Here is a 140965-nt window from a genome sequence, read left to right as displayed (position 1 = left end):
TGAGTCGAGAACAGCTGGAAATGTAGCCGGTGTCCAAGAACACGGCTGCCCGAGACCAAACCCAGAAACCAAGTCATTAAAACCCGATCAAATTCAAAAAATAATTGCACAGGCTTGTTGGCATAACGAGGAGATGAGATTTCATACCATAGGTAGCCAAAATGGTAGTCGGAATCGCCGGGAATTGTAGAGCTCGCCGGAGAAGTCTCGGAGCTTCCAGTTGTCGTTGCTCCTTCTCCGTTCAATGCATGAGTGATCCAAAGGCATATGGACGTAGGTGACGCAGAGACGAAGGGAATGGTGGTTGTGCGCCATCGTGGGGTGGCCGGACATCATCCCTCCAGTCGGATTTCTTTCTCGGGTCGCAGCTGGTGTCCGGGTCAGAGAGCAACTAGCTCTCTCTCTCTCTCTCTGTTTTTGGTCTCCCGATCTCCTTGTTGGAGAGGCCTTGGAGTTCGGCTATAATGGCTTCTTCACTCTTGGTCATCTTGGCCAGAGCTCGCGTAGGGACAAGTATTATTAGTGAGACCAAAAAATTGGTCTCAATTTTTTATAATTAAAAAGAAAAAAGAAAAAAAAAAAAGTTGGACCAAATTACCCCTCAAAATATGCCACGTGGTTAGCTAGTTAACGCCGTCATGGACGGCGTGTACCATTGTTGGGTCAGGCTTCAAACTTGGGGTATCAAAGTGATAGTTTTGCATAGTCGAGTACTGAAGTTAGGAGTCGGCCTAAGTTTGGGTATTGTTTGAAATATTTTCTCTAATCATAATATGCTGCAAATTATTTAATTGAAGGTGATGACTGGATATATGCCACGTAGGATGCCACATCCTTTGGTATTAGTTTTTTGTATAATTTTTTGGTGTATTTAGCACTACTCAATTAGATTTATTTCTTTTTCTATCTTGCTCACTGAACAACTAAATTTTGCATTCATAATATACCCTTATTTAATATTTTTTGCACAAAAAATAGTTTAAGTCAATATATTAACTATAATCCTAAATTATTGCAATCTTCTTTAATGTAAAATTAGCAAATTTAATATGTTGACTTTAATTTATATTTTTAGTTTGGTTCTTCTTTTTTTTTGAAGGAAAAGAGGTCAGAAATTTATTGCACCAATAAGAAGAATTACATAGAGGTAGCTTCAGCTGCTAAGGCAGCAAGCAGAAATGAGGGAGAAGAAAAATAAAAGCATTCCTGGATTTCAATACAAGCATGTGCATCCATGAGGTGAGCCACCCTATTTGCACTTCTATGAACATGCACAATCTTTAAATTTGGATGAGACTCAAGTATCAAACTTAGATCATCATATATTCGACCCAAAGCAGAAGTATTAGGGTCATCACGCTGCATCAATTGTCTTTGAACTACTTGTGCATCAGTTTCTAATATAGCAGGAACAAGCCCCTGCTCCACAGCAAAATTCAAGGCCAATTTGCATCCTAACAACTCCACATGTTCTGGGCCAAGTAGACCTTGAAAAGGTCTACCTCCACCAGCAAGAAAACTGTCCAAATTGTCCCTTACTATGAAACAAATACCTCCACATTTGGTAGCAGGATTATATGAACCATCTACGTACATTGATCTTACACCATCCCATAGGAGGAGAAGACCAGCGTGCTGTCCTCATAGTACTACCAACCAATGGTTTCAAATTATGAAATCTAAAAGCATGCAGCCTAGACATTGCCATAATAAGTACCTCAAGAGCTATGACACTTATGTTGTCCCAAATCCTACAATTTCGTTCCTTCTAAATGCCCCAAAGGAGATAGATCAAATCACCCAGGTCTTTAACCGAAAGCTCATGAGCACAAAAACTAATCCACTCAAGAAGATCAAGATGAGAAGAGTGAGGGTTATAACAAACCTATGATAGCACACCATTGGTTTGAAGCACCTGTTTGGTAAATGGACCATCCCGGGATAAATGAATTGTAGTCTCCAAGTCAGTAGAGCATAGAACACAAACATTTGAGTCCAAGACCACCCTTTTCAAAGTAAGCCTCTCTAGGGAAGGTAAAATATTGTGACAAACTCTCCAAATGTGAATTTTAGCAGAATTCGGAATGACAACTTTCCAAAACTTCTTCCAAAAACTCACATCCACTGATATCTGGAAAGGACTTCTAGAATGTGATACGGAAAACTCAAGACGGTACGTCGACTTAACTGTAAATTTATGTCTCTTCTCCTCCCTCCACACTACTCTATCTTCAACTGCTCTTGTACTAAGAGGAATACTCATAATAGCTTCTGCCTCTTCCCTTGTAAACACCCTTCTAATTAAACCAGCATTCCACTACCCTGTATGATCAAGCAAATCGCTAACCTACCTAACTTCTAACGAAGCAGTATCATTAGCAGCCAGTTTGTAGTCTGGAACTCCAGGCACCCAACAATCCGACCATATGTTTATAGACAAGCCATTACCAATATGGCAATAGTCGTAGAATCTCCCTAGTAGAAAACAAACTTGTCCATAAGTAAGAAGGAGAATTAAAAGGTTCAGCCAACCATAAATTAGAATCTGGAAAGTATTTTGCTTTGTAGATCCGAGCTACCAATGAATCCGGATTGTTTACCACACGCCAAGCTTGTTTGGCTAACAATGCAGAGTTGAAATTAGATAAACTTCGAAACCCTAGACCCCCTTCCTCCTTAGGGTTGCATAAAGCTATCCAAGACTTTCAATGAATTTTTTTTCTTATCCAAAGTACTACCCCACCAAAATCGAGCACATATTTGCTCAAGATCATTACAAAAATTCTTTGTGAGTTGGAACACACTCATAGCGTAAGTAGGTAAAGCTTGAGCAACCACCCGAATAAGAATGTCCTTCCCAGCTCCACTCAACAACTTTCCTTGCCAATTCGCTAGCTTCTTTGACAAATTATCTTTGATGTAATGAAAGGTAGAAGTTTTCTTCCTTCCCACATAGGTTGGCAGACCCAAATATTTCTCATGAGAATCCACTTCCGCAACCCCCAAAAGGCTAGCAATATCATCTCTCATGAACTCCGAAACATTTTTGCTAAAAACAACAGAACTCTTATGAAAATTAACCAATTGACTAGAGGCTCTACCATACGTCTCAAGCACTTCTTGAGTCTGATAACAATCCTCTAAAGATGTGTGGGCATAAAGCATGTTGTCATCAACAAACAATAAATGATTAATTGCTGGGGCTTCATGGCAAATCTCAATGTCAGATAGAACCCCTACCTCCTGTTTTTGTTGAAGCAAAGCTGAAAAACCCTCTGCTCCAATGAGAAATAAATAAGGTGATAAAGGGTCACCTTGCCTCAGTCCTCTGCTAGGTATAACAAGGCCCTGAGGTTTGCCACGGATCAAGAAAGAATACCTTACAGGGCTAACAAACTGCATTACCATTTCAATCCAGCTAGAAGCAAAACCAAATCTCTCCATCACCCTTCGAAGGAAAGTCCACTCCATCCTGTCATAGGCCTTACTAAAATCGAGTTTCAGAGCCATAAAACCCTCACTGCCATCCCTTTTATTATGCACAAAATGAGCTACTTCATTAGCGACAAGTATATTGTTTGTAATCAGCCTTCCCGGTACAAAAGCACTTTGAAATGGAGATATCAAAGTTGGGAGAATAAGCTTCAATATGTTGGCAATAACCTTCGATCATATCTTGTAAATTACATTACATAATGCAATTGGCCTCAAATCATCCATATGTTCCGGATTAGGCACTTTTGGAATAAGGCATATGTGTGTAAAATTAATCTGCTTCAAAAACTGACTTGTTTGTAAACAATTTTGTACTGCCTCAGTAATGTCGCTCCTAATAGTGTTGGAAAAATAGGGGAGGCATGCCATCCGGCCCAGGGGACTTGGTTGGATACATATGAAATAAAGCATACCTCACCTCTTCCTGAGAATATTGTGCACATAACTGAACATTCATCTCTTGAGAAACGCAAACTTGAATTGCTTCCAAGGTTGTGTTCATAGCTTCCATATCAATCTCGGAGGCAGTAAACATTGTTGAGAAATAAGAGGTTATCACCTTCTCCACTTCCTCATCATCCTCACACCATTCGCCATCTTCATTGTACAACCCACAAAGAGTATTTTTTTTCTCCTCGTATTAGCAGTCTTCCTATGAAAATAACTCGTATTTTGGTCTCCCTCTTTCAACCAATGCACTTTGGAATGTTGCTTCCAAAAGCTTTCTTCCTGTGAAAGAAGACACTGTAGATTTTCCATCAGTTGTTCTTCTCCCTCATCACAGCTTTAGACAAATGAACATCAAGCAGTTCCTCCAATCTTGCTCGAATACCAAGCATCTGCATTTGTCTACTCCGAAACGCCCTTTTCTGCCATTTATCTAACTCTAACCTTGTAGGTAATTTTCTTCGTCACACGAAACATGGGTGAGCCAGAAACATTAGTAGCCCAAGCTGTCTTCACAACATCATCATACTCACTATTCTGCAACCAGTAAGATTCAAACTTGAATCTATAATGGATCCTTCTCTTAGGCAATGGTGTCGTGCTGGCATGAAGCAGGATAGGGACATGATCTGAGTCACTAGGCGGTAGATGTTGTAGTCTAGCATAGCCATAGATATCAAACCAGGAAGATGTGCAAACTGCTCTGTCCAGACGGAGCTGGGTTTTTGAGTTCCACCATGTAGATTGAGGGCCATGAAACTCTATGTCTAATAAATCACCATAACCTAGAGCATCAAGAAACCCTCGTCTTTGTCTCTCTGCCCTAATCGAACCTTCTTTCTTCTCATCATTATTGAGGATGTCCTTGAAATCCCCAATAACAATCCATGGCAGTGCATCTAAATCTCTCAAATCACGTAACAACTGCCAGGAAAGATAACGTTTGGACGTTCGTGCATAACCGTAAAAGCCAGTCAATCTCCAGTGAGGATTTCCAGCACCGCAGTCAATGAACAGATCCATATGATGTTGTGAAACTATTCCAATTTTCGCCTGCACTTCGTCACTCCAAAACATACCCAAGCCACCAGCTTGCCTATCGCTCAAGACTTCCGGTGAATTGGGAAACCCTAAGGCAGTGGACAAAGTGTTAAAATCAGAGAGATGATTGATTTTTGTTTCACAGATGAAAACAATTTGAGGACGATTATGAGCAATCAAATCTTTCAATGCTCTCGTTGTTGTGTTATTGCAGATCCCTCTACAATTCCAACTAAGAATTTCCAAATCCATGGTAGTAGAATTCTTGCTTTCTAGATCTCTAGAACGCCGCGCTAGGTCAGATGCTCTCAGTTTGGTTCTTGATTGAATTCAAAATATATATATATATATATATATATATATTAACCTATTATTCTTTCTTGATCTTGCCTGTTACGTATAGCCTGATTCTCCTTTCTTCTTCTTCTTCTTCTTCTTTCTCTCATCTCCTATCAATCTTGTCTCGTCTTTCTTATCACTACCATTGAAGTAAATATTATTATTTCATATTTGGAATGATAGAGGTAAATGCTACATTGACGTTTTCATTTTATATTCTATAATATAGGTACATATATGTTCTGAAATTCTTGACTTAAATTTTCCTCATTCATATTTACTCTCTTAGATGAATCATTTCTATCTTATTAATGGATTGATGATTTGTTGTCGTGTAAATATAATTTTTGTTTATGTATCTGCTCTGATTCATCTCTTGCTTCTATAACTCAAGAAAAACTTTTATGTTTATTTGTCAAATGGTTTTAGGGTGGTTCTAGTTGAACCTCCAAATTTGATATTTGGACCTCCATCTTTTTTCAATTATTAATAGACTTTGTCAACTCATATGAAAAGACAAATAAGGACAAAGAGAGGAAAAAAATAAATAAATACTCTTCTACCTCCCTTATTAATATAACATTCAATTTTCTTTTGGACAATCACATTAATATAACATTCAAACTTTTTTTGGAATTTCCTTATATAACTTTATAATTTACCTAAAATAATTAAATAAAAATAATTAATTTCTATATATGGCCTTATCTTTTAATACAAAAGTAAATCAAAACAATTTGATTTGGATTTTCCTTTAACAAATATTTTGGTGTAGCTATTACAAAATTATTTGAGAACCAAAAGTTTTTTTTTTTTAAAGGACCAAAAGTCTTTTTGACATGGGTGGCTCTATTCATACCTCCAAATTTAATATTTAGACCTTCTCTAATTTTTTAACTATTTTATTTCCATTTTCACCCTTTTGCAAAAAAAAAAAAAAACCATATGCTATAATTCTATCCCTTTCTCTGTTCTTCACCACGTCAATCCCTCTCTCCCTCCCTCCATCACCATTTGATCGGATCTAAAGAAAAAAAAAAAAAAAAGGAAGAAACAAACTTTGATATAGGGCTGGGCATTTAAGCCCGAAAACCCGTAAACCCGGACCGAACAGTCAAAGCCCGACTCGAACGGGCCGGGCCTAATTTTTTTTTTAACCAAACGGTTCGGGCCCGGGCCTTGATCTTCAGACAAACGGTTCGGGCCGGGCCTTGTATTTCAAAGCTGTCAAAGCCCGTCAGGCCCGTCATATATTAAAGAGGACAGATGTTCATGTAGTATTGGTCCTCATATAAGCCTCAAAATTTTTATAATAGGATCATACACACAGGATTGCATTCTCACTCAAATACCTAATAACCTAAACCTAATCCTCATTCCTCACTCCTCAGCCTTCATTTCCTTCGTGTAGCCCGATCTGAACCAAATAGCAATAAGAGGCGGCCGCCTCCTTCTCCTCCGCTGAGACACTCAGACCCCCGCCGCTGAGACGCCCGCTGCTGCTGCTGCTCTCTCTCTCTCTCTCTCTCTCTCTCTCTCTCTCTCTCTCTCTCTCTCTCTTCCTACTTCACCTGCGGAGCTGTAGGCCAGAGAGCCGGCCGCCTCCTTCACCGGATAGATCACATCGCACCAGAGGCCGCCTCCGTCTCTCTCTCTCTCTCTCTTCCTACTTCACCTGCGGAGCTGTAGGCCTGAGAGCCGGCCGCCTCCTTCACCGGATAGATCACATCGCACCAGAGGCCGCCTCCGTCTCTCTCTCTCTCTCTCTTCCTACTTCACCTGCGGAGCTGTAGGCCGGAGAGCTGGCCGCCTCCTTCACCGGATAGATCACATCGCACCAGAGGCCGCCTCCGTCTCTCATTTTCTCCCTCTCCTCCGCCATAGCTGTGAGGCCGAGACACCAAAATAGGAGCTCGTTGTTCTTCAGGTCTGCCATCTCGTTTTAGCTTCATGGGTTCCTCAGTTTATTGATAAATTTAATCTCTTTATGTGCTTATATGCTTGTGAGTTGTGGTTCCTGAAAATGGGTTTTAATGTAGCTTGTACTATGTGATTGCAGGCTTGTACCACTGCTGAACACAACGATCTGTGAGTTTCTTTTTCTGGGTTTTTGCAACTATTTGTTCAGTTGTTGTGATATTCTGATAGAGTGATTGTTTTTGCGTCTGATTGAGTTATTATGTTTGTGTTTGTCAGTTTATGTTTGCTGATAAAATGAGGCTGAAATGTGATGGAATTGTTGCATCCTAAATTTAAATTTTTGATTTTTAGTGACTGCAAATATGCTTGTGAGTTGTGGTTCCTGGTATTTGATTTATTGCCTACTGCATTAATTTTTACTTGCTTGCTGCATATTGCTATTTTATTTGCTACCTGCAGTTTCTGAAATGAATGAGTAAAGTTGATTATGTTGAGTTGCAGTTTTGGGTATTTGTTTATATATTAAGAGATTTGCAGTTTCTGGTATTTTTGTATATGGACTTGTTGATAATCTTGAATATTGGTATTGAAGTAGCTTCTGTGTGTACTCCTAGTTGAGTAAAGTTTTGGGCCTTTTGGCTCTTAATGGTTCTTTGTTATTGAAGTAGGTTCTCTGTGTAGTGCTATTAATGGTAAAGTTGCAGCTTGAATGGTTCTTTGTTATCTAAATCTATTTATGATGGCTATTGTAGGGAAAACTATGGAAGCCAATTGATGGATGGCCGCATTGCTGCTGGATAGGAGGCTGGAAAAATGACTTGCTAAATTGCTGCATCTGAATTAGGACTTTATATTTCATTGGATATTTGTATTTGAATCTGGACACTTTGAATTTGAATTGTACCTTCAATTGTCTTGATGAGTATTTGAATTTGGACACTTTGAATTCGAATTTGCAGCTTGAACTTTGTATCTTGATATTGTGTTTTGATTCAAATCTTCAACAGCTTGAAATTTGCAGCTATATATGAATGAAATCTGGATATATATATATATATATATATATATATATATAAATGCATAAGCAAATGGTCAAATACAGGTTTTTGGGCCCGAAAGCCCGCAAGCCCGGCCCGAAATGAAAAGGGCCGGTTCCGGGCCGGTCCCTGTTTTTGTCAACACGGGCCGGGTTCGGGCCTAATGAAAAACGGGCCGGGTCCGGGCCCAGTGAAATTATAGTTGAGCCCGGCCCGTGCCCAGCCCTACTTTGATATGAAATTGAAAAGAAGAACAAACCATCATGTGCTCTAAGATTCACAAGTCCAGTTGGGCAATAATCAGAAATGCTGATATTCTCAAGACATCTTTATTAACTAGTTTGCTGTAGAAAAAAGTTCAAAATTCAACTTCAATTGTGCCAAGTAATTTCAAAATTCTTGAGGAAGAACACAACATCAGTTTTGAAACTGAGAGTTTAAAATCTCATCCGATCGTGAAATTGTTTGTGAGTAGTATTTCTTTTTAGGACAAAATACTGTTTACTCCCTATACTTATAGGGTCTCGACATTTCAATCCCTGACGTTTCAATTTCACCTAAAAAGTCCCTGAACTTTCTAATTTCATCTAAAAAGTCCCTGCCGTCAATTTTCCGTTAAAAAATCTGTTATCTTGCTGACGTGGCACTATTTCAACAGTAAAAATGACTATTTTACCCTTATTGACCCAAAAAAAAAAATTTACTTTCTTTTTTTCTTTTTTTAACTCTTTTTTCTCTATTTTTTTAATTTGTTCTTTTTTACTCCAACTCTTTTTTTTTAACTCTCTTTTCTCTAACCACTGCAAGTGGCCTAGTGGTTCTTGCCTAGTTGGGTGTGCTCCCCAATCTAAGTTCGAATCCCGAAGCTGTCAAAGTGGCCAGGCACTGTGCTGCAATGCACAGTTGGAGCATTTCACATGCGCCGAAGGGGTTTATCTTGGGCCTAGGAAGCCTTTGGGTTCCCCTTGACAAAGTCAAAAAAAAAAAACTCTCTTTTCTCTTTTATTTATTTATTTGTTCTCTCTGTTTTTTTTTTTTAACCCTCTTTTCTTTTTCTTTTTTACTACTATTTTTTCTTTAACTCTTTTTTCTCTTTTTAAAAAAAAAAAAAACTTTTTTCCTCTTTTTTTTATTTGTTCTCTCTCTTTTGTTTTTTATTTATTTTTTATTTCTTTCTCTTTTCTGTTTACCTCTTCTTCCTCTTCCTCCTCTCTGCTCTTCAGCGAGCATCACCACCTCTCCTAATCACCGTTGGCGTGCCCGCCGCTCCAAGCAAGTGCTGACCATTCCACCATCCATCCATCATCCCGGTCATGCCAGCAAGCATCACCACCTCTCCTAATCACCCCTCTCCATACAACGGTTCCAAACCAAATCGGAGCACACCCAAATCAAATCAATTCATGTTCCACCTCCCTTTCTTCGGTGCCAAAACTGTTCAAACATTTCTCTCTAAAGTTACGATCAGAAACAGCTAAATAGACCAAAACATGGAAACTCGCAGGAAACTCAAATATCTTATCCTCTTCGAATCTCTATTGGCTCATCATCTCAGCAAACCAACACCAAAGAAACGTTATTGACGTCGAGAGAAAGCTTCTGACATAGCTCCGAGACCACGAAGGGGCCGGAATCTGAAGGGAAGAGAACCCGACCATTCCGGCTTCCAGGCGTGGCCAAAAACTGGAGCTGCGATCAGGGAGGAGGAAAATAAGGCGTCGAAGAGCAGAGAGGTGGAAGAGGAAGAAGAGGTAAACAGAAAAGAGAAAGAAATATATTAAAAAAAAAACAGAGAGAACAAATAAAAAAAAAAAAAAGAGAAAAGAGTGTTAAAAAAAAAGAGAGAAAAAATTTAAAAAAAAAGAGAAAAGAGAAAGAAATATATAAAAAAAAAACAGATAGAACAAATAAATAAATAAAAGAGAATAGAGTGTTAAAAAAAAAAAGAGAACAAATTAAAAAAAAAAAGAGAAAAGAGAGTCTTTTTTTTTTTTTTTTTTTTTTAAAAAAAAGAAAGAAAAGAGAGTTAAAAAAAAGAGAGAAAAAAGAGTAGGAAAAAAAAAGAAAACAAATTAAAAAAATAGAGAAAAAATAGTTCAAAAAGAAAAAAGAGAAAAGAGAGTAAATTTTTTTTTTTTGGGGGTCAGTAAGGGTAAAATAGTCATTTTACTGTTGAAATAGTGCCACGTCAGCAAGATAACAGACTTTTTAATGGAAAATTGACGGCAGTGACTTTTTAGGTGAAATTGAAAAGTTCAGGGATTTTTTAGGTGAAATTGAAACGTTAAGGACTGAAACGTCGAGACCCTCTAAGTATAGGGAGTAAACAGTATTTTGTCCTTCTTTTTAAGTTCATTTTTGTTGTTGTTTTTTATTGTAGAGATTTAATTTTTTTTCTTTGAACAATCATTGTAAAGATTGATATATAGAAGAAAGAGGTTTAGAGGTATAAACATATAAAAATAGGTCCAAATATTAAATTGGGAGGTATGAATAGAACCACCCTTTTTACAACCATCCATATTGCAAAAAAAAAAAAAAAAAAAAAATTTCTATTGGGACCTCCAAATCTACTCACTTAACCTCACTCTATTATGAATTATTAAATGATATATATAACCTACTATAAAATGATTATTAAGGACAATAATTATACAAAAAAAAAATGGTTATATTTATTTTCTCTAGACTTTCCAATTCAAAAATATTAGATTGCATTCTTTATTATTTTCCCTATTTATTTTCATTTTCCAATTTCACTACATACTCATTAAAGCATTCATATATATATATATATATATTAAGAAATAAAACTATGATTAAGATAAAAATGTATGATATGTATATTGAACGCATATTGGTTAGGGATATATTGTATTATGCCCTAAATCTAAATCTATCCGTTATATTTGTTAAAAGAAGAAGAAAAAAAAAAGAGCTAGCAAATAAAAATAAATAAAAAATATTTAAATAATTAATCACGAGGTACAGAAAATAGAGAAACATTAAGAAAAAATGATTAATCTTTATTTTTTTTTTTGAATAGCCAAAAAAGAAAAAGTAAATAAAAAAAAATCACATAATAGTTCATGTTATTTTATTTTTATTAATTTTTCAAACTCAATTCCTTGTGTTTGATTTTTTTTTATTGGATAAGAGATTTATGTTGTCTGATTAAGAAATGGAAATGTAATTAAGATTTATAGAGTAATTAAATCATTGAAATGACTAAGTTTTTATTATAAAGATCTTATTTTGTTTGTAAATTAATTATATGAGTGAGGTTATTTGAGGAACTTTAGTGAGGTTTAATGAGTAAATTTAGTATTTGAAAATTTGATAGGAGGTGTAAAAAGCATAGAGGTCAAGTGAGCAAATTTGGAGGTTCCAATAGAAAAACTCAAAAAAAAAAAAACCTATGATATGATTTAAAAGAAAAATATTTATAATTGTCTAGTTGTTCGGCCTCTCCAAGAATCACTTTCTGATTCTGTCACTAAAAGTACACAAAAAATGTAAGCACCTCCCCTCACAAAATTTTTCTTGGTTGAATTGATAAGAGATTAAAAAAAAACAACAACAAATTATTGAAAATATAGATTTAATTGTTCAAGTGTGTTTTGGTAAAACTAAGGAGGTGTACTTAGCTTTTGAAGTATTCAAAAAAGTGAGTTAGAGGTTTAATAAGTATAAGAGGTCCAAATATCAAATTTGGAGGTCCAACTAGAACCAACCTTTAACTCAAAAGCACTTTATAAATAGTTGAAAGCACTTTTGAAAAGCACGTACATGTTAAATGCTAGCTTCTTAAAAAACATCAAAAAAGTGTTTCTATAACTCAATAAACATTAAAGACTTCTGTGTTTTGTTGTGAAATTTAAATTAAAACTCGCAAGCGCACGAATCGTCGTTAGTATAGTGTGCCAATACGAGGTCGTTCCAACTGAGGATTGATAATTAATTTAAACCCTAACTCAATTAATCCAAACACAAAATCACAAAAACACAATGAACAATTAAGATAAAAAAAGTATTGTTTTTAGATTTTCGAATAAAGAAATAATGTGAAACAAACAAACAAACAAATTAAAGTTTATAAGTTGAAAAGCAAAGATGATAAAACCTAGGGTTTCGGAATCAACCACTAACAATCCTATTTATGTTTCGATGCAATTAACAGATTCTTTTGTTTCTTTTGATGACAATTCTCGTATCTAAGTCCAGGTACGACACTTAGACCATAGTTTTCCTTAAGTGTATGATTCTCTCCAGGTACGACAGAGGTCGTATATCCTAACATGCAGTTTATCCAGGTACGACATAAATTTAACACATATATAGGACTCATTACGTTCTAGAAAAAACAAGAGAATCATGCAAACCATTACTTCAGGTACGACAATAATGTAATTCACAACTCTTAATCACAAGAAGCTAATTTGAATTATATTGCAGGTACGCCTCAAATTCATCTTCTAATTACTAGATGCAAAGCCCTAAGGTGATTCATCAAAGAACTTAAACATAAAGCATCAATTCAAATAGTGACTAAGAATTCATCATAAAGAAACTATAAATCCATCAACAAATCATCAAAGTACATAAACAATCATGATAGGGCATAGAAAAAGGTTTAGCAAAAAATAACTAAGTAAAACATAGGAAAAACATAAAAAGAATGGAAGGAGAAAAGAAGAGGAAGATGGATGAGTCATCTCCGCTCCTTAGGCATCTACATTGTGCTCCCGAGACTTATTCTCATGTAAAATTCGTGCTCCCTTATATAGGGAAGATTTCTGCTCATCTTTGGTTTCAAGTTTCCTTGTAAAGCTTGGGTTTAGATTCCTTTCTTCATTTGGAATGGGAAAAGCTTGAAATATCTCTCGTAGAAGTAGGAATAAGTTCATCATTGAATCCTCATCTGAATTAACTTCCTTAAAACATTAGGATTGATAATCTTGTGCAGCGAAACTTGAGTTCTCTACGAATGGTTGTAAATTCCCGAGCAGATTTCCTGTCCGACCTATCTTCACTCAAATAATCATAACTTTCTCTAGAAGTATCGAAATTGAGATCCGTAAAATTTTACAAAAAGTAGATATCCGTAGCTTTCCAATTATATAAAGCTTATTGTCTGATTCGATCTGAGTAACTCCCAGTAATTAGGCGAAGTTGGGTGTTCTGCACAGGCAGATTACGGGACTCAGGATTGCAAAGCATGTTTCAATCGTTTTCGCTCATATTGGCTTCTTTTCTTCTCTTTATAAGACAAACCTACAAAAACAATATAATCAACATAAGTGACTTTAAATAAGGAGAACTAAGCATAAATACTAAGATTACAAGGCATAGAAATATAGGATAATATGAGCACATCATGTTTATTTGTCAAATGGTTTTATAACTCAAAAGCACTTTTCAGATAGTTTTTTTTTTTTGAGAGAAATTGTCAACCATTTTATTAATAATAAAGATAATAATAAGAATAGATGTAGAGACTACATCAAAATCAAACATAACAGAAACAATACTAGATGCAATAAGGCATCAGAAGTAAAACCTAGCGAGGATAGGAAGGGATGCTAAAAAGCATTTGATGAGGCACCGGGCATACCCCGGGCTATGTAAAACGGTACCAATAGTATGGTCAACCATGCTTCCACACAAAAAAATGAGTTGAATAGAGGGTAACCTTCTATCAAGGTAACCGGCGGTAGTATGACAGATCTTGCCCACTCCACGGAAATTAATACATCGAGTAGAGAGCAATCTTCTACCTAAGTAGCCGAAGTTCCAATTCCAGAGTGTAGCAGAAAAAGAAATCCACAAAAAGTCTCTTGGATCCCAAATGCGAATCCAACCAGAAAACAAGGCCCATATTGAGTAGCCCAAACAGAGAGGAGCCCAGGCCCACAGGTGGGCACCCAAAATTTCTCTGGACACCCAGACCTGTTCTGCCTTCATCCCTAGGGGCTGCGCCGCCATTCCTCGCTGGAGACCGCCCTTCCCCGGCCTGTGCTCTCGAATCAAATCACCGCTGCTAGCCCCAGTGGTACTCGGATCCACCGACTGGAACCAAAGCCTGCCTGCCTCGTTCGCCTTGCAAGGATGGGAACTCCTCTGAGACGTGGTTGAGGGCTTCATATCAGATGGAGCAGATGGTGTTGGCGAAGTCGGTGTTGGAATCCCAGCACCTATAATCATGGGCGAGCAGCGACCCATCGTTCCGAGCTTCACTGCCCCCAGACCAGATCTAGCCAACAAACCTAGCTTCAGATGTGCCAGGCACGGTCGGAGTCGATTCACAGTCGGTGCCATGCCAACCCAGCAAGGCGGCACAACCCCATCTTCTCTCCACCAACCACGATCAGATAGAGGCTGGGAGAAAAAAGTATTTGCCGGGAAGCATGCTTGCTGCAGTACCGGTTGATAAGTAGGCACGATAGAAGTCGTGCACAAAGGTACCGACGCCGAAGGCGGTGCCAGACAGGTGCTCCATCGATGATGGAGAAAGGTACAGAGAGGCCAAAAGCGGCGCTCTCCCAACCCTAACATAGCACTAGGTCTGAATTTTTTCAGCTATATTCACTTTTCAGATAGTTGAAAGCACTTGTATTAACTTTTGAAGCAATCTTAAATCAAAATTATGTTGTTGCTCCAAAACTTGAGATATTTTGATAAATGACCAATTTTAGCCTTTCAAATTGACTTCTAACCTTGTTTTATCAAATAGTTGATACTAGGTACTGCAACCTGCGCGATGGTATGGGTATATTATCAATATGGTTCAACTTAATAGTACCACATTTACAAACATTAGATACTTTATATATCTACAAACAGTATTGTTTTTCAAAATCTAGGATCTCAACAATTGGTCATAGTACTGAACTGAGTTAAGTACTATGGCAAATAAGTGAGCGCTTAGGTTGGTGGTTAAAACATTATGGGGAGGTTAAGACATTGTGGGGAACAATTCAAGAAAGAAAATCCTTGCAAAAGTACTAAATATCACTGTCAGCTGGGACTCCTGGAGTGTAAGTCTGCAAAAGTGAAATCAGGTGACTTATGAGATGATTTTCATATCCAATCATAACACAGTACATTAATTATGGTTTATCTAGAACCAATAAAGAGGTCAGAGACTTGGTAAAAGTTGTGTAGCTAGTGGATACTTGATCAATTTTAGAGGTTGAAAGAAGCTTAATTAGTTCTTTTCTTTTATACATACCAAATACTAATAACATCATATCATATAGATAGGCATTAGAAGCAAAACAGCTGTTGTGAAGTTATTACTTATGTGAATTAAGAATACCTTAGAGTGATCACAGAACATTGTCTTTCACATATTGTACAGTTGAAATTAGTTCTTTTGCTTTGCTACTTTGCTTATTATGCAAACACAAATTCTCTCTATCTAGAAAAGGAGACACTCAAACTAACTGTATATAATGCTGTGAACGCAGTTAAGGCAATAAATTAAAAAACAGTAATAATGCAAATTGACTATAGTGCAGCAATAGGCAAACCAATGTGGTAAAATTTAAGTAGGAAACCAAATGATATGTAAATGTGAGTTTACTAGAGCATAATTTCCTATGACATTAACACTTCCAGCCCCACCACAAACTGCATGATGGATTTCATTTTCAACCACTAAATTGATTGGTTCTAGTCCCCCATATTGCCATCAGAGAGAGAAAAAAAAAATGTTTTAGTGAATTAAGTACCTTCCAATAAAGTCCTTTTCAAGAACGGAAAAGTAGTTGAAATTCAAAAAGAGGATGTACAAAGAAGCCAATAATAAGAAAACAATAGGTTGATATTGAACTAACCATTATGTTTTAATTAGCAAAAACTATGAAGAAGTATTGAAATTAAAGCAAACAACTTTCATTGTATACAATTCTAGAATAGGGTAAAGTGATTGCTTACCCTCAAGACCCAAATTAATCAATTTCATATAGACCCCAGACTGCAACAGCTTCCTGACAATTCTGTCTGGCTCACCCAAGTCTCCTTTGATGACATGCACACGGCATCCTTCCTGTAACAAAAGGCAAATTCATGAATAGCTCAGAGGCTCAAATGAGAGCCATTCCAGCAATGATCTAAAACCTAAATGTAATGTACTTTAGGTTATTAATGCGTATGCAATTCACAACTCTCCTCCTTAAGTTTTCTCAAATGTAATTTACATTGGTTCTGCCTTGCTGCTGATTGTAAAGAATTGAACCTTAGGACAATTTGGACTACAAAAATTAAATTTTTAGCCACTAGAGACCAATAAGGAAAAAAAAAAACAATCAACTTACATCTATTGAAAGAAGCATGATCATTTTGTACTACCCAAAATGTTACAGACCCATCTCTAGATCATTCAATTTGATAATATCATGAAGCAGCTAATCCATCACTAACTTACGAAATATATAAACCCTCTAAACATGTATGAAAGGAAATAGAGAGCCGATCATATTTCCTCTGAAATGATAAGGAGAAAGGTTTGAAATTAAATGGTTCGAAACTAAAAACAATAAAGCCCAAAACTTTCTTTCAAGATCACTCACACATTTCACTCATTTCCCACTTCACTTTTAAACAATTTGACAGACTAATTAAATCATTTCTAATCTTCTCTCCCAACTCCCAAAATTCCGGTGGTTCCAACTCCTAAACCACAAAATACCACGTTTTGGTCTGCTCATCCACTTTGATTTGCTTTCCCACTCTCAAAATAATATTGGGTCTTTGGCATCTGGGTATTTGAATCATTATCCAAAATCTCTAAATTTGCTAAAAATCTTTTACCATATTTCCTGCGGTTGAAGCTGAGGCAAAAATATTACACACTAAGGAACATGAACGAAAGAAAGAATCAAAGCAACATTACTTTGATCATCAGTTGATGGTACAAACAAAGAGAAAGCTCTTGTAAATTTAGCAGCTAATAAATTGATAAATAACACAAAAATTGATAAAAGTTTCTAAGTTACCAAACAACACAACCATACTTTGAAACCATTACAATCAACCACTCAGATCTCAAACTCCAACACAAAAAAAACTAAGAGAAAAAAAAAAAACAACAGCAAAAATAGATTTCGATACCTCCAATCTTTACTCTCCAAATCAAACTCAGATCAATTACTCCTCTTCTTTTTCTATTCCAACACTGCAATAATATACCAAACCGTTGACCCTGTATACAGACACAACTGAAGCAATCAACCACAGTGATTCAAGTACCCAGCAAAGTTCTCACAAAAAAAAAATTAAAACTTAAACAGAAGAACAAAACCCAAATAACAAAAAATCTCAAATCTTGGGATTCAACAGTGAACGAATCAATCACAAACTACCCAACAAATCTTCGTCTCCTCTTGTCCTTTCTTTTCTAGAACCGCAATCTGTTCTATTCCTTTAGCAATCAAATGCGAAGATCGTATAGCTTTGTTCTATTCCAGAAACCAAATCTAGTCCCTTCTATGGCGTAAAAAAAAAAGGATTTCTTTCTATTCGAGTACCACAGTATTCTCCAAACCAAACCTAGTCTCTTCTAGAGCGTCAAAATACAAACAGGAAAACGACGATCACTCTTAACCCAGACTCACTGTGGCACCCAGTAATGGCAGGGGAAAAAGGGCAAAACTGTAACTTCACACCCTTATGAACAATTATGAACAGTGCTAGGAGCTTTAGTATATTGAGAATATGACCATATTTAGAGATCAAAAGTCTTAACTGTCTCTATTAAAACGGCCAAAACTCTATATCTATCTCAATTCTCACAACTACACATGCAGCTCCTCTTTTCCATTCTCATACTCATCATCCAAGGTATTGTTTGACTCTCAGACGTTCAAACTCCCATGGAAACGACTTTGTTAGCGGACCACCCCAAACTCTTGTTATGGAGTTTGGTGTTGTAATCAAATTAGGTCAGCTTTGTTTAGATGATAATTGTTGAACTAATAGTTTGGTTCGTTATTGCAAACAAGAGTCTAGATATATGACTCCCCATAAATACATTAAACTCGACTATATATAAGTTCTCAACACAATTAGCATAACATACTTCTGCTAAACACCAAAGCTTTTAGTTAAACCCTCTCCAGTACTAACTAATTCTTTATTTAACTATAGAATAGAGAAGGATTAGGCCAGCAAAAAAATGAAGAGGAAATAGAATTCGGGTTGGGATGAAATAGGGGATTATTACTGATGTCTGTTCCTTTGGGAGTTTCTCTCCTTCAAATTGGTCAATGGAACTTATTTGAAGCCTTAGGCTCGATCTATTACCTTTCACTAGGATCTCTCCAGCAATTGTAGGATTGAGAGCACTATGTTGGATGCTAAGGAGAAAAGAGGAGGTGCATAGTCATGACTCATGAGGATCAAAATAGATATATAAGAACATGATTTTAGCATATGGGTTACACAGAATTTCAATAGGGGTAGTTAAGACTTTTGATCCCTTCTTATGGTCATTTTTTTAACTATATAATAAAATAAGGTCAAAAATCAATTTAAAGGTCTAAAATAGGTTATTTATCAAGATTTCTCCCAAAACTTGTGTACTTACATAAGCATTTGCAAGTATAATTAGTTATAATGAACCACACTCATGATACAGCCAGCGATACCAGCTACCGCCATCTGTGTGACCTACGGAAACACAGCTAAATAGGCTATCGACTGAGCCCCGGCTCACCCCCAGATCATCGTTGACGCGCCGCGTCAAGTTACCATCAGAAGCTCCAGAAGCTGAGAACTGAAGCATAGCAGCCCCACATCAAAAACAAGGAAGAGGTCAGCCTTTTCCCCACCTATAAAAGGTTATCTCCTCTCTCCTCATTAATTACGCATTTACTACTTACCTACTGTTATTCTGTCAACATAAATACATTGACTAACTTAGACATCGGAGAAGAGAAGATCGCCCAGCGCGGTCTCCCTCTGACACAGCTTTGTATTTTACTTGACAGGAAGCGGAAGCTCTGAGAATGTTACAAGTAGCGGTCCGCCCATTGGATCAGCGTTAACCAAAGACTTGGGCTACCGCCCAAATCTAAAGCATTAACATTGGCGCCGTCTGTGGGAACCCTTGAACAAAAGGCCATCCCACCACAACAATCACCATGACTAACGGTAGCGGGGGAAACGCTGAGGAGCAAGCAGATAAATCTGCCAACCCCCATCCCACCAACCCAGTGGCTAACGATAACCCAGCGGTTAACGTTAACCGAGCACTATTCAGCACTTCGGTCAACCCTAGCATGGAACCCCAAGGCTCATCCTGGGTCCCACTGACCCAGACTGCAGTGGAGGCACGACCAAGCAGCAGTCGCCCACCAGGCTGGGATCTCGCAGCTATGTATGAGCTGGCAGTGGCAGACCTCTATAAGGCGAATAGAGAGCTCAAAAAAGAGCGCAAAGAGAAGGCCGAGGCCCAAAAGCAGGTGGCCACACTGATGTCAAAATTAGACGAGCTGAAAGGGCGCTGGAGGCAAACGCTAACCCAACACAGAGCGAGTAATTGCGGAGCACCAGACGTAGTCTACCCATTACAGGAGGAATGTTACCCGTACCAATCATACAAATGCAAGTACTGTCGAACCCACCGGAACTATTGGGAATGGGCCCACCTCCCCTGCCCCGCCTAATGATGAAACAGGAAGCGGAGTCACAGCCGCACACCAACAGCTAGACGGTTTGGACCAGGACTGAGGGCAATCCACCTGTCCCTAAGCGGGAGTTGGTTCAACGGAATCTCTAGGCAGGGCCCGCTGGTGACCCAACTGCCTTAATCCTAGAGAGAATGCAATAATTAGAGCAGAGGCTAATCTAGGCAGAGACAGGCCCCCCAGCGCCAATCCCAAATTCGCTCTTTGTGTCCAGACTAGGGCCATTCACCGCCAGGATCTTGCAAGCAGTCAGACCAGTATACGCAAAGATGCCAAAGATGTCACACTACAACGGTATGACTGACCCCTTCGTCCACATGGACACCTTCAAGAAGGTCACTAACAACAAGGGATTTGACGACGCCACCCTCTGCCACTTGTTCAGCGAAACATTGGATATTGAGGCGATGAGTTGGTTCTTTGAGTGCCCACCGGGATCCATCGACTCATTCCAGGCATTATCAAATGCTTTCCTCTCTCGGTTCATCCTCCTAGCCGCCGGACATCACAACACAAGTTAGTTATTCAATGTCAAACAGGGTGCCGAGGAGGCGTTGAAGGCATTTGTCACCAGATGGCGAGCGGCAGCATCTCAGTGCCTCGATCTTGATAAAACAATGGAGTTAGCGGCCTTCAAGCAGGGACTCCTCAAGGGTCCATTTCTCTACCACCTCAATTACAATCACCCAAATGTCACTTATGACCACATCATGGGCGAGGCAGTCATCCATGCACAGGCAGAATTCATGACATATGGAGAAACCCCACCATGGCAGCCAACACCGACAAAGTCCGCTCAGCCCTTCTAGAGCCAGCAGGAAACCGCTAACAAAATCTCTGTCACGCGGCCAACTGATAAGAAGAGAGAGTGACAACAGGGCAACTACTAGAGCAGGCGGCATAAGGACCAACATTACAACAAGGGCAACAGCTCGTCCCATGGGGATAACCGCAATAAACAGATGGAGTCCTCTTAGCGGTACGTAGTGTTTACAGTCCTCACAGCCTCATTTGAGGAGATATACGACCAATGTAAGGACCAGATTCCGCCACCACCCCCAAGAAAGTACCCAAGAGTGGGAAAACTAAGGAACACCGGCAAGTGGTGAAAATACCACGAGGATAGTGGTCACAACACCAACAGTTGCAATGCTCTCAAAACAGCTATTGAGACTTTGTACCGTGATGGCAAGATGGAGCAATTCAAGGTACGCCAATCACCACTAGTGGTCGCCAACATTGAGCCCATGGGCAGCATCAACACTATCGACGGCAGTGCTCCGATCACCAACATGTCCTATAGGGCAAGAAAGCACTATGCACGCGCTAGCCATCCCAAAGAAGTTTGCAACATCCGCTATGAGAGATCCGCTAAACTCCCAAGGTCTGGTTGGGAGCCCATCACCTTCTCAGAGGAGGAAGAGTGCGGAGTGCATCTCCCCCACGAAGATCCATTCTTGATCGACGCCATACTCGGTAAATGGTCAGTGGGAAGGGTCCTTGTTGACAGCGGATCAGCTATCAATGTCATATTTAATGGTTGCTATAACCAACTCCAGCGGAATAAAAAATTGCTTCAGGATCACGAACCCTTGCTCAGCTTCTCTGGCTATGTCACACAGCCGCTAGGTTCTGATTACATGCGCTTGGTAATCGGCACCAGCCCATGTACAGCGGAAGTTCACACGGAGTTCATCGTTGTCGACTGCTTTAGTTCGTGCAATGCCATCATTGGGCGACCGAAACTCAACAAACTTAAGTGCATCATCGCCGGCTACATGCTCCTCATGAAGTTCCCCACACCCAACGGTACAAGCTGTGTGAGAGGAAGCCAACAGCTGGCATGCGAGTGCTATTAAACGATTGTGGCACGGTCGACGCGCCGCCTTGAAATCCTAACAGTAGGAAACCATGCACCTGCACCAAACATTTTTTAGGACCCTTGGGATGACGAGAAGAAATATGTCCAAAAGGAGCCTGTCAACCCAGAAACATGTTTGAGGGTTATCAGCATCTCCGACGAGCACCCTGAGCGGAAGGCCCGCGTCGGCGCTCAGCTGGCCCCGGAAGTAGCGGCGGAACTCACACAATTCCTAAGTGACAACGCCGCCGTCTTTGCATGGTCCTCAGCTGATATGCCTGGCATCTCCCCTGAGAGCATCACACACAAGTTGAGCATTAATCCATCCTTCTACCCTGTGAAGCAGCGGCGGAGGGCCTTCGATGAGGAAAGATACCCCGCTATTGGGGAAGAGGTCGCCAAGCTCTAGAACATTGGGTTCATCCACCAGGTCAATTATCCTCGATGGATTTCCAACCTGGTCATGGTCAAGAAACCTAGTGAAAAATGGCGGATGTGCATCGACTACAAGGCCCTTAACAAGGCATGCCCAAAGAATAGCTTCCCGCTACCCTGGATTGATCAATTGGTCGATGCAACCGCTGGCCATGAACTGCTCAACATGATGGACGCCTTCTCCGGGTATAATCAGATCAAGATGCACCCCGGCGACCAAGAGTGTACCGCCTTCACCACCGACAAGGGCTTATACTGTTACAATGTCATGCCCTTCGGGTTGAAGAACGCCGGTGCAACCTATCAGCGACTAATGAACGCCATGTTAGCCGAGCATCTCGGCAAAATCATTGAGGTCTACGTGGACGACATGTTGGTCAAAAGAATCAAGGCAAGCGGACATGTGGAAAACCTCAGAATCATATTCGCCATTCTCTTGGCCTATGACATGTGCCTCAACCCAGAAAAATGTTTCTTTAGAGTCACTGCCAGCAAGTTCCTAGGCTACATTGTCAGTGAACGGGGCATTGAACCCAACCCTGACAAGGTGCAGGCCATCCTCAACATGAAGGCTCCTGAATGGAAGGTGCACGTTCAGAGCCTACAGGGAAAGCTGACTGCCTTTTCTCGGTTTATATCCAAACTCACCGACAAATGCCTCCCATTTTTCAAGCTGTTGAAAAGAACCCATAAGAAGGTAATCGACTGGACCCCCGATTGTGAGGCTGCATTCCAGGGCCTGAAAGAATACCTGGCTGCAGTTCCACTTCTTTCCATTCCTATTCATGGTGAAGTACTATACATATACTTGGCGGTGTCACCAACAGCGGTAAGCTGCGCCATTGTAAGACTAGAGAACCACGCGGAGCTCCCAGTCTTCTACGCCGGCAGAGGCATGAACGGGGCGGAAACAATGTATCCCCCACTAGAGCAACTCGTTCTCGCACTCATCGTCTCTGCTAATACTTCCAAGCCCACACAATTCATGTCCTAACAAATCAACCGCTAAAGCAGGTAATGCAAAATCCTGAACATTATGGCTACCTCAGCAAGTAGGCCATCGAGCTCAGCGAGTTCGACATTGACTACAAGCCAAGGACTGCCATGAAAGGCCAGGCAGTAGCAGATTTCATCGCTGAGATCACCGAGTGGCAGGATAAACCTAACTCAAGGCCAGAGGCCAACATATAAATGATAACCGCTGAGGAACCAGCCCCCCAGCAGCAATCAGATTGGAACCTCCAAGTAGACAGCTCCGCTTGCGCCAAGGCTTGCGACGCCGGAGTCATCTTGACAGGACCAGGAGGGTTAAACATGGAATATTCGCTAAAGTTTAATTTCAAAGCCTCAAACAACATGGTGGAGTATGAAGCGCTCATTGCTGGCTTACTCCTCGCCATTGATTCAGGGGCCGACAATGTCAACATATTCAGCGACTCCCAGCTAGTCGTCAACCAAGTCAACGATTGCTTTCAGGCCAAAGACCAAAAACTGGCTGCATACCTTGGGTATGTCAAGACACTCAAAAAATTCAAATTTCACACCATCACACAGATCCCTAAGGAAAAGAACGCTAAGGCTGACTCACTGGCAAGATTGGCAACCGCCCAACCACACCAAAGTCCCGCGGACACAAGGGTGGAGTGTCTTGACAGGCCAAGCATCACCAAAACCCTAGCGGAGATTTTCAACATTGAAGTCAATCCCAGCTGGATGGATGAAATAATTGAGAACAAGCGCAATGGCACATTGCCAGCGGATAAGGTCGAAGCGCGGCAACTCAAGCGGAGGGCAGTCCGCTACAACATCTAGAATGGCAAGCTTTATCGCCAAGGATTCATCCATCCCAACCTTCAGTGTCTGACCCTAGAAAAGGGGAAGGTTGTCCTTGCCATGATACACGCTGCGGAATGCGGAAACCACTCCGGCGCCAGATCTCTGGCCAATCGCACAATGCGACAAGGCTACTTCTGGCCCACACTTGGAGACGACGCCCGGAAGGTTTCCAGGTCTTGCCACAAGTGTCAACAATATGCTGATCTTCCCCACGCTCCGGCGGAACCCCTCTCCATCATCACTGGTCCATGGATTCACTCCACGTGGGACCCGGACCTACTTGGTAAATTCCCAACCGCCAAGGGCTAGTTCAAATATATCATTGTCACCATCGACTACAACAGTAAATGGATAGAGGCAGAACCGCTGACAGCAATAACTACCGCCAAGGTAGCTCGCTTCCTCTGGAAGAACATCTACTGCCGCCATGGCGTCCCTCACACAATCATCACAGATAACGGCACATAGTTCAACAACAAGGAACTCATATCTTTCACCGCCAACCTGGGCACCAAGATGAACTTTGCATCTGTCGCCCACCCCCAAACTAATGGCCAGGTCGAAGCAGCAAACAAGATAATCAAGAAGCTGCTAAAAAAGAAACTCGACGACACCAAGGGTTTATGGGCGGAAAAACTCCCGGAAGTTCTGTGGGCCATTCAGACTACCCTAACTTCCGCCACTGGTGAAACACCATTCTGTATGATGTTCGGAACTGAGGCAGTCCTACCAATTGAGGTCACCCAACCAATCGCCAGGGTCGAGGGCTACTGCTCCGAGACCAACGACGAAGGCATCAACCTCGACAAGGACCTTCTCGAGGAAAAACGCCATAAGGCCCATCTGCACAACTTGCAAAACAAACAACGGACATCACGTTTTTACTACTCCAAGGTCAAAGCCCGGAACCTCCAACTGGGGGACTGGGTAATGAAGGAAGTCATTCCGCCACCAACGACACGCCACCCAACTTGGGAAGGACCATACAAAATTGTGGAAGTCGTTATCCCCGACACCTTCTACTAAATGGACAAGGATGGCGCCACAACGACCCACCCTTGGAATACCGAACACCTTCGGTACTATTACAAAAAGTCATGCCGCTACCCAAAAACATCTTGACTTAGCTAAATTTTTGTTCAATATTTAGCTAAGGGAAGCTACGCAACGGGTACAACCTCGCTTTTGTAAACGCTGATCTATCAGATATCAATGAAATGAGGAATTATTCAAACTATTGTCACCAAGTCCATGCACAAGAATTAACTGGCAACGCCAACAACATTCGACAGCCCACGTCCGCTACATCGTGCACTTGGAACAATTTTAATTCCTTTAATGTTTCATTCATCAACAAAAGCTCAAGTCAAAATTCTATCGAAACAAACGCATTCATAACAATAGTAATTCCACCAGCAATCACATTTGCAAAAGGTTCAAACAGAAATACTTCATATTAAGGGTCGGGACTCCTCGTCCAAAGATATTGTCAAGTACATATAGAAAAGGCCTCAGCGGCAAAAAAAAAAAAAACCACAGGCCTCAGCGACATTACAAAGGTGCAGCAGCCTTCACTGGTTCTCTGGAGTAGTAGCGACATTCTCACCCTCCAGCGGCGACTGTTGCTCTGCTAGGCGGTGTTTGGAGTCACCATTGTACCATCCGCTCTGGTGTGGGTGGCCATGAAGTCAGCACGAGAGATCTCGGACAGAGTAGGAGGTGGAGTCCGCTGAGAATCATCCGCCGGGCGCGCGCCACTCTCACTGCTACCCGAGCGGGCACCCTGAGGTTGAGCGGGAACCACACTACTCCCAGGATCCCGCTGGACTGACGACTCGGAGGATTGGGACGCTTTCACCCAGTCAATGGCGCCCCGCTGGTTCAGCATGTCCAGATTGGCGGCGGAACCAGCCTTCGCCGTCTCTATCAGTGCTAGCTTGTACTCCACAGACTGCTTAAATGCACCCACGGCGGCGGCCTCAGCACGGCTCTTCTCAGCTCCCAGCCGATTAAGTTCGCCCTCCAACCTCGTCACCTCCGAGCCCCTGACGGTGGACTCCCGCTGCAGGATCTCAACTTTCTTCTCCTTGGCCACTAGTTGATCCTTCAGCAGGGCTACATCCTGTTCCAGCTTGGAGACTTGCTCATTCCGCTCAACGTCCCTCGCAACTGTGACAGATAGCTTGCCACGAGCATCTAGGGCATCACACTCGGCCTTGGTCAGGCGCTGCTCGACATCCGCCAACTTGTCTTTGGCATTCTGCAGCTCCCCCTAGAGACCCTTGATCTCATCCCTCAACTGTCGCTCGACCCGAGGTAGGCCTGACGCGGCAAGGAACAGATCATGCAGCCCGATGGACAGGTGTCCAAACGCTGAGCTAAACGCTGATTGCTGGACGGCCGTCGAGCGGACGATCCCGTCTAAACCACAAAAGCGAAGCCTCTCCTCGCCTTTTTGGGATAGCGAGCCTCGACGACTTCCACGTTTTCTTCTTCTTCTTCTTCTTCTTCTTCATCGGAGTCATTCTGCCACCGTTTTGTTTGGAGCACCACCCGGGTGGTAGTAGCAGTGATGGGCCTCGATCTTTTCTACGGCTCCAGCCCCGCAATGGCCACTGGCGCCTTCGTGGGCGCCGCATTCTCTTGCTGCAGCCCAAGACGAGTGGCGAGAGCTTTCTCTTTCTGCTGAACGGGGGCAGCAGGCCCCTTACTCAGGCCGACCACCCCGCCATCACCGCCGGCTAACGCTTGGACCACGGGCAAGCCATCAGCGCCAAGATGCGAGTGGTGCGGCATCGGCAGCACCACCGGAGCCTCTAACGGACTCATCGCCAGTGTATGAGGATCGACGGTGGTCCGCTGTGGCATACATACCCTCCAGGAAATCCTGCATCTTCGCTCGATCTATGGCCTTGTCAAATGCGTTATGACTGGATTTGTTTCCCGGCGGAGAATCTGAGCAAACCACCAAGTTAGCAAAAAAAAAAAAAATTACCACTTAATGGCGGACGACACTTACCAACGGAACTTGTTAACCTCAAGTCGACCAGTAACTCCCAGCCTGTAAGCAACTGCAGGTCAAGCAGATTGCGATTTTGCCAACACCCCCTGATCCGTGCCACGTGACACTGCTTCTCTCGGGTCAGGTTAAACCATAGGCCCACTGCACGAGAAGAAAACATGTCAGAAAACGACTAAGGCACACCATAGATAAGTACTGCTAACACTAAATCAGCAGAATCCGACAACCTCGGAGGGGTTGAAACTCCGACTTAATCCTATGTGTTGGTGGACCCTCGTTCGCCCCATATCATATTCCCACCCCGCCGTTGCAACACAATAGGTGCCCCGCCAGGCGGACATGGAATCCTTCAAATTCTCGATCAGCTTGGGCGCCCCAGCGAGTTAGATTAACTTGACCGCTGCACCCCTGCCGCCTCACGTACACCAGATCGTAGAAGTGCAGCACCTCCACCAAACCCCTCTATTACTCGCTAGCCTCTCCTCATGTCTTTTGAGTGCGGCAGTGTCCTCATGCGCCCTAGAACTCTCTGGACGCCCGGTACGACCCATAACAAAGTCCGCGGGTACGGTATGTAGCGGTTCCATGTCTAGCGGATCGGACAGTGAGGTTCCTGCAGGGGCAGACGGACGCAACGAGTCAATAAACACTCTATCTGCCACGCTCAGTGACACATCAGACACGGAATCCTCACTGCTTGAGATCTTTATGACGCTAGCCATCACAAACCCTAAAACCCAGGTAAGTTAGTTCCAAGCCGATCTACACTAACCCCATAGCAGTTTTTTCCTTTTCAATCAAGAACACCAAGAACATTTACCCAGAAAGCACAAAAAAACAAGAACACATACACCCCCCAGAACCCATTCTAGACCCTCAAACACAACACGGACTACTAGAACTCTACAAATAGCAAACACAGAAACTGACAAACAAACAAAAATCCCAATAAAACAGGGATGAGTTGACGATACCAACCTCAAAGATGGAGATTCTAGTACCTTCGAGGACACTCGTCTTCAATGCAAGAGGTCTTCGTCCTCCGGAAATCGACAACTTCAGGAATCACAGAATCTTCTCCTCGGATAACAGGGGGTAGCTTGATGACGATGATATTAGTTCAAAGTGAAAAGTGTTGAACCACTCAGCTTCCCCCTCTTTTATGTCAACATCAAACAAATCTCCGCCGTCCACTGAAAAACGACATCACACGACAACCGTACACGTGGCCCACGATCACACTTACTCTCCGGATTAACCGAGGTGTCGCCTCGGTTACAAATTCAATAATCACTCACATTAATGGCGAGGAGACGGGAGTGCTGCAGATACGTTATTCCACACGCTAACCCAATACATGTCGGCCACGTGTCGAAAGCCGTTAGACGAAGCGTCCAGCAGAAGCAACCATCAAAGAGACAGTCTCCGCTAAGCGCAACTCCGCTAGCGGAACTTCACCCTTTTCACCTTGTAAGCGAGACAGTCTCCGCTAGCGGAACTTCTCCCTTTTCACCTTGCAAGCGAGACAGTTTCCGCTAAGCGCAATTCGACTAGCGGAACTTCCCCCTTTTTTCATCTTGCAAGTGAGACAGTTTCCGCTAAGCGCAACACTACTAGCGGAACTTCTCCCTATCGTCCATCAGGCAGAATACTCTTTGCTGACCTTAACACCGCTCGTTGAGTTCACAGAGACCCCCGTGACGCTTCTAAACAGCTCTCAATCAGCAGAGGGATGTCCATTAACAGCGCTTCCCGAGGCAACACCACACTCTGACAATGACCGCCACGCGGCGGCGTTGCAGTTGAGCAATGTCCATCCTGGACAAGTAAGGGAACATGTCAACAGTCTTTGACAACCCTGATCAGGCACGTTGACCCCCAACACTAGGCTACAAAAGATTGGGCTCGCTACCCAACACCCTCTGCTCAGTGCAGCTCCCTTCAACAAACAATATACCGACCCAACGAAGGTCTATCTTAGCCGGGGAGTGGAGGACTCCCTGGGGGGCATAGCAGGGGCCCACCCGAAAGGGTACAAAGCGTTTGCTTAGTAAGTTCATGGTTGACAACGCACTGACACTAATTATGCTCTTGCAAGTCTAGCGGAAGTAACGCTTCGAACCGCTAGGCAACTCCCCAACCAAGATTGCCCTCCTTGCCTGGGGACTTGTACTTACATAAGCATTTGCAAGCATAATTAGCTATAATGAGCCACGCTCATGATACAACCAGCGGTACCAGCTATCGCCAACTGTGTGACCTACGGAAACACATCCAAACAGGATACCGCCCGAGCCCCGGCTCACCCCCAGATCACAGCTGACACACAGCCATGCGCCGCGTCAAGTTAGCATCAGAAGCTCCAGAAGCTGGGAACTGAAGCATATCAGTTCCACATCGAAAACAAGGAGGAGGTCAGCCTCTTCTCCACCTATAAAAGGTTCTCTCCTCTCTAATTAATTACGCATTTACTACTTACCTACTGTTATTCTGTCAACATAAATACATTGATTAACTTAGGCATCGGAGAAGAGAAGACCGCCCAGCGCGGTCTCCCTCTGACACAGCTTTGTATTTTACTTGACAGGAAGCGGAAGCTCTGAGAACATTGCAAGTAGCGGTCCGCCCATCGGATCAGTGTTGACCAAAGACTTGGGCTACCGCCCAAATCTAAAGCATTAACAACTTGCATTTGCCATCAATTTTGAAATATATGAGCTGACTTAGATAATTTTTTTTGTAAGTTTAGTAAATCATTCAAGTTAACCTTGTAATTCTCAATAATTATAAAATAATTCATCATGTCAATACAGGTGATGTTCCAAATTGATTAGATCTCCAATAAATGCATAAAATCATGAAGATCGATAAAAGACTCGTGAGAAATATTAACCGTTTTTAATGTTCAACATAAATTATATTGTTTTCAAATAAGTTGATCTTACTTGCTAGAAAGTAAAGAATATGACGATAGAATAGATAGGAGAAAGTGGTGTGTCTTTTTTTTTCATTAGTTCTCTTCATATAGGGATGTAGTTACTTGGTGATCACTCACAAGGTAAGTTGGTGATTTCTCACAAAATTACTTGGTGATCACTTCCAAAGGTTACTTAGTTAGGGAGACTGGGAATTTGGTTAGGATTGGGTTAGGCATTTCCCCTCTAATGTACGAAAAAAAGAAGAAGAAGGCCGGAATTAATTACTTTCAGAAGTTCACCAAATCCATAACTATTATTTGTCTAATTGCACATTGTCGATAATAATAAAAAAATCATAATCATAAGATATATATACAACAATAAAATTACTTATGAACAAACATTAGTATCAATTAATAAGGAAGATAAGAGAACTGAAGAGGTTAGAGTCGAAAGTAAGCTTGCTTGCAAACACACCTTTCTATTTATGAAATTTTATGTTTTAGTAGTGAGCAAAATTGGAGTAGCTTAAAACCGTGAAAACGGGTTTGTGAAGAGAATTATAAGAGAGGTGTGTCTTTTTTATTTTATACTTTTATTGGATGCTTTTATATGATGAATTGTTTGTCCATAAAAGGTATTTCTTTTTATTTTGTTTGGCGATGTTATCTTGTTCGGCAAAGGTAAATCCTTTTTATTATTATTTTTAAATAATTTTTTGGTTATATCAAAGAGGAACCAAACTCCTGACCTAGTTTAGTCTTAATCCAATTTTCAAACTCCCCTCACCACTTATTGTCGAATATTTTGTAGGCAAAGGTGTATTTTTTATAGAGAAAAATTCAGTTACCGTCCCCAAACTATTCTGCCAAGGCCAATTTGATACCCGAACTCTCAAAAGTATCAATGTGATACCTAAAGACCTAAATTGGCATCAACGTGATACTTCCGTCCAAAATTTCTGACGGCGCCGTTTGTTTGCTGATGTGGCAAGCACGTGGGTCCAAAAAAAAAAGTTAAATGACCCATTTGCCCTTTTTTTTTGGAGAAAAATTCAGCTACCGTCCCCAAACTATTCTGCCAAGGCCAATTTGATACCCGAACTCTCAAAAGTATCAATGTGATACCCAAAGACCTAAATTGGCATCAACGTGATACTTCCGTTCAAAATTTCTGACGGCGCCGTTTGTTTGCTGATGTGGCAAGCACGTGGGTCCCAAAAAAATTGAAATGACCCATTTACCCAAATCGAGCAATTGACAGTGTGTGGGAGAAGCCAAAGGTACCAAGTACTAGCTGGCAAGTCTTTTTCTTGATCTAATTGTGCTCAATTGCTATCTGGGTTGGTTTTGCTTTTTTGGTTTATGCTGGGTTTGTTTTTAGTTCTTATATACATGAATTCATGTTATATGTTGCTTTGGCCTTATGATTGTGATTTTGATCGGAGTATTTGGTATATGTTGTTACTGACATGACGGCGGCAGTGGAGGAGGAGGATGCTGAGGTTGTGGCGGTGGAGGAGGGGCTTTGATGAATGGAGGTTCTATTAGCGAATGGGTGATGGTCTCTACGAAGAAAGAAGATGGTTGGTGGAGCTAAGGTTCACCAAAATTTGGTGTGCAGCGAACCAGTTTTCCAGTTAGTTGCCCCGGAAGAGGAAAGCTGCTGAGCGGAGAAGAAGGAAATCGGTTTTGGCGGAGAAGAAGACATGGGTGTCTCTGGGTGCCCAGAGCAGTTTTCTGGGTGCAGAAAGATTTGATTTTTTTTTTTTTTGTTAATCGTGTCACCCAACTTTCGTTTTGGGTCCGTCTGCTGGGAGTTGAATGAGAAGAACATGGATTTGTAGCAGGAATTGGAGAGGATGATGGCAGCGTTGGTGATGGTTTGGGCGGAGGGGAAGGAGATGAGAGAGAGGAGGAGGAGAGAGAAGAAGAAGAGGACTGAGTTTGAAGAAGAAGCAGAAGCCATTTTTCTTTGATTCTTGGGTGGAGGAGAAGGAGCAGAGCTTGCGGTGGTTTGGCTAGAACAAAATCCCAGAAGAACAAGAACAAGAAGAAGAAGAAGAAGAAGAAGAAGAAGAAAAATGAAAAGAAAAAAAATGCTCCTATCATTTAATAGGATTGATCTAGGTGCTTTCACTTAGGTTAATTAGTAAAGGAAAGTAAAATATGGGAAATCATTTGCTTCAAATGTTTCACATGATCGACTTCTTTCTCATGACTTAGATGATCAATTATATGATTTGAATTGAGTTTAATCATATGGAATTGGTTTTGATCTTTGTTTCTTACATTTCATCTTTGTATATATGTTTTTATATTTTCTTTATTTAATTCAATTTTAATTTTCAATTTTATAAATCTTAAAACCCCCTTATTTGTGTTTACTTGTATATATTTATATTCTTTATTTTATTTTTGTAAATAATACTTTATTATTTTAATTCTTTATTTTTTTTACACAATTGTATATATTTATATTCTTTATTTTATTTTTGTAAATAATACTTTTCTTTATTTGTTTACACATTACAAGTGTACCCTCAATCCTCGGTTAGAACGATCCCTACTTATTCTATACTAACGATGACATTTTACAAGGTTAAATTACGCGCTCATTTTGTGCTTGTCAATTTTTGGCGCCGTTGCCTGGGATTGACGCTCATTTTGTGCGTGTCAGCAAACAGACGACACCGTTAGAGATTTTTGACCGAAGTATCACTTCGATGTCAAAATACGTCTTTAGGTATCACATTGATACTTTTGAGAGTTCGGGTATCAAATTGGCCTTGGCAGCATAGTTTGGGGATGGTAGTTGAAATTTTCTTTTTTTGAGGAATTAACAAAAAAAAGGGTAAAAAGTCGATTTTGCCCTTTTTTGGACCCACATGCTTGCCACGTCAGCAAACAAACGGCGCCGTCAGAAATTTTGGACGGAAGTATCACGTTGATGCCAATTTAGGTCTTTAGGTATCACATTGATACTTTTGAGAGTTCGGGTATCAAATTGGCCTTGGCAGAATAGTTTGGGGATGGTAACTGAATTTTCTCTTTTTTATATGAGAAAATTTGGCAAACAGTACACCAAGTAAAGACCACTAATAATTCTTTTACACAAAGTTTCAAACCAAACATTTCGGTACACGAAATCTGAAACTCGACCCACTATCAGTACATGAGGTCAATTTTTGACACCAAAATGTCCATTATGCCCTCAGTTCTTTTTTTTTTTAATAAATTTTTTTTTATGTTATTTTTTTTCCTTCATTTATAAATGACTCGAGTCATTTTTTTTCTGTTATGCGAGGTGAGGAAGGCGGCGTTGGAAGCGAGGGAGTGAGCCCGGAAGAATGAAGAAGAAAGAGATAAAACGAAGGAAAAAAATTATTAAAAAAAAAAACTGAGGGCATAATGGACATTTTGGTGTCAAAAATTGAAGTCGTGTATTGATAGTGGGTCGAGTTTCAGATTTCTTGTACTGAAATGTTTGGTTTGAAACTTTGTGTATAAGAATTATTAGTGGCCTTTACTTGGTGTACTGTTTGCGAAATTTACCCTTTTTATATATATAATAAGGTTTTAAGGCCATTTGGTTGGGGCTCATGGGCCCAGGGTTAGCCTTAGATGCTCCAACATATCATATGTCCTAATTTTATATCACGAATCACAATATGCACATGTTTTTTATATATTTTTTATTTTTTGTATTAGAACTGTTTTAGAGCTCGCAGAACGCGTCTCCACGCACTTGGATCCTATTCCCTAGATTTCTTTCAGTCCGGCGGCACGTCCAAGTGACGTGATCGTCGGATGGGACCTATTGTTTTAACGCCTCTTATAGCTGCTTGGTTGGTTGGTGGTGGGTTTTTAGGTCTGGAATCCGGGTTAAGGATGGGGAGAGGAGGTTGTGATCTCCAGAAGCAAGGGTGAGATCAATGGTAGAGGTCGGGTTTGAGTGGAAGGTGCATGTGGCATTCACAACTAGGTAGCACTGAGGCTCGATAGAGTAGCAAGCCGGAGATGGGATTGGAGATCTTTCTTCCATGGGAAGATCGATCCGATTTATGTCGACCGGTGATGCCAAACCCCTACCAGATCTGGTATTTGGCCAATGGGGGTTGTCATCTCAAGTCCGGCGAGCAGTAAGGCATCAACGGAGGGGCTGTGACGGCAGTGAATGCTAGTTGGGCAGATAGGGGTGATAGTACAACGGTGGGGATGCGGCAGGAGCTCTTCTGGGCATGGTGGGGCTTTCCCATATCCTTAGACGGATCTTAGGCCTAGGTTCTAGTGTTGGGCCCAACCTGGGCTGTTTTGCTTTTAGTTTTAGCTATTTTAGTTCTTTAGTTGTATTTTATTTTTGTACGCTTTCAATAAGTTCCAACCACTTTTTGGTCTGGAGATATGGGCTTTGTCCCATCCTGCGCACTTTACGTGTCATGTCTGCTCTAGGAAAGCGGCGAGTTCATTGCTTTGTCAAATGGTCACAGCCTCCTAGTGGCAGAATGAAACTAACTGTCACAGGGTTATTTTTTTAGTGGCAACATACTAGGAAAGCTGATACTGTTAGTACTTTATGGCTCCATGTCAGCATTGTCTTTCCAATTTGTCACCACAATTGTAAAGCGAATGGAGTAGCCTGTAGAGCAGTCTTCCCTAAATGGTGCATGTTAGAATGCATATTTTTAGGTGAGACACCTGTTATTATCTCAGGTGGTTCTCTTGATAATTATTGTAATTTGGGGTTAAGGCACTATGTCCCCCCATGTATTCTATGGTTTCATTAATGGACAAGGCATAAGGACAGCTACACCAGCCTTTTTTTCAAAAAAAAATAAAAAAAATATGCACATGTTTACTCTCTTATATTTATTTCAAAATCTTCTAATCATCTATTTCAGAGTCTTCTAATCGTCTAAGTAAGCAGCATTATCCTCATAAATGCTCGTAGGTTCATATGCGGTAGACTTCAAATCACAAGTACTTCAAATATGTGTAATTATGGATCTTAACCATATACATTCATGAACTGTTTCGTGAAGAGCTATAATCCCAGCATGATTCGAAGAAGTAGCGACAAGGGTTTGTTTTGTAGAAATCTAAGATATCACGGTGTTTCTCAGGGTAAATCCATAGCCAGTTTGGATATGACCTTTATACGGATCAGAGAGATACCCGACATCAACAAAACCTACCAAATTATCATTCAATTTTTGGTGAGGAGTAGGGAGACAGCAGAGGCACTTCCGAGGCATAATGGGTCTGAATCCATCATGTCGTCCTTCGATTTCTCTCTGTAGGAATGAATAAGCTCATATCTATCGTTCCCTTTAAGTATTGAAAGATAGTCTTTACACCATTCCAATGGCGTCATGTTGGCGCAGAGTTATATCTAGCTAATAAATTCATAGCAAATTAGATGTCTGGTCTTGTGCATTGTGCTAAGTACAATAATGCACTTATTGCACTTAGGTAGGGCATCTTAGCCTCTAATACATTTTCTTCATCATCCTTGGGACAAAACACATCCTTTTTAGGGTAACTACAGACGACCATGGGAGTGGTAACAGACTTAACTTTATCTTCATTAAAGCGCCTAAGCATCTTTTGGGTATAAGCCGACTAGTGAATCAAAATTCCATCGGCACGGTGCTCAAAATCTAAACAGAGGAAAAACCGTGTTCTCCCAAGATCTTTCATCTCAAACTTGAATTTTAAATGTTCAGCTACTTCCCTTAACTCATCAAGGGTTCCAATTACGTTCATGTCCTCAACATACACCGCGAAAATAGCAAATCCGGAACGTGACTTCTTATTGAAAATGCATGTGCATAATTCATATTGACATATTCCTTCCTAATCAAGTAGTTACTTAGACGGTTATATCACAACTATCAAGATTGCTTCAATCCATATAGTGAGCGTTTTAACCTTATTGCAAACGCGCTCCGTGGTCTAGAGCCACTTAACTTAGTAACTGAAGTCCATCATGAACCTTCATGTATATTTTAGTATCTAGATCCCTATAAAGATACGTTGTGACCACATCCATAAGCTGCATATTCTGTTTTTCACAAATTACCAAACTGACAATGTAGTGGAACGTTATAACGTCCATTACGGGAGAATATGTCTCCTTATAGTCGACTTTAGGACGCTGAGAGAAGCCTTATGCCATAAAACGAGTCTACAATCTCGTTTTTCTCATCTCGCTTTCTAATGAAGACCCACTTATGTCAATAGGTTTTATATTAGGAGGTATCGGCATCACCGGTCCAAAAACCTTTCTTTTCGTTAGTGAATCCAATTCAGCCTGGATTGCATCTTTCCATTTAGGCAAGTCTGATCTACCTTGACAGTCATTAACGGAGCAAGGTTCGATGTCATTGAATTCAATAATCTCACGCACAACAGAATACGCGAATATATCATCAATGAGGATGAAGTTTCTATCCCACATCTATGTACAATAGTGTAGTTTACATAGATCTATATATTGTCAGGAGTTGGTTTTGAAGTTAAGGCGTCCCCTAACGATGTCTCTTGGATGTTGTTAACGTGAGTGACTGAGGGGTCTTGTTAACGTTAGAGAAAGAGAGTAAGAGAGGCACAAGAAGTATAGTGGTTCATCTTCCGCTTTAGCGGGAGACTACGTCCACTTGAAATGTTTAACTACGTGTTTTGGGCCTTCCGGCCCAATAAAATTACGTGAGGATGTAATGGAGTGGATTCTAAGTAGGAGGAGGGGTCCCTTTTTTAAGGAAGGGAGCCACTTTCCTTTACATGTTTTTCAATATGGGATGCAAAACAACTATTCTAGTCTATAAAGCCATATTATGAAGACAACTTGGCAAGGATGGGAAGGTGGCTTCCCGGAGAGGTCTCGGTCACTTCCGACTATCATGGCGTGGCTTGGACATCAGACTATGGGATGCATATCGCGGTTGGGTCCTACCATGGCTTGTGGGCCCACTAAATGGGTGTTATTTATGCTTGGTGATGTAGTAAATCCTCCATACTATTGGAGGTATGTACAGATATAACCATAGTCTAGAACATTCTTATGAGACAAACTTTGAGTATCGATGATCAAAGGACTAGGTTGTGCCAAAGTCGTTCTCTTTCTGGAGCGAGTATCCTTCAAACCCAAGGGCTTCCCACGCTTCCTAGGTAGGGCCATGGCCTGTGACACCACAGTGTCATTATCTATTGCGTTGGTGCCATGGCCACCTCTATTTAGGGCTGTGCCACATCCACTCATAGGGATATCAATCCTTATAGGCATGTTTGGAGCAGATATGTGCGATCTCGTCACTTTAAAAATGTGATAATTCTCCGCACTTCGAACTGTGCGGTTCAGGGATCAAGATGAGACAAAGTGGGGATAGACCATGACAAACTTTGTCAGTCCTGTTGAACATTGACATTCTTATCTTCCCCTAATGACATGAAGACTTTCTCATCAAAGTGACAATCCGCAAAAAGAGTGGTAAAGAGATCGCCTGTTAAGGGTTCTAAGTAGCGGACAGTGGTTGGAGATTCAAATCCAACATAGATATATACTTATTCTTCATTTCTGACCTATTTTGATGCCTTGTGGCAGCACAATTTGGTACATAAATCACTCAAATGTGCTTAAGTATGAGACATATGGCTCGTACCTATATACCAACTATGACGCAGAAAGGGGTAGAGTGACAGTGGGTCGTAGACGACTAAGTATAGCTGTGTGCAAAATTGCATAGCCCTAAGCTGAAATAGGAAAATTGGTGCACATTACTAATGTCCTAACTACCATGTATAACTTCTTAATGATGTCTTCAACGAGACCATTTTGGGTGTGAACATGGGGAACCAAATATTCAACATTAATCCCAATGAACATGCAATATCATCGAAGGTGTTCAATGTAAACTCTATATCATTGTCAAGAAGAGTTGACGTAACAGGATGATTAGGGTAGTGAGCCCGTAAATGAATAATTTGTGCTAGGAATTTAGCATAAGCAACGTTTGTGTGAATGAGATCGTGACATGTGACCAGCATGTCAACGTGTCAACCAACACCATCAAAATAGTCTGCAAGTTGGTTGAGTGGGTTCACAAATATCCCTTTGGATTTTGTGTAAGAATAGAATGGTATCCTTTGCATAGGACTGTCTCGGTCCTAATTTCCTTACGGAACAGGCTTTGCAAAAAAGAGCTCTAGGTCTTAGAAGCAACCGATGGGCATTTCGGTTGGACCATGGCATCACAATTGGCATTAGAAGAATAGAAGGAAGCGATGATGTCACTATTGGAGTCAAAAGATGTAGGAAGCAGCAGGGGGATGGCTACGGCGTCGGTGGTGGACCGGCAGTGGATGGCGGAGGAATCAAGGTGTGCGGCGGCGGTCCGAGTTTCTCCTTGAATCATCATTTGATTCTTACTTCTTGTAGCTCGTAAAAGAAGGATGTCCATGTGACTTCTTTAGTAGATGGATCATCTTATCACCACAAGGATGACCTAATCTGTCGTGCCAAAGCCAATATGTGTTAAAATTCTATAAGTCATCTCTTATGACATTGTTGAATTCAATAGCTCGAATAGTGGTAACATATAGTCTACTAGAGAGACACATAAGCTTCTCTAAGATGCACTTAATTCCACAATCATTAGAGGTAATGCAAAGAAATTAGTTTCCATTCTCACAATGAGTTTTCGCGTGAAATCCTTTGGCTCGATATCTCAAAAGATGAAAAGAGTTCTTCCAGCTCTAGAAGTGTAAAGAGCCTTTTTGTGACAGTAATTATGGTCCCATTGGGCAAAGAAAATTGGGCAATTTCACAACCTTGAATCAATTTGAATGGGCCTGTCATAAGTGTCACATAGCAATGTGTAGGCAACATCTAAAAATGGTTGCCATGGCGAAGTGTGCGTAGTCATGCTATCCGGGAGACAATGTAGTTCACCGGAGTCCATTCTTAAAACCCGCGAATAGAATCGAGAGATAGAATAAAAACTAAAAATTTTATTCACTGGAGCCAACAATTACATCAAAGTTTCTGACTAAAAGTCCAATCCAAGTAACTAATGCACACAATAGTAGTCACTCAACTTCTTTCGATAACTCAAAAAAAAAAAAAAAACACGACTAGGTAAGAAATGAGAGATATCAGTGGAGCGAGGCTCAGTTAGGTACCACTAAACTCAACTTCTTGCCTTGACATCACATTTACCTTGGATGAGCCTATTCAAAGAAAACCTAGAAATCGAAGGCAACAATAAGACTATGGAAAGTGTCATTACAATTATTCTTGTAAATAAAAGGTTATATTCAAAATCAATGACTTCTATGCCGTTTGATATTGGTAGAGTCAAAAATCTACAACCTTGAGCTCGATATTTTGATCTTCATGTTCTGCGTGATAAGCTCTTCTTGCTTACCTTCAACCTTTATAGGTGGTAGCTATTAAATCAAATATATGATACATTTTTTCCTAATCAATTGCTTCACATTGGAAACACACTTCATCATTAAAACTCATTCTATGGTTAATCTTTATCGTGATTGAGGCGCAAAATGTGCGCGTATATTGCAAGCCCTATTATGGTGGTGGCGATTCCTTTCTTTCTACCATAGCCTTAATGGCCGCATGTCTGCTTGATTGTTTAGCAGTTTCCATTTTAAGTAGAGCGATTAGATGGACGAAAACGTCCGAATTGATTACTTTTAAATTTAGGGTTTCCGTCGCGGTGACCTTCCTTAGATATGCCATTATAATCTTTTTCACAAGAAGGTGTAGAGAGTCTTCTCAATTAATTCCTCACCTGTAATATTCTGATTATACGATCACATCATATATCTAAATTGGTTTTTACTTTCATGCGATTTTTTTAGAAATTATGAAGTTGTTGTTTGGTGCGATTAATTAATTTATGTGTCTTTTATTTGTTTTGGTGGGTGAAGTGAAAGTGTTTCAGACGAATAATTACTTGAAACAATTTATTTTAGAGGGGTTGAGAGTTGTCCTTTTATTTGTTGAGTTTTTTTTTTGAAAACTTTCTTCACAAATATCGTAGAGCGCGTCGATACGAGTTCGTGGACATGTGGCACGCTAAATTCTGAGATCATATGAAAAAGTTATCATCAGCGGAAATTCTTTCCATTTTTGAAAATTTTGTATAAATACGAAATTCTTGGAGAAAATTATTTAGTTTCCATTTTTGGAAAAGAAATTTCAGGAAATCTCTCTCTACAAACCCTTGGACCTAACCTGAAACCGCTGACTGGACCCGATCGAAAATCGGCTGTCCCGTAGCCAATGGCGACACCGCCGGCCTAGAACAACTCACCTTTCCTTCCTCTTCCTCCCTCTGCCAGTCACGTCCACCGGTTTGCGCTATACATGGAGGATTGAAGGCTAAAAGTCACGGCGGCGAGACCCGGTTTGATCTCCATTTTCCAGCTGCTGCTAGACATGAAATTTGTCAGATTTTGAAGCTCTCCTCCTCCTGGTTTGATCCATGCAAGCCTTGAAGACATATTTGAAATGTGGAGCTCGGAATCGGGATTTGAAGTTTAACGATCAGAAACTTTCCAGCTTGATCTAGCTCAATCCATGCCGAATCGACCTTAGTGCCAAGTATGAGAATTGCTCCCCTTGTTGTGATCTACAAGATGGTCAAAGCAGATTTTATTAGTTTGGAGTTTCGTCGATGCACTGTTGCTTCTGGCGGAGCATAGCGGCCCGTCTGGTCACTTTTAGAGCAGTTTCTTGCTTTGTTATCTTATGTTCATTGAGACGAACATGTAGATATGTCTTGTGTTACCTTTGCTCGATCTTTTGGATGAGTTAGGGTACTTTAAGTTTCTATTCGTTTGATTTTCGATCCGTGAGGATCTGACCGTTGGACCTTGGTTTTTTTTTGTCAAATTGATCCTAAAAGTGTCCCGGAGACCTTATGGTGTCTCCGGTGAAGTTTCATCAAGTGTGCGTTTTGAACTTTAAACGCTTTCGTATTTTGTGTTGAATTGAGTGTGACCTTAATGTGATTAGGTGCTTGACAAAGTCATTTTAAGAGGAGTTTGATGGTTGTGTGTGAAGACGCAGCGAGATATAGAGGTGAGTAATTCTCACACTATGAAATCATATTTATTGAATATAAATATTTGAACTTGATTGTCAACGGTTCATGGTTAAGTTGAAACGAAGTTCTGTTGTAAAATGATTTTTGAATTATGTAATTTGTGAACTATAGTTGGTATTATTGGCATTCCTGAGTGGATGACTACACGTGTGTGTGTGTGTGATATATATATATATATATATATATTTATATTTATATATATCTTAGTGGAATTATGTGTTTTGTTAACTATTGTTGTGCGATGTGATATTGAGAAAAATAAATGAATTTGGAAAGAAAATATGGTATTGTCGGCTTGTGTTTTGAAAGAAGTATGCATGATTTTGGTGATGGTTTTGAGATGTGAAAAAAATATTTTGAAATTGAATTCTATATTGTTTTGAGTTGTGGAAATGACAATTGTAAAGAGTAGTGAAATTGTGTTTTGAGTTGTGAGTGCGCAATTGTATATCGAGTTGTGATTATAGAATTGAGTTTTGTTGAGGTACCATGGGTCTAGTGTGACTATGCTAATTGTGTAATTTAAGATGTGGGGGCATGTTTACCAGTACTTGTGTGGTGGCTTGTGTGGCAGTACCAATATGGTGATCGGTATAGTAACTTGTGTGGTGATTGTTGCGTAAAGGATGTCAACAGTTGTTGAGTTAGTAATAATTGAGATTGTTGTGGTGATTGGTATTACCTACAGATGAAAGAGTATTGACTTTTAGATTTGTTAATGTTAGAAACCGAAGACTTTAATTAACGTTTAGAGAAAGAGAGAAAGAGAGTGAGACACGAGAAGTATAGTGGTTCGTCTCCCGCCTTAGCGGGAAACTACGTCCACTTGAAAGCTTAACTAGTGTGTTTGGGCCGCAACAAGAGATGTAATGGGATGGATTTTAAGTGGGAGGAGGGGTCCCTTTTATAGGTAAGGGAACCCCTCTCCTTTACATTTTCTTAGATGTGGAATGCAAAACCATTATTCTAGTCTAGAAAGCCATATTGTGGAGGCATGTTGGCAAGGCCGGGAAGGTGGCTTCCCGGCGAGGTATTGGCAGCTTCCGACTACCGTGGCCTAGCCTGGACATCGGGCTACTAGATGCATGTCTCGGTTGGGCGCCACCATGGCTTGTGGGCCGCTCTAAGAGGGTGTTACTTATGCTTGGTGAGATAGCAAATTAGCTTGCTAGTAGAGGTATCTACAAGATTATTATTCATGTTTGAATTGTTTGATTTTGTTATAATCTCCTGAACTAAATTCTATGCTGGGATTATTGTTTTATGAATTGTTTGGTTTTAATGTAATATCCTAAACTACACTTTATCCAGGGGTTACTATGATTTTGATTGATTGATTTTAATGTAATCTCCTAAACTAAACTTTATGCAGAGATTACTATGATTTCTATTGGTGTGATTTCAATGTAGTTTCCTGAACAAAACTATATGCATGGAATACTATGATTTTGGATTGTGTGATTTTAGATGATCTCCTCAACTAATTCTCTATTCAGAGATTACTGATTTTAATTAGTTTAAATTGTGAGTGCAGTTATGGTTTGAGACATACATTTCTTTGCGAGATTGTAGGGAGCTGTGAAATGATTTATAATGTCACAGTGGTGATAAATGCTTGCTATCGAGAGGAAAGAAGTGTGATTATTTAGATTTGTCGTTGAGACTAAAAATGATTTGAATGTCACTGAGGTGACAATTACTTCTATTGAGATAAATGAAGGATGATTTTGTAGATTTTTTTGTTGTGTTTTAAAATGTTTTAAAACGTTACTTGAGTTGGAATTGTTTTAGTTGAAGTTTTGTATAATTGAATGCAGAGTTGAGAGTCAGAGCATGTAGATTTTTAGTCATGAGTTGACTTACTTAAGCATGATATGGAAAGATGTGAACTGGATATTATTGTGATATATGCATATCGATTGTGTTAGATTGAGATGACTTAAGCATGTGTTTCTGCTGTGTTGTTTTGAGTTTACTCACACGAGCTTCAAAAGATTACTGGGTTTGTTATTACAATCTAGTGCACTATTCAATGTGTAGGGGTTTATCATGCAGATTAGGTGAACGTGGTTGAAGCTGAGAGGTCCCTTGCTGTTGCAGTCGTAAGTTTAGGAATTTAATTGTTGTTTCACACTTGTTGTATTCCGCTGTGTAGTGAGTGTGGAGAGTGTGTTTTCTTATTGAATTGTTGTTTAAGTTTAATTCGTAAATTTGGTATAATGTAATATGTGACCTTAAAGATTGAGTTTGTATTGACATTGTGGGTTTAATGCATCATTGTGAACTTGTTTTAAAAAGAAAAAAAATCCCTAGTATTTTGTGTTAATGTCTAAACCATCGCGGCCGGAGTATTTGTATTTGTTAATTTGTTTTAATTGTGCTTGAAAATCATGGCGTGACATCTAATGTTGTGTTTAGTTTGTGAGGCGGAGATTTTGTCATTGCAATTTGGAAGCTAGGAGTCTCAGATATTCCCAAAGCGCTCTTCAAGCGCAACCCATATATTCATTGGGTTATTTTCAACCATATAATCGAGTAGTGTCCATAGTGAAGCAGAGTCGAGTTTGTTCAAGTTTGACATCCTTAAGAAGGGAAAACAAGAACAAATTAGTTTCGGAGCCTGAACGCTTCCACGAAAACAATGTAAATTTCTGAGCATAAATCGCTACCAAGAAATTAATTTCCAAGAGTTTGGGATTATACTGAAACACTGATGTTTCAATTAATGGTTAGGAACAATCTTTGTTCAGTGCTACCACGAATCCAATTTGGAGCAAAGCTTCTATGAATCAATGTTCGGGGTGGAACGAATCCCTACAATTCGGCGTAATCCCACGTTATAAGAAAAGTGGGAGGTAGAAGAAGGGATATTAGAATCCCTGAGTGCAAGAAAGTAAGAATTTTAAATAAAAGCAGCAACTTTTAGAAATGTTTACCCTGAAAAGTTGCTGGCGAGGCTAACTTGAGGGGACGATGAGCGTGGGATGATCCTAGTGAGGTTAGCTGGACACAGGCTCGGGGAAGCGCTAGCAAGGCTGGTTGGGTGCTAGCCGGGTGCTAGCTTAGGGGTTTTTGGGATTTTGGTTTATTGAATTAGAGTTAGGGGTTCGTGCTGATAACGTATTTAAGGACAAGAGAATTTGGGAGAATACTTGGATGCTTTCATTGATAATAATGGTCTCTTTATATAAAAGATTACATGTACAATATTTTGGAGTACAAGGAATCCTAATCAAATACTTAGGAGGGTTTAGTTATATATTGTTTTCCAAATTGGTAAGTAATCTAGTATGAGGGTGCAAACAGCTCAAAATACAATGTACGTACATAATATACCAAGAAAGGACCCTTCAAAAAAAGAAAAAAAATCTACTAAGAAAGGAAAACAAAATCCAATAAATTATTCTTCTATAAGAAGAAAAATTAATAAATTACATTTCCAACTACACGATTTTTTTTTTGTTATAACACCTAACTTCCATATCATTTTCATGCTCACCATATAAATAGAATTGTAATTCCAAGCCATATATCCATCAAAATTTCAATATAACTTAAACAGGCAATAGATATATAGAAAACAGAAAAGTCAAGCTCTCTCCCATGGCCATCATATCTTTCACTCAGCTTGCTCTACTCGCTTTTGCATCAGGTAGATATATCATCCTAACTCCTAAGAAATTTGAGTTACTATCCTCTAATTTATGGTTGCTAACAATTTACTGTTAGCAGCCTTTTAATTTATTAAGTTTTTATCTTATTTGCATGGTGAAGGTTTCAAAAATAATTTGTAGGTAACCACTGCAAGTGGCCTAGTGGTTCTTACTTAGTTGGGTGTGCTCCCCAACCTAGGTTCGAACCCCGAAGCTGTCAAAGTGGCCAGACAGTGTGCTGCAATGCACAGTTGGAGCATTTCACATGCGCCGAAGGGGTTTATCTTAGGCCTAGGAAGCCTTTGAGTTCCCCTTGACAAAGTCAAAAAATAATAATAATAATAATTTGTAGTTGTTGCCTCTTGATTTATTCATGCTCACAATTTCATATAGTTCAATTTCAAAGTAATTTAAGATACAGATTTCTAATTTATGGTAACTAACATTAGCTAACATTGCAAATGGTGGTGACATGCAGTTGCAATTATGAGGATGTTTGTGAAGGCTGATACATGCTTCAAATCAATGGGTTCTTGCGACAACCTTGACTGCAACATAGTCTGTAGGAGTAATCATCTTGGTGGTGTAGGAAAATGTAATGAAACAAATAAATGCAATTGCTATTACTCATGTCCTGGAAAGTCAAACTCATCACCGGCGGTAGTGACACCAAATGATAACTTCTGCACAGCTGCCCAAGGAAAATGTGATGCTGAGTGCGATGAACCGTGTTGCATTCACATCTGTGCAGTTGTATATAAAGGTGGTGTTGGGCATTGTGATGATCAACCTCGTGGTGGATTTAAAATATGTAATTGTGACTATCCTTGCTAGCATCCTTAAGTATTAGTAATAGTTTGAAAGATGATAATCAGTTTTATTCTCCATTGCGTATACAAAATTGAGAGCTCAAGATATTTGATTTTATGTATTGGCAAAATTATATGAAATAAAAATCTCATATTGTTGAGTATTGTCTTTGACATTTTTTTGTTTCATGTTCACAAACAATTACTCTGATATATAAATATAAATATAAACATGAATATCAATATGTATATATATATATATGATTTTTCTCAGGTGCGGACGTCCGTACCAAAATTTCGGTACGGATCACCCACTTTCCAATCACATATTTTGATCTTAACCATTTAGCTTTTAGGTCCTAATGTATAGATCATCTATACAAAATTTCAGCCAATTTGGTGATCGTTAAGGCATCCAAACTGCAATTTACATGAACGAACCGAATCTATCTAACCGGAACCGTTCTTGTACATTGTTGTAATTTGCAGTTTTGGATACCTTAACGATCACCAAATTGGCTGAAATTTTGCAGATGTGATCTATACATTAGGACCTAAAAATTGAACGGTTAAGATGTGAAAATGTGATCGGAAAGTGGGGAAAAACGGGAAATCCGTACCGTCCGCACCGTAGCCGAACTGTATATATATATATATATATAGTGAGAGAAAGAGAGAGAGAGCCCCTCTAATGAGGGATTCCTTTTTTGGTCATTTTAAAAGATTGATTGTTTGACCAACTTTGCAATCACTTATCTACATCTCCACTTATTTAGTTGTCAGGTCTATATGAGTAGACTTAAAAACTGAACAGTTGAAATGTGGATATGTGATGGAAAAGTAGGTATAATTAGAATTTTCGTGGGTTGTTTCTCTTCTTTTTGACAAGAGAAAGATTGGATCCAAGTACAGGTCTGGGCCTGAACAGTATGTTAGTACTTTGGGTTGGGTTTTAATAAAAACTATGAAGGCCTGGACTGTATGGGTCAGGCCGTGACGGGCTGAACCGAGTTTTCGAGCTTACGGGCTAAAACGCTTGGCCCCGGATCATGGTATACGTGGTGGTCCGAGTTAATATTATTGATCCCTATAATTAATTAATAGGGGAAATGCTCATTTACCCAATTTTAGCTTAAAATTTGCCCACTTGCTCCACTAACTGTTTTTTAACCCCATTTACCCAAAACACTCTAAGGGATTATTTCCCCTTTACCCAATTAATTCTTTTTTTATTCTTTTTATTTATTTGTGGGACTTTTTTGCCCTCTCCTTCTTTCTCACTTAGAGGGAGAAGTCATCCTCCACCTTGCCGGACTTCGGTGACCAGTGGGCGGCCCCCGACTCCGGCGGCCGGTGACAGGAATCCGGCGGCAGGTGACCGGAATCCGGCTACCGGACTGGTGACCGGATTCCGGCGTCTGAATTTATTTCCCCTAATAATACCCAGTAACCATATTATTGCCCCCCAGTAATCATATTATTGCCTCCCAATAATCATATTATTGTTGCCCAGTGATCATATTATTGCTGCCCAGTGAATTGTATAAACTCCCAAAACCAAAATGAATACACTACAGGCACAATTGATCAATTTATAATCATATTATTGCCCCCCAGAAATATGATTATTGCCCGCAGTAGAAACATTATTGCCCCTCAAATGAATTTCGTAAACTCTCAAAACCAAAATGAATACACTATAGACACAATTGATCAATGAAATTTATAGTTCAGTTGTACACATTCACTTTTTTTTTCTTTTATTTCCTTCCCCATTCTCAGAGCTCTTCCCATCGAATCATAAACAAAAAAACCATCGAAATCAGGAAAAAAAAAAAATTCTCCTGCCACCCACGCTCCTCCAGCCCGATTCTTGCCGGACCGCCTTCGTCTTCTCCACGTCATGCACCCCATGCCTTCTTCTTCTTCTTCTTCCTCCTGCTCCTCTTCTCTCTTCACTATCCAATCCGTCACAAAATTAAAAGGAAATGGCTGGGCTCGAAATGGCGCTCCTTGTCAGACATGGCTGGGCTCCGATCTCTGAGAGAAAGAAAGAGAAATGGAATTTATCAAAGGATGAGAGACGAGCAGCGTCAGAGAAAGGGATTGCAGCGGTCTGATTCGCCGATGACCTGAGTTGTAGATCTGAGTCAAGGAGTGGGCAAATCGGTTGTGGGCTTCTTCGAGGCAGTTGCAGTCGCAGAGAGCGTGGATGACGCTGCTGAGGTTGAGCGGGTCGGGGCGGTAGCCACAGAGGCGGAGTTGGTCAAGGAGGTTGAGGGCTTGGTCGACATTGCGGTGGTAGGTGCAGAAGAAGAAGAAGATTGAGAGGACCTGATCGGCGGTGGGAGAAGAAAACGAAGGAGGGAGGCCGGCGAGATCCAGTTGAGAGAGTGAGTCTGAGAGAGAGAGAGAGAGAGATGAATGGAATTTATTAAGTAAAACGAGGGTAATACTGTCAATGGATGTTAAATTGGGTAAATGGGAGTAAAAAACTGTTAGTGGAGCAAGTGGGCATTTTTTAGTCTAAAATTGTGTAAGTGGTCACGGCCCCTGTACTTGTTGTTGATTGATTCCCTTAATTTATTTATTTCTTCACCCCATGAAATCGTTCCCACTAAATTTGAGTGATGTTATTTGGTTCGGACCATCACATGACAATTCGGGACCACATAATAATTATTCAAATTGCATTCATAGATTAAGTATCACTACAATCATAGTTAAGTACCTCCTCCACAGACATAGGTGCTTCAGGCATATATAGATAAAATTACAACTTAAATTTAGAGCATCCTATGCTAAAATATGGGCCACCTCATATGGGTCACCTTAAATTAGAGCATAGATGTGGCAAACGGGCCGCTAAGCACGAGCACGGCACGGGCCCGGCAAGCTTAAAAGCGGCCCGGCACTGCCCAAGCCCATTAGTGGCCCGACACGACCCGAGCACGTTAGAATAATGGGCCGGGTTGGGCTTAGGAATATTAGCCAATTGGCCCTGCCCGAGCCCGTAATGGGCCCGACACTGCCCGAGCACGACATATTTGGGTCGGCCCGTTTCAAACACAAAATTTCATTTTGTTTCTAAAAATATTAAAAAACCACAATGATGAGATTTGAATATTAGACCTCTTTATTTAAAATCTTATGACAATTCCACCAATGCTATTTCTTTTATGTTGTCAAAATAGTGAAAAAAATATTATATCCTTGTTTTGACATAAAGTATTTTTTCTAAATATTAAATATATGTTTATGAATAAAGACTAATCTCATAATAATACAACTATAGAATGAAGGAAAGAATAATATGATACTAAATCTTCATTATTTAAATCTTCATTATATTAATAAAGATTAATCTCACAATAATATACTATATTGCTTGAGTTATTTTTTTCTTTCTTTCTTTCTTGTAGTGGAATATAAAAAATTATTAGAAAACTAATCTTAAAAAGCTAAGATTGAGAACAACATTGTAGAACTTAATTTATTTGAATTTTCTAAATAGTTAAATAAAATTATTTTTTATTTATTCAAATTAAAATTTTAAAATCGTGCTTTATAGTGGATAGGCACGAGCACGGCCCGTTTATTGGCCCGGCACGAGCACGGCCCGGCACAATATGGGCTCAGGCCATGGGCCGGACCGGGCTTAATGTTTAAGTAAATGGGCCGGCACGAGCCCGGCAAGATAATATATGGGCCGGCCCAAGCACGACACGAAGCACGACTAGACCCTCTTAAAATGGGCCGGGCCGGTCGTTTGCCAGACCTCTATTAGAGCATCTTGCAACATCGTTTAATCTGCGGGATCATAACCTTTCAAGTTCACTTAACGGTGTGGCTTCTGGAATCCCAGTGGTGCTTGTTTTATGGTTGCCACGGAACAGTCCATACTCTTCTACCCTTTAGCTGGCAGTGGATGATGATAATTCTTTTGTTTCCAAGGAGACGTGTTATGGAGACTATGAGATAGTTGGAGAAATTGAGGTTTGTTCTCTTGCTCATGGCTCTATGTTGTGGTTGGCAACAACAAGAAATCTGGTGGTGTGGCTAACGGAAGCAAGCTTGAGGGTGACGGTGATGAGCTAGGGTTTTTGCTAGTCTTAGGCTCTAAGGATGGCTTATTGGTCATTCGTTAGTTTTTGATTTTTACTTTTCCTTTCAATCTTCTAGGCATGTAGGTCTCTCTAGGAGACCCCCTTTGTAGAGTGACCCTTTGGGAATATGAATAATTTAGAGTTGGTTTTGGAGCCTTCCCTAGTAGTGGCAGGTTATTGGTTACTCGGGGCTTATTCTTAGGGTGAAGTTGTAACCCAATTGTGGGTGAGAAATTGTGTAATGGAATCTACAGTTACTTATTAATGGATTGGCACCCAAATTACACACACACAGAGGCCGGATCAGAAGAGGACCTCCACACAGATGCAAAAGTGCTAACGTTCATCCTCAGGCCTCGATCAGGCGTCGATGGCAGTGTTGTTGTTGCCGGATGAAGACTCTGGACATCTCGGACAGCGTCGCCATCAAGGTGAAGGCTCAGGTGATCGAATTTGAAGGCGTGTGCGGCGAGCTCGCCTGAAACTGTGGAAGCACCATCAAGGTCGACTTTGAACTCTTCATCGACGAGTCTAGCAACAAGAAGAGGCCTAACATCGAGGTCTGGTTCTGTCCAGCAAGAGCAGCGCCACTAAGAGCAAGTTCACCCGTCGGGTCATCGGGTCAGTTATTATTCACTGCTTTTTAGTATTTATTTCCACCCTCTAAATCACGGACACAGTTTCCAAACTAACCTAGGTCATCGAGTCAGTTTGCAGGTCACGAAATTGACCCAGGTCGGTTTGGAAACTGTGCCCGTGACCCAGAGGCTGGAAATAAATATAAAAAGTAGTGAATAGTAAGTGACCCGGTGACCCAACGGGTGAACCTGCTCTAAGGGAACCGTTTTTTTTTTTTTGCCATTTTAATGGATCCCTTATGAGGCCCACTTTTCTATTGTAATTTGTGGTATCTCAACTGTTCAATTTTTTTTAATTTTTTTTTTATCCTAATGTATAAATCATTTCTGCAAATTTTCAACCAAATTGATGATCATTAAGGTATCGAACTACATTAAATCAATGGACGAACCGAATCTGCCCAACCTGAACCATTCGTGTTCATAATTGTAAATCACAGTTATGAATGCCTTAATGATTATTAATTAGGCTAAAAATTTACAAAGATGATCTACTCATATATATCTAAAAACTAAACGGTTAAGATGTGAATATGTGATCAAAAAGTGGGTCTATTGAGTAATCCCTTAAAATGACAAAAAAAAAAAAAGAATCCCTCACTAGAAGAGCCCTAAAGATCAAACCCTGCAATACCCTTTTTTTTTTTAGGGTTTTGCCCCTATGCCTAAAAACACTCCATATTTTGTCCAAACAAACCAATAAGTTGGTATTATGCCCATTTACACAAAGCTTTTTTTTTTAAAAAAAAAAAAAAAAAAAAAAAAACCCACCCCATTCCCACCCTTGATGGGGCTCGAACTCTTGACCTCTTATATATGAGACCAAAGCCTTACCACCCCACCAAACACACACACCCACACAAAGCTTAATTTTATTTACTTTACATTTCCATAAATTGTTAAAAATAGCTCGGGTGTCCAAAATAATCAAAGAAAAATTTCACGAACATGTCATGTAGTGCATGTTATTATTGTATCCGAAGCCTTGTATCCACGGTCGTCACATCGTCGGTCAACCAAGAAGACATACAAGTCACGACGGTTGACCAATTCGATCGAATTCTAAAATATGGTAAAATTGGCTAATTTTTTTTTACCATACTCATAATTTATTGTAATAATCTCATCCAACGGTCGGTTTTCCCATTTTCTTTGAACTGATAGAGGTCGCCCTTTGAAGTGTATGATATATAAATATAGGTTTATAAAAGTAACTAAGTTTGACCTAGTTGATCGAATTCGAAACGAGAACCAAATTGGCTGGATTTTTTATAACCACCATAAAACATTACAATCTCTCCATCGAACGGTTGGTTTCTCCAAATTCATTTTCCACATCATGGTTGCTTTGGAATGAACCTCAACAATTTAAATGCAATGTATAAGTCATACAACTTTAGGAGGCAAATTGGTATAGGCCAACGTTTTTGTAATTAATATTGAAAATTTTATCTTATGCCCACGCACATCCATCGATGGAATATTTACAAACGTGATGTGAAAAAATAAGCACATTTCGTGGTCGTCACACCATCGGTCAACCAAGAAGACATACAAGTGACAACTGTTGACCAATTTGATTGGATTCAAAAATATGGTGAAATTGGCTAAATTTTTTACCACACTCATAATTTATTGTAATAATCTCATCCAATAGTCGGTTTTTTCATTTTCTTTGAATTGATAGAGGTTTTCCTTTGGAGTGTATGATATATAAATATATGTTTATAAAAGTAACCAAGTTTGACCTAATTGATTGAATTCGAAACGAGAACCAAATTGGCTGAATTTTTTACAACCACCATAAAACATTACAATCAGTCCATCGAGTAGTTGGTTTCTCTAAATTTATTTTCCACATCATGGTTGCTTTAGAATGAACCTCAACAATTTAAATGCAATATATAAGTGTTATACAACTTTAGGAGGCAAATTGGTATAGGGCCATAGGCCAACGTCTTTGTAATTAAAATTGAAATTTTTATCTTATGTTCACACACATCCATCAATGGAATATTTACAAACGTGATGTGAAAAAATAAGCACGTTTCGCGGCCGTCAGTCCATCGGTCATCCAAGAAGACATACAAGTGAGGACGGTTGATCAATTCGATTGCATTCAAAAATATGGTGAAATTGGCCAAATTTTTTACCACACTCATAATTTATTGTAATAATCTCATCCAACGGTCAGTTTTCCCATTTTCTTTGAATTGATAGAGATTGCTCTTTGGAGTGTATGATATATAAATATAGGTTTATAAAAAATTAGTATTTTTAAAGATTTATTTGTAAATAAAGCCCGCAAGGCCCGGCCAGAAAAAGCCGGCAAGGCTCGGCCTGGAAAAGCCTGCGAGGCCCTCTTTATATGGACGGGCGGGCTTGGATCTTGCGATTTACAATAAAGCCCGGCCAAGCCCGACCCGTTATTATTTAAAAATGTAATAAGGCCCGGCCCGATGACGAGGCCTATTTAGGGTAGTGCCTAATATATCCTATGTTAACTTTTTAGTTAAAATTTTCCTTTTTCTTGGAAAAACCTGTTTCCTTAAACTTTGCGAAAACAAAACTGGCTTTTAACATGCCAAAATTTTTTAGCTAACAGCTCTCTGCCTAGCGGTTACTCAAAACATGTGGAATCACTGCTGCTTGTTTCTAGACAGAGTAAAGAAAAGTTTCTTCTTTGAAACAGAATATCTAAACTTCAAGGTTGTATAGGATAAAGGCATAAGATAGAATAATATGAACTTAAATTTGAAATTTTGACGAAGAGGATGAGCAATCATAAATTATTTATTCAAACATAATTACAAGCTAAGAACTCAGAGCCTCATTCTCAGGTAAATAGGTAAAAACTGTTTAGCTATCCATGAGTATGATTATAGGAACTTACTTGAAATGAAAGCACACTACTTCACACGATTTCTTACAAAGAGAATTGAACACACTGCTACTATGGTTGTCTTACTTCTTGAGAGAAAATTATTCTGCTCAATTTTCTGATGCCTTACAAACTGACTCTAAAGCTCCTTATATAGGGAGCAGAACTCAAACTGGAATTCAAAACATAAAAATGTATAGGACAACTCCATTATTTTATGCTTTTGTGAGTGCTCCGGATGATTGAGGTCGAGTGACAAAAGCAGATTCCCCTTGGTGCAGTGTTTGTTACCTTCTTCTTTTTGAAAAGCAAAAGATACCTTTCTGAAAAGTAAAAGTTGCTTTCGGTGCCTTGTACTCCTGTTTCTTCACATGTTTTCATCTGTTTCTGAATTGTGGCCTAGGACAAAAGAGTTGTTTTCCATCCTACCTATGGTTATGTTTTCTTCTACATCTATATCTTCATATATCTTGTAGTGGTTGTGATTTTCAATCTTTTCGACCCACTGAAAACAAGCTAAAGTGGAGTCGATTTTCTTTTTCTTGAGAGATAGAAAAAGATCACTACTAATAATTAACCTCAGGATGATCATAAGCAGTTATTATGATTTTCTCTCTTGTTGTCAGGATTGGATTTTCAGTATCTTCTTCGTTGATCTTTTTGATATATTCTAGAGACATGGCCTTCATCTAAGGAATGCTAGAATTTAGTTGGCCATTGTATCCTTCACATGCAGGTTGAAGATATTTTTCTTGAATAATTCTCACATAATGGTATGGAGAAATATAGTCAACTTCTCCATTTTTCCTCTAGATCCACTCTGGTGGAGTATGTTAATGTACAAGATTCAGCGGTAGTGAACCTTCATCAACGCAGGTACGATGGGCAGACCGCTACTTGTGATGTTCTTGTTGCGTCCACTATCTGTCAAATAAAATACACAGGACGTTAGAGGGAGACTGCGGTTGGCGGTCTTATCTACTCCAATGCCTAAGTTAGTCAATGTATTTGTGTTGACAGAATAATGTTAGGTAAGTAGTAAATGCGTAATCAATGAGGAGAGAGGAGTGGACCTATTATAGGTGGGGAAGAGACTAATCTCTTCCTTGTTTTCGATGTGGGACTAATATGCTTCTATTCCCAGTTTCTGATACTTCAGCAAGGTGATATTGGTGTGCGCATGGCGGGGCGTTAAAGGTGAACCTAGGCTGAGCAGGAGCTCAGGCGATAGCCTGTCTGGTGGTATTTTCGTAGGTCACACCCTTGATGGCTATTTGGAACCGCTATCGATAGCATGAGTGTGGCTCATTATAGCTAATTATGCTTTAGCTATAATGCTCATGTACTTGATGTCCCCTTGGCGGGCAACCTACTACGTGACAACTAAGGGTTGGGAATACGACGCGGCCTTGAATAAAAAGGGGCCAACCTATAAAATTAAGTCGAAGTTTCAACCTATCCGAGGTTGCCGCTGTTCCTTTTTTTTTTTTTTTTCTTTTTTTCGTTGCTTCAATTCCGCAATATTCAGAACTAATGCTTCCCTTCTTCTTTGTGTGTGTAGCGGGGTTGCGATTTGTGTTAACGCCGCAGGAAGAGTGTCGCTTTGCTAGAATCACAGGTTGCTGGAAGAATCACAACCTTCTCGATCTGCAGCTATTGACTGGCTAGGAGTTGCTGGTGCAATTAAATTTGACTCAGTTCCTAGGTACCTACCGCTGAGTACGTGTTCTTTTTTTAAATTTTTTTTATTTTTATTGCCCTATCAGTTTAACTTGACGTTGGTTTTCTGCAGACCCCGTTCCTGGTAACAAGTTGAGTCATGCGGCGTTTGATAAAGCTATGGATAGCGTCGGCCTAGACAACTACTTAGAAGGCATGTTCGTGGCAGCTTTGAATGCATGGAAGACGACCGTTGACCCCAAGAAGAAGGAGGTCAGCCCCGCTGAGGAAGAGGTTGTCTTGGAGATGCCTCATCACTCCCATCTCCCTGCTGCGGAGGAAACAGTTGTGCGTTCGACCGCCACCCAACCAGCGCACGTAATGGTTAGAGGAAGGGGTTCTGGTTGCCCGGACTGTGGTCCAGAAGGAAAAGGCCGCGCCGCAGAAAGATCTCGGCGGCGGTGAGGCCGTTACCAAAGTTGACCTGGAGCCGGATGCCTTGGCAAGGATAGTTGCCGCTGGTACCGCTCAGGGTGCTGCCCTTCAGAGGAAATAGCGACAGAACAATGGTGGGGAGGGTAACGACGCGGTGGACAACATGTCTATTTCCTTGCACCAACAACAAAAGAGGGCGCGGAAGGATGGTAAGGCGGTTGTTGCCGACGCCGGTGGGTAGGTTCCATCGAGCGGCCTTGACTCCTTCTCTTCATATGCCGAATTCCTCACCGACAGCGAGCAGGAGTTACTCTTCAGCATCTGCTAGCAGTTGGGGTTTGGGGGCATGAATGGCACCGTGCTAGACACTCCACTGCAACAGTCGCCATTCAGCTTGGCCTTTGGCCATCTTGTAGTCGAGCTGAGTGAGTTGTTCTTTACGGTCTCCAAACCATCCATTGTGAAGGTGCAGCTGCGCGCCGAAGTCGACAGTCTACGATAGGAGCTGGCAGATGTGAAGAAACGACTCCAGGAGTGTGAGCAGTAACTCTCTAAGGCGGAGGTCGACTTGGTGGATACGCGGGGTAAGCTGGAGGTTGCGGTCAATCGGGACGTGCAGCACAATGTCCAAGTGGCGAAGCTGCGAGAGGAGATTACCCGCATTGGCGAACAATTGGCGGCCAAGGTTAAAAGGCTGGACATTGTGCAGCGGGAGTCCGCAGCCCGATCGGAAGAGGTCAAGCGTTTGCAACGGCCGTGCCGAGGGTTAGGAAGCAGAGAAGGAAAAGTTAGCCATTGCGGCTGTTGAGGCCTTCAAGCAGTCGAGGGAGTACAAAGATGCGCTGACTAACGCCAGCATAGCTGGTGCTACAGCCAACTTCCGCAAGCTGGATGCAAAGGGCTTGATCAACTGGGATAAGGAGGCTCAAATGCAAGCTGGGCCGAGTCAGCCACAGAACCCCAAAGGTGGACCCGACTCCTCACAGCCCGAAGGTGTGCGGTCTGGTAGCGGTGAGTCTGTCCAGCGGATGGGTGAAGGTTTTCAACAGTCGCCGATGCCGACTGTCTCCGATGCCTCCTATGCCCGATTCATGGCTGCCAACACCCACGACGATGGGACGATGATTACTTCGAGTCCTACCGCCTCCAGGTCTGATCAGACAAGCCGCTCAATGGCGCAGCCCACGCAGGTGGATGGTGATGGTGCCGCAGCCCCCAAAGGAGAGTCATGAGATGTTTAAGTGTTTATTTTTGTATCGCCGCTGAGGCAGTTTATGCTTTGTATTGAAACAATGTTTTGGATGGGGAGTCCCAACATAAGTTTACAATGAAGTGATGTTATTTTTATCTCTGAATTTTTTTTAAGTGTGGGATTGCCGCTGGCAAATACTTGTTTTGTATGAGTGTTGATATACCGCTAGAGCTTCTCTTATACTTTTGTATGTCAATGAAACATTAAGGGAATTAAAATTGTTCTAAGTGCATGAAGTATCGGACATGGTCCGCTGAGCGTTATTGGCGTTGCCAGTTAACTGTTTGTGCTGTGGAGAACAATGGTTTGAATAATTGCTCGTTTCATTGATAATTTAGCGTTCAACGTTTACAAAAGAGTGAGAGTACCCGTTGGGTAGCTTCCCTTAGCTAAATATTGTGCAAAAATTTAGCTGAGTCAAGATGCTCGAGGGTCAGCAGTATGATTACTTGTAGTAATTCCGAAGGTGCTTGGCGGTAGTGATTGTCGTCAGCGGCTCCGCTTCTATCCATTTGTTGTTGTAATCGATGGCGACAATTATGTACTTGAACTTTCCCCTAGTGATTGGTAAGTCGAGGCCCCAAGTGGAGTGAATCCATGGTCCGATGATTATTGAGTGGGGCTCCGCTGGGGCATGAGGGAGGTCAGCGTATTGCTGACACTTGTGGTAGGACCTAGAGACTTCTCTGGCGTCGTCGCCGAGTGTAGGCCAAAAGTATCCTTGAAGCATGGTGCGATTTCCAGAAATCTGGCGCCTGAATGATTTCCACATTCCCCTGCATGTATCATTGCCATAACCACCTTTCCTTCTTCTGGGGTCAAGCATTGGAGGTTGAGGTGGGTGAATCCCTGGCGGTAGAGCTTGCCGTTTTGCATGTTATAGCAGGTTGCTCTTCTCTTGAGCTGTCGTGCCTCGACCTTGTTGGCGAGGAGTGTTCCATTATGCTTGTATTTTATTATTTCATCCATCCAGCTAGGATTGACCTCAACGTTGAATATTTCCGCTAGGGTTTTGGTGATGCCTGGCTTGTCAAGACATTTTACCCTTATGTCTGTCGGACTTTGGTGTGGTTGAGCGGTTGCCAATCTTGCGAGAGAATCTGCCTTAGCGTTTTTTTTCTCTGGGGATTTGTGTGATGGTGTGGAACTTGAATGTTCTGAGCAAGGTTTTTACTTACCCTAAGTACGTCGTTAGCTATTTATCCTTGGCTTGGAAGCTGTCATTGACTTGGTTGACGACTAGTTGGGAATCTCTGAATATGTTGACACTATCAGCGCCTAAGTCAATGGCAAGGAGTAGGCCTGCAATGAGTGCTTCATACTCTGCCATGTTGTTTGAAGCTTTGAAGTTGAATTTCAGCGCGTACTCTACATTTAGTCCTCCTGGCCCTGTCAAGATGATTCCCGCTCCACAGGCCTTGGTGCAGGAGCCGTTGACATGGAGGTTCCATTTTGACTGTTGCTTGGGTGTTGGTTCTTCGGTGGTTTCCGTGGCTATGCTGCCTTCTTCTACCCCTAAGGTGGGTTCATCTTGACGTTCAGTGAGCTCAGCGATGAAGTCCGTTACAGCTTGGCCTTTCACAGAGGTTTGTGGTTTGTATTGGACGTCTAACTCGCTGAGCTCGATGGCCTACTTGCTGAGGAGGCCGGAGTGCTCGGAGTTCTACATTACTTGGTTCTACGGTTGGTTTGTCAGGACATGAATTGTATAGGCTTGGAAGTATTGGCGGAGACGTCTAGCGGTGATGATGAGTGGGAGAGAGAGCTGCTCCAGGGGTGTATCTTGTCTCAGCGCCGTTCATACCTCTGCCTGCATAGAATACCAGGAGCTCGTCCTATCCCTCTGCCGATGTGGATACCGCAAGGTATATGTAAAGTATCTCACCTTGTACGGGAATGGAGAGGAGTGGGATTGCTGCTAAATATTCCTTCAAACTTTGGAATGCCACCTCACAATCCGAGGTCCAATTAATTTCCATCTTGTGGGTCCTCTTCATGGCTTTGAAGAATGGGAGACATCTGTCAGTGAGCTTAGAGGTGAAATGAGAAAGGGCGGTTAGCTTGCCCTAGAGGCTCTGAACGTGCACCTTCCACTCCGGGGACTTTATGTTGAGGATGGCTTGTACCTTATCGGGGTTAGCCTCTATGGCTCATTCGCTGATAATGTAGCCCAAAACTTTGCTAGCAGTGAAGCCAAAAAAGCACTTCTCGGGGTTGAGGCACATACAATAGGCTAAGAGAATGGTGAATATGATGCGGAGGTTTGCCACGTGTCCGCTGGGTTTGATGCTCTTGACTAGCATGTCTTCCACGTATACCTCTATTATTTTACTGAGGTGCTCCGCGAACATGGCGTTCATCAACCGCTGGAATGTTGCTCCGACGTTCTTCAATCTAAAAGCATGACATTGTAGCAGTATAGGCCTTTGTCGGTTGTGAAGGTGGTGCACTCTTGGTCATCGGGGTTCATCTTGATTTGGTTGTATTTGGAGAAGGCGTCCATCATGCTGAGCAGCTCATTTTCTGCTGTTGCGTTGACCAGTTGGTCAATGCGGGGTAGCGGGAAACTATCTTTGGGGCATGCCTTGTTAAGACCTTTGAAGTCTACGCATATTCGCCATTTTCCGCTAGGCATTTTTAGCATGACCAAGTTGGAAATTCATTAGGGATAATTGACTTGGCGGATGAACCCAATGCCTTATAACTTTGCGACCTCTTCCCCTATTGCAATATATCTTTCTTCGTCAAAGGCCCTTTTCTTCTATTTGATCGGATAGAAAGATGGTTTAATACTTAACTTATGCTTGATGATTTCAGGGGAGATTCCCGGCATGTCAGTGTAGGACCATGCGAATACGGTAGCGTTATCTCACAGAAATTTTGTGAGTTCCGCCGCTATCTCTGGGGTGAGCTGAGCGCCGATGTAGACCGTCCGCTTAGGGTGTTCATCAGAGATGCTGATGACCTATAAGGATGTTTCCGGGTTGACAAGTTCCTTTTTTACATACTTCTTTTCGTCGTCTCTAGGGTCTTCAATTGTATCTGTCAGCGGCACATGATTTCCTACCGTTAGGATCTCATGGCGGCGCACTGACCACACCACTGTTGTTGAGTAACATTCTCGTGCTAGCTGTTGGCTTCCCTTCACACAGCCCGTGATGTTGGGTGTAGGGAACTTCATGAGAAGCATGTATCCGGCTATGATGCACTTTAGCTTGTTAAGTGTCAGTCGACTGATGATGGCATTGTAGGAACTGAAGCAATCGACAACAATAAATTAGATGTGTACCTCTGCTGTGCATAAGCTAGCGCTGATGGATAGGCGCATGTAGTCAGAACCCAGTGGTTATGTGATGTCACCAGAGAAGCTAAGCAGCAACACGTGATCCTGGAGTAGCTTTCTGTTCCATTAAAGTTGGTTATAGTAGCCATTGAAGATGACATTGATAGCAGATCCGCTGTCAACGAGGACCCTCCCCACTGACCATTTGTCGAGTATGGCGTCGATCAAGAATGGATGGTCGTGGGGGAGATGTACTCCGCATTCTTCTTCCTCAGAGAAGGTTATGGGTTCCCACCCAGATCTTGGTAGCTTAGCGGATCTCTCATAACGGATGTTGCAAACTTCTTTGGGGTGGTTGGCGCGCGCATAACGGTTCCTTGCCCTATGAGACATGTTGCCGATAGGAGCACCTCCGTCAATGGTGTTGATACGACGTATGGGCTCGATATTGGCAACTACTGGTGGTGGTTGTCGCACTTTGAATTGTTCCAGCTTGCCATTCCGATACAAAGTCTCGATTGCTGTTTTAAGAGCGTTGCAACTATTGGTGTTGTGACAGCTATCTTCGTTGTATTTACACCACTTACTGGTGTTCCTCGATTTGCATACTCTCGGGTATTTTCTTGGAGGTGGCGGTGGGATTTGGTCCTTACACTGATCATATATCTCTTCATATTGTGAGGACTATAAACACTACATACCTTTGGGAAGATTCTGTCTGCTTGTTATGGTTATCCCCGTGGAATGAGCGATTGGTCTTGTTATGGTATTGATGATCCTTTTACCGCTTGCTCTGGTAGTTGTTTTGCTGCCGTTCCCACTTTTTGTCAGTTGGCGGTGTGGCAGGGATTTTGTTAGTGGTTTCCTGTTGACTGGAGGAAGGCTAAGTTGACTTTTCTGCCGTTTGTGGAGGTGGTGGGGTTTCTCCGAATGTGATGAATTATGCCTGCGCATGGATGACAACCTCTCTCATGACGTGGTCATATGCCGTGTTTGGATAATTGTAGTTTAGATGATAGAGAAATAGTCCCTTTAGGAGTCCTTGCTTAAAGGCTGCCAGTGTCATCGTCTTGTCAAGGTCGTGGCACCGAGATGCCGCTGCTCTCCACCTTGTGACGAATGCCTTCAATGTTTCTTCTATGCCCTGCTTGACGCTAAACAATTGGCTTATGTTATGATGTCCTGCGGTCAAAAGGATAAACTGAGATAGGAAAGTATTCGATAGTGCATGGAATGAGTCGATGGATCCCGGTGGGCCTCACTACCCAACGTCTCACTGAACAAATGGCAGAGGGTGGCATCATCAAACCCCTTGTTGTTAGTTACCTTCTTGAAGGTGTCCATATGGATAAAAGGATCAGTGAGGCCGCTGTACTGTGCCATTTTTGGAGTTTTTTCAAGTGCTGGTCTAACTGCCTGTAGGATTCTGGCGGTAAATGGTCATGACCTTGATGCAAAGAGCGGATTTTGGATTGGTGCTGGGGCGCCTGTCTCAGCCCGGATCATTCTTTGCTCCAGTTGCTACATTTTTTCCAGGATTAGAGTGGCTGCGTCACCAGCGGGTCCTGCCTGGAGGTTCCGCTGAACTAACTCCCGTTTGGGGACAGGCAGGTTGCCCTCGGTTCTTGCTCTGGTTGCGTTGTAGTTGGTGCGCGGTTGTGATTCCGCTTCTTGTTCTCTCATTAAATGTGGGGGAGGTGGATGACCCATTCCCATCAGCTCGGATGGGTTCAACAAGACTTGCATCTGTATGACTGGTGTGGGTATTAATCTTCCGCCGCTGGGTGGACTACGTCTGGTGCTTTGTGATTGTTAGCTCTGTGTTGGTTTCCAGCGCCTTCTTTAGCTCGTCGAATTTTGACATCAGCGTGACCACTTACTTCTGGGCTTCAGCCTTTTCCTTATATTCTTCCTCGCGCTCCCTATTTGCCTTGTAGAGGTCCACCAGTGCCAGCTCATACTTAGCGATAAGGTCCTGGCCAGGTGGTTGGTGGCTGCCGCCTAGGTGGGCCTTCGCCATGACCTAAGTCCGAGGGACTTGAGGTGTTTCCAGGGGCTCTATGTTGGGGTTGACAGGAGTGTTGAATAGTGTGCTGTTAACGTTAGCCGCTAGTTGAATAGTGGTATGTTTGTTCTTCGGTGATTTCTCTGCTACCGTTAGTCATGGTGATTGTTGTGGTGGGGTGACCTTTTGCTCAAGGATTTCCACAGACAGCGCCAATGTTAATGTCTACGATTCAGCGGTAGCCGAACCTTGATCAACTCGGGGCCGAGGGGCGAACCGCTACTTGTGATATTTTTGTTGCTTCTGCTATCTATCAAATAAAATACACAGGGTGTCAGAGGGAAACCGTGGTTAGCGGTCTTCTCTACTCTAATGCCTAGGTCAATCAATGTATTTGTGTTGACAGAATAACGTTAGGTAAGTAGTAAATGCGTAATCAATGAGGAGAGAGGAGTGGACATTTTATATGTGGGGAAGAGACTGATCTCTTCCTTATTTTTGATGTGGGACTGATATGCTTCTATTCCCAGCTTCTGATACTTTAGCGAGGTGATATTGGTGCGGCGCGTGGCCGCGCATCAACGGTGATCTTGGGCTAAGCCGGAGCTCAGGCGATAGCCTGTCTAGTGGTGTTTCTGTAGGTCACACCCTTGATGGCTGTTTGGAACCTCTATTGGTAGCATGAGCGTGGCTCATTATAGCTAATTATGCTTTAGGCAAATGCTCATGTAAGTACAGAGTAGACCTGAACTTCAACCTAAAAATGCAGTCATTTTTTCTAACATTTTTTACTGTGTTAACTATGATGGCTGACAATCCTTTTAGATCATCATTTGTCTTTGTCCAGATATTATGGACAAACCATTTTCAACAAGCCAGAGCTTGTGTTCTTGAGGATGTTCACTCTGAACATCAACTACATATCTTCTAACATAAGGTCCAAGGACAATAAAGAGGGTTTGAGGAGGACATGAGCTGGGACTTCCATTAAGATTATGACAGTCAAACCATTATGATTCTTTAAGTGCTAAAGTAGGAACTCTAGCTAAAACTCATGATGGAGTTATTTTGCTTTTTGGCAAAGCAACAGCCTTAAACGATCTTGATAAGCCTTTACCGTCTACCGTTTGAGACGGGTTAGCCAATCTTTTACCCTAGGATTGATCAGTTTTGGCTAATCCTTTTGGAGTTAGCAAGAATCTTTTGAGGATTTTTTTTCTTTTGATTCCTCAACATCTTCAGGCTCTTTTCCAGGTCTCTGGTTGTTGGGGTTGCGACCTTTATCGTTTTCTCTTCTATTGAACATTGTCATTTCTCTCATTAAAGCGTCAGGAAGATAGCTCTTGTTTCCTGCAATCAATTCAACATTATAATCATTTGGTTAAGAAATAATTGCCAATTTGCTAACCTTCCTCTATCAGCAGCTTTATCAAGTTAAAAAATTTTGAAATTTTTTACTCTAGCGCAATCAGTGCATACAGTAAAAGGTTTTCCTGGAAAAGCTAGAGGATTCAAAATTGTTATCTTGACTGGCAAGATTTCTTTTTCTCTCGTAGGATAATTTTTTTCTACAGGACTGAACTTGCCACTACAAAATTTACAGATTTTTTCAATGTTAGTTCCAGGTGTTTTTGCCAGGACATTATCACTAGGATCAGTTTGGAGTATGATTTCATCATTCTCTTTTGCAGAGTGATTTTATCTGCTTCACAATTTTTTCATCATCTTCTGTGAAGTTCTATTTTCTTTTGGAGCTTGTTTTAAGAGATAACATTGGTGTTAATCCCGAGATGTTGGGAATGAAATCTCTCCCATAGTTAATGACTCCTAAAAATCTTTCTAGACTTTTAGCATTAGGAATTTTATTTGGGAATTTCCAGATTTTCTCAAGGACGTGAGGTTGAAGCTTTATTACTCCATTCTTGATGTTTATTCCAAGAAAATCAACTTCATCTAGGATAAAAAAGACTTTCTTTTCTTCTAAGATGATTTCATGCTGAATTATTAACTTAACAACTTCATAGAGGTGTTTTATGTGTTCTTCTCTGTTTTTGGAGAAGACAAGGATGTCATCAATATAGATGACACATAATTTAGCAACGTGTTTGAAGATTTCATCCATCTTTCTTTGGAATATTGAAGGGGCTTGTTTTAAGCCAAAAGGTATTACCAACCATTCGTAATGACCTTGTGGTGTTCCAAATGAAGTAAGAGCAACACTATCTGGATGCATCTTGATTTGCCAAAAACCCGACTTTGCATTGAATTTTGAAAAGGCTTTAGCTCCTTTGAGCTAATTTATCAAGACTTTAGCTCCTTTTAGCTAATTTATCAAGACTCTTGCTTGAGTTATCCGGTAACCGTCTTTAACGGTCTTCTTATTGACATCTCTATAGTCAATCACCATTCTTATTTTGCTTGATTTCTCACATAAAATGCTGGAGCATGATGAGGACTAGTAGATGGTCGAATTAATCTGTTTTTCAAGAGGTCTACTATATCTTTTATGAATTCTTTTTAGGGTAAAAATCACAAATAGTACCTGAACTATACCTCAATTTTATCAATGGTACCTAAACTTCAATTTTGATCACAACTAGTACCCGAACTTTTCGATTTCATTTTAAATGGTACCTAGAGCCACCTTAGGTCACTATTCCGACTAAAAAGGGCATGTGAGGCGATCATAATGATGATCTTTGGTGATTTCAAGGGTTGCGATCATAGCGATGATCTTTTTGGTAGTAGGCTTTCCTTGAACTTTTATTTTCATTTTTTTAATTTTTTTTTGGATTTGGCTTTTTTTGGCCGGAATAGTGACCGAAAGTGGCTCTAGGTACCATTTAAAATGAAATCAAAAAGTTCGGGTACTAGTTGTGATAAAAATTGAAGTTCAGGTACCATCGATAAAATAGAGGATAAGTTCAGGTACTATTTGTGATAATAACCCTTCTTTTTATCTTCCTCTTTGTATCGAGGAATGGCTTTAACATGACATATTCGTGTCATGTAGTCTCAATTCACAGACTACTGGGAGTTTTTACTAGAATTTCTGAGGGTCAACATCTATGTTCTGTTCGAGCATTTTCTTGATTTTATCAACAGTAGGGATTTTCTGAGATTCAAGCTTATTTTGGAAGTGCTTAAGGTTATGCTCATGGATGAGCAGTTCTTCTTGTTCTTTAATTTGAAGTATAGTTTCAAATCTAGGCTTATAGTCACCACTATTTCGTTGCCACTTCTAATATTGAGTAGTAAAGTTTAGACCGACTATACTTTTGGCTTGTATAAGTCTACCTGCCCAAAACATTCTATCTCCTTTTTTGAAGCCGACAGCTTCTTCATCTTGGACAAATCTCTGCTGGAGGAGGAAATCATTTCCTAGCAGGAAATTTGCACCTTGTCCTTCTGACTGCCAGAGATATTTGATGATAAATGTTCCTCCACCGACGCTGATTTAAACATCTTTAGCTACTTTGTTCATGGAAATCTGACTTCCATCAAATTGAACACCCTTAGCTATTCTTTTATTATCTTCTGGAAAGTTCTTCTGGAATTGCAAATCTTTTTGCAACAGTAAAATATGATCCATTATCTAAAAAGGCATGTAAATGATATTTTTTGTGATCAGGAAATTTTAATTCAATCTCTATGTAGTTGCTGTATCTACCTATAGAGATGTTTTTTGAATGTTGAATCTCTTCTTGAGCCTGTTCTTGTGGTACAAATGGTTTACATTCTTCAGGACTGTTTTCTAATTCAACTAGTTCTATATTTTGATCTATCTTTTCTTCCTCTTTTTTTGGAGAAGATAGAGCAATTTCTTAAGTAGTTTTTCGAATTAAAACTTCTGAATTTCTTTCTTTCTGTTCACATAAATATTCTTCATATTCTTGTTCTGCCAGTTGACTTATAGTGCCATTTTTTGTTTTTCTTATTGCTTCAGCTATGAAGCATTCCTTGTGATAAGTCTTTTTTGACTCTTCACAAAACATAGGAAGTCCATTATTTTCTTGACATAGGCAGTAGTCACAAACGAATGTGCCAGGGTTAACCTGATATGAAGACATTATTTTTTCTGTCTTGCTTTATTCCCAGTTTTCCACTTTAAGAATGTTCATCTATCTGGATTCTAAATAGTTTATTTCAGAATCACTTTCAAAATCAGATGAGGATTCTTCTTCTTCTTCTGACCAGGCAGAGTAAACTAACCTGTCATCTTCTTCATCAGAATAAGCTACTTTGTAGCCTTTCATATTTGCTGTTTTTACTATAAGCTCATAATCTTTGAATAGAGCTTTTGTAGATCTTTTGTTCTTTTCTGGACATTCATTAGCATAATGTCCTTCAGTTTTGCATAACCAGCATCTGCAAGTTTTCCTTTCTGGTTTATTCTGATGGTTATATTGTTGATTCTTCTTTTTGAAGAATTTTTTTTTATGATCTCTTTTATCCTTTTTGAAATTGGAGCTTTTCTTGAATTTCCTATTTTTGTCTTCATTTTTCTTGCTTTTTGAATAGTGTTCTCCTTTTCTTTTTTGGAATTTAGCTTCATGGCATCCCTAGTTAGTGGGTACATCTAAAATTTCATAACAGAAATTTTCAACTCCTTTGAGTTGTTTCTTTACCATTTTAGCCTTCAAATTTGCTTTGCATTGTTCTTTCAGCAATTGCCTGATTCTATTAGCAACTCCTCCTATTGAGAATCTTTCAATAGGCTTTGCAGCTATACTTTCTCTTATAGATGTTCACCATGGTTTAGGGAGTTTCTTGTGTAATAAGTTTACTAGTTCAGTGTTTTCTGTTCGCTTACTGTACAGTAGTATTCTTGAAATTCATTTAGATATCCTTCAAAGTATCTCATGTCCTAGATCTTGAGAGCATAAATGTTTGATTTGGCTAACTCTTTAGCCTTTTCACTTATATTTGAAAGATCTCCACATAATTGGTCATACAGAGGTATTGCAAAATCATATGGTGATTTTGAGTTCTTGATCTGTTCTAACCATTCTTTTCCTCTCTCTGTTTCTTTGAAAGAGAAATAGTATTTTTTGCTATTCCAGTGAGAGTAGTTTCATAATACATCTGTAGATCTGGTGCTTCAAATTTCCCAAGGGTTAGAGCAGAAGCCATTGTAAGGCTGTCAACCCATTGGTCAATGGTTTTTCTTTTATCTAGAGTTTTGTCTAGATTTAGCCATATACCATACTTGGTAATTGGTATTGTGGGCAGATTGTCTTCTGGACAAATCTTTGAGAATTTCTTTCTCCTTCTCTGCCAGTAGGTGCCTTTTTAATTTATAGGGAGTTTTGGTTTTCCCTTTTCTCTAGTAATGAAAGTTGTTTTGGAGCTTTCTCCTTCTTCCATTTTATATCTTGATAAGGAAGGACTTTTCTTGCCTTACTTATTTTGAAATTTTTCATTTTTTCGATTAGTTGCTCTAATCGTTCTATATCTTTGCAGGATTCTACTTCTTTATAGAGTTCATTGAGCTTTTCTGCTCTAAGCATATTTACTGGTTTGTTTAGATCAGCTTCTAATTCTTCTTCAGTAATAAAGTCTGTTGGTTCTTCAACAATAAATTTAGTACCACTGGTACTAGCTTCTTTAGTGCTGTTGCATCTTCTAAAATTTTTGTTTATCCTCACATTTTCAGGACAGACATCACTTTTTCTGTGATCATCAAATTTTAGACTAATATCTCCAGTCTTTCTACTTTCATAGATTGCCGCTTTAGCACTTTCTGGAGGTTTCTTTGGACCAGATAATTTCCATTCGATAGGGAAAGTTACTTCATTCCAAGTAATCTTATGTATCTGTTGTGAATGGTTCTTTTGGCTAGTGAGGAATCCAGTAGTAAGACCTGGGATATTGGAAATCCTTGTCTTAGGTTCTACTGTGGTACTCATCGGTTTATAATATATTTTGAATACTATTGCAAGTTCTTGCATATTTTCTTTCATTATTATACCATCTGCTTTGACTCTCAGTCTTAAACAGTGGGCTGCATCTTTCAAGCTTGTTGAGAAGTCTAGGAAACAGTTGAAATATGCCACTTGATTACATAAAGATGCTTCAAGTGTTCCCAATAGACTAGCTTGAAAATCTATTAGTCTATTATCTTGTAAGGCACATATAATTGAACAGTTTATGCCTTCTCGGGCAAGAAGTTTTGTGCTCACTTGGATTGCTCCAACGTGAATAAATTGATAATTTTTTGCTTTTGCTCTAGCAACTTCTTGAGGAGTGATGGTTTCTCTTGATGTAGATGGAGTTGTGAACTTCAATAGCTTGAAATGGTGGCCGTCCATCAAGTCAAATTTTCCTCTTTTATAGATTTGTTTGAAATCTAGTTTTGGAATTGAAGAGTTTTTCACCTCTTGTTCTATATATGATATTCAAATTCTTCTGAATTTAGGAGTTGTACTCCTTTCTTTTTTCCAAAGATGCTCATCATTTTAGTATCTCTTGCTACCAAATGCTTTGGTTTTTCAAATTTGATGCTAGTCAAACTGTTGTTGATTCTGGAAAAATCATAGTTGGAACAAGATTCTTCATAGGTTTTTCTAATGGTTTGAACCCATTAGATTTCTTGGATTTTGCTGGAAGATTTTTCTTTTCTTTCAGCAGTTGTTTCATAGAATCCAATATTTCTTTTTGTTTATTAATTTTTCTGCTAACACTTGTAGCTCTTTTTCTTCCCTTTGAGGAAGTTCTTTGATATAATATATTTTGTTTTCCAATTTTTCTAATTGGTAGTTTATCTAGAAGATCTTGATATCTAGATAATCATTGTATCAGATTCTGATGTTTTTCATCAGAGAGTTTTAAAAGAGAGTTCAACTTCTCTATTATTATTTCAGACATTGTCCCCATTGGGGATTCCTTTTGATACCAGTTTAGGCGGATTTAATCGATTCTCAAATAATCAAGAGGTTTTTGTTTCTCTTCAAGAGTTTCTCTAATCTCTTTAATATTTTTCTCTACCTTATAAATTTTTTTTTCTGAACTATGAAGATAATATCCCAATAACCTGGGATTTCTCTTCTGAGCCTTGATCTAAAATCTTTTAACTTTCTCAACTTTTCTCTTTATTCTGCTAATTATTTACTAGTTCTGTTGCAGATAACAAGTAAATCTAATATGGAAATGATTGAAATTATGAATGGTAAAAATTAACTGTTTACCTTTGAATATAGAGGATGAGTTCTAACTGCAATTGACATTTAAACAAATAATTTCAAAATATAGGCTCACTTCGCTCCGTTGGAAAAACTAAAATTAAAAATATTGTTTACAGTAATAGGAAAGGAATGTGAAAGGTAAAAGGGTACTAATGGTATATTCTTAAGTGAATTGGGTAGTTGGGAGGAAAAATGAAAAAGTTTTGTGTGAAAGGGGATAAAATTAGGGCTGGGCACGGGCCGGGCTCAACTATAATTTCACTGGGCCCGGACCCGGCCCGTTTTTCATTAGGCCCGAACCCGGCCCGTGTTGACAAAAACAGGGACCGGCCCGGAACCGGCCCGTTTCATTTCGGGCCGGGCTTGCGGGCTTTCGGGCCCAAAAACCTGTATTTGACCATTTGCTTATGCATTTATATATATATATATATATATATATATATCCAGATTTCATTCATATATAGCTGCAAATTTCAAGCTGTTGAAGATTTGAATCAAAACACAATATCAAGATACAAAGTTCAAGCTGCAAATTCGAATTCAAAGTGTCCAAATTCAAATACTCATCAAGACAATTGAAGGTACAATTCAAATTCAAAGTGTCCAGATTCAAATACAAATATCCAATGAAATATAAAGTCCTAATTCAGATGCAGCAATTTAGCAAGTCATTTTTCCAGCCTCCTATCCAGCAGCAATGCGGCCATCCATCAATTGGCTTCCATAGTTTTCCCTACAATAGCCATCATAAATAGATTTAGATAACAAAGAACCATTCAAGCTGCAACTTTACCATTAATAGCACTACACAGAGAACCTACTTCAATAACAAAGAACCATTAAGAGCCAAAAGGCCCAAAACTTTACTCAACTAGGAGTACACACAGAAGCTACTTCAATACCAATATTCAAGATTATCAACAAGTCCATATACAAAAATACCAGAAACTGCAAATCTCTTAATATATAAACAAATACCCAAAACTGCAACTCAACATAATCAACTTTACTCATTCATTTCAGAAACTGCAGGTAGCAAATAAAATAGCAATATGCAGCAAGCAAGTAAAAATTAATGCAGTAGGCAATAAATCAAATACCAAGAACCACAACTCACAAGCATATTTGCAGTCACTAAAAATCAAAAATTTAAATTTAGGATGCAACAATTCCATCACATTTCAGCCTCATTTTATCAGCAAACATAAACTGACAAACACAAACATAATAACTCAATCAGACGCAAAAACAATCACTCTATCAGAATATCACAACAACTGAACAAATAGTTGCAAAAACCCAGAAAAAGAAACTCACAGATCGTTGTGTTCAGCAGTGGTACAAGCCTGCAATCACATAGTACAAGCTACATTAAAACCCATTTTCAGGAACCACAACTCACAAGCATATAAGCACATAAAGAGATTAAATTTATCAATAAACTGAGGAACCCATGAAGCTAAAACGAGATGGCAGACCTGAAGAACAACGAGCTCCTATTTTGGTGTCTCGGCCTCACAGCTATGGCGGAGGAGAGGGAGAAAATGAGAGACGGAGGCGGCCTCTGGTGCGATGTGATCTATCCGGTGAAGGAGGCGGCCAGCTCTCCGGCCTACAGCTCCGCAGGTGAAGTAGGAAGAGAGAGAGAGAGAGAGACGGAGGCGGCCTCTGGTGCGATGTGATCTATCCGGTGAAGGAGGCAGCCGGCTCTCAGGCCTACAGCTCCGCAGGTGAAGTAGGAAGAGAGAGAGAGAGAGACGGAGGCGGCCTCTGGTGCGATGTGATCTATCCGGTGAAGGAGGCGGCCGGCTCTCTGGCCTACAGCTCCGCAGGTGAAGTAGGAAGAGAGAGAGAGAGAGAGAGAGAGAGAGAGAGAGAGAGAGAGAGAGAGAGAGAGAGAGAGAGAGAGAGAGCAGCAGCAGCAGCAGCGGGCGTCTCAGCGGCGGGGGTCTGAGCGTCTCAGCGGAGGAGAAGGAGGCGGCCGCCTCTTATTGCTATTTGGTTCAGATCGGGCTACACGAAGGAAATGAAGGCTGAGGAGTGAGGAATGAGGATTAGGTTTAGGTTATTAGGTATTTGAGTGAGAATGCAATCCTGTGTGTATGATCCTATTATAAAAATTTTGAGGCTTATATGAGGACCAATACTACATGAACATCTGTCCTCTTTAATATATGACGGGCCTGACGGGCTTTGACAGCTTTGAAATACAAGGCCCGGCCCGAACCGTTTGTCTGAAGATCAAGGCCCGGGCCCGAACCGTTTGGTTAAAAAAAAAAATTAGGCCCGGCCCGTTCGGGTCGGGCTTTGACTGTTCGGTCCGGGTTTACGGGTTTTCGGGCTTAAATGCCCAGCCCTAGATAAAATAAAGTTGATTGGGTGTGCAGAAAGTATTTTAGTATAAAGTGGATAAATGATCATTTTCTCTTCTTTTTTTTTCAATTCCGTAAAATAAATTTTGGGCCTGGCCTTCTTAAACTGCTCAATGGTCCACACTCTTCCCGCTTCTTGGCGCGTAAAATTACGGGCGTTCATTAGCGGCACGTGGCAACAGTTTTGCCTGTGGCCGCCCGCTAAGGAATTTCTTAGTTGTTTATAACCAAACTCTTTTGGTAGTACCAAGTAACGTAGACCACTCCACTTTCTGCACTGCTTTTAAGATCATTCGTTGACAAACCTCATTCTCGATTCTCGATTCTCAATTCACAAACATATGATTAGTTTCTACTCTAATCCGCACCATTCTCTTTAATTCATAGAGATTTAACGAGCTAGTTAGTCTTATTGAAGATGAAGAAGACCACCATTTCTGTAAGTCCTTTCTGTAACAAAGAATGATTTAAGGCTTTCATTTTCTCCTTCATATGTTTTCTCATTAGCTATTGGGTTCTTCTTTGCCCTTGGGTTCAGATTTCTCAGAAGGACCATAAAAGAAGGAAGTTATTCTTTCGTTCATGTCTCCTTTCCACCCTGCTTATGTTTTCTGCAGTTTTCTTCTGTGGGAGCCATTTTGTTGTCACAGATTACAAAGAGGTACGCTCCACTTTGAATATTGCACATATAATGAGTGGTTATGAATGTTCTTTCCTATTTCCGGCTTCATGAGGGATTTCATTATTCACAGAAGTTTTTATCATGGGGATTGGTTGATGCTATGCACAATGCAATATCTAAAAATTGCGAGGTTTGTTTCTATGGCATTCAATTTTATATAAATGGCTGATGTTCTAAATTACTTGATTGATGTTGTAATATGTTCATATATAGGCTCAATGCAGACCTGAGGGAATTGAGGCATTACCTAAAGGAATTGTTTCCAAGACATCTGACTTTGTAATGCAACCACTATGGGGACCCCGAACTCAAAAGGTGTACTGATATTTATAGGCCTGAAAAATCTGCTACTTAGATTTAAATAGGGTTGTGATTACTACAAATTTCGTTGCTTTCTGGTGATATTTGAATGCAATGATAATATATGATCCTCATTCCTTTTGTTTAGAAACCAAAGTCATCAACAAACTTATTGGCCATTGCAGTTGGAATCAAGCAAAAAGACTGTGTAAACAAAATTGTAAAGAAGGTGCAGTAACCAAATTGTTTGTCATGCACTATTTTCAATTTTTGTATGTTTGAGTTCATTGGGTACAATTTCTACTTGTACAGTTTCTATCCAGCGATTTCGTCGTGATGCTATTTCATTATGATGGTAATGTAAATGACTGGAGGGATTTGGAATGGAGTGGTCGGGCCATACATGTATCTGCCATGAATCAAACCAAGTGGTAATGCTTCCCTATCGACAATTGTAATTTGATATTGGTACTTCCTTGGATGTGCATTGCCAGTTCAAATAACATGGTTAGGTATCTTTCTTTCACTTAGGTGGTATGCAAAGCGATTCTTACACCCAGATATTGTTTCTGAGTATGCATTCATCTTCCTTTGGGATGAAGACCTTGGAATCGAAAACTTTAATGTTGGAAGGTACATGTGCTTGCATCTGCTTATTTATGTTTTATATATGCACTTATGTCTAGAAATAGGAAGACTAACATTCTGCATCTTGATTTCTTCTATGCAGATATCTATCAATTATTAGAAAAGAGGGGCTTGAAATTTCACAGCCAGGACTTGATCCTGACAACTCGGAGGTGCATCATGATTTTACAGCAAGAGACAAGAGATCAGAAATACATAGGTATTCTATCTTTTTAAAATATACTATGGAGATTTTTATCACACAGTATCAGGGATCTGATTAATCCGCAGTCCTAAACTCCTAATGATACTTATGATCCAAGTGTTATCGTCTTATTCTACTCATCAGATTTTTCTCTTTAATATGTGTTGAATTTCTATCTACATCGTGTCTTGGTGTTGAATTAACAGGAAGATAAACAAGACAATTGGTGGTGGAAGGCGTTGCAATGAAAATAGCACAGATCCTCCATGCACAGGGTAGGAAGCTGAAGTTCTCATGATATCACGCAAATAATACATATTTAGTAAGTAGTAACGTACATATGCATTTGAAGTTAGAATTGACAATATATACTGGCATATGATATGGCAGGTTTGTTGAAATGATGGCTCCTGTTTTTTCAAGAGCATCCTGGCGCTGTGTGTGGCATATGATTCAGGTACAGCTTCCTTACTAAATTTCTAAAACATTCAGAATTTCAGATTGCTGATTTACAAGATCAGGGAGTAGCTTCTTCACTAATTTATCTCACTTCATAGCAATGTTTTACTTTTCATATTGGTTAGCGATACAAGTAGATATGGGTTGAGCATACGTTTGTTAAGCTAGATGTACTTTCTGAGCTCACTAATATAATGTTGGTTAATAACTTAATAAACGGGATATTAGATTATTAATTACTTAAAAAAAAAAAATTATACTGAAGATCTGATTTCTTAATGTTTCTGTCCTGATATTGTAACAGAATGACTTGGTTCATGCATGGGGCTTGGATTTTCAGCTTGGTTATTGTGCAAAGGTAGTTTCCTCCTTCCTATCTGAACTGCATTTTTCTCTTCATCTTCCTCTTCCACATATTTCTTATGTTTGAAGAAATGCTTGACAGGGTGATCGAACCCAAAATATCGGAATTGTTGATTCTGAGTACATTGTTCATTACGGTCTTCCTACACTAGGGGGTTCTGCAGCAAACAAAGTTAGAAGCCTAAACCTTTAATTATATGTTGGAAACCCTTATGAAATTAAAATCAACTACTCTTCACTAACGAATCATCAACAATGCAGACAAATGCTGAAGAACAAGATCAAGCTGCTAAAAATATGTCTACTTCAAAACAACTGGTATATAATCAAAACTAATGTGTTGCATATTATTTACACTATTCTCAGTTCTGTTTGATAATTCTGAATTTGCAGGCACCATCGAAGTCATCTCCATCTGACCCTAGAACTGAGGTAAGAATCATTACATTTTTTTCTGCAAAAATAGTTCTTTGGTTAAGCACTCTTTAATTCATTGGTCTTGCATATCTGATTCGTGCAGGTGAGGAAGCTATCATTTGTTGAACTCGAAATTTTCAAAAGCAGATGGAAAAAGGCAATTAGAGAAGATAATTGTTGGGTTGATCCATACCAGAAGCCACCACAGCAGAGTAAATAATAGTGCTTATCAGCCAAACTCGACCATTTTTATCACAAAGAGATTCATTTTACGACCATTCACAGCATACAGAATATGGTCAAAATAAAGCAGCTTCCAAAATATATACGACCTTTAACATTCTAGATTATTCATTACTAACACAACGTTTGAATACCTTTTGTTTCTCTGCTAACATTAATCAATGTATACAGTGCTGCAGTCACATAAGCTTGTAATTGGATTATCCATTTATTTTTACAATTTATTCAATACACATTTCAGTTCTGTATTAAATCATCCAATCATTGTAGTCTTGGTTATTTTTGAGGAGGAGACAAATTTACATTAATATTGTTCCATGAGGGGCATTCCCATTTTCTGGGAAACAAAAGCTTCTTGAAACTTTATTCTCTCAAATTCTCAACTCTCTATTCGATCTGAATCAAAGAAAATGATATGATGTTCTTTCAATTAAGAAAAATTAAAAATAAGAAATGACAGAGTATCATAAACCAAATCGCCTTTTTCTGATAATTTCGTAAATGATTTGTCCAAGTTCTTCACCACGATCCTCCTGGACGTGATGGCCTGCCTGCAAATCCCAGCAAACTAATTGTGTGAGTTCTCAAAACTGACCTCCCTCAAACAATCGAACTAGGCAAATATAGAAACATTAGGAATTTTATCAGTATGTGTTGAGCACTATGTGTATGTAACGCGAACAGTACCATTGGAATTTCTATAAGCTTATGCTTTGAATCCTTGCAGAAATCTTCCACTCCATCATAAGTCAACCAGCGGTCTCTTTTGCCCCAACATATTGTAGTTGGAACTTTCCAATTTTCATCTGTTAGCATTGTCCTCATTTCTTCCACATATTTCTGCCATGTAAAACAGCACAAGAAACATCATGAGCAGCAGCTCAGTCACTCTAACAGAAGAAAAGTATACTCTGATAGGCTGTAAAAGTAACATGCAAGTAGAAGAAGGGTTCACCTTCAACTCTTTCTTCATGTCCCTACTGATTGCATTTAATGCAAAACCAGAAGCTCCAGATGTGAGGTAAGGATTTCTATAAACCATGGCATCATCCTCTTTCATTTGATAAGGTCCACAACTTGTCAAGGTTTTATCACTTGCCCTTAGAGGATCCTAGTTGAGCACAGAAAGAAGCACGATCACATTATGCCAGCACAAACATGCACACAAATTTTAAGCCAACAAACATGTCAGATCAGGTAAGGAGTTATACAACAGCCTTCATACCTGAGAGAAGATTTCACCTAACAAAAAGTTGCTGAATATGGACAAGGTTGAGGGAAGGTTTGCATGCTTTTCTGTTAGCTATAATAAAGATGAGGATAATAAGGATCTTATAGATTACTCAAAACAACGGAACAAGAGTTTTGAAAAGAAAACATAGAAAATGAATGGAAAAATTCTGGAGAGTACATACAGGGGGATTTAAGAGTATTATGTTGTCAATCTTTTCCTGATGAGTGCTGGCATATTTAACAGCTGCCGGTGCAAAGTATCCCTGAGAAGCACATGAAAAATCAAAAGTTCTTTTTAGTTTCGTATCATGCAATGATAAATTTGACTCGTATATTCTTGCTTATACTGCAGAAAATAAAATACCTGGACAACGAGTGAGACCTTTCCAACAGCAACTTCATTGATAAAGGACTCCAAGGATGTCACATACTCTGCAAGCCACGGCAGAACTTGACATAAACAAGAGTTTTGTTTTCTTGGACATCGAATTAGTTCTCTAAATACTTGTAGTAGCAGATACTAACAATTAGCTTTTATGTGCCCTCTTTAGGAATCTAAGACCAAAAGAAATTACCGTTGAGAGTATAGTCAAAGCCATACTTGGGTTGTGGTTTATCTGAAAATCCAAAGCCTGGAATTGAAAGGGAAACAGGCAGGAACATTTCAAGCTTAGCATGCTGTACTCAGTTGAATGAGAGATTCAATGTGACGTGAAATGATAAACAAATGCTATAAAATTAACAATGTCAACTACAATTGAGGACAAAGCGAAAGCTATGATCTTACCTAACCAATCAAAAGCAATGGCATGATAGGCTTTAGAAAGTATCGGAAGAACCTTCCGGTAAGAGTACGCCTGATGACATTATCAATTTGAGCAAACTCACGAATAAACAAGTCTCCTCACGTTTTAATCAAGTAATATTCAAGTGGATGTTTCAAGCAGCATAAAAGACGGTGTAGATGATGTGTGTTGAGTTAAATTGAAGTGGATCATTCAGATACATCAAAAAGATCACATGGTAGAAGAATACTAGACTTGACACAAACTAAGAGGACTCACTCACCTGAGAAGGTAAGCCATGAATCAGTATAACTGAAGGATTATCAGCACTTCCGGATTCAACGCAAAACCATCTATTGCACAAAATCATATATATAGAGCATGTTTCAATTGGTAAACCCTGCAAATAATTCAAACTCATTGTCTGCATGACTTATATACTATAAAGTTATAACCCCACACTATGTTTCAAACATGTCAACCGCTAGTCCTCTAAAACTAAATGTACAAATTTACCTGAAAACATCAGCAGCTGCCTGAGAATCAGCACCCATTGCAAGTCCAAAAATAGGATCTTTTGCCTTCTCACCGGAACCAAGAGAAGTATAAGCTTTCACCTAGAATATGATCACACAAAAACAACAGCCATATATATGATCCATAGGATATCATCCATACAAATTACATTGGGTCTCAATTTCTTTCAAATGGGTGATTATAAAAACAAAAACAAAAAAGAAAGATTGGTAATATATAGGACTCACTATCTTCCCTTGCTTGAACCATTCATCAGACGGGCTAGGTCCATCTGAATACTTTCCTGTCAAAAACACACCCACTTCCTCAATTACTAATACTGAAAAACTTAGAAAGGCCACTTAAATAAAAGAGGTATTGTAGAAGAGAATAGGCACCTCCACTGAAAGAGAAGCCGTCACCCACTTGATAATCAGCATCTATGTAATAATCCTGCCACAAAAATACGGTAACAAATCAATTAATACCATCAACATGGAAATGGTCAATATTTGAGTAACTTAATCAAATAAAGAAGCACACATCATCGCCGTTGGAGCTGCAACTGAGATTGAGAGGCTTCTTTTGGCCCTTGCCATTACCAAAAAGTGAAATGGATGCAGGAATAGGATTATGGAGAAAGAATTGCGGTTTGTGAGTGTAACACAGAGAAGGGGTTTTGGCTTGGGTAGCCATGGTTGTTAGTGTTTTGTAAACTGTAATAACGGTAGCAAGGCGGGAGAGAGTGGCTGTTGTATTAACAGTTGGTTGCAACATAAAGTATGAATGGTGGGTCAGCTTTTGGGGATAGAGATTTTCTGGTCCTCAGCCTCTGCCTAACACCATACACACATCTTTTAGTATGCCTTATGGTATAAATGTAAACGAGCAGTATACGCTATTCCCAGCAAGATTAAGGTTTTGATAAAAAATATTGGCTACCAAGTCCCAAGCTTTCACTCATGCTCTTAGAGAATTGAACTTGCTTAAGGATGTTACTGATGTACGTAGGCCATCATACTTCTCAAATGTGGTGAAGCTCTTTGCGCTTCCATTTCTTCGATCACTCTTTAATTAGTATTAAGGGATTACTGTTACAGATTCTCCTTTCGTATAGGGTTTGTCTACTTTAACGCGCGGTGTTATGTACGTTGACCACTTTTACGATAGTTTTTATCATTTTTATGATTACAATTGTAAAAAATTAGATTTACATAATGGAAGTTATGATTTTTTAACTTAGGGTAATCACAATTGCATTTTTCATTCTTTTTAATTTGTCAATCGACATTATTCTGTTTTCTTTTTTATCATCATACTATTATTAATTTGGCTTTTTAACACAATATCGATCACCAATCTCAAATTTTGCCAAAACATAAACAATAAAATCGCTAAATGCAAACTATTTTAACCAATGGAAGTTCTACAGTGCATCAATGTACCGATACATTAGATAAAACTTATGTAATACAAAAGCATAAAGTAGTCTCAAACTAATGTGTACCAATGCATGAAATCACTCTACACTCTCTACTTATGAATCGAACTAGTCTACTTAATATATCGTTACTCTGATGTACCATAGTCGAACCGTTTAACCAACCAAACATCATGAGCTACTCAAAATCTTGGCCTCTCTCTCTGCATTGAGTTGGATGAGATCAAATCCGAATACCACCAAGCTTTGTGATTTGGGCCACTGATAAATGTCGAAGCCCAATCTACTCAACCCAAACCAAACCGCAAAGTTTAAGTTCTGAAAGAGGCATAAGTCGATACTGGGCAGGCAGATAGCCGAAGATGGCATTTCAGGTTCTGAAATTTCCGCGTCACATCATCTCGCGCCGTTTTAGCAGAACTTCAGGCTTCTATTTCCTATCCGAATTCAACTCACATATGCTCCCTGGTACTTCCCTCTTTCTCCAACCTATTATTTAAATTAATTTTTTTTTTTTCTGGGCAGACCTTTGTTTTGGTTCCAACAGTTTAAAGCTATTGATTGTTGTATTATGTTTCAGCAAGATGGGTTGGAGTGCCAATGCATGGTCCTTGTAGAAGCTTTGCTGCTGTGAAGTTATCAAAGGATCAAACACCAAAGAAGTAAGCTTTTTATGTCCCTCTTAATGTGTTTAGTGTTTGACTGTTTGTCCTAGAAGCCCATTTATACATATTCACTATTGTATTTGGCTAATGACATTTTTAGGAAGAAGAGACTGGATGAAGTGTGCCTTGAAAGGTATGAACAATATAGCCGAACCTACGTACAGTCATGGATCTTACAAGGTGAGCTTTACAATTGAATTACAAAACCTTACATCAAATGTGATACTTCAATACATTATCTTGCACAAAAGCTATTATATAATGTAGACCAGTGATAGGAGTTAACTTAGTTGTTCATGTTTGGTGGTGTAGGGAAAGTATTGGTGGATGGGAAGGTGGTCAACAAAGCCGGTACTCCAGTCTCTGATAAATCTGTTGTAAAGATTATGGCTGAAGTCCCCAAATATGTATGTAGGTGATTACTTCACTTTAACAAACCAATCTACACTTCATTACACGAGAATCATTTTTTGCTCGAACTTTGGTGAGACCTGTAATGCTAATCTGTTCTTATGTTTTGTATATCCAGAGCAGGACACAAGTTAGAAGCTGCAATTGAACAGCTAGGTATTGATGTTTCTGGCAAAGTAGCTCTTGATTCAGGGTTGTCAACCGGTGGATTTACCGACTGTTTACTTCAGTATGGTGCATCATTTGTTTATGGAGTCGATGTAGGATATGGACAGGTAACACCCCTATTTGGTAGTAACATGTGTTTCCTATAGGGGAGTACGTCTATCAGCAGAGGATTTATTCTTTACTTTTCAGTTTCCTAAGTACATAACATACAGTTAACATGGCATTCCCTCATTAGCTTTCTATTCTCGTCTTTTTCATTGTTATTTCTCTATTGCTTATGGTTGCTGGCTTCATTAGGTAGCGGAAAAAATTCGAACTGATGAACGTGTGAGTGTGATAGAACGGACAAATTTAAGACACCTTCCTGGACTCCCGCAAAAAGTAGATTTGGTGACTTTGGATCTGTCATTCATCTCTATTCTATTGGTAAGCTGTTAAGTGCTAGTAAATATGTTAATCCCTTTTCATTTTCTTTGAGGTGTGATTTCAAGGATTTTATGCTTTCCTAAATCCAAAGAAAAGCTATCTTATCTGTGAATGATAGTTATCCTTTATCTCTAATATGCATATGAGTCTTACTTGGGTTATGGATTCCTTTCATTTGCAAGCAGGTCATGCCCGCTGTAGTCAATGTGATGAAAGAAGAGGCAACATTAGTCACCCTGGTTAAACCTCAGTTTGAAGCTCGCAGATCACAAGTAAGAGAATCTTCTTATATCAACTTCTAGTTACCTTTTGTAGCTTCAGGTTAGTTTTTGCCCAGTACATTGTTGACTAGAAACATAGGATGTATAGAGGAGATATCAATATAGGAAAAAATTTACCTTAGTTCTCAGGGCTAGAAACCTACAACATCAATGGTTTAACTGCTTTTTTTGTTGTTGAGGATCCCTTATTTACCGAGAATTAGGTACGTATTTACCATTACTTCTGGATGGTTCCAGATAATGATTAATTCCTTTGCATGTGACCGTTCTGTATAAGATGCTAGCTTTGATAAAGCAATTTCTGCTCTTTATGCAAAGTCGTGTGTAGAGGTGTAGAGCTTAGGAGTAGGTCTACATCTATCAGTTTCCCTGATCCTTATTCTGCCTAGTCATGGACCAAATTCTATATAATTTGCAGATATTTGGTGAATTCGTTTTTCTGTCCAAGGTTCAATTTGGCTTTCACTATTTTTGAGGGAGAACTCAGAATGCTCTAAAAAGTTTCAAGTTCAACCTCATCGTGATAAAAAAAAAAAAAAAAATATTGGCTAAAAAAGTTCACTCATTGTATACTCAGGAAGTTTATTTTCTTTGCAGGTAGGGAGTGGTGGCATTGTAAGAGATCCATTAGTTCATCAAGAAGTAAGCGTTTTTTCTCGTTATTGATTTCTTTCCGTCTCAGCCTAATATGTAAAAGAGAACAGTATTTTATATTCATCCTTTTGTTAAGATTTTCCATCAACTGTTATTTAGCCCTAATTTATTATTTATACCTAATACATGCCTCCTGGTTTCTGGCTGCTTCACCAATTGTAAGTTTAACAGCTTCATGATAATGCTACAAAATTATTAGTTGAAAACACATGAATGGAATACTGCATGATAGTGATTAAGTGAATAACTCTTCTTCTTTCTTTTTTTCATTATTTGCTGGGCACGTGTAATGAAATTATGAAATATGGCCTGATACTGATTAACTTTGTTTAGGTTCTTGAGAGGATCATCAAAGGTGTTGAGAATTTTGGATTTAACAGCAAAGGATGGATAGAGTCTCCTCTCAAGGGTGCTGAGGGCAATATAGAATTTCTAGTTCACTTTACTCGAACAGCTGAGAAAAGTGCGGAGAACTTAGAATGTACTTCTGCATAACACAATCTGTTAATTGGCCCTGATTATGATCCTGCAACTAAAGAGTGCCATGAAACTGAGGATGCGGAAACAATATCGTCACTCATATATCCCGGCTCCAGATGTGACTTGCAATTCATGAATTGGCTTATTTTAAAAGCCCTCTGTAAAACTGTATGGCTGAGTGCATCAAAGAGTTCTCATTTTTGGTAGTAAAATATATGCTTTCCCTTTAAAGATTGTGATTTGAGGAGATGGTCTTTAACCATCTACTCTTATTCATAGAATATATCAATTACAACTTTTATGGTGATTCAACATGTCAAAAGGGATTCTAAGACCAACTACTTGACCAACAACTGAGAGCCATGACACCAAATATTGCTCAACCGCTACTCCATTCGTAGCCAGGGATTCATCACCAAGAAAAAGCAGCTTCATCCACTCACTAGTCCCACATGGATGCAGCTTGTACCATGGCCTATTCAAGTGCGGATGCTCCTGCAGTTACCATATCCAGATATTCGATTAAACATTCGAACCTCCAAATCAAGATCTTTCGTCAATTATGAATCTTGAACACGTAAATTTGACTGCAGAAACAAGTTGAGCAAGAACAGAGATAAAAATGTACCTCCTGAGTAATGAATGTCCATTTCGATTCCAGCAACACCTTTGATGAGCATGCAGGTAAGTCTTTTTCAATCTCATCCCAAGCCAAAGGCTGTCCATCTATACATCAGTCGCAAAGTTCAACGTATTACATGATTTGTAGTACAAAATTTACAAAACAAATTAGTGACATTTGCCAGAAAAAGATCAACTTACCAATGTAGTACCCACGAAAATACAGGACAGGAACCCGATAAGAATCACTGTATACTATATGGAAATCATAGTAACACACCTGAGGACCAGCGCTCTCAATCTTGCAGATAGAAAAGAACAAAATGATAAATACAGAGTGACTGATAAAATCTACATTGATCAAAACCAGTTAAACAACTCACAAGCGTGGCATTATCAACAGGCTCAGGCTCTTCTTCATCTACATCTTCCTGCTCATCTTCCTTGTTTGATCCAAGAAGGCATATCTTCTCCAATGACAAGTAGCCCTGCTCTTGAGAGAGACGAGAAGGTTGTTTAAGACAAGGAACCCACGTCCATGGAGGCAAGGCAGGGTTGAATTGCTTCCAGTTCTCTGCAAAAACACGTGCTGCAGCCTGGAAGTCACGTGACGAGAGAGTTCCATCCCATGACAGAACTTCCATTGTTGAATTCGAGCCAAGTGGGTTTTTGGGTTGGATGTGCGTATTGTAGAGGGTCAAGGCTTTTAGGGTTTATTTTACAATCCGGTCGGGTCTGGGATTGAAATTGAGATACTACATGCTCCTTCTGATTCAATTGAAATTTGAAAGAAAGGAACGATCTTTCCGTGCCTCCGTCTTCAAAGTCTCAATATTTATATCAGGTCGAGTGCCAAGAACGACATGTCGCTTTTATTGTCATCCTTGCCTCTTTTGCTTTGCCCGTGTGACGAGTTCTGAGATGCCTATTCTAATTTCAAAGTTCAAACCTTTAAGTTTATTACAGTATATATGGATTGTAAAACTGTATAAGGCTGCTTCAGAATAAAGAACTGGTGTCCCGGATTACAGGGTAAGGAACTTGGAATGGTTTTGCGACGAAATTCACTGCAATGATCCTCGTTTAGTACTCCGGAAAAGTGTTGGCTTGAATAACCAGGTTACATTAGTCACGAGAATTGTACAATAGACGAACACTTTGCTGTCACTAAAGAGATACAACAGCACTCATTTCTCAATACCCTCTGCTTAATCTAATACACATAGAGCTGGTTATTGTACAAAATTGTAAGGAATGTGCTTCAGCCACTTCTCAGCAATTCCACTCACAGCGTCAACTTCGGGGCTTCGATGGAGTTGGGGAAGATGGTGGTTTCAAATCTGGGTACTGCATCCAAAAGCAAATAATAGAACAATTAAACAAACAAACACATCTGCAGTGTATATTGTTTCAGAAAAGCATGAGATACTCATATCTCATGCTTCAGAAAGGTAGACACGGTTTGCAGTTACTTGTCTTTAACAAGCATAAAATAATTTCTCTCAAGTCTGTTGACACATACAACCTAAAAGTATTGCAACCTTGCAATTAGCCTATGCAAGTAATTTGAGATGATATCATTATTAACAGTGATTATATACCATTCACAGATCAAAGAATTTGCAGTAATGAGTTCTGAGAGAGTAGCAATCATACATTTGGGTAGGGAGAAGAGGATCTCAAGCCATCTTTCACTGGTGACACAGCCTTCGTGGACTTGCTTATGTGTCCGTTGTTGATCCTTTGCTTTTCTGCTACGGGAACATTTCCGGAAGAAGATGCAGCATTATTGCCATCTTCATTTTGCTGAACAACTCCACCATTCATCCCAGTTTCTTTTGCAGTTTTAACCTTCTTCTTGGGGTACATATGCATAGAAGGTGGCAAAAGAGTTTCCTGTGATTCCTGAGAAAGAAAAAAGATAGAATAAACAGAGAAACCTGAGTTCACTCTTAAGCAAAAAAGTTCCAATGGCTGAACTCCTTCAGCCACAGATATCTTCTATGCACTTACTGAATATTCCTTGAAACAGCCTAACAAACCTCAAAAATATCATTTCAGTCTTACTTTAGTTGGGTAGTTAGAAGTGAAAATAGGGATTAGCAGAGCTCAAAGTTCAACAAGAATTAAGTCACACCATTCAAATTCTGCCTATATGTATAATGCTTGCACTTGTATGCTGCTGGTCCACTAAGGAAAGGGGAAAATGTGCCTCAGTATAGAAGTATAGAGTTCTATCTCTACACAAAAAGGCTCAATCCTAATGATACACATCCAACCAATATATGTACTAAGGCTTTGATAAACCAGCAAATAATGGAATCATATACTTCTCGATTTGCAAAAGCATTAGAAGAGATGTAGAACCCAGTGTTTCTCCCAGGACAAAAGCCTTAGTTATGTAATCGCAGACAACACTGAAAATGTAGCAAGGACAAGATTTCGAAAGTAACTTACCAACCACCCTTTCGTGCCTCCAACCCCTCCCTTGATTGCATAAGTCTCTTTGAAACCATTCTTCACTAGTAACTCGGCCACTTTGATGGAAACATCATCAAAACTACCTTACAACAAGAGAAATTGATACTGAGATTACAAATACATTTAAATGAAACAGAGCAAATCAATGCTTGGTACTCTTAGACATTCATCATAGACATATCTTAATCAATTGTTTCTTTCTTGGCCAAGATGAACTCGACTTAGTACGAAGTAGCAAAATGTTTACACTTACTTTCCCAAAACACAGACAACAGTGTTCGCTGGGTCTCCGAACTTCTGCAAAACCTTCTTTACAAACCCATCTGCATCATCCTCGGAAAACTGAACCTGCACAGTATCCTTATTCACAATCTTCAAGTTGGGAGACTTCAAATACTTCAAACTCTTGTCGTCCCTAATATCCAATAGCTGAACAGTGGGGTCCTCTTTGAGTTTCCGGAATGCATTAAGAACAGAGATGAACTTATATTTTCTCAAGTACTCTTGAACTATGGGTACACCAACCAACCAAATGAACGTACAACCGGCAACGAAATATGGGTACTTGCTGAAAAACTCATCAATTGAGACCAGGATTGACTCCAAGTTTATTTTGTCTGAAACTTGATCGGAAACTGCGGCTTCGGAAGCAAAAGAAGGGAGAGTAATGGCGGTGGTTGCGATGAGCTCAGTGAGGAGAAAGGAGAGATGGGTTTTGGGTTTGTTGTGAAAGAGGTTTTTAAGGGAGGGAAAATGAGGGTGGTGGGAGTTGAATGATTGGGAGGTAAGAATGGAGGTTTTGGGAAGAGAGATTGGTAGTGAAGTGAGTGGTTTCTGGGTTTTGAGGTGGGTTTGGAGTGGTGGAGAAGAACAGGAGAGGACCATGGAAAGAGACTCCATGGGAGAGTACAGGAAAGTGAGAGAGGGAGAAAGGGAGAGAGGATAAGCCCAAGAAGGCGAACGATGGTCATTGAATGGTCGGGTATGGGATAGTACTGTAAAAACTACCCATCACCACGATGGTCCAACCCGTTTATATATTTTTAGGGGATGAGGTAAAAGAAATTCTTACAATTTTGTTGTAAGATCATTGTCAGTTTTGACGGTGCAAAATGGGATAAGTTTCGTTTTGAGATTGGTCGTAAGAATGTATCGAGATTTCTAAGATATTTATTGATATTAAAGCATCTTTAATGGAGATGTCTTTTGGCTTGTGTCAAATTTAAATTTGACATATGACATAACAAAATTGACTTATTGATTTAAATTTGATATTGGTTAATCTTAGCTCCAACCAATATGTCAAAAATTTTGTTCAGAAAATTTTTCTTTTTTCTTGGTGAACAGTGAATTGATATTAAGAAATAGAGGGATCAAATTTAGGTTGGAGAAAGCTAATCTCTCAAAAATAGTTGTTTGACTTGCCATGTGACAAAAGACATCTCCATTGGAGATGCTCTGAGGTCGGATTCTAGATAGGAACCTATGTTCTATAATCAGTGGTTATGCGCTAGGATTATGAGTAAGTCATATTCTCTAATTAAAGTAGTTAAGATTTTACGTTGTCATTCTCCCTTCTGTTTTTTTTCTTTTTTTACAAAAATTAGCAATTAAAGCACAATGTTTAGTGACGATACATATCTACCATTAGAGTTCACTAGTACTTGACATGAGTTTCCAAACCATGAGCATCTTCTGTTGTAATGCAACCATAGTTTTCTATACGAGAAATCCACCGTCTTCCTAACTATATAAACACGAATTATAGTACTAGACTACTAGCTGAGGTCTGTTTACGCCATCATTTGGGGCACCAAATTTCTTCTCAAAGCTGGTAATGAAATCCTCCATGCACGCCCTATAAGTATCCATTCCATTAACATGCTTAGCTAGCTGCATACCGACATCCATCCATTTCCTTGCCGCATCAATCTGGCCAAGCCTCACAGGCACTGATGCCCTATTCCATGCAGTCATCGCTAGCCATTTTCCTTCTTCAGTCGGATACTCACTGTCCTTCAGTCCTACCATAATTCTGTAAGCTTGCTTGTACATGTTATACACAGCATCATCATCTGTATCACCTTTGTGAATGCTGGTCACAGCAATGAGCTTCCGGACGATCAGAGCCACATTTTGGTAGTCCGGAGAGGGGGAAGAGAGGAAAACTGAGAGGCATTCATTTAGAGCAAAGGTCGCTACTTCATGATTGGACTGTGGACCTTGTGAAGCAGTGAGGCCAATCTGAAGGAGGAACTTGGGATTGCAGGCCTTGGAACTAGCAAAAGTCTTCACAAGTTGTAGCTGTAATCCTGAATCATTGAGCCTTCCATATATGTCATAGGCACAAAAGGTGTAGATGAAGTATAGGTCAGGTTCAATGGTGGTAACTGGATCACCGCTAAGTTGATTCCCTGGTAAGGTTGACTTCAGTATCTGCATCAGTACATTCAGTACAACAATGCCATTAAAGGGAGGAAGCAGATCCTTGACATGGACTAATGTGAAGCATATATCGATATCTAATTCAAGCTATCCCTAGTAAAGGTAATGAAAATCATAGAAATTATATAAACATGAATTGGAAAAAATCAAGTTACAGGTGCAAAATGATGAAAAAGGAATATAAATAGAGAATTCTTACCTTCCCTGCTCTATCTAGAAGCTGTACAGCTTGTTTCACTTCACTTTCAGGCAATGTTGTCTTCTTCTGATTTTCTGAAGCTATAATTGCAGATATAGTCAGTATCAGTGCTTTGCAGACCATGTTTTCTCCTACCTGCCCATCAACCAGAAGACAATAAAATTCTGATGCCAGTCTATAGAATTCGGCACATAATTCATACTTTTTCTCAGTGCCAGTTTTCGTCCCAAGGTTCCATGAAGTCACAGCAAACCAATTCCTTTCCCGTTTTCCAACCTCCCCTGTCCCAAAAAAGCAATTAGGTCCAAGCTCAGATGCCCGATTATGAACACGCTTAACAAACTTGAGGGCTTCAAGCTCATTCCCAGGTTCCTGAGTAAGGATTGTGACCAAGGTGCGCAGAACTACGACTTCACTTGTTGGCATGGATTTTCCTGGGGCATAAAAGTTCAGCAGACTTGATAGAGCAGCAACAGCAATGGAAAGAGCACGGCAGGCAACAGCTTCATGGGCTGCAAGGGAGAGAAAGTCTGGCATAAAATCAAGGCAGGTTGTCATTGCCTGAATCTGAGTAATAGCCCCATCCTGGTCTTTCTTCTGAAGATAAATCTTGTACTGCATAAAAACAGAGCATGAGTGAAGTTGCAAAGTACTAATAATCAGATGCCACAGCAATAATAAGCAGAGGAAGCTATGGGAGGTACCTTTAGGAAAGCTGAAGCTATGTTAGGTTCAAGCTGCAGAAACAAAGGTGCTATTAATAAGTAGAAAAACTAAATCTCCATTTGGACAAAAACTTCAACCAGTAGCTATATAATGCAAACCTTTTCAGCCTCGTTAATGTATTCTTGAGCTTGATCAAGGTGGGAAAGACCTAGGTGGCAGAGACACAAAACTCTGAAGCCCTTGGCTCGGAGAATTCGATTCTCTATGTCGAATGGAATATAAAGCATTGCTTTCTCAAACAGGTCTGCACTTGTTACATAATCCTTTAGCCGGAAATGATCAGCAGCACTGTAAAATTCAGATTACAAAACGATTGAATTGAAAGCCTAAATCAAACAGAAGCAATTTAAAGACTAAAAGCCCCAAAGTTTCACAAGCAACAGAACACAGAACCTTACCAATTCCAAAGCACAGAATGCATTGCAGTCCTCTGCTTCGCAGCTGCCTCACCGGAGAAGATAGCCACCACTCTGTCATCAGATACAAGCTCCGACACCACCCTAGCCCTCACTTTTGATCCCTCGCTGCAACTCTCCCCAAGAACCCTGTGAGAAACCCTAACCGCTGCGCTGGCGCTGACGTGGCACCTCCCAAGCAGCCCCAAAAATACTCCCTTCGCCGTCTCTGCTCCAGCCGTCCCGGCCGACTCAAAGTAGGCCTCCACCGCCGACACCCAAGCGCCCTCAGGAATGCCTTCATTTACAACCATGCCCCTGAGCTCCTTCTCGGCCTCGCCGTACTTCCCCAGCCCCAACCAGGCCTTCATCGCCATCACCGGAAGGCTAGGGTGCTGATCACCTGCGTCTCCCTCTCTCAACACCCTCACGCATTTGATCACGCTCTCGAACTCGTTCATCTGCAAATGAACGGCCGAGATGAACCGGAGCGTCTTCGACCTTAACGTCTTGAGATCCACCGTCTCGTCGCGTGTCCTCGCCGCGCGCAATCCGTTCTCGTATAGCTCCAGAGCCTCGTTCATGAGCTTCAATGCTTCGTTCAGAGAAATACTCTCGCTATTGGACAGCGCGCTCTTTCCGAACATCGAGTACTGATTGGCTAGGGTTTTGTAGTGATCCGGCGACCCGAATAGCAAGTTCTTGGCCCGGTTCAGCAGCGCCACCGCGAGCTTCCGGTCCGATACTTCCCAGGCGGTTCTTGACCTGGCGATACTCAAATCCAGAAATAGCTTCTTCTCTTCGGAGTCGGAGACCGTGCTGATTTCGATCTTCGAGAGGAGATCGGTCGCTTTCTCGAAGCACGACGAAGCGAGGTCGAATTTGCGGAGCTCGTGCCATTTGACTCCGGTCTTGTGGTAGAAGGAGGCAGACTTGATTGCCGGGGAAGGAACTCCGGACACTTCACCAGCGACGCAGAGTAGGTCGGCGGCGATGTGGCGGAGCTTGGCGTGCTCTTCGGCTTTGGAGGAAGGGAGGGAGCGGAGGGAGGTGGTGTTGGAGAGATCGACGCAGGCGTTCCAGAGGCGGTAACTGAGTTTCCAGATCACGAGCTTCAGAGAGTTGGGGAATGGAGCGTGGTGGCTCAATTGAGTCAAGGCTCGCCGGAGATCGCCGGAAACTGTGTCAGGTAAGAGGTTTTCAGGGGAGAGGTTCTCGGTTTGCTTGATTGAGGATTCGATCTGGGAGATCAGATGCTGATGCTGATGCGGTTGCGATTGGGAGGGGGAGTCGTTGTGGCTTTGCCGGAGCTCCGGCGTTGATATCTCGGCAATCCTCATCTGTATTTCGCGGGATTTTGAATTGGTTTGGGGTAAATGAGGGAGGGAAATAGAGAACCTTTTTGTTTTGAGAGTGATTGGGTGGTTGGGAGGGGAAAGAGTTCGTTACGACGCTAAGAAAAGGGTCGTACGACATACATGATTTGCATGATGACACGTGGCCGTCGGACTAGAAGAACGTCGTCGTTTTATCTTTAATAAAGATTTTAAGCTAACCCAACCCAACCTCTCTCACACACTCCATTGGAACACAAATGCAATAAGGTGATGTTTGTTTCCTAGGATTGTCATACCCTGCCTTAATTTCTATAACTGTCCTGAACTCCTCAAGTTGGGCTTATGCTTTACTATGTCCTGACTCATGTTTGGTGCTGGAGGGACTAATAACACTAACACAAAGACCCAGACTCCACCAACACCACAGACCTGCAACACCATCAACAAGTTCTCTCAAACTTCTCAGATCAAAGGCATACCCAATTTCTCTTCCAGTCAAGCCAAGGTGTCCGCGTTCTTCGTCAAGGGATCTGGGTTTCCAGTCAAGCCAAGGTGCCTACAGTTCTTCCCAGACAAATTCAACTTCCAGAATTGAAATCCTTCACCCAAATCCAAAATTATGCAATTCCAATCAATACCCATCTATGCAAACAACAAAACATCCAATACCCAATTCTCAAAATACGATCTTTCATTGATTCATTACCTTTGCAATCATCAGATTCCCAATCATTCAGTTTGGTTTCTTCTCAGCTTTCAATTTGCAGAAGCTTGTCGGCGAACTCAGACCCAATCATTCTACGATATGCTATTTCTGATGCGGAGGTCTTGGAGTCGTTTGTGATTTTGTTTCTTGTGTTTTAGATTCTTTCATCAGTGTAATAGATGGGGCGGGGTGGAATTGCAGGTTGACAATGATGAGAGAACGACGAACAGAAAGGAAGAGAAGATCGAGTGAGAGTGGCTTCCAGTCTTCCAGAATCCCATGGTTTTTGGTGGGTTTGTGGTAGAAGGTGTTGGGGGTGTATTTGGGACTGTGGAGTCTCATTAAAAAGAGTCCTCCTTGCTGCCAAACATGGGATAACTGAGATTAGACTAGATAAGGATGTCCAATCCCGTGTAACAAACACCACCTAAGAGTGTTTTACAGTGCTTCAGAATACGGATCAGAAAATTAGGTGAAATCATACGACAAAAGTTTGCAATCTAATAATTTCGAAGTTTCAAGATTTTAGAGCACCGCTAAGGGTTCATATTCAGACTGTTTTGAGTGGTAATTGGAGGTCAAATATCATTTCAAATCCGCCCTTTCTCGTATGAACCTTTGGGAGGTCTTACTGAGATTAGCACTTGTCGTTAACCCCAGATCAACAAGAGCTGTCTCGGCCTGTTTAAAATTGTCAATCTCATGGCTTCATAAGAAAGTTTTGGCCTCGATGGAGGTTTTCAAAGCTTGTGAAGCTGAAAAATTTGCTATTCCCGTGCGTTGCAGTCAAACTCAAATACAATGGAGATCAAGCAAAAACATATACAAAAGGAAAACAAAGTACATATATTAGCGGATCAAAGTATCTTCTTAAACATCCAACTAACAAATTAACAGACTTTTTTTTTCTTTTTTTTTGGGTCTTTTTAGATACTAATATCATTCATACATGATTGGAACTCAAAGGGTTAATGACTAACCGTTAAACCTGAGAGGATCATAGTCACTTTTTTGGCCATCAAATTAGTGAAGATACGCAGGCTGATACTGGTAGCCAGTTGCAAAGTAGTTGCCATGAGCAGGGGGCATGTTGTAAGTAGCAGAACCCAGGACAGATGGGCAGTGGTTGTCAGCAGGTCCGGGGTAAACAAACTGTCTGTCATAAACGTACTGTGGGTACCTATTATCAGCGACTCTAGGATAGAAAGTCTTCTCTGCAACAACATTAGTGACCCGGGGGCCATATCCGACACCATTAGCACGAGGTCTCTTGGGTTGAGGCTTTGCAGCTTCAGTTACCCTCTTCTTGTCTGCCTTGGCCTTTTCCAGCTGAACAACCCGTCTTTGGAGTGGATCCACTGGATACTGCTCCTCAAGCTTATGCTCCTCAATGGACTTGATCACCGCCTTAAGAGCAGTCAGCTCTCTCTCGCTCACCTCATTCTGAAACAATGATGTATCATTATGTATACATTTGCATTGACAAACACGATACTTATCTAGCGAAGCCATCAGGCATCAGTGCTATACCAGGTTATAATTAAATAGTGGAAGATAAGTTCAACTTCATATGACACTGATGAAACAAGACAAACAAAATATAGATGAATTGGGAGAGGAAACAAATTACGTTATTATTCTTGGACATCCTTATGGGGCTTTGTTTCCACACCTTTCCTCCTGATCACAAACTACTACATGCTAAATAGAAATTACTACTTAGAGTATATGAAACTTAGAAACACACCTGTGCAGTAGGAGATGCATTCCCAGGTTTGACTGGTGAAGAAGCTTTTCTTGCCTCCTTCAAGTAGGACTTTAGCAAAGGCACAGGAGAGAACTGCTCTGTCAGTTCGAATGCAAAAGCCAGGTTAACTGCATCAATTTGTCTTCCACTGTTCACTAATACTTCAATAACACCTGTAATGTACCAATAAAAAAATATATAAACACAAGCAACTAGAGGAAATATAATCATGCAAGAAGAGAAAAGGTTCCAACTTTTATTTTTCCATGTTTATATGCCTGGATTCATTTAAGTCATATGCATATCACATGACCTACCCAGTCAATGCCACGAGACTAGTGTTTGATGTTGCTAAACTTGTATGCAATAAATTGACTGAAATGCAGGGCCCCGTAATATAAAAGAATTGCTTAGCAACTCATCTAGAATGAAAGTAAAGGAAAGTCTCAATGTCTTCCTCCTCTAACAAGATCTTCCAAGTCGGGTGCTTTATCAGAATGATCAATGCATACTCTATATTTTCAATCCTACGCTTATGTCAATGCTTATGATAGGTCTAAACAGACAAGGAGCAATAAATAAGTAAATTCAAATTTGTAAATAAAGCACGTGTGATAAAAAGCGCATGATTAATATAGAAAATCCAAATTTGTAAAAGCACTTTATCGTTTTAGTTTAAAACAAACAGCATGGTTAGATTAAGTTTGGTATAGTTAATAAAAAAAACTAAATAGATTGACAATTGTCATCTAAAATGGATGTCTTCATTCTTCAGAAAATAAAAAACAAACCTGGCATTCTCTCGGTCAATCCAAGTGAACGGCAAAGGTCAGCTGTTTGGCGACGACGTGAAACCATTGGAATTAGCCTGAACAATTCTTCTTCATCAAAACCGGAAGCAATACCAAAAGTAGCTAGAAGCTGCAAAAAGGCATGAGCCTCCAGTGAGTTCCCATTGCTAGCATCCATGTCAAGAGCATCCAACTTTGGCTTCCATTCTTCAGCAATCATCTCTGCCATATCCTTAACCTCCTCTGTAATAATATCAGAAGCAGAGGCTAACTCTGGGCTTGTTAACAATATGCTCAGACACTCCATCAACATTATGCAGGTTCGACGGATACCCAACAGGTTGGAATCCTTCTTCACATCCATAGTGGGTCCTTCCATGCGGTAAAAGTCTTCCAGAGATTCCAAAACAAAGAGGGCAGGGTTGGCCGCAGCTCTAAATGCAAGTGGAATCTCCTCCCTTATTGCAGCAAGGTTCTTTCGGTTATCTGATATAAACTTGTGGAGGCCTTCTGAGTCCATCTGTTCACAAAAGTTCACTAACTGGGGATAGGACATCCCCTCTATGCTCCCATTTTCAGCACTTGTCACTTCTTCCAAGTTACTATCAGAAACCATCACATCTGGTGGTTTCTCTTCAACAGTTGGTGATCCGCCTTGGCCGTCATCAGTGACAACAGAAGACTCCTCAGTCGATACCTTCCTTTGCTTCTCTCGAGCATTAGTGATGGCATATATGGCAGCATCTCTCTTCTCTTGAAGAGTTTCCAGTTGAGCTTCTTCCTTGGCGACAACAGCTGCTTGCCGCTTTTCTAGCATTCTTTGCGCTTCCACTGTCCTAGTTTCAAACTCCTTTTCTTGTCCTTCCAGCTCATGAAAACGCCTCTTTAAGGACTTCTCAAGCCCATGGAAGTGCTCTTCAAGTTCTTTCCACTTCAAGTTTAGGGTTACCGCTCGGTGACCCTCAAGTTCAGCAAATGCCTTCTGAAGCTGGTGTATCTTGGAGGTTGTAGAATCTATGAGCGTAGAAACTGAGTGTGTATCTTCCATGGTCAAAGGATCTGATAACAAAAACAAGGAGTGTCAGGCACATATATAAACTATTTGGACGGCCAAGGAAGCAGCAACATGCTAACCTTTACTCCCAAACAAAATTCCCTTTCATAATCTGAGTACACATAATTGGATTTACAAAAGATAATAAAATCTATGATATGTGTTGATGCCAACATTTTAGTACCCAAGGTTAAGCTTTTTATAAAAATAAGAAGTCCTTTCAGGCCTAAAAAGAAATATTTAACTTTGGAGGTTTGTATCCTGTTGGACCAGATCTGAGATAACATAACCCTTAATACAAGGAAAAGTATAGCTATTTTAAGAAAATGGGAAGTGGAATGGCGAATGGTCATTTTATAGTCTCGTAAGATACAGAAACTTTTCAAATTTGGAAAAAATTGTCTCTACTTACAGCATTAAATTAACACAACTGTGAAGACTCAGACTTGCGAAAACAAACAGTTTGATATGTAAATCAAGTAAATGAGCCACACTGGAAGCTAACATGGATAACATTACTATCTTTACCTCCATAATTATTCTATTTTGTATATTATCATCAATTTTAAAAATACATCAATTGAAAGCAAAAATGGCAATCTCGAGGAGCCGTAAACCCCAATACATCAAATTGACAGTAAAAGACAACTGATTTCCAAAGAAACTGCAGCCAAAACCGGAAATATATACGACAAAAAAAAAACAGAAATTTGCATAAAACAAATACAGATATAGCTCACCGGTAGTTGCAGCAAGCTTCAATTAACGCAATGACGAAAACCCAATTCTCCAAGTAATAGATCCCCAAAATGTCAGATTCAGCGATAGTCAAAAACCCTAACCTGAAAAATTCAAAAACAAACAAATTAAATTCATAAATTGAAGCACAATAACACACCACCGGTTACTTCCCGCGAAAACATTTCTTCCTTCCCCGGAAAACGAACAAATTTCGCGGGAAGAAGCCGCGGAGCGAAACGGCGCCGATCTGGAGATAATCGCAACAAAGCCGAGTCAAGGAGTGAATTGGAAGCAAAAGAAGCGAAATTACCGAAACGCTCCGATGGAATTGTGTGGAAAATCCGGCGAGAGCCCGATCAATCCATGGCTTTACGAGTGGCGGTGGTGGTGGATGTGTGGTTGCTGCTCAGCAATCCCTACACAGAGAGAGTGAGAGAGATAGAAAGAGGAAAGAGGAAAGTTCAGACAAGGGAAGCGAGAGTGTTTTATGTCGCAGCCCTTCTTTCTTTTGCTTTTTATTGGGCACTCTCGTTTTGGCTATTTGCCTTCCAAAAGGGACGTGGCCAGCGGGAGAGGGTGTGGAGAAATGAAGTGGGCTTGGGCCGCGGGAGGGTTTGTGGTGAAAAGAGGAGTGGCTGTGGAGGATATTCCACCTGCCGGGCTGCCTCGATGCGCTGGACAAGACTAATGGGGGAAATCTTTATCCGAATTCTGTTCAGAAAAAAGTAATCGTGGAGGAATTTTTGTGTTTTTTGCTGTAAGAAAATATTAAAAAAATAATCTGAATTTGTTGTGATTCTTAAGAATACTGTCCGAAATGGGGAGAATTGTTGGATTCAATGTAAACAAATAGTAATGGATTTAGTATTTTAAGTGTTTTAATCTTAGTTATTGATTTTCAATCCAATGGTAAGTGATCATTAATTTTTTGGTCAACTAGGTGATCTTGTGAACATTAGATTCATTTGGTATGTGAATTATTTCTTTTAGAAAAATGAAACTTTATTAATAAATAAATAAATAATTACAATTTATTAGAAATACTGATTGTGATATCAACAGTACGAGATATATTCCAACAATGATTTATAATAATTAAGGCTTAGTTACTAACTTACTATTAATGACATACATGTCTGAATGGGCCTAATGACTACGATTTCAGACCTAGTAGTCAATTAGGTCTCTGTTTGCGTTGTACAAGTCTGTCAAGGCTATTTCTAACATAGTAGCAAGATCCCGGCCTAGGGATTGACGGCTTGTGTCGGTCTGATTTTCCACGACAGATTGTGTTGGGAGTGTCTCGAGGGAGTTGAGATTTTGACCGTCCATGTTAATTGGTGTGGTGAACAATTCACGGTTGACGATTGATGGATTGGTAGGGTTGGGCTGAGGGTTGGTGGCTTGATCTGCTTGGTCTCCCACGTATTCGCCGCTTCCGTTAGCCATGGTAGGTTGAATAAGAAATGACTCTTAGTTCAGAGATTCCTATAGATTGCGCCAATGTTAATGCTTAGAATACCGCCATACGGTGTCGGCTTCCGACAACATCGACAAGAGTCCAATCTTCCGATATATGTGTAGTTCACGAAATCCCGCTAGTCTGTCAAGAGAAATACAACAGCGTCAAGAGGGAAGACCGCAGTTGGCAGTCTTCGCTCCTCTGATGCTAAAGTTAAACAATGTACTTATATTGACAAATGTAGCCGTAAATAGCTATTGAATGCGTAATCAATGAAGAGAGAGAAGTTGACTTTTTATAGGTGAACTAGTGAGTTACCTCGCTTCTTGTTTTCGATGTGGGACTGATATCCTTCAGTTTGTTGAGTTTTGGTTCTTTCTGCATAGACCACTTTGGGTGGCACGTGTCGGCGCGTCAAGGCATATTTCGTCCTGGAGCTGGCTTGCCGATGAAGGTTGTCTTGCTGTGTTTCCGGAGATTACTCCATTGAACTTACTCCGCCAAGGTGACATGGTTAAGTATGAGTGCAGATTATGGCCGGTAATTGCTATGTATATACAGTTGTGTTGCAATGGGTTAGAAATGGTGTCAACCTAATGAGAAATATGGTGTAAAGGTGGTTGTGGTGGTATGAGTTTGATGGTGCTACTTTTAATTTCCTATCTAATCAGCTTGTCCACGTGTTTTGAAACTCGAACTCTAACACATATGTTTAGTTAATCTAACTTAATATGCAAACCATCAATGCATAACCTTTGTTAACTACAACTTTATAAATATTATGATTTAGTCTACTTAAGTCAAGCTAGTAAATATTGATTAACTTTTTCATTTTCAAATTTGAAGACAAAGACGTCTGAAACATGACTAATCCATGAATCCGGATCCTCTCTTTGGCTCCCTTTGGTCCTTATTTGTCCTTGACTTTTAATATCATCTATAGATTCCACATCCAAAACGGATTCTTAAAAGTCAAGGACAAATAAGGACCATATTAATCAAAACTTGGTTTTTTTTTTTTTAACCAATCCAAAAAAACCATATTAATCAAAACTTGGTGTTATCAATAACCAATCTCTTCCCTTTCTTTTTCTAAAATATATGTTAAAAAAGAAGAAGAAGGATTCCCTCTCAGTGAAACAAGTAAGTTGAGACCCCGACACCCTCCATGGATCCGGATCCTCTCTTTGGCTCCCTTTGGTCCTTATTTGTCCTTGACTTTTAATATCATCTATAGATTCCACATCCAAAACGGATTCTTAAAAGTCAAGGACAAATAAGGACCAAAGGGAGCCAAAGAGAGGATCCAGATCCATGGAGGGTGTTGGGGTCTCAACTTGCTTGTTTCACCGAGAGGGAATCCTTCTTCTTCTTTTTTAACATATATTTTAGAAAAAGGAAGGGAAGAGATTGATTACTAGTTTTGATTAATATGGTTTTTTTGGATTGGTTAAAAAAAAAAACCCTACGGCAATGAAAACAATTTCAACCCAAAAGAAACTGTGGGCAAAAGTTGGATTTTTTATTTATGTATTTACTATCATGACCAAAGGGACAAAGCGGATGGTTCAAGTTCAACAACATAGTATAGTTGAAAAACCCTAGGAGAGCGACCTCTCTCTCACCCTACTTCGACGGCGCCCACGCCTTTTTGCCTAGTTTCCTCTCATCGCGCCCCTTAGTCTCGCCTTCCCCAGCCCTATGGCCTCCATCGACATTGTCACGGAGCCCACTGCCTTCTCTAGGCTGCTTTCGGGGAGGTCCATATCCCTTCCACATCCTTGCTCGTCTCGACAGACATGCCATTCAGATCGCTTCCATTCTACTTGTGAGGGATGGTGCATTGCGCGTTGCTTGGCAGCCTTGGCTAAGTTGGTAGGTTTGCACAGCTTCCGACCTTGACCACGACGGGGTAGGCTTCGTGGCCAATCCTGTCTTCTGGGATGGAAATTTTGGATTAGGAAGATGGTGAGTAGGACTCCTTTGTGTCTTACTTACCCTACTATTGAAACTGGTCAAGAGCTTAGCCCTGTAGAGCAGGGCAAAGGTAAGCTCTAAGCTTCCTTTCTTCGGTACCTAGCAATTGAAGCTTCAAGTCTATTGCTATTTAAGTTTAGTTGCTCTAATGGTACACCAATTGAGGTCTTAGGCGATTAGAGTTACTCTAGCAAGGATTTAGGTAGTGTTGGATTTGCCTTCATTGGCTAGGTCAAAAGTTGTGCTTATTTGTCAATAGTGAGGGTTACCTATCATGTGTTTGGTAGCATAGACCATCTAGTACTTTTGGTATGAGACAACATATGATGTACGTGCCTTCTGGCCATAGATATATTAATGAAATTATCCCTTTCTCTAAAAAAAAAAAAAATCTATAGATTCCACATCCAATGGTTAATTTAAATAACCTAATTTTATCTGTTCAATGCTAACACCATTTATTTAGTATTCTTTTTTGTCATCTACTCATCTTCCTTCTCCTTTACTATCTTCCTCTCTCTTTTCCACTTCTCCCTTCTCAATCTCTATATACTTTCTTCATCCAAAAATCTCAATCTCCCTAACAAGACGACGATAGCTATGGATTTAAGAGAAAATTTGATCTCATTTATATATTTTGTTGAGATGGGTTGCCTTATTATTCTCCCTTCTACCTTGATACTTTTCATCTGTTCTCTTTTCTTCTTCCTTCACCCTTCTCTCAGGGAATCCTTTGTTTCTACCATCTTAATCAAGTTTTGAAAAAAATTCAACCCTCTAGGCTCCTTTTTTATATATATAATTGTGAGGTTTCATGACTACTATGGTTGTTGATGGCAAATTGATGACAGAAAGCTCCCAGTCATTCATCCCAGAGACGCTGCCCACAGCAACTTTAGGTACCTGATTCTGTCAAGGCCTTCAAACCGCTGCTAGGAATCATTGAAGCTCGTCGAGCTTGTTCATCCTTGTTGTTGTTGTTGATGCTTCGAATTGTGGGGGAAAACATTTGTGTTCCACTAGTGAAGTATCCAGCAGAAGCGGCTTGGTGGTGTTGTCGTAATTGCTACCATTGAAGGAGGAGGGGAGAGTCCATGTGAAGTGAGTGGGCTCAAGCTTCTCCTCATATGTTATTGATGAAAAGATCCTCCTCTTTCTTGTGGTTCCATGACTACTATAGTTGTTGATGGCGATTGATGATTGAAAGGGACAAGGGAAAATGGATGAAACGATGGGTTTTGGGAATATAAGAATGCAATTTTTTTTTTTCTAAATGTCACAATGCAGACAGTGTTTGCGTAAAAAAAAATGCATATTTGAGAATTTAATAGCTAAATGATGACGTGGCGAAGGCATGACCTTGTGATATTCAATGAACAGCTAAGGTTAAAAGTCAAGGAAGCCAAGGAGAGAACTTGACCAAAGAGAGGACTCAGATCCCACCCTCCTTACCCCCTACTCAAAATTTCTCCCGACTAATCACCTGCTAAAAAAAGAGGTACGCTTGCATCCTTGTTTTAACTTCCACCGTAATTTCTCAAAAAAAGCTTTGGCAAGATCAATTTCACTTAAACCAATGATTCTCTTCTCAAAGTATTATTTCTGGCACTTCCTAATCTGAGTTGAGATAGAACCTTTTTCTTTTTTGATCGTGAGAACCTTTTTTTACTAAAAGGTTTTTTTATTGAGATAGAACCTTGTAGTAAAAAAAATTACTAAAATACCATTGTTGAGTCGATTGCAATGGAATGATGAATCTACTTCCATACCACTTTGTCAATAAATGACTATAAGAAACTGATGATTCTCTCTTCTTAAAAACATATGTCATGGCAAGGAAGCAAATAAAATGAAAAGAACTCACATTTGGTTTAGGGATAATTAAGTTTGACACTTTCTATATATGTCTCAATTATTGGTTGCATACTATCGGAGATATAGCAATGAGAGGTTACCTTTACCTGAAGAATAACAAAGGATGAAGACAAATGAAGCAAATGAAGGGAAGCTCAAAACATCACTATTCATTTATTGTATTTTTTATGTAATTGACTATTCATCTATTAATAGGTGAAGGAAAAAATCGAGGTGCATGTGAAGGGAAATACCATATTGCTACTTGCACTCCACTTTTAAAGAGTAGACACATGTAATAAATAAGAGAATGCTAAGAGTTTCTACCTAGCAACAATTATTTTTAAAAAAAATTTGTACAAACAAGAAAGGAGTGAGTATTCAGCGTACCAATGTGCCGTTGCATCAAATGAATGGACATATGGATATCAAGTATATTTTAAAAAAAGGTTAAATACTATTTACTATGTAGTGGTTTGAGTCCAAAATCAATTCAGTCCCTGCACTTTCAATTTCATCAAAAACACCTCCGTGTCATTAAATCTCATCCAATAGGTCATTCTTTCACTCTTCCGTTAAATGGTGCAGTTAAATTGCTGACTTAGCTTTCCAACTCAGCTCAGGTGGGGCCCACAGGAAAAGGAAAATTCTAAAATTACCCCTGCCTCTATTTTACCTCCAAACCCAGCGTCGTCCTCACACACACATAAACATTCCCACCTAAATCACCCGACTCGTTCCGTTGACTCAGTCCAGATCTAGCTCGTCTAACCCTGCTACTACTGCCCGCCGCCACCAGGGTTCTCGTCAATGAAACCTCCATTTTCGTCGCTGCCCCAAAACTCCCTTCGTTTTTCAAAGAGGTGGTGGAGAAGGACTACGAACTTGGATACGCATTAGACCTGTTGTGCCCTAGCCCCGTCAAAACGCCGTAGCTTTTGCCCTACAAGCTGATTCAGCACATGGAGAGGCTCGGATGGGAGCTCTACTTGCAGAGCCTCAGCAACTGAGTCACTGAGTTGGAGTCGCGATTCAATTACCTCGCGAAGATCAAGGCCGCCGCCACCGGCCTTGGCCATCTGAAGCACACGTACACGGCGGAGATCAAGGCGAGGTCGGAGCAGAAGTACAAGTGGACGACAAAGATCTCACCCTCTCTAAAATCGACTAGAGGTGTTGACTGCAGAGGAGGCGGTACTTTTGGAGGTGGTTGATGCCTTCGACATGGTAGGATTAGCGGAGCTTCTCTCGAAGAATCTTGACCTAACTTCTCTATTTTGATCCCTCATCTCCAGCATCGCCACCGGGTCCTTGCACGGATTCACCGGATCAAAGTCATCTGGTGTGACTCGTCGAAGTCCACTACTCCCTTGTTCCTTCCCATTTTCTCAGATTCACTCCTTTGTTTTCTTATGTTCTTGATTTGTTTTTTTTTTTTTTTTTTTTGAAAACTCAGAAAAATGAAAGAAAACATTAGGGGTAGTGGGTTTGAGGAGGCATTTCGGTGGTAACTTTTTTCATTCTGCAGAACAACAAATGCGTGATTAAGAATTGATGAAAGTATATGGTTTCTTGTTTAAAGATGAGAAATTAAATCCATTAGGTTCTATGTTTTTGACAGAATGATGGATTGAGAAGTATTTGACAAATTGAAAAAGAAAAGGCAAAAAACTTGAGAATAAAAATAATTAGTAGCAGCCACAAAAAGAATGGGTTTTGTAATATGATTCATGATGGGTGTAGGCTTTTGCTAAGAGAACTGGAGGTAGTAAAATTGCTAAGCGGAAGAACAAGGATGATGCTGGGCCTGGAGGTAAAATAGAGGCAGGGGCAATTTTGGAATTTTCCTTTTCATGTGGGCCCCACCTGAGCAGAGTTGGCAGGCCAAGTCAGCAGTTTAACGACACCATTTAACAAAAGAGTGACGAAATGACCTATTGGACGAGATTTGATAACACATGAGTGTTTTTGATGAAATTGAAAATACAGGGACTGAATCGATTTTGAATTCAAACCACAGGGTAGTAAATAGTACTTAGCCCTTAAAAAAAAAAACGTCTATAAATATCAAAAATTGAGATCTACTGGTTCATTTGCATAGTCAGTGCATAGAACAATTTTCCAAAAGAAAAGAGAGATGGAACTGAATGCATTCTTAGATGAATTTATTACTTACTTTATAAATGACTACCTAGCGATTTGCTAGATATATAAATAAATGGCCTTCTTAAACAAGAAAAATCAAGTGTATTTACTCCAAACAGAGAAATATGCTCTAAGACCATGCCATCTCCAGGTGTGGGGGGCTAAAATAGCTTCCGGGCTAAATTTTAGCCCCCCATAATCACTATTCATGTGAATAGTAAGGGTTATAATTTCTACCATCTCCAACCCTTAGGGCTATAATTTTAAATGTCATGTTATTTTATTGTTTTTCATTATGTATTTCTATTATATAGTATATATTTTATAACTATGCTACTATTTCCACTCATATAATTATTTTTTTTTATCAAATGTTATTAATTTTTTAGATATGATTTTATCGTGCCACGTATCACGTGGTAAGTAATTATTCAGATTCTTGATTTGATTTGTTTGTGTGTTTATCCTGATGTCATTTTGCCAAGTGAGAAACAAGTAGTATTGGAGTGAGGAGGTAGAAAAAAAATATGAGTGAATGTGAGAAATGAAAATGGGGGTGAGGAGGTATTTATAGGAATATTTAATAGATTTTTTTTATTATTTTTTGTAAAAATTAACCGTTGCATTCATTCAAACAGAAAAAAAAAAAAAAATTCCAACGGCTAGTGCATAGCTGACATCAGCCATAAAAATACATCATATTGGGTTTTGGCTTTCACGTGGTCCCCACACAAAGTTAGCCCAAGGGCTATATATGCCCCAACCCATGGCCCTTTTAGCCCCTTCAAATATTTTTTTGTAATGGCATAGCCCCCAACTAGAGATGGAAAACCCTATTTTTTGAGCTATATCAAGCCCTTAGCCCCTCATTGGAGATGACCTAACTTTGCTCTAAAATAGTATCTTTTCATAGCCCCCCCTAAAAAAAAATTTAATCTGAAATAACTTTTGAATCATAGAAAAAGTCAAACTTGAAGCCCTTAGAAATTCGAAACGAAGGTAAAAATAAAGATTTTAATATCTAAAATAGTAACTTCTACTTTTTACCTTCATTTCAAACTTTTAGGGGCTTCAAGTTTGACATTTATGATTTACATTTTGAAGAAACGTCATTCTAAAAAATTGTAGAGGACATTAGAATGAGTCCGTGGACATGCGGCACACAAAAATTGGACTTTGTATGAAGAAATTACAATCTGAAAAGCAAAAGTTACTATTTTGAGAAACCTACTATAAATAGCATCTTCCACCTTTCCACTTTGGGAACTTTTTATTTCATTCAAACCCTACATTTCCAAATTTTGTCGGGACTAACTTGGTTACTGACCTGACTCAAAACTAAAACCCAATGGGTTTCACCGCTGTTCGGCCACCCCAGACCGCCCGACCAGTCCCATATGGAACACCTTCTCACTTTGGTCATCCTTCTAGCTTTGATTTCCACCAATCACGGTCAACGGAAGTAGTTCGAAGTAGAAATAGTTGCGGTAGGCCCAAATTGTTGACCCGATTTGATCTTCATATTCCGATCACCTCTTGTGATGCCACCATCTAGATTTGAAGCCCTCAACTTGTTGATCATCCCTATACACACCACTTAGCTCAAATTGTATGGAGAAGGAGGAATTGAAGAGTTGATGTTTTTTAGTGCCGAAATTTTTGAAGCGAATTCCAGCTAATGTAGGTCCAATTGGCCTTAACTACAGGTATAGAACTTGATCCCCATTTGATGATGAATATATAGTTATAAATGTTTTGGTCCAAATTGAAATTTGGTATAATGGAGCATTGGGCCACAGGCAGTCGCTTGGGGATGTGTTTGGCAGTTTCTGGTCTCCTGCTTTAGTAAGTTAGGTGGAGTTTAGCTTTATGAACTTGTGGGTATAAAATTTGTTACGATTAGTGTACGTTTTGAAAATGATTGGAATTTCCAAATCTTTGAATCTTCGGGGTATTATTCGTCTCAATCCGACCGTTGGATCGACACCAATTTACATTAATGGCACGTTTACTTACTTGGAATGGAAAATAATCATGAATCAGAGACAAGTGGAATGGGAGAAGAAAGGAATCGGTATTGATTCCGAAGGAATGATTCCTAAACCCATCTCTCCCCTTCGTAATCGAATTTCTGAGTATTCAGGAATCGATTCCTGATAAGGAGGTGAGACCTTCATCCATTCTGATTCCTTCATGTGTTAGTAAAGGCAGGAATTCTTTTACCCGGAATTATTCCGATTGCTTTATATGTTAGTAAACGCAGGAATGTTTTTACCCCGTAATCATTTCATTTCCTTCCAAGTAAGTAAACGTGCCATAAGGTTGTTAGAGTTATCGAGTAAACATAATCTATGAAGTTTGAATTTGTTCCGATGTAAATTCAAGCTTTCGACGAATTATCGTTTTAGGGTTTCGATCTTGTTATCATCAATTTATTTTCCATTCTCGAAATCAGTTATTCATAGTATCAATTTGTTCAAGACGACATGTAGATCTAGCTTAAGAAAAATTCGTCGGATAGCCTTCATAGCCGTAGTTCAGTGAGTGGACATTTGATTTTAAATTAAATTGCATGCAGTATTATTTTTCGAGTATTAAATTATCTTATTGATTTTTATGATGATAGTTGAGTATGAGTAATTAATCGAGATTCCATAATGCTTTCGATGGCATTGTGATAATTTTCGAGTTTTGTGAAGTATGATATTGATTTCCTCATTTCCTTTCCGAAAGTTTTCATTTAGGGCTAATTACTGTTTCGTACCCTATGATTCGAGTCCAATATCGATTAAGTCTCTCAACTTTCAATTTCATCAAAAACACCCCTGCATTACCAAGTCTCATCTAATAGGTCATTCCGTCAATAATCGGTCAATTGAAGCTGTTAACTTGCTAACGAGGCATGCCATGTCAGATCATGTGGGCCTTACCTATCAAGCAAAATGTCAAAATTGCCCCTGCCTCTCTCCCAGCTCCATAAGAACTTGGCTTGCCCCTGCCCAGGCCCAGGCCATAGAGAGAGAACCACCACCTCTTCTGCAATGGCCGCCCCTCCGTCTCCGACCTCCGACTATCCCAAGACTCCAGATGTTCTCTACGCCTACGCCTCCACCTCCAGTCTCACACCATCAAACCCAGTTCACCAATAACATTAAACTCCAACATAGACAAAAAAAGACTAAAAATTTTCACCAGAATTGACCACCTAGAATCAAATTGAATTAAAAGAAGAAGAACAGAAACCGAGACTTGCATCAAACATAATGAAGGCAATCTCCCAAGGATAAAACAATATATATATATATATATATATATCTATCTCTCTCTCTCTCTCTCTCGCTCTCTGATCATGAGTGCCGAATCGTGGGAGACTGCGTCGAATTCACCGGAGGAGGAGGCCATGTCTGCTGCGGCGGCCGCGACATCGTCTTTATCAGAGGAGGAAGAGGTGGGGGACACTGATGAAACTCAAACCACCATCTCGTCATCGTCGTTGTCCTCTGAGGAAAACAGGCAAAATCTCTGGTTTCAGGCGGAGCTTAACCAAGTCCGTCTATTCCAAAGGGCCTTGAGACCCCTGTTTCAAACTGCCTACACCGACCGAGAGTACCTGGATGACATGTTCCTCTCCGGACACATCCGCGACGCCGGCCACTTCTGCATATCACCATGAGCTCAAGGGCCCCACTTTCCCCCTATTGATCCCTTTCCACATAATCTTAATGGCCAACTTACTCTCCCTGGCGCCACCCTTGTCCTCCTCTTCTTGCCGCACCAAATCTCACCCCTCCAGTCGCACCACCAGCCTCATCTTGTACTTTCTCGTATTCAGCCGCGACCACGGCTGCCACTTCATCATCTTCACCACCATTCCGATTCAATTTAATCAAATCAGAAAAACCCAACCTAAATTTGGTCTAAAGATTTGGTTTTGATTTGAGAAGGAGATCGTTATTTTGGGCATTTAGAGAGAGACACAGAGAGGGGAGAGAGATAGAGAGATGGTGTGGGATCTGGGATAGAGGCAGGGGTAATTTTGACATTTTTCTTGATAGGTGGGGCCCACATGATTTGACATGGCATGCCTCGTCAGCGAGTTAACGGCTCTAATTGACGGATTATTGACGGAAGGACCTATTAGATGAGATTTGATAATGCATGGGTGTTTTTGATGAAATTGAAAGTTGAGGAACTGAATCGATGTTGGACTCAAACCACAGGGTACTAAACAGTAATTAGCCCTTTCATTTATTTATCCAGTTATTCGAATATTGAGTTATTGAGATTTTCTTTTGAAAATGGTGATGAATTGTATCTTATGAGTATGATATTCGAGTATTTGATTTATAGTTAAATTATCGAGATTTCATGATTTATGCTTTCAATGATTTACAATGTTGGTTAAGTTGAGATTGAGTTTTGCTTTTCGAAAGCTTTTATTAATTATCAAGTTAGTTAAATTTCCCAACTATTTAGATTTTCTTTCGGAGAGTTGATGAGTTGTTGAGATTTTTATGATGATTTTTATCGAGTAATTTTTTTTTGGGCTAAATACAAATTACTACCTTGTGATTTAGGTTCAAAATCAATTCAGTCCCTAAACTTCTAATTTCATCAAAAACACCCCTGCACTTTCAATTTTGATCTAATAGGTCCAATTTGTTAGGTTTCCGACAATTGAGTTATTTAACTTGTTAATGTGACTCTGTTAACGTTAGAGATCCGTGGGATCTCTAGTTAGCTTTAGAGAGAGAGAGAGAGAGAGAGAGAGAGAGAGAGAGAGAGAGAGAGAGAGAGAGAGAGAGAGAGATTGACACAAGGTGTATAGTGGTTCGCTTCCCGTCTTAGCGGGAAACTACGTCCACTTGAATGTTACACTAGTGTGTTGAGCCTTGCGGCCTAACAAGATTACAAGAGATGTAATGGTCTTATCTTGAATTGTGTTTAAGTGGGAGGAGGCATTCCTTTTATAGGTGAAGGAAGCCATCTCCTTTACATTTTCTTAGATGTGGGACAAGCAAACAACTATTCTAGTATAGAAATGCATATTATGGAGGCAACTTGGCAATGCCGGAAAGGTGGCTTCCCGGCGACGGATTTGCGACTTCCGGATACCGTAGCGTAGCTTGAACATAGGGCTACAAGATGCAAGTAGCGGTTGGGCCTCCCCATGGCTTGTGAGTGTCCTAAAGAGGGTGTTAATTATGCTTGGTGAGATAGCAAACTAGCCTTGCTACTAGAGGTATCTACAGACTCATATATGGCCTATGTTTTATGATGTGGTGTCGAGGTGGTCTGCATAGTCAATTTAGGAATGAGTCCTACTATTAAAAATAAATAGTTTTTCAACAAATAATCCAACTATAACTTGAACCCATAACAGAATATTAACGAATTGGACCTATTAGATCAAAATTGAAAGTGCAGGGGTGTTTTTAAAGAAATTAGAAGTCCAGGGACTGAATTGATGTTGGACCTAAACCACAGGGTACTAACTAGTATTTAGCCCTTTTTTTTTTTGTTACATTTTTATCGAGTAATTTGAGTATTGAGTTATTGTAAAATTGTTTTTGGGAAGTGGATAAGATAAGAAAATTATGAGAATTAATGAGTTCAGATTATGTATTTTAGGAGGTGAATTATGAAAGATGATGATGTTAGCACATGCATGCATTACCTGGTTGGCGATATCCTTCCGGTAATCGTCTGGTTAGCAATATCCTCTAGACAAAATTCTTGTCGGCAGTACTTTTCAGAATATATATTCCGGTCGGCAATACCCACCAGTGCATCATTTGGTCATCAGTACCCTCCATTTTACATGATACAGTTGGTTGGCAGTGCCCTCTAACCATCGCCTCTGAGTATTCCGGTTGGCAATACCCTTCGATGCGTCATCTGGTCGGCAGTACCTCTAGATGGCATGAGATGGTTAATTAGCAGTACCCTCTAGTCATCGCCTCCTCTCTTAGTGTTTCGATCCGCAGTACCCCCAATGTGTCATTTGGTTGGCAATACCCTCATATGTCATGTGATTGCTAGTTGGCATTACCCTCTAGTTATCGCCTATTTTATCAAGTGAGTATTTTAAATGAGATGTTGAGATTTTGAGATTTTTGAAATAATTCTGAGATACTTGTATTAAACGAGTTGATACAGTATATTTTTAGATCTCAGTACCAGAGAATGATTAAAAGTATTTTCACGAGATCTTATTGCTTGCTTTGGTTTTTATTTGAGAGTAAAATTAGGAAAGCATTAAATTTCTTTTTTTACCTTACTTGCAATTATTTAATTGGGTTTTTGTCCATTTACACCATTTTTAGAGATTTTTTTCCCATTTACCTCATTAAGTTTTTTTAATTCCTTCTTATCCAAAGCACTCTAAGGAGGTCTTCCCTAATACCCTATTAAAGATTTTTTTTATTTTTTTAATATCATTTTACCCTCATCCCTTTGTTACGTAGAGAGAGAGAGAGAGAGAGAGAAACCATGGGGGACTTCGCTGGAGCCCCGTCACTGGCTGGAGGAATCCAGTTAACAGTCGCCGGACTGGATTCTGGTCACCGGCTGCAGCCCACCGGAATTTGCTGAAATCTCACTGAAAAGTTTTTTTTACCCCCAATAGACCATTATCAGCCATGTATTGCCCCCAATAGATGACTATTAGCCATGTATTGCTCCTCAATAGAAGTCTATTGCCCTCCAATAGGACTTTCAGTAACTAACCTCCCTAAATTTAGACAAATAAAACTTTGATTACAGAAAAAAAAAAACAAGGAGATTACATCAATTCAAAATGTCTATTGCCCTCCAATAGAGGGGTAATAGACGTCTATTAGGAGATAATAGACATTCAAAACTTCTTTTTTCTTAAAGAAGCTAGAAATTGATTTGGGCACCCCAATCAATAGTCGGACCAAAACCACCGGATCGAATCACCTCCGGAGCTTGCCGCTGACCTCTCTCACCTCTCCAAACCTCCAATCCTCGTCGGAGTAGCCATCGACTTCACTCGCCATATCCACCTCGTCGCGCCGAATCGTACAGCTCCAGCACCGAAGCTCGATGTCAATTTCTTCCGACTTGAATATCGACGTCGCCAGCCGGCACATTTTCTTAGTACTGCGAGTCACCTGACCTCGATATGAAGCTCGAGGAAGATCGACAGAGAGAGAGAGAGAGACGCTAGAGTCGTCTGGGGAGAGAGAGAGACGCTGGAGTAGTCTGGAGAGAGGGAGAGAGACGCCAGTGTCATCTGGAGCGAGGGAGAGAGACGCCACGTCTGGGTAGAGAGAGAGAGAGAGAGAGAGAGAGAGAGAGAGAGAGAGAGAGAGAGAGAGAGAGAGAGAGAGAGAGAGAGAGAGAGAGAGAGAGAGACAATGCTGTAATTTATTAATTAGGCTTAGGGTAAAATGGTCATTTAACGTTAAACTGTGTAGGTGGGAACAAAAATTTGTTGCTGGTTCTTACTTTGGTGCTTTGGGTCAAGGACCCTATTTAATTTTTGTCCATTCACTCGTAACAGTTTTCCTAAATGTTTTTCCATGTGCCTTTTGGTTTTTTGGACCGAGTCTATAGATTAGTTGAGGTTTGGCGTACATAGGAGTCGAAGCATAGTATCCACCACTTCCATCTTCGTTGTAAGTTATTGTTTAACCTACTTATGTATTATATTGGTTTAATCTTTAGATTGCTCTGATCACCAGACTATTGAATTGTGTTGCAAAGTTAAGCATTTGGAATTTGAGTTTGGTTTTTGTGATATTTGGGTTAAAAATCTGTTTACAGGTTTGAGTAGTCCATTTAAGGGGTAATTTTACCAAATTTCTTAGTAGAATTTCTCCTAAAATGGGCCCACAGCAGAAATGGTCCTGTCAGCGCTCACTGACCAAGCATCAGCATCGTACATCATGACCTTCAGGCCGAGAAAACCAAAGTAATCGTCACAAGTTTTGCTATCATTAGTCCAAGCTCAAATGGTCTGAAACATCCAGTCCAACTGCCATAGAGTCTTCCAATAACCCCGCTACTGGAATCAACTACCGTGGCCACTGGCCAGACCTTGTGTTGGACCAAAACCCATCCATCGTTGCACCACTAAAAACACAAACACATTCATCCCCCAAGCACACACCATCAGGGATCTACAATCTGGGATAACCTTGAGTAGACCCCGCCTAGGTCGCCGCTCAAAAGAGGAAGTGGATCAGGGAACGATCTAATCAGCAAGCCAAAAAACTACCAGACCACACCACGCAGTCTCGTAGCAAAGGAAGGGAAACACCTAATCGCTTAAGGTGTTTAGGAGAGATGAATGTGACAACACCACTGCTGGTGTCGTGAAGATCTTCCATGGAAGAGAGTTTGGAGAAATGAAACCCTAGGGGCACTACCCACAATACAGAGCTCTGATAGTCTGATAGACCTAGAGTTTCTAAAAAGTAACAAAAGGGACATTTCAAATATTGAACTCGGGACCTCTCGCACGAGACCAATACTACTAAACCAAATGCCCTAATGTTTAGGTGGTCTTATTAAGGATAATAATATTTATTTTGGTATTATAGATAATTGGCTTTTGTCTAAACCCCTCTGTCATCTCCTCTCGATCTTAATCCTCCATTTTCTTCCCTCTTCTCCTTCCTGCCCTTTTCCGTTTTGCCCTTCCTACGTGCTTTCCTCCAAAACCCAATTATTGTCTTTGGATGGCTGCATGCAGGCCTAGCCTCTCCGCCTCAATTAGCATCAGTTCTCAAAATCAATTAGCATTATGAATGCTATGTTGATTCAGTCTAGATTTATGACGGAGGGGTCGAGTGGAGTGAAAATTGTCTTGGGCATTTTATTTAGCTATAGGAACTCGTCCTCGAAATTTGTTGTTTAGCTATTGGAAATTTTGGAATGTCTTAACTAGAATTATTGCCATATAATAAAATAGTATAGACCAACTCTGACGTCCATTCTTAGTCAATGTATAAGTGTATAACACAGAAGGAAACACGTATCTTTCCTTTTTGCCATGGTCTGAATAGAACAAAAATGTCTAGCTTCCCAATCTGTTAGAATTCTACGTGGGAATAAGACATGTAAACTAGCTCACCATGATGGTGAATCCTAGTGCAAAATAATACAAAGCCTTTCCAACCGGCAACGGAAGAAAAAAAGAAACAAGTGGTTGAACACAAACGCACACTTCATATTTTAACAGTTTTGTGAATCAGTCACCAATAACATCGTCCCTTTTTACAGTTAATAAATGAATTTCTTTTAGGAAAAAAGCGAGTCAAGCACTCTAAAGAGCTAATAGCGATGAGTCCCCCAAGTCGTCGCTAAGCTTGACAAAACATGGCCGGCCTTCTTTGACCCGTCATGCCTCTACTTTCCTCTCTTTCATATTAAACCCACCAAGCTTTTTCTGATGGAAAGACCCCCCCCCCCCCCCCCCAATTCACACCCATTTCCCAATTTTCTAATTGAATTCGCGGGTTGATTTGCGGATGCTATAAGAATCGTATGGGGACTAGCTTGGTTGTTGACCCTTGAAGTCTTCGTCTTTGTGGAAAGAGGGAAGCTTTGCTGTTGATTCAAGAACCCTTCTTTGGGCTCTTTGATTCTCCTGTGTTTGTGCTACTGAACTATCTCAGGTGGGTTCTTTATATTTTTCCCAAAGTTTTGAACTTTAGCTGGATTCTATTGAGGTTATAACTTGGGTCAATTCAAGTGGATCAAGCAAGGATTTTTTTTTGATACATGGGTCAACTTAGTTGGATCAAAGTATGGTTTCTTAAACTTGCTATCTGTTTGTTTTACTGTTCAGTTTGGGAATTCGTAGGTTGATCAATTAAATTGTTGCTTGTTACTTTCTGTTTTTGAATGTTTTCGTAGAGTGATGAATTGGGTTTTGTTGACTGTGTTGCTTTTGAATTTATTACCTAACTTGGTTTTAGTAAAAGCTAGAGTTTTCGTGTTTTAATTGTGATTGGGTTCGTTATGTGCTGCCTTTGAAAATGTTTCAGGTTTCAGTGTTAACTGATGCTGGAGTTGCTAGGTTCAGTATCTTGAGCTCTGTTATCACTCAGTAGCAACTTAGGTGATTGGGATGGCTTTCTTAATGAGTATGTTGAATGGACGAGATCTTGGCATTTTTGTGCTCTTGTTATTGTTTAGTTGTAGGTTCAGCCATGGTGTTGAGAGTGATATAAACTGCTTGAGAAGTATAAAAGCAACATTGGAGGACCCTTTAGACATGTTAACCTCTTCATGGAATTTTAACAATGGCACTGAAGGTTTCATCTGTAACTTTCTGGGAATAGAGTGTTGGCACCCTCATGAGAGCAAAGTTTTAAACATCAAGCTTGCGGATTTGGGACTCAAAGGCCAGTTTCCTCGCGGAATAAAGAATTGTACAAGCTTAACAGGCTTAGATCTTTCAAGCAACAACCTCAATGGAACTATTCCTGATGATATTGATAATTTGATCTATTACATTACATCGCTTGATCTCTCGTCCAACAACTTCTCAGGGACAATTCCCAAGAGTATCTCCAATATTACTTTTCTCAATATTCTTAAACTTGACAACAACAAGTTAACGGGTCAGATTCCTGCGGAACTTGGTCAGCTCAATAGGCTTAAAACATTTAGCGTGGCCAACAATCAACTGTCTGGGCCAGTCCCCAACTTCAACAATGGCACAAACACTTTGGACTATGCAGGCAATCCTGGACTTTGTGGCGGTCCTTTGGGAAGTTGCGAGGCAGCTGCAAAGAAGTCTAACAGTGTAGTCATAGTGGCAGCAGGTGTCGGAGGTGCAACTTTTGCAGCATTAGTTGTGATTATTGGTTTGTTCTTCTTCATGCGTAGAGTGTCTGCAAGGAAGAAGGAAGAGGACCCTGAAGGCAACAAATGGGCAAGGAGTTTGAAGGGAACTAAAGGAATCAAGGCAAGCTAATACAGAAAATCTTTTATAGAAACAATTCATAACTTTTATATATAATGATAGTTGGGTTGATTCTGTTCTCTCTCTCTCTCTCTCTCTCTCTCTCTGTTTTCTGTATATTATGTTGAACATTTTGGGAAACTTCTATGGTTCTGTTAATTGCTTAATTAAGAAATTTAAGTTTTGTTTTAGTCATCTTTTGAGCTGTATTGCATTGTAACAAGCTAAACTACTTCAGGTTTCCATGTTCAAGAAGTCGGTTTCTAAAATGAGACTGAGTGATCTCATGAAGGCTACCAACAATTTCAGCAAAGACAATATCATTGGCTCGGGAAGAACTGGAACTGTTTACAAGGCAGTGCTTGATGATGGCACCTCACTTATGGTCAAGAGGCTGCAGGAATCTCAACACTCTGAGAAAGAGTTTCTGTCTGAGATGTCTACTCTGGGTAGTGTAGAACACCGTAACTTGGTTCCCCTTTTGGGTTTTTGTGTGGCAAAGAAGGAAAGGCTTTTGGTGTATAAGCACATGCCTCATGGTACCCTCCATGACCAGCTACATCCTGTGGAAGCTGATGGTGCCAAGATTATGGACTGGCCTACAAGGCTAAAAATTGGGATAGGAGCAGCCAGAGGATTAGCATGGCTCCATCATAACTGTAATCCTCGAATTATCCACCGAAACGTAAGCTCCAAATGCATCTTACTGGATGCAGATTTTGAGCCGAAGATTTCTGATTTTGGCCTGGCTAGGCTCATGAATCCAATTGATACACATTTGAGTACTTTTGTAAATGGGGAGTTTGGAGATCTGGGTTATGTGGCTCCTGAGTATACAAGAACTTTAGTGGCCACTCCAAAAGGGGATGTTTACAGCTTTGGAACTGTACTTCTTGAGTTGGTTACTGGTGAAAGAGCTACCCATATTTCTAAAGCTCCCGAAGATTTCAAAGGAAACTTGGTGGAATGGATCTTGCAGCTGTCAAGCAAATCTCAACTCACAGATGCGATTGACAAATCCTTGATGGGAAAGGGTGTGGATGAGGAGGTTTTCCAGTTCCTTAAAGTTGCTTGCAACTGTGTGGTGCCTACTTCCAAGGAGAGGCCTACTATGTTTGAAGTATTCCAGCTTCTGCGAGCCATCGGACAGAAATATAACTTCACAATTGAGGAAGAGATGTCGACGCCTTCAAACACTGCTGATTGTGCAGGAGAACTCATTGTTGCTCGAGAGATGATGGAGATTAATTGAAAAAGGTATGGAAGAGTATAGTAGTATGTGGGCATTACCCTTTTGTAATTATCTGTTTTTTGTGTAGTATTAAAAATAAACATGTCATTACATATATTATTTGCTTGGGTAATTTATAGATGGGAAATTTTCTTTAACCACTAGAGCTGCAAGCACCCACTATGCTTTAGTTAGTGTTTCAACCTGCTTTTTGTAGACATACAACTGTAAAATCATTATGTTATAACCATTGGATGTGTATTTTAAGCCGGTTACATCCGACTTGGTTAATATTCTTTGTTTGCACTTTAATTTACAAGGCATTTTGTCTTCACATATGCCCCTGATTACTTGGTAGGTTTTTGATATTGTATAGTTGATGCATTACTTCCTATACAATAAACTGTTGCTACTTGTGTTGTCTATGCATTGGTTCTTTTCCAAAGGCTACGTTAAATTAATGAGTTAGTACATAAAGGCCGCAAACTTATGATATTCAACTTATTTATTCTAGATTCTTTTGCTTTGATAGTTGTTTTTGTACTACACAATAAGATGGAAGTAATTGGTAGCATTGTGAAGATGAAGATTTATGATGTGTGCAGTTAAACTCGATAGAGCATTTATGCTCATGCTAGGATAGAGTAGGATGTGTGCATATATCTACATATATTCCTTTGCTGCATTGTTTCTTTTAAAATTTATTTAATCCCAGGCAAGGGAATGGTAATATGATATAAATCTTCCAGCTTGACTTTTCTGTTTTTTTCTTCTTTGATTCCAGAACCTTATGTTTTATTTTTAATTTTTTTTATTGTTTTCTCAACTTCAAAAGGTCGAAAATCTTGGGCCTATACAATGATTTTTTTCCTGGCTCATCTTCAGGTATGTGTATGTCATACATTCTTTTTCTAGCTACATTGTAGAAATATTGACAAGAGATGATGGGAACTATTCTGACTCATAGCAGATACAAAATCTAGAAAAAGAAACAAAGATCTCATTCTTCCGCGCTATTGCAAACCTCTTTTTTTTGTTTGACAAACTCCAGAACATCTATCCAGCAATTCCTGCTCATCAATAGATTAAGCGAGCAGTGTTAAAAATTGTGTACTGTAATCCCTGACTTCACCGCATAGCCAGGAAAGTCCATAGTGTCGATGTTGAGTAACTCGACATCTTGTAACTAGAGTTGAATAAGTTGTGTTGAGATGGTTCTAAAATGCATAAAACCTTTAGCCAGCAATTGCTATGGAAATGGATACCTGTGCATGCACATCTCAAGGTTGCAGCTTGAATTCTTATCAATATAAAAGATCTTGGTGGTAAATGGTATCATGTGAGCAAAGCTTGCGCTTAGCTGAGATAGAATTATGAATTCATTAGATATGTAACCCATATTCTGGTGAAGTGAACCCAGTTCGTACCTTCTGTTTTTATCCATGGTCTTATTGTGCTAGGTACTCTTACCACCATTTTTAAGAGGGACCTCTGTTTTCTTTTAGCTGTTTTTGACACAAATTTTATCTGATCACAAAGAAAGTAAAAGAAGATGAAAGAAAGAGAAGAAACTGCATCGCCAAAATGGTCGGCGTGCACTATCATGTTAACAAAATCCAGTAGCCATCTTTTGACAGCAAAAAAGTATCTTTTATCGTTCAAGTTGAGCAATAAGGGACAGTCAAGCACTCTGAGTCCCTGAAGACTCTTTCTATGACTTTCTAGCAGTGAAAGTCATCTCTAGCTAAATCCTAGTTAACTTGTTGAAATGACCGGCCTAATGACCTTTCTCCTGGCCTTTATAACTTTTGGACGTAAATTTTGATTTGTCGACTTATATCCCTTGAAAAACAAGACTAAAGAAGTAAAGATCATGGACATTTTCCTGTTATTTTTCTTTCTAACTTCCAAGTACATTTTGTTATTCCTTTCATCAGCCTTCTCCAAATTCCTTGGTTGTGTTGCACCAGAATTGACACGAGAAGTTTAGGGTCAATGGTATGGCAAACATAAGAGTAAACTTAACTATAATGCACTGAATAGAACAGAGAGAACGTTATACTATCAGTAATGTATATTGGGAGGATTGCTTTATTGATTGGGTCAATTTGTATCAAGGTTCATCATGACGAAACTGCTATTAAAATTGGAATGAAACTGGTAGCTTTGATTTTAAATTAAGTTGCCTGAGATTGTAGATCATTTAGTAAAACCAACACTAAAATCATTAAGGGAGCTAGGGATCGAGTTCGTAATTCTAGTACGTTATACTTAGCCTCCCATATAGTGACAGATCAGGTTCGACTTCCCTCCCCTCTTCTCTTGACCTATATATATTGCAACCATAATGACGAATAGAATTCGACGGAGTAGCTCCAACGAGTTTATTGAAAGATGCAAAAAAAGAAAAAGAGAGAACAAAACCAATACCAAAATCGGCTTCTCCCAACATGACTACAGTGTTGGACTTGAAAACAGTCACTATATCATTTCACCACTTATTCTGAGATGATGACGCGCAGCTCTTCATAGGACCACAGCAGAGTCCAGGATTGTTTTCGTAGCTGTCAACTCCGATATTGTTGTTACTGAAGAAGAGGTTGATTGTTGGCCACGCTAAATGCTTTAATCCTGTACCAACCAAGTTCTGGAGGAATCTGACCCGTGAACTTGTTGTTGTCAAGTTTAAGGACATTAAAAAAAAAGTACAACAAATGATATATATTCCTGGGAATTGGCCCTGAGAAGCTGTTGACCGAGAGATCAAGCGATGTAATGTAATACATAGAAGGATAGAACACCACAGACCTATCCCAGAACTACCTTAAAATATATAGCATCAGAGATCAAAGAAATCAAAGAGTTTCCATTTTTCTTTTTCCTCCAAAAAGAGGTAAATCGACTAGTCAAATTACTGTTTGCAATTGTGATTTATACGTCAAGTTTAATTAAATTACTGTTTGCAATTGTGATTTATACGGCAAGTTTAATTTATTTGACTAATTCATTTCAACAATTTTCAATACACACAAACCGCATAAGTTATGACCAGAAAAGAAAAAAGTGAAGCTAATAATTGAATCAAATTCGAAATTTTATGTCCGAATGAGATTCCAAAAGGTAAGTCATGTGATAAATATGCTTCACATAAAATCTTTTTTTAAAATCAATTAATTTCTAGTCAGTAAATCATTTTTTCAATAAGTTATCGATTCGAAAAGTACGTCACGTGACAAATATGTTTCATTTGAAATCTTTTCAAAATCAAGTAATTTCCAGTTATAATTTCTTTTAGAAGAATAAAATTTTGTTAAGATAAAAAAATGTTTACAACATGGTCACGAAGCAATATAATTTTGTTTTTGATAAGAATATTACCTACCCAAATTTTTTTTATTGATGAGCGCTATTGACTATTGTTGCTCCTTTGGACAGACAAAACAAACAAACTAACTTGACTTGATCACTACAGAAAATAAATAAATACAGTAAAATGAATGAAAAGGCCAAAAACTATTTGTAAACTTTTGAGAAGTTTCCATATTAATGTAGCTGCATACTAGTCACACAACTTCGAATAATTATCCAATTTACGTAATATTGTAAACAAACCCCAAGTTTCAAGCCGGCAGTCGATAAGTCGTTCTTCCATTATGTCCATAATTAATATTGTAAACAAACCCCGAGTTTCAATTTCCACTATGGCCGGTAGATAAGTCGTCCTCTGCTCACTTTCATCAAACGGTCAAACCTCGCTCAGTTAGGGCGTTGTATATGTTCGTATCCTTTCTTCCATTTGAATGAAAGTCTATTTTATATAAATATATATTAATTAGACCAATTCTACATGAGAATGGTTAAAATTTAAAATTATCTAAGATACCCCTCTTCTTGATCAAAAATAAATTATGTAAATTATTTATATGTGAGGACACAATAATAATTCAATAATATTAGATTAAATGATAATAAAACAAGAGAAATTCTTACATAGGGTAAACATACCGCGTGGCGCTGAGACTATTCAATCAAAACTCATACATTTAAAAGTATGTTCCAAAATTATTCTTACTTTATTAAAATGAATACTCAAAACACTAATCTGCATAATGAAAAAATAGCCGGAGGGTGAAAGAAAAAAACCCTAGCCGCAAGAGTTTTCTCTCAAATTTCTTCTCACTCATCCGGCGACGCGTCCTACGGACGTTGTTGCCGGACGGGTAGGCCTAGTGTCGCCATTTATCAGCAAGGAGTGGTGTCGATCTTTGGTCAGTAGGTTTTGGGCTTCGACCATCTGGAGTTCGCAGGGTTTTTCGGCCAGCGGAGGAGGGACAGATGCATCGGAATGGGCGCGCCTCATCGGGACTGGATGGAGAAGCCGTATGGGGACGTCTTGGAGGGGGTGGATGGATTGATCCGGGCTTGGATGGTTGGGTGGCTGGCTGAGGACGGGAAACCCCAGATCGGGGGTGATGGTTCATTCCCGATCTGGTTTAGGGGGGATGGGTGGGGTTCGGATCTGGCTTGTTTGGGTGCTCTACTGTTTGGATCGGAACTTCTTGGTGGTATGAAGTCAGATCGATCTCCAGTCGGGTTCCGGTGGGGTGTTACAGGGGTGGTGCTAATGGGTGGAGAGGTAAGGCCGCGATCCTGGTAGATGTGACAGCAACGGCGGTGATGTGAAGCAAAGTGAGGTGTCTAGATCTGCAGCCAAGGTTTGGACGACGAAGGAGCGAGTGAATTGTGGTCACGGCGGTCAATAGGAATCGGGATGATGGAGCTGCAGTTAGGCCAGGTCTGTGGTTTTTGGCCCAATCTGGGAAACAGTGTTTTGGTGTTTTTTTTTCTTACATTGTTTTAGGTCGGGTGCACTGCAGGTGGTGGCAGAGACAATCATCACTTTGGCCTTCCTGAGGGTCATTCCTGCCTAGTTTAGAGTCAGCACAAAGTCTGCCTGTGGCGTAGACCAGCATTAATGGCTTTCTAGGAGGTCTTTCCTGTCAGGATTTGGGTTGGAAGTGATGGCGCTTTGGAGTAGTGGTGGGATGACGGTGTTGGGTTTTCTTTAGTCCTAGGTCTGACTGTCCAGAAATCCCTTTGATCGGGTTCGAAGCAACGACGAGTGTTGGCTTGGTCGATCAATTACTGGCCAGGTGGAATCTGGGTGGGAGCTGGTGTTCTTGGCTGAGTCTACTCCAACACGTTTTGTTGTTTCTACCACTTTGTCTGGTGCCAGTTTAGTATTTTTAGTTAAGTTTTTTAGTATGTTTGGAGTCGGGGCCTAGTTTGGCTTCAACAGTGTGTCAATATAAATGTCTATTTTGACGTCTAAAGTGGGAAAAGTTTCGGTTGAAGCTTTTATCTCCCATTCTCATTGTAATCTTCGTTTTATTAATGGAGTTCTTATTTGATCAAAAAAAAAAAAAAAACACTAATCTACATGTGCACTTATTGATCTGCTCTATCAGACATGTGATACGTTTACCCTACGTAGGAATCAGGGACGGAGCCACTTGAAGGGCTGTCTGGGCTGTAGCCCAAGGGAAAAATTGGGCCAAAAACTGCCAAGTATGGGTATAGCCCAAAAAAAAAAAAATTCATACTTTGCAATTAGGTTGCAGGCTTCCGACTCCATACTCCACTTCTCCAATCTGGCAATCTCCAGTCTCACTCTCCCAGTCCCGGAGTCCCGGTCTCCCCGAGTTCAGCCACCGAGCGGTGGTGGAGGAATCTCCCATTCTCCCGGTCTCCAGTCACGGTTTGTCTCCAGTCTCACTCTCCCGGTCTCCAGCCACCGAGCTACCTCCTCGGCTCCTCCGCCACCGTCCACTGACTCACTGAGCCACATCCACGGGCTCCCGGAGTCCCGGTCTCCCCGAGTTCAGACTTCACTCACTTCAGAACTTCAGATCGGTGGTGGACTGGTGGAGGAATCTGCTACTCTGCTCTGCATCTCTGGACTTCAGAACTTCAGATCCACGCCTGAGCCACCTCCTCCGCCACCGAGCCACCTCCACGGCTCCACTCCGAGTCTGCAATAGTCGCAGTGCGACTCCTTCAAGGCTTCAATACCACCAGATCCCAGGTATTCGATTTTTGGGCTGCGGTCTGCATCTTTGGATTCTCTGCGACAGTGCGACTCCTTGAACTCTTGAAGGCTTCAAATCTTGAATCCCTGATGCTCAGATTCTCAGGTAAACACCGTATTCCCAATACCCATGCTGATGATGTTTGAATCGTGAATTCGTGATGTTTGGTGTTTAGGGTGAGGTGACTGAGGTCGTAATTGGGAATGGGTTGATGAGATTCATTGATATTATGCAAGTTTGGCTATAGAGACATCAAAATTTTTTTTTGGGCGAATCCTGGCTACGTCCCTGGTAGGAATCTCTCTCTAATTTGTTCAATTATTATATTCAATTTACTTTACTTTTTCCTGGTTACTATTGTGTGTTAATTAATTATTGAACTCAATGATCATCTGATGCAAAGAATGAGTCAAATAAATCAGGGTCACTCTTCAGAACTTTTGACTGGACTAATCTTTTTTTTTTGTGATCGAGAATGTGACTTGACTAATCTCTGTGTGGAAAAAAAGGAGAAAGTTGAATAATGTTTTGTCATTGCATGATTCAGTACGTAGCCCTTTCTATTGGGTTCTAGCTCAAATCTTTGATCGATGCTACTAGCTTTTAATAGTCCTGGGATAGTTTTGTGGTGTTCTTCACTTCTTTGTATCTTCAGCTCTGATTGTTATAATCTAAAAAATTAGGGTATTTATTTGCGTTCATTTTCTGTGTTGCTATATATGGCTATTCAGCTTATTAAACATACAGCAATGTTGTTGAGTGGACGAGATCTCTGCCTTGGGGTTGTTTTCTTGTCATTGCTTAGTTGTGGATTCAGTTCTGGCAGTGCGAGTGATATCAACTGCTTGAAAAGTATAAAAGCATCACTTGAGGACCCTTTGGATATGTTAACTTCATGGGATTTCAGCAACATCACCGAAGGTTCCATCTGTAGCTTTCTGGGAATCGAGTGTTGGCACCCTCATGAGAGCAAAGTTATAAATATCAAGCTTGGGGATTTGGGACTCAAAGGCCAGTTTCCTCGCGGCGTTATGAATTGTACAAGCTTAACAGGCTTAGATCTTTCGAGCAACAAGTTGAGCGGATCCATTCCTGCTGATATCAGTAGAATCATTCCATTCAGTACGTTGCTTGCCCTCTCGTATAACAACTTCTCCGGGACAATCCCAGCCAGTATTTCCAACTGCACTTATCTGAATGTCCTCAAGCTTGATCACAACCAGCTATCGGGTCAGATTCCCGGAGAAATTGGCCAACTTTCCAGGCTTAAAACATTCAGTGTGGCCAACAATCTTCTGCGTGGGCCAGTCCCAGACTTCGTTGTGGCTTCGGTTACAGCGGACAGTTATGCAAACAATCCCGGACTGTGCGGCGGTCCTCTGAAGAGTTGCCGGTCATCCGTGGAGAAGTCGTTAAATTGTTCAAGTCCACCACTCTAGTCATGATGGTAGCAGCTGGTTTTGGTATTGGTTTTGTTTTCTCTTTTTGTTGTTTCACTTTTCAATAAACTCTTTGTTGCTAAGACATCGTTGTGGTTCTGTTTTTAATTTGGGTGACTGTATTGTACCTCAAGGGGACGGTTGAAATGAAAAATAATAGAAGTTTACATAGTTTAGTTGATAGGAGTGGAGGACAAACTTGGGACATACAAAAAAAGGACAGCTGATCTGCTCCTTGATATCCGATGGTTAATTTCATGTGAGCTTTAACAAATTATGCGCTCAGCAAATAATTAATGTAGTGTAGTAATTAAACTGAGCGATAGCAAACATTCTAAAATTGAGCGTCTGCATCTAGATTTCTTCTAAACAGATACCTGTCAATTATTAGAAAAGATGAGCTTTGATATGTCACAGCCGACGCTCCTACACTTTCCTAAATGGATGCATCTGACGGAGTCCTCTTTAGCTCTAAACATTTTCATTATGGCCTATTAATATAGGACGTCATAAAATTGAAATCTAATATAACAATTTCCAGAATAAGCACGTCCACCGCTGTTTCCATTATCTGGAAGTTCGTCCATTGCTACGCGAAAACATTCTTTACAAGGTAGCTGAGAAAGGTCCCTTGTACATCGTACGGCACCATGAATCCAAATATCGTTCCATTCATCGAGGTATAACTTACGAGAGAAGATCCTCTCCTAAGCAATTTTTTGACTTGAGCTTCCTAAGCCTTTGAATCATGACTTGCCAAGTGTAGAAAGTCACATCCAACAGTTGATATTGCTTTTCCCCTCTATTTTCATTCTTTTCCAATTTTCTTTTAATAAAAAAAAATCTGTTTTCCAATGCGTGCACAGGCCCTCTCTCCCCTCTTATTTGGTTATTTGACTTGTACAATATCGATGCCCACTTCCGACCAAATCGCTTCCATAGGCCTCTTCTCTTGTTCAAGCTCCAAGCCAGCCGCCTCCTTGTCCAGACCCTCGTCTTGAGCTCTTGAATCTCAGCATGGAATCGATGGTGAAGCACTCTCGAGTCCGAGAGAGACGGCAAGAAGGTTGCGTTGATGGGTCTTCCTTCGTCTTCAACGATGGAAAAGCCATGTTCTTTGCTTTTTACTGGGTTTATGTTTTGTGGCGTTGATTAGTGAGATCGACTGGTTCTTGTAGTGTTACGGAAATTGGGTAATGAGTTTTTGACATTTTGAGTTATGAATCCCAAACTTAATTTCGTTTCAGAAAAGAAAAAACCCATAGCTTCCCCTCGCACAGTCGCACCGATTATATTTATACCGATTGGGTATTAGTTACAATAAAATAAAAAAATTGGACTCTTTCTCTCTCAAATTGATGGGATTGCTGCTTAAAATTTGTTGTTTTGCCATAAAAAAAAAAAAAAAAAAAAAACTTGGTTATCAGGAGCATATGCCACTTTGCGACCTCATTACTATGATTCTTTAAAGGTTGTAAATGTGCTTTAAACTTTTCGGTAAGGATTACTCCCTGACTTCTCAACGATGGGAAACGTGAAAAGACTCTAGAGCAAGTCTCACTGGGTGTGCCAAACTGTTTGGCTCCGGCCTAATTTAGGCTAGCAAACAGTCTCTTTTGATGTGTGAGCTTGCCAACACCGAGGGTGTAGCCGTCGGGGTATTTCTTGACCTGATTTCTTCTCAAATGCTGTGGACGAGGAGAGCACCAATCTCGTCACAATGTTCTTTTCTATGCCTTACGGATAAGGACTTTTGATGTGATCTCTTACGTCATTGAGTCAATACTCAACTTTGTAGGTTGAGCAGAGCAATCACTAGGAAGTAAAAGAAAGCACGGGTTTGCTAAAGTGTGACTTTAGCTTCGCTAGGTTGCTAGGGCGTGACCCTGGCTTCACTGGATCAACTGATGTTGAGGGTAGGTTGTTTCGGAGAGATTTTGGATAATCTGTGCGATTAGTTGATTGAAGAGTTGTGTCTTGTTTACCCTTGAAACCTGGTATTTATACCTAGGGTTTCGGCAGTTTCTTGCCACAGAAGGATTATTGATTGAAGATTTCTAATCGGTCTTTGCTACTTGAATCAAAGGCTCGTTTTCCTCATGGACTCTGGAATGGGCAAAGCTGTAACCCAAAACTTAGTAGACTTATTTTTGGACTGCAGATATCGACCCGCTACGCTCAATTGAATTTAATTGAAAGTAAGGATTTCATAATTCCTACAAGTTAATTCTATCGTTTGACATTATCAGATTGAAAATTTTAAATTTCTCTGTTGAAAAAAATGAAGGAATTCATTATTTAAATTCCCCACTTCAATTTCCACCAAAATAGGTGTCATTTATGAATTCCTCTGCAATATTCAATTTTCATTTCCAAAACAAGGCTTTTTTTCTATTTTATTTTTTTATTTGTTTTAAACTTTCTTAATTTATTACACATTTCAAATCCTAAATAGATACAACCAAACAATAGAAATTGCAATTAATGAAATTTTAGATTCATTGAGTTAGAGATTCCATCATTTATAAATTCCTACATATTTCATAATTTTCTCATCCAAACGGACCAAAGGATATTGCCAAAAATACTTTTGGGCTCAAACAGATATATTGATTGCAATTTTCTCTGTTGCTTTCTTAGTGTTCGCTGAATAGCAATGTTGTTGATTGGACGAGATCTTTGCATTGTTTTTCTTGCAGGTGTTTTCTTGTTATTGCTTAGAACTGCTTGAGAAGTATAAAAGCATAAGTGGAGGACCCTTTAGACATATTAACCTCTTCATATATGGGATTTTAGCAATGATACAGAAGGTTTCATATGTAACTCTCTGGGAATTGAGCGTTGGCACCCTCATGTAAGCTTGCGGATTTGGGACTCAAAGGCCAGTTTCCTCACGGCGTAGTGAATTGTACAAGTTTAACAGGCTTAGATCTTTCGAGCAACAACCTCAGTGGATCAATTCCCAGTGATATTCATAAATTGATCCCACTGTCTTTCATGCAACTGGCTGTCCCTTTTGGGTCTTTCACTCTTTCAGATAACCCAACATCACATACCCCCCCTCTGAAAACCACCTCCCCACTCTGATCAACGTCAAGGAATCGGGGCCCACTCTTTCTCATATGCCCATCTTTGGCTTTGGCCCTCTATTCTTTCTCTTCCCTCTCTTAACAGAGCATTGTCTCTTTCCTGCTTACTCGTATCCAGATCCACCAACTCCCTGCCTCAACTTCAACCTCGCCCTTTCCGTCGCTGGCAACTTATTCCACCCGGGCTTCCACGCGCACGACACCACCACCCCCGCCGTTTCCATCAACCCGTACCCGGTGAGCCATGGGAATCCTAGCGATTCAATTCGAGACGTTACCACTACGGGCAGCGAAGCTCCAGAGGTCATGATTTGGTTTCTGGCTCGGGTTGGACAATTCGGTATGTATTTGACCCATACCGGTGCCGACCCGTTTACATAGTTTTCGATACGGTTTGGGTCGGGATGCCAGAGAGCTGTCTTTTCATACCGAATCGATCCGTTTTGGTTCGGATCGGTATTGGTTTCTCGGCACGGATCGGTATTGGTTTCTCGGCTTTGAATTCCCAGGCCTAGATCTATCTGTCACTTGATCGATGGGAGCTAGGTTACGTATACGTATTAGCTAGAGTTACTAACTCAGCCAACTTGATTTTATAATCATGTCTACCAGTTTTACAATAAATATAAGCAGTTGACTGATTGGTTTTGGTCCATTCAGCTGATCGAGAAACAAGCATGCATTCATGTAGCCGGAAATGTTGGAAAGAAGAAGCATGATTACATTAGGTTATTGTCCCCAGTTCCCCACATAAAACAGATCATGGTCCCCAGGCTGATATTGAGTGGAATGAAATTTGATATCCTTTTCAATTTCTTCTCTATGCATGTACAATGGAATTGCAATTTGAAAATACAAAGACAGAATGTGTTTTTCTGGAAAATAGGGATTACAGTGCATAGATCAATCCTTACTGGGCAGCAGAAACCAAAATTAACAAACAAAACACCAGATTTTGGTTACGCAGTGAAAACCTCAAATATGAGATTAAAAACACTGCGGGGCTCTTACTCTTGAGAGCCCAAAATAAGAATCATCTTATTACGAAGGATATGTTCTTTTACATACTTGAATAGCACTAGCTCGGCTACAATGATTAGACAAAATATACTACAAAATTTGTCTTTCTTTTTAAACTCTTTCTTCACTTGAACGATCTCCAAATATCGCTCTCCTTTCTTCACAGCTTCTCTACTGATCTCAAGAGGAGTTATGTATAAAAAACAATGATCAAAAACACTTAAATATGGACCAAGTGTTTTGACTCTTGTGAAGATTTTATCTTAGGCAAACAAGCAAGACTCACCAACTAATTCTTGCGTCCCTAGATCCACACCTTCTGACCGTGTATGTTTCTCAATATATGATAAACCAACGGCAACCCACTCAATAATCCAAGATTCAACCCTAATTAGACTTTTATTAGGAAAGAACTTTTACTCCAAGATAACACCAAATCCTAAAGATATTCAAGTAAAAAATCTACAAATCCTAAAATGCCTAGGACTTAAAAACCACGATTTTATTAGTGAGAGAAAATCTTTTAAGAACGTAATTACATAAAACTCAAGACCTACTTTCCAAAATCGGACTCCAAATAAAACTGACTACTGACTCGGGGATTGTAACACACGTTGCAATCTCATGCATATGCAGATGCATTTACTTGTGATTCTCTGAGATCAGTAAAGGGACTTTGTCATAACTTTGTATGGGAATGCCAATATGAATGTACAAGAATTGTACCTACACAATCACAAATAGTGCGGTTGATTAAAGGGTGTTTCTAGATCGAGATCATGTATGGATATGCTTTGCTTGTGTGTGTTGCAATCTCATGCATATGCAGATGCATTTACCTGTGATTATCTGAGATCAGTAAAGGAACTTTGTCATAACTTTGTATGGGAATGCCAATACGAATGTACAAGAATTGTACCTACACAATCACAAATAGTGCGGTTGATTAAAGGGTGTTTCTTGATCGAGATCATATATGGATATGCTTTGCGCGTCATTGTACCCTACAGGGCTACAGCCTACAGATCATCTTCAACTGTCCGAAAATCCAAGTTGACTTTTAGGGGTTTTTAATATGAGCTTTCTGCAGATGTATACACTTTGGGACAGGGTCCTACAGGTCAAGGAGGATATATACTAAATACATAGCCATTTTTTATATTTTTTTATATAAAAAAAATCAACTGACAACTCTATTAATTAGGAGAAAACTCCTTCTCAATTACATGGCACTCCCTGTTTAGTATCATTCCAATATGAAGTATTCGTAATGAGGAATCATAAGTAGAACGAGGACGTCACCCGATCAATTTGAATGCGTTTCAAATGTTTACCCAGTTACTTTTGGGGATATCATCCCTCCAAAACCTCAACCTGCAGATTGAAATTCACTCATTCGATCTGGTCATGTAATTAATTTAGCATCCATACACATACATGCACAGTGTGATAAAATTAGTCGAGTTTGACTCATCTCCAATCCATGAACGTGAGCTAAAAATGAAGCAGATCATCAATCATTTGATTAAAAGCCAGGATGAAAACATCCTCTTTAAAGAGGAGATTCGATCGCATAGTATCTTATTACAATTCCAAGTGCTATAAGCTACACATGCAGCTATGCCCTTTAATCAAGTTTGCAAAAACAAGCACAAATCTTAGATCAAGTTACATTAAATTTCACCTTAGAAGTTTATCATATAGCCTTACTTATATTTTCGAGGACATTATAGAGCATAGCCTAAAGCTTAGCTAGCTAGTGTTGAACCAGCTTTGCAATAAACTCATCAATGTTTCTATCAGAACTTCCACCTTCATCCACAGCCTTTCTAGCCAATTCTTTCCACTTCAAAGCATTCTTCTGAATTTCTTTCCCTGTCTCTCCTTCCAATATTTCTCTCACACAATTTGATATTTCTTCTTGTCTCACTATCCCTTTCTCATCAGCCCGAGCTTTAAGCCCCATTTTCCACACATCCATAATATACTTTGCATTAGTGCTTTGGTCAGTCCACTGTGGCACTGAAACCATTGGAACCCCTAAACTCAAAGCCTCCAAGGTCGAGTTCCAACCGCAATGCGTCACGAAGCAACCAACTGCTTCATGTTGCAAAACCTCCAATTGGTGACACCATGAAACCACCATACCTCTCTCTGATATCTCCTTTACAAACCCTTTTGGGAGCTTGGTTGCTTCTTTTTCTCTCACCACCCACAAGAAATAGATGTTGCTTTTCTTCAAACCGCGAGCCAATTCCTCCATTTGCTCGGCTCCTAGCTCTGCTAAGCTGCCAAATGACACATAAGCTACTGACCATTTCGGTCGTTCCTTTAGCCAATTCATGTAGGCATCACTATTTGGCTTAAAGAGGCTGAAGCCATATTCGTTGTCATCCTCATGTCGTTTATCCAAGTACATGGATGGTATGGTTGGACCAATCGTCCTCAATGGCCAGAGCTTTGCCATCCAATCCACCTCCTGTGCCACAATGTGCCACAATTTACAATTTATTAGAACAGAATGTACGCATATATATCTTAAAGAATCACACACGTACAGTACATAAAAGTTTTTTTGACGAAGTACAGTACATGAAAGTTAAACTTCATTTTTATTGCTTGATATAAATCTCTCTCTCTCTCTCTCTCTCTCTCTCTCTGTGAGGTAGGGTTTAGTTCATAATCTGAGATAAACCTACGCTCTAATTTATTTTCAACATTCCGTTGCCGAAGCCGACACCGACGATCAGACTAAATTGGATCACCTAACAACAACTTAACATCCTGAAATAATCCACCTACCCAAAACTTTTAGCAACAATCACATATTAAGCAACAATTGAATGGTCTGACCAATTAAGCATACCTATACAATTGTAGCGTAGGGTGGATATATATTGTACCACTATTACACAAAACGGACTCCCTTCACAAAAGCTATGCGACAGGAATATGTAGTACCACTATTACAGAGCAATGAATTACAAAGGGTATGCGTAAAAATCCATAAAAATGTCTTCAAATTATATGGTTGGTTGCTATTATATAAGCTAGTACAATTCTAGCGTAGGGTGATTGGTTACTACCTCTACTTCCAGCTCATAAAATGTGTTGCAGAGGATCAAATCAGCTTTGCCAACATTGGAGAACTGATCCACAACCATTCTAAAGAAAGCCGGGTACTGTGCAGGTACAGAAACGAAAGAAGGCATATCCGAAGCTTGTAGCGGTACTGACAATCCCGGAAGCACGATCTCAGACTCATTAGTACATGGAACTTTGAGCAAACCTTGTTGGACATTGTAGTATATGTTGTCAACAGCACAAGACTGAGTGAAGAAAGTTACCCCAACAATCCCAAACCTTTTGGCCACTTCCAGCGGCCAAGGCATAAACGCATCATAAACAATACAATCAACTTTGTGCCCCGAGTCCGAGAGCTTCTCGATGAGCCCCGTCAAGGTCTTTGACCCGACTTCGCGGAAGCTGTCTAGATAGGCATCAATGCTCTCCGCTGCCGCCATCCCGCCTTCGTCATAGCCATCGGATATGCTCTCTAATGTAATGGACGTGGACGGCGATGATGAGAGCTTGTGAAATGACTGGGTTGCGACGAGTGTGACTTTGAGGCCTTTGCGCTCTAAGCGCTTGGAGAATTGGAGCATGGGATTAACGTGGCCTTGGGTTGGAAAGGGTAGGACCAAACAATGAGCTTTGTAGCAGGCTTTCTGTTCCTTCTCCATTCTTTTCGTTTGTGCTTCTTTCTACAGGGGGTAGTTTGAGCTTTAAATTGAAAATAGAGGTAGCAGAGAATTTTATGGTGGAAAATTTAAGTAAAAACGTACAGAGAAAAAAAAAGGCAATCATGCATGTGTATCAATTATTTCTGAAACCGAAAACTGGAACTAGCGAAATGCAGATGACGTCCATTAATTATCTGAGATGTTTCAACAAACAAACTTTTGAACAAAAATGTACGTGTTTTCTGTCGCACAGTAGCTAGCTACACTTTTTACAGCCACAAATATTATGACTTTATCAATCATGCAGCCACTGTCAAGATTCTACAGCCACAAATATTTATTTATAATACGCTGCCTGTATTCCCCTCGCAAAACGTGTGTACATAAAAATTTCTCGAGAATGAAATACTTCCGTAGTTCCGTTACGCTATCAATTTTTTGTGTTTTACACTATACAGCTTTATTCGAAGGCAAAAACAGAGTAGCGAGACCTCTATTTCGTGTTGGTTTGCAGGAGAATAAATTTTTTCAAATTTTCAATTATTTAGTAAAAATAAAAAAATAATAATAAACGCATGGACGTGTGGGGTGTAGATTTTCTACCTAAGTTCAGCCGGAATGAATTACTTAGTTCAAATAAATACCGGGCTTGAGGAGATATGGCATTGTGTAGACATAGACTCAAGCACTTAACCACTCTAAAATCTGAAGGCATCCAACAGTGACCCCTTAGATTTTGGTGACCCAAGCGAACTAGAAATATAATGTACATAAAACCCCTATTTTTTTTCATAAACCCCTATTTGATCAGACCGGCGCTCATGGTGTTTGATGTCTCTGATTCAAAGAGATTAACTACTAAAAATAAATGAATTATCATAAATTAAAAATTACTGGAAGAAATAAAAATAAATATCTGAATATATGTTTTATTATAAAAATTCATTTATTATGAAAATTATTAATTAGAGGGTGAGAATTTCAATCAGAAAAAAAAATTAGAGGGTGGGATAGAGAGTAGGACCCACTAAATACATTTACATGGACAAACAATTCCGTGTGTAAACAGCATTAGTAACTCCAGTAATACGTACAGATATATAATCCATCGCTATATTTGATGTATTGACGTATTCACATAGATTTCCGTAACAAATACTATGATTTCACACAGATTCTCATCCGTGTGTGATGAGTACTTTTTCTAATAGTGACATAATGTCCATATAAGTAGTGGGATATGACGTTTCCTCGCATTCATTGCGCCCATGCACTGGCGGATGTAGCTAGAAGCAAGTGAGGGGCTGGGGGCTCATGCGCCCATTGAGTTTTTGTTTGTATTAGAGTTAATTGATGATCTACTACCTACCATATACAAAATCCTAAATATTAACATATCATATACCCTTCTAGTAGCTTAAAATAAAGATAATATAACAATATGCCTCCGTATAAATAATCCTAAATTCACCACTGCATCCATGCCAGTCACACACACCTTCCAGGTGAAGTGGTGAATTCAACCATCGAGGAAACCACGTGCTACATGGACGCGCGCAAACCTTGGAATAATACGTTTAATTAACCACGCTAATAGACTAAGTGGGTTTAAAAGTACATGGTTTCTTACTACTTTTTAATTTTTATAGTTAAAAACTCATTCAGTGAAACAGCTAAAGTAAAAAAAAAAAAAAAAATAATAATAATAATAAATAAATAAATAACAAGATACAAATGTTTTTTTTGGCTATTCAGCAAGCAATGGATGATGTAAACTGTTCAAAAATCATAAGAGCGACTACATCAAAGGAAGCTTGGGATCTGATAAAGAAAGGGTTTCGAGGAAATGCAAAGGAATGTTTCGTGAAACTACAAACATTAAAAAGAGATGAAAAAAAATTGAAAATGAAATATTATGAAATTGTTAAAGATTAATATTACAGAAAAAAAAAAATATTGAATCAATTAAGAGCTTTGGTGAAATCATCACTAAGGCTAGAGTGGTAGAAAAAAATACTCGTTAGTTTCCTGAAAAATATGATCCAATAATAACTACTATTGAACACTCCAATGATATATTGACTCTTCCAGTGACAGAATCAATAGGCTATCTAGAAGCTTATGAAAAATGATTGAGTAGCTGGAATGAAAGTCCTATGACATTCAAATCTATATTGACTCCTTCGGTGACAGAATTAATAGGCTATCTAGAAGTTTATGAAAAATGATTGAGCAGCTGGAATGAAAATCCTGTAACATTCCAATCTAAACTCAAATTTTCAATCTCAAAATTATGAAAAAGAAGAAAAAAATTGATAGTTTTGTAGAGGAGATAGATCTAAATATGGGAAAATAAAAAAATCAAGGAGAAAATAAATTATTCTCCATGTGTTAGCCAAAAGAAAAAAAAAAGACCATTGGTTTCGAGAAAAACCAAAATGCCGAAACTTATACGGTCATATAGAGGAAAACTATTTATTCAAGGAAAATCACCACTAGCAGACCCAGCATTGGCCAAGTGTGGGTTGATGCACCCACTCAAAAAATATGCATCCTCTTCTCTGTATAGAAGTTTTGGTTGCTAATGTGAATTTGAAGGTATATTAAGAAGGTTGTGCCCCTACTAGAAGCTAGTAATTGAAATTCTTATACATGTTTTTATAAATATTATAGATCTTTCTTATACTTTCTCATGAAGATTAAATCTAATAGTAAAATTTATCTTTAGATTGTAGTTTTATAATTTTTGCCTATCATTTAACTATTACAGTCAAGTTCGCCCTCATAGAAGTAAATTTCTGGGTCCACCACTGAAAGTCACCGAGCAGATTTTTCAGAACAAAATGAGCTAGATTAGAAGAGTAACTCTTCTATACCTATCACTCTACAATTGAAGAGACAAAAACTAGAATTGGTACATGGACAACAACTGTAGCAACCACATGTCAGAAGATAAGTAAATTTTCTCTATTGTTCATACTTCAAAAAATTCTTAAGTAAAATCTATCACTCTGCAATTGAAGAGACAAAAACTAGAATTGGTACATGGACAATGGCTACAGCAACCACATGTTAGAAGATAAGTCAATTTTCTCTAATGTTGAGACTTCAAATTTTTTTTAAGTAAAATTAGGATATAGAGAAGGACTCGGCTTCTCTGCTATAACAGGCAGTGCTAGGATCTGCTTGGATTTCACTGCCAGGCTGACACGTCATCTAACATCAATCCAAGGGCCAGAAGTGGAAGCTTCTGGCGGTGAAACTGAGGGTTGTGAAGGATGGATTAATTGGGGGATGGAAAATGTTTAAAGGGACTGATTTTGGACGAGAAGGCGGATTAGGTATAGTGGTGGTGGAGGATGGGTGAAATCAACAGTGGATAAAGATGAAGAGAAAAATTAAGGGATGGGAGATAGCGGTGGAGATTGGTATGCGTGAGTATGGGAAGGACCGGAGATGGTTGAAAGACTGGAGGAACAGAGTATGGGGATGGATGGATTAATTGAGAGGAGGAGACGGTTGGGGGCGGTGGAGGAAAACTGAGACAAAGCTCAGGGTGCTACTATGAACAGTAGAGAGCTCTCACTAGGAGAGAGAAGCTTCCACTTCTGGCCCTTGGATTGATGTTAGATGACGTGTCAGCCTGGCAGTGAAATCCAAGCAGATCCTAGCACTGCCTGTTATAGCAGAGAAGCCGAGTCCTATAGAGAAATGGTGAAAACAATAGAAAACATTATGATCAATTTGCGAACTCAATATATTAATGATGTTTTATATGTTCCTAGCTCGGAGTATAATTTATTAAAAGTTAGAGAAATGATGCAAAATAGATATGCTCTATCATTTTATGGAGATCACTGCAAAATATTTGATAAGAAAAAAAAAAGGTTGATCTACAAAATTAGGATGACAGAAAATTTTCAATTCAATGGCAATATATGGCCACAAAACCATAAGTTAAGAAGAAAAATAGTAAAAAGCAGTTGATGACGCCAGCGCATCAAGCAGATGAAGAAGTAATTTCAAATATTCCAAAATTTAAAAGTTGTGAAGTTGGAATGAAGAAGAAAGCTAAAGCAAGGCTGTGGAAAAAGAAAGCAAGAGCAAGAAAACTTTCGCCAAGGCACTTTCAAAAGCGATATTTAAATTATTATGAAATTGCTCAAAGGATCATCAATGTACATTTATGTAGAGTGTTTAAAGTTAATGCACATTCAAACATCTAAGTTGACTTATAAGAGTAGATATTAGAGTGATCTTAATCTATAACATGATCTAGAATGCAATGCAAGTGTAGTGAAAAATGTGAGAGTTAGCAAGCAGAGTGTAGTGTGGTCTAGAATTATCCACTACGTTGTGGTTGATAATTACACAAACAAATGTCGGTGGTGTTAATTAGTAGTCCATCAAGGTCGGTTGACACATGTATAAATAACTTAGCCTCTTATTCGTGCAATGCACGTAATTGGTGAAGGGGGCAGAAATAAAAGTTTTCTTGTATTTATTTATTTATTTTTTAATTTTTTATGACTTGATCATAATAATATTTTGAGATCTTCTATTCATACCTCCAAAATTAGTATTTTGACTTCTCCACTTAATAGACCTCCAACTTATTTTTACAAATAACCAATATGCTATCTACACCTCCCTAATTTTTCCAAAATGCTCATCATCCAATAAAATCAATAAAAGTTTTTTTTTTTTTCTAGATTCTATTTATACCTCCAAAATCGGTAATGGACCTCCTTCAAATTTTGAATAATTCACAATCCTATTTTACCTTTGAACCAAAAAAAAAATCTCCATTTGGTAGTCTCTCTCTTTCACATAATTCTGTTGCTCCTATTTTGTTTCTTTCATCCATACGTATTTTTAAGTCTTTCTCCCAAAATTTTAACTATCATAGTTTGTCTTTTGTTTCAGTTTGGTTTCTGTTACTGTCATGCCTTCTTGCTTTGTTTTTCTCTTTCTAATCTTATGGCATGGCCTTTGTGTACCGCTATTGTCTTACCAAAAAAAATCTACTATGCTCTCGAGTCTATGAATCTATAGTACAAGAGAATTGAAGTGGAAACAAAGAAATCCAACAATTAGATAGTTAGATAGCACAATAGCACCAACCTTTCAAGCCATGCCAAGTTAATAAAAAAGCCTACAATTATAGAAGAGTAATTAAATAAAAGGCCATTCAAAGTAAGATCAAACACAATTAGATCTTGGACTCCCTAAGGACAAATACGAATCATTCTTTCCAATGGACTGCACAAAAAAACATGGTGCCAAATAGAACCATTTAATCAAACCAAGAACCAAAATTCCAAGTTTATGAAGTGGATGCTTCTAGTTTTGAGTACAGTAGTACTAATCGAGAACATCATACCATGTATTCAAGTTGCAGAACCAAAATTCCAATTTCTCAAGTGGATGCTTCTAGCTTTTAGTAGTATTAATCAAGAAACCAGAGTTAGACATATCGTACCATGGTCAATGATTTTAGGGTTTATGTTGGAGGAGAAGGTTTTCTCCAAGTTGAAAACTACTAGAGATAAGAAGAGACCTTTTGTTTTGTTTTTTTTTTTTTTCATCCCCTCTTTTACGCCCTTATTGGTCATCTGACATGAGTTAATAAAGTCAACTATTACTTGAAAAAAAAAAAAAAAAGGTCCAAATACTAATTTTGGAGGTATGAATAGAAGTTCCATAATATTTTTATATTATTGTATTATGATTTTTTTCTTTTTCATTATAAAAGACATTTTAGGCATATAATAATTTACTGAAGCCTTCCACACCAAACTCCATGCTTATTTCCTTTAAATATAGACATGTAAGCTCTCTTGTAAAATTGACTGCATTTTGCGCAAAGCTTCTATTTCTTGGACTACAAGACTTTTAGTTAGAGATATGAGGCTTATGGCGGCGCAATTTCAAGTTATCATTTTTAGACATATTTTTCGAGAAGCTAATTTTGTTGCTTATCACTTAGCCTCGTTAGCTTATGCCCATCCAAATCCTAAGATCTGATTCTATTGTTTACCCTTTTCTGTGTGCCTAGCATTCTAGTTGGATCAGTTAGGAGAGGGTGTTGTTAGAGGTTTTTCCTTGTCTATGTAATGTTTTTTCTGTCATTAAAAAAAAAAAAAAAAACTCTTTTTGTAAAATGTAATTAAGCAAGTAAGAAGCAAGTAGGCTAAGAAGGAACACAATCAAACGCTCAAACTGTTATTATTCTTCCCCATCTGTTTCTTTCACCTCTGTTATCCAAATCATTCTCTTATAAAACATTTGTCCCTGTAATATCAAGTTCAAAAACTTCCGGTTCTAAATATTTTTTTTCCTAAAACGCTTTGTCCTAAGCCTACCACTACTAAACTCTTTCGCACTAATTCGACCAGTGGTATTTACTAGTATTTAGCCCACTAATTACAACAGGGCAGTTGATTCATTTCATTACGTCGCTTCACGTCTCTCTAACAGATTCTCAGGGAAAATCCCAACTAATATCTCTTACTGTACCTTGTTGAATGTTCTTAACTAAGCTTGACAACAACCAGAACTTGGGTCTGATTCCTCAGGAATTTGCCCAGATGGATAGGGCTTAATTAGAACATTTAGCGGGGACGAATAATCTTCTTTTGATTTCTTTCTGGAACAGTTTGCAAACTTTAATAGTGCAATTTTCAGTAAAAGCCTTAGAGTTTGGACTGAGTTACCCATAATAATTTGGATCCAGAGGAGTACTTGGGGTCGACAACTCGACACGATCTTATAATTTATCCAAGTTTTAAATCAAGGTTCAATATATAGTCCTATTTTTCTTTTTGCACAAAAATATATAGTCTTAGTTGAATGCACCTCCTTTCTTATATGAATGAAATTCTGCTCTAGGAAATGTAATCAGGCAGCACACTTTTTAGCTAGGCACGCACTTTTGTTTCCTGCATTTCATGTTTGGGTAGAGGATTGACCACAATGGCTATCTAATGTGCTCATTGCTGATGTAACTATCTAATTGCTTAATATATGCAATGTTTCCTTTTTCTAAAAAATATGAATGAAATTCTGACGTTTTCTTATATACTCCTAGATCGATCGTACATCTTATATCATTATGCATGCATGCTTTTTGGCTAGTTAATTAGCTAGTCTCAGCATATATAGAATATAGATATGCTAACTACTAGTATCATACTTAATCAAAAAAAAAAAAAAAAACTACTAGTATCATACTCTACCTGTCAAAGTTTCACACTAGTTGTTAGCTATTGCTTTCAATTGACTGATTGGTTTCGGACCATTCTCCTACGATTGAATTAGAATCCGACATAGGGTGGGTGCTCCCAAAAGAGTACCCATGCCAGCAATCTTTTTACAAAAATATCTGAAGTGCAGAACCAATCAATATAAGCATATGTAATACCTCGGCCTGGTCTTCTTATCAAGTACAACTATAATTAACCTTGTCTGCTTCAACCACAAATGAGATTGACTCCTGCTTAATTTGCACAGCCGTCCTCCCTGCATCACTGCTCCTTTTCTTTACATATAACATTCATGCAACCAGCACTAATCAAACTGATGTTGGGTCAAGTAAAGGAAGAGAAGCTTGTGAAATGAAAAACACAGATCTTGGGACGAAGATGATTATGCTACACCGTACGTCTCGTATTTATGTATTTGCACATGATTGGAAAATTTGGAATAAGACAAGAATTGAAACATGTGGTGATGTTTCTTTTCTCAAGTTACTTTTACATGACGTGACGAAAAAAAGTGTAATTTCATTGCGGTGATGTTTCTTTCCCCACTTGCTCGGTATTGGGTCAGCCCACTTCGTTAAACTTATGAGGAAGCTTAATAAGCTATGGAAGAGTTGGGTCAGCCCACTTCGTTAAACTTATTGAGCGTCAGGTACTCAGACTCGTAGAGTGCATGAGATAGTTGAGGTGTATATTTGAGACTGAAACACGCGTCCAAACTTGTGATCACCCGCGTAACCACGGACTCACTCTCACCTATTTCATCTTCCTCTCTTCTAGTCTGCCCCAACACCATGCATTGCAGGGGCGGATCCAGGATTGAAATTTTGGGCGGGTTGGGATTTCTTCAACAAAAAAAAAAAAAAAATATATATATATATATATATATATATTATAGAGAATCTCGACGGTGCGAGAGAATTTTATTAATTAAGAAAAATATACACCTAGTCAGGGGGGGACGTAGTGAGCCTTACCCCTCAAACAAGACATTCACTTAATCCCTTTGTGTTCACTTCGTATTTCCAGACTTGGAATATCAAACAAGACAACAAGTGCAGCTAAAAAAAGCAGCAAATAGGTTGGTTCAATGAAACCGCTTGACAGTTTACACAAATCAATCACAATTCAGTGACAGATCACATATATGTTCCCATTTCATACAATCATACCTCCATTTATAAGTTCTCCAGTCAGATCGTCCACTTAATCAATTAATCAAACATTCAAACCCACTTAATCAATTAATCAAACATTCAAACCCACTTACCCACATCACATTTAACCCACAGTCCACAACAATTAAACAATAAAATGATAAATTGCAGATTTGCATACCAGATTTTCAGAATTCCAGACGATGAGACGAAGAAAATTTGACCGCAAGTCCCGAAGTCCGCAACCTTCATTCTTCAATGAGTTCAATCCATGAAATCTTCACCTGAATACAACCTACGAACATGAATTTCACATCAATCCTTATACCCTATAAATTGCCCCAAATTGGATTGATTCAATTAATTAAACAAAATCTTACATTGAATCATTGCCCCAAATTGATGTTGATGTCTTGGAGAAGCCGAGAATGCCAGAGGCCAGAGCTGCAGATTTGCAGAAGTTTAGAAGAGGAGGAGGACTGGAGGAGTCGACAGCCGAGGCCCGAGGGTCGGATTAGATGAAGTGACGAACTGGGGTTGGAGCGCAGTCGAAGAATCGAACTCCCAGAGGCCAAAGCTACAAATTTGCAGAAGTTTAGAGGAGGAGGAGGACTGGAGGAGTGAGGAGTCGACAGCCGAGGGTCGGATTAGATTAGACGAAGTGACGAACTGGGGTCGGAGGCTGGGAGCGTAGTCGAAGTCTCGAGGGAAGAATCGAAGTCGAGTTAGTCGATTAGTAGAGTGAACAAGAAACAAAAAATTGGACGGGCTTGGGCTGGAGTTATAGACAATACCCAACTAAAAAAATATATATACATCTAGTTTTTTTTTTTTGCCCAAATTTTTCGGACGGGCTTGAGCCCGCCCCACTTATATACTGGATCCGCCCCTGATGCATTGACAGCAAAATCTAAATTCCAGACCCAAAGCTTCCTTCACCGAATCGGTTTACTCTCCCTTGTGTTTCATTAATTAAAAGCTTCACCAATCTCTCACTCTTCTCTCTGTATAATCCTTATCACCCACCGTAAGGGCAACTCCGGCCATTGGCGTCATTTAGGGGTGCTATTCTCATTTTAACACCCTCTTGTTGCACTATTCATATAGAAATCAATTCTCATCTCCAACTATGAGGTGCTATATGAGGGTGCTATTTTCACTATTCTTGACTAAAATATAATATGAGTATAATTTTGATGAATATTATATTAAAAATATGTTAATTTAATTAAATAAAGTAAAAAAAATAATTTAACATTTTATCATAATATTTAAAAATTATTCTTATTATTTAATGAATTAAAAAAAAGTTTTTTTTTTGTCGTCATATAAGACAAAAGTGTCGGCACATACGACAAAGAATCTAACTATTTAGAAGATATTTTGATGTTTTGTGTCGGCATATATGTCAAACAGCCGAATTTCGATGTGATTTCAGCGCCACGTGTCAATCTCTAATTGGCTGTCCAAATTACGGTTAAGTCATTGTCCGCTACTTGTCATATCTTATCTAATGATATGAACTCAAACCGTCCATAAATATGGGGTCATTGTTATCCTCATCTCTCACAAATTCACAAACACTTCTCATATCCAAATCACACAAATCTTTCTTTCTTTTCTGTTCTGATTTTGTCAAACCATTTCTGTAATGAATCGTTTGATGATATGGTTGCAGAAAGATTAAGAAGAGGCCGTCGACTAGCCTTGATGATGTTTGCCGCTGCCTTGCAAATCCAAACTCTGGAAGATGAGGATTCACAATGGGGTTGTCACGCCCCGAATTTTGAATAAGAGATTCAATTCCGAAACATGAATTATACAACTACAACAATCAACTTTCTGAATTTTTTTCTCAGAAACAACCACACCACTTGCACTCAAATTTCAAATCTCGAAACTTCGAGTTAATTATTACAACTCACTCGTACAAAGTAAAATTATAAAACTCTAAACGAGCATAACGAACCTCACAACAGAAATTCAGAGTCTCACAAGCAGCTACTCTACACAGCTCGATCACCTTCCTGATTCTCCTGTCCTGTAGGATTACCCGCTACACCGTTTGAATAGTGTACTGGGAATTGCAACAACACAAAACCCGGTAAGCTTTTTGCAAAGCTCGTATGAGTAAACAAGAAATGAACGGTTGATTTATTAAGTCACAAATCATTTAATTCAAGTAAAACAATCCAATAATCCAAACACACTCAATAACCCCAACAATTAAATCACCAACCCAACTCACGTGGTACTAAGTACTCACGATGCAGTAACCCAGTTACCACCATGACCGTACTTCCACAACAGACTAGGGCTCTATCTGAATCGTTACATGTCACCTTGGCCTAGGTGCAAGCATCTGATATACTTCGGTTAATACTATAACCGTCGAACTTTGGACATCTCTACCTGCAGAACAAATACTTCGTTTATCACAGTGATAACCATCGAACTTTGGACATTTCTGCCCTCAGAACTAACCACTCTTGTTATGATAACCATTGAAC

General features: G+C 39.7%; 12 protein-coding genes and 2 long non-coding RNA genes across 17 annotated transcripts; 6 read left to right on the top strand and 8 right to left on the bottom strand.

Moving 5' to 3' along the window:
• The first annotated feature begins 7096 nt into the window (after positions 1-7096).
• Positions 7097-8172, top strand: LOC112169065. The gene is made up of 3 exons (XR_002924526.2): positions 7097-7249; positions 7382-7410; positions 7995-8172. It is a non-coding gene; the product is annotated as an uncharacterized LOC112169065 (long non-coding RNA).
• A 51839-nt stretch (positions 8173-60011) lies between these two features.
• On the bottom strand, positions 60012-61268 carry LOC112171412. Its single transcript, XM_024308599.1, has 3 exons — positions 61151-61268; positions 60832-61067; positions 60012-60539 (listed from the first exon to the last, which is right to left on the bottom strand). Exons 1-3 carry the CDS (start codon positions 61266-61268, stop codon positions 60012-60014), a joined length of 882 nt encoding a protein of 293 aa, XP_024164367.1.
• Positions 61269-69629: 8361 nt separating this feature from the next.
• On the bottom strand, positions 69630-70705 carry LOC112174603. Its single transcript, XR_002926081.2, has 3 exons — positions 70553-70705; positions 70392-70420; positions 69630-69807 (listed from the first exon to the last, which is right to left on the bottom strand). It is a non-coding gene; the product is annotated as an uncharacterized LOC112174603 (long non-coding RNA).
• Positions 70706-71731: 1026 nt separating this feature from the next.
• Positions 71732-75050, top strand: LOC112169034. 3 transcript variants are annotated; one of them, XM_024305971.2, is made up of 15 exons: positions 71732-71885; positions 71985-72107; positions 72199-72258; positions 72342-72443; positions 72577-72657; positions 72741-72859; positions 72960-73061; positions 73159-73275; positions 73467-73535; positions 73651-73717; positions 74024-74077; positions 74165-74254; positions 74344-74400; positions 74488-74514; positions 74603-75050. In XM_024305971.2, exons 1-15 carry the CDS (start codon positions 71865-71867, stop codon positions 74717-74719), a joined length of 1206 nt encoding a protein of 401 aa, XP_024161739.1. In that variant the 5' UTR covers positions 71732-71864; the 3' UTR covers positions 74720-75050. The 3 variants fall into 3 exon arrangements, with proteins under 3 accessions (XP_024161739.1, XP_024161736.1, XP_040363885.1); XM_024305968.2 differs by having other exon boundaries at positions 74476-74514; XM_040507951.1 differs by lacking the exon at positions 72199-72258 and having other exon boundaries at positions 74476-74514.
• Positions 75005-78033, bottom strand: LOC112169033 (uncharacterized hydrolase YNR064C). The gene is made up of 13 exons (XM_024305965.2): positions 77820-78033; positions 77675-77729; positions 77525-77580; positions 77277-77377; positions 77044-77113; positions 76763-76832; positions 76551-76607; positions 76340-76407; positions 76158-76238; positions 75968-76045; positions 75698-75853; positions 75430-75582; positions 75005-75293 (listed from the first exon to the last, which is right to left on the bottom strand). The coding sequence occupies exons 1-13, from the start codon at positions 77970-77972 to the stop codon at positions 75207-75209; spliced, it is 1185 nt and encodes a 394-aa protein (XP_024161733.2). The 5' UTR covers positions 77973-78033; the 3' UTR covers positions 75005-75206.
• A 974-nt stretch (positions 78034-79007) lies between these two features.
• On the top strand, positions 79008-82014 carry LOC112172862 (hemolysin A). Its single transcript, XM_024310361.2, has 9 exons — positions 79008-79185; positions 79298-79379; positions 79483-79562; positions 79695-79797; positions 79912-80068; positions 80259-80387; positions 80573-80659; positions 81266-81310; positions 81656-82014. The coding sequence occupies exons 1-9, from the start codon at positions 79080-79082 to the stop codon at positions 81815-81817; spliced, it is 951 nt and encodes a 316-aa protein (XP_024166129.1). The 5' UTR covers positions 79008-79079; the 3' UTR covers positions 81818-82014.
• On the bottom strand, positions 81950-83290 carry LOC112172863 (ubiquitin-like-conjugating enzyme ATG10). The gene is made up of 4 exons (XM_024310362.2): positions 82807-83290; positions 82625-82724; positions 82431-82528; positions 81950-82297 (listed from the first exon to the last, which is right to left on the bottom strand). Exons 1-4 carry the CDS (start codon positions 83065-83067, stop codon positions 82088-82090), a joined length of 669 nt encoding a protein of 222 aa, XP_024166130.1. The 5' UTR covers positions 83068-83290; the 3' UTR covers positions 81950-82087.
• Positions 83291-83486: 196 nt separating this feature from the next.
• Positions 83487-85911, bottom strand: LOC112172861 (rhodanese-like domain-containing protein 4A, chloroplastic). The gene is made up of 4 exons (XM_024310360.2): positions 85158-85911; positions 84881-84983; positions 84080-84328; positions 83487-83770 (listed from the first exon to the last, which is right to left on the bottom strand). The coding sequence occupies exons 1-4, from the start codon at positions 85802-85804 to the stop codon at positions 83717-83719; spliced, it is 1053 nt and encodes a 350-aa protein (XP_024166128.1). The 5' UTR covers positions 85805-85911; the 3' UTR covers positions 83487-83716.
• A 582-nt stretch (positions 85912-86493) lies between these two features.
• Positions 86494-91383, bottom strand: LOC112169932 (TPR repeat-containing protein ZIP4). The gene is made up of 6 exons (XM_040507896.1): positions 90713-91383; positions 88673-90605; positions 88373-88562; positions 88253-88285; positions 87549-88163; positions 86494-87340 (listed from the first exon to the last, which is right to left on the bottom strand). The coding sequence occupies exons 2-6, from the start codon at positions 90007-90009 to the stop codon at positions 86675-86677; spliced, it is 2841 nt and encodes a 946-aa protein (XP_040363830.1). The 5' UTR covers positions 90010-90605; positions 90713-91383; the 3' UTR covers positions 86494-86674.
• A 156-nt stretch (positions 91384-91539) lies between these two features.
• On the bottom strand, positions 91540-95530 carry LOC112169933 (FRIGIDA-like protein 3). The gene is made up of 5 exons (XM_024307042.2): positions 95356-95530; positions 95045-95146; positions 93251-94309; positions 92460-92632; positions 91540-92155 (listed from the first exon to the last, which is right to left on the bottom strand). The coding sequence occupies exons 3-5, from the start codon at positions 94296-94298 to the stop codon at positions 91736-91738; spliced, it is 1641 nt and encodes a 546-aa protein (XP_024162810.1). The 5' UTR covers positions 94299-94309; positions 95045-95146; positions 95356-95530; the 3' UTR covers positions 91540-91735.
• Positions 95531-111895: 16365 nt separating this feature from the next.
• Positions 111896-114947, top strand: LOC112170184 (probably inactive leucine-rich repeat receptor-like protein kinase At5g48380). The gene is made up of 3 exons (XM_024307375.2): positions 111896-112130; positions 112503-113428; positions 113664-114947. The coding sequence occupies exons 2-3, from the start codon at positions 112586-112588 to the stop codon at positions 114675-114677; spliced, it is 1857 nt and encodes a 618-aa protein (XP_024163143.1). The 5' UTR covers positions 111896-112130; positions 112503-112585; the 3' UTR covers positions 114678-114947.
• A 5320-nt stretch (positions 114948-120267) lies between these two features.
• LOC112173554 (probably inactive leucine-rich repeat receptor-like protein kinase At5g48380) lies at positions 120268-122365 on the top strand. 2 transcript variants are annotated; one of them, XM_024311194.2, is made up of 3 exons: positions 120269-120850; positions 120921-121036; positions 121477-122365. In XM_024311194.2, exon 3 carries the CDS (start codon positions 121495-121497, stop codon positions 122182-122184), a length of 690 nt encoding a protein of 229 aa, XP_024166962.1. In that variant the 5' UTR covers positions 120269-120850; positions 120921-121036; positions 121477-121494; the 3' UTR covers positions 122185-122365. The 2 variants fall into 2 exon arrangements, with proteins under 2 accessions (XP_024166963.1, XP_024166962.1); XM_024311195.2 differs by lacking the exon at positions 120921-121036 and having other exon boundaries at positions 120268-120850.
• Positions 122366-124749: 2384 nt separating this feature from the next.
• Positions 124750-126107, top strand: LOC112174598. The gene is made up of 2 exons (XM_024312397.2): positions 124750-125613; positions 125934-126107. The coding sequence occupies exons 1-2, from the start codon at positions 125307-125309 to the stop codon at positions 125990-125992; spliced, it is 366 nt and encodes a 121-aa protein (XP_024168165.1). The 5' UTR covers positions 124750-125306; the 3' UTR covers positions 125993-126107.
• Positions 126108-127833: 1726 nt separating this feature from the next.
• LOC112172454 (UDP-glycosyltransferase 74F2) lies at positions 127834-130170 on the bottom strand. The gene is made up of 2 exons (XM_024309805.2): positions 129380-130170; positions 127834-128772 (listed from the first exon to the last, which is right to left on the bottom strand). Exons 1-2 carry the CDS (start codon positions 130034-130036, stop codon positions 128050-128052), a joined length of 1380 nt encoding a protein of 459 aa, XP_024165573.1. The 5' UTR covers positions 130037-130170; the 3' UTR covers positions 127834-128049.
• Between the last annotated feature and the right edge of the window lie 10795 nt (positions 130171-140965).

The sequence above is a fragment of the Rosa chinensis genome, chromosome 6 (genome assembly GCF_002994745.2).
Source record: "Rosa chinensis cultivar Old Blush chromosome 6, RchiOBHm-V2, whole genome shotgun sequence".
Lineage (NCBI taxonomy): Eukaryota > Viridiplantae > Streptophyta > Magnoliopsida > Rosales > Rosaceae > Rosa > Rosa chinensis.
The sequence above is the reverse complement of the archived record's forward strand: the minus strand, read 5'-3'. Positions and strand labels throughout refer to the sequence as shown.

What these genes read in the sequence shown, in the direction of transcription:
- LOC112171412 (XM_024308599.1), bottom strand. Translation starts at nt 61,268, where the DNA reads ATGGCACAGTACAGCGGCCTCACTGATCCTTTTATCCATATGGACACC. An exon ending in TTTGTTCAGTGAGACGTTGG is followed by an intron (nt 61,068 to 61,150) that starts GTAGTGAGGCCC and finishes TTTTGACCGCAG; the next exon opens with GACATCATAACATAAGCCAA. An exon ending in AGGTTGTCATCCATGCGCAG is followed by an intron (nt 60,540 to 60,831) that starts GCATAATTCATC and finishes ATATATGATCAG; the next exon opens with TGTAAGGACCAAATCCCACC.
- LOC112169034 (XM_024305968.2), top strand. Translation starts at nt 71,865, where the DNA reads ATGAAGAAGACCACCATTTCT. An exon ending in GAAAACTTTAATGTTGGAAG is followed by an intron (nt 73,062 to 73,158) that starts GTACATGTGCTT and finishes TCTTCTATGCAG; the next exon opens with ATATCTATCAATTATTAGAA. An exon ending in CATCTGACCCTAGAACTGAG is followed by an intron (nt 74,515 to 74,602) that starts GTAAGAATCATT and finishes TGATTCGTGCAG; the next exon opens with GTGAGGAAGCTATCATTTGT.
- LOC112169033 (XM_024305965.2), bottom strand. Translation starts at nt 77,972, where the DNA reads ATGGCTACCCAAGCCAAAACCCCTTCTCTGTGTTACACTCACAAACCG. An exon ending in CTTTGACTATACTCTCAACG is followed by an intron (nt 76,408 to 76,550) that starts GTAATTTCTTTT and finishes CGTGGCTTGCAG; the next exon opens with AGTATGTGACATCCTTGGAG. An exon ending in AGCTTATAGAAATTCCAATG is followed by an intron (nt 75,294 to 75,429) that starts GTACTGTTCGCG and finishes TGGGATTTGCAG; the next exon opens with GCAGGCCATCACGTCCAGGA.
- LOC112172862 (XM_024310361.2), top strand. Translation starts at nt 79,080, where the DNA reads ATGGCATTTCAGGTTCTGAAATTTCCGCGTCACATCATCTCGCGCCGT. An exon ending in AAGGATCAAACACCAAAGAA is followed by an intron (nt 79,380 to 79,482) that starts GTAAGCTTTTTA and finishes TGACATTTTTAG; the next exon opens with GAAGAAGAGACTGGATGAAG. An exon ending in CATTCATCTCTATTCTATTG is followed by an intron (nt 80,388 to 80,572) that starts GTAAGCTGTTAA and finishes ATTTGCAAGCAG; the next exon opens with GTCATGCCCGCTGTAGTCAA.
- LOC112172863 (XM_024310362.2), bottom strand. Translation starts at nt 83,067, where the DNA reads ATGGAAGTTCTGTCATGGGATGGAACTCTCTCGTCACGTGACTTCCAG. An exon ending in TTTTCGTGGGTACTACATTG is followed by an intron (nt 82,529 to 82,624) that starts GTAAGTTGATCT and finishes ACTGATGTATAG; the next exon opens with ATGGACAGCCTTTGGCTTGG. An exon ending in GGACATTCATTACTCAGGAG is followed by an intron (nt 82,298 to 82,430) that starts GTACATTTTTAT and finishes TGGTAACTGCAG; the next exon opens with GAGCATCCGCACTTGAATAG.
- LOC112172861 (XM_024310360.2), bottom strand. Translation starts at nt 85,804, where the DNA reads ATGGAGTCTCTTTCCATGGTCCTCTCCTGTTCTTCTCCACCACTCCAA. An exon ending in GTTGTCTGTGTTTTGGGAAA is followed by an intron (nt 84,984 to 85,157) that starts GTAAGTGTAAAC and finishes GTTGTAAGGTAG; the next exon opens with TTTTGATGATGTTTCCATCA. An exon ending in GAGGCACGAAAGGGTGGTTG is followed by an intron (nt 84,329 to 84,880) that starts GTAAGTTACTTT and finishes TTTCTTTCTCAG; the next exon opens with GAATCACAGGAAACTCTTTT.
- LOC112169932 (XM_040507896.1), bottom strand. Translation starts at nt 90,009, where the DNA reads ATGAGGATTGCCGAGATATCAACGCCGGAGCTCCGGCAAAGCCACAAC. An exon ending in CATTCTGTGCTTTGGAATTG is followed by an intron (nt 88,563 to 88,672) that starts GTAAGGTTCTGT and finishes TGAATTTTACAG; the next exon opens with TGCTGCTGATCATTTCCGGC. An exon ending in TTCTAGATAGAGCAGGGAAG is followed by an intron (nt 87,341 to 87,548) that starts GTAAGAATTCTC and finishes GTACTGATGCAG; the next exon opens with ATACTGAAGTCAACCTTACC.
- LOC112169933 (XM_024307042.2), bottom strand. Translation starts at nt 94,298, where the DNA reads ATGGAAGATACACACTCAGTTTCTACGCTCATAGATTCTACAACCTCC. An exon ending in ATTGACCGAGAGAATGCCAG is followed by an intron (nt 92,633 to 93,250) that starts GTTTGTTTTTTA and finishes GGTACATTACAG; the next exon opens with GTGTTATTGAAGTATTAGTG. An exon ending in ATGCATCTCCTACTGCACAG is followed by an intron (nt 92,156 to 92,459) that starts GTGTGTTTCTAA and finishes TCATTGTTTCAG; the next exon opens with AATGAGGTGAGCGAGAGAGA.
- LOC112170184 (XM_024307375.2), top strand. Translation starts at nt 112,586, where the DNA reads ATGGCTTTCTTAATGAGTATGTTGAATGGACGAGATCTTGGCATTTTT. An exon ending in AGGGAACTAAAGGAATCAAG is followed by an intron (nt 113,429 to 113,663) that starts GCAAGCTAATAC and finishes AAACTACTTCAG; the next exon opens with GTTTCCATGTTCAAGAAGTC.
- LOC112173554 (XM_024311195.2), top strand. Translation starts at nt 121,495, where the DNA reads ATGTTGTTGAGTGGACGAGATCTCTGCCTTGGGGTTGTTTTCTTGTCA.
- LOC112174598 (XM_024312397.2), top strand. Translation starts at nt 125,307, where the DNA reads ATGCCCATCTTTGGCTTTGGCCCTCTATTCTTTCTCTTCCCTCTCTTA. An exon ending in GGCTCGGGTTGGACAATTCG is followed by an intron (nt 125,614 to 125,933) that starts GTATGTATTTGA and finishes TGGTCCATTCAG; the next exon opens with CTGATCGAGAAACAAGCATG.
- LOC112172454 (XM_024309805.2), bottom strand. Translation starts at nt 130,036, where the DNA reads ATGGAGAAGGAACAGAAAGCCTGCTACAAAGCTCATTGTTTGGTCCTA. An exon ending in TTTATGAGCTGGAAGTAGAG is followed by an intron (nt 128,773 to 129,379) that starts GTAGTAACCAAT and finishes ATTGTGGCACAG; the next exon opens with GAGGTGGATTGGATGGCAAA.